The sequence below is a fragment of the Lynx canadensis genome, chromosome B4 (assembly GCF_007474595.2).
Source record: "Lynx canadensis isolate LIC74 chromosome B4, mLynCan4.pri.v2, whole genome shotgun sequence".
NCBI lineage: Eukaryota > Metazoa > Chordata > Mammalia > Carnivora > Felidae > Lynx > Lynx canadensis.
In genome coordinates, this window is record NC_044309.1 from 41,738,120 (window position 1) to 41,878,929 (window position 140,810).

General features: G+C 47.2%; 5 protein-coding genes across 12 annotated transcripts in view; 2 read left to right on the plus strand and 3 right to left on the minus strand.

Moving 5' to 3' along the window:
* The first annotated feature begins 24,971 nt into the window (after positions 1–24,971).
* On the plus strand, positions 24,972–34,876 carry C1S (complement C1s). Of its 4 annotated transcripts, none has more exons than XM_030321979.2 (12): positions 24,972–25,250; positions 26,211–26,322; positions 26,573–26,780; positions 26,912–27,089; positions 28,164–28,289; positions 28,958–29,157; positions 29,370–29,523; positions 29,963–30,078; positions 30,492–30,570; positions 31,062–31,190; positions 32,224–32,298; positions 33,628–34,876. In XM_030321979.2, the coding sequence occupies exons 2-12, from the start codon at positions 26,300–26,302 to the stop codon at positions 34,425–34,427; spliced, it is 2,088 nt and encodes a 695-aa protein (XP_030177839.1). In that variant the 5' UTR covers positions 24,972–25,250; positions 26,211–26,299; the 3' UTR covers positions 34,428–34,876. The 4 variants fall into 4 exon arrangements, with proteins under 4 accessions (XP_030177839.1, XP_032449793.1, XP_030177841.1 ...); XM_032593902.1 differs by having other exon boundaries at positions 25,089–25,250; positions 26,156–26,322; XM_030321981.1 differs by lacking the exon at positions 26,211–26,322 and having other exon boundaries at positions 25,090–25,250.
* Positions 34,877–56,109: 21,233 nt separating this feature from the next.
* C1R (complement C1r) lies at positions 56,110–66,011 on the minus strand. Of its 2 annotated transcripts, none has more exons than XM_030322143.2 (11): positions 65,821–66,011; positions 64,859–65,087; positions 63,105–63,297; positions 62,634–62,780; positions 62,336–62,532; positions 61,900–62,047; positions 61,671–61,792; positions 59,628–59,706; positions 59,116–59,271; positions 57,506–57,580; positions 56,110–57,000 (listed from the first exon to the last, which is right to left on the minus strand). In XM_030322143.2, coding segments are annotated over exons 1-11 (2,127 nt in total). In that variant the 5' UTR covers positions 65,823–66,011; the 3' UTR covers positions 56,110–56,221. The 2 variants fall into 2 exon arrangements, with proteins under 2 accessions (XP_030178003.1, XP_030178002.1); XM_030322142.1 differs by lacking the exon at positions 65,821–66,011 and adding an exon at positions 65,184–65,342.
* A 4,918-nt stretch (positions 66,012–70,929) lies between these two features.
* C1RL (complement C1r subcomponent like) lies at positions 70,930–84,605 on the minus strand. Its single transcript, XM_030321818.2, has 6 exons — positions 84,470–84,605; positions 83,798–84,026; positions 77,579–77,768; positions 75,772–75,885; positions 75,560–75,634; positions 70,930–72,384 (listed from the first exon to the last, which is right to left on the minus strand). Exons 1-6 carry the CDS (start codon positions 84,550–84,552, stop codon positions 71,588–71,590), a joined length of 1,488 nt encoding a protein of 495 aa, XP_030177678.1. The 5' UTR covers positions 84,553–84,605; the 3' UTR covers positions 70,930–71,587.
* A 23,399-nt stretch (positions 84,606–108,004) lies between these two features.
* RBP5 (retinol binding protein 5) lies at positions 108,005–115,904 on the minus strand. 4 transcript variants are annotated; one of them, XM_030323121.1, is made up of 4 exons: positions 114,251–114,482; positions 113,786–113,964; positions 111,618–111,719; positions 108,005–108,143 (listed from the first exon to the last, which is right to left on the minus strand). In XM_030323121.1, the coding sequence occupies exons 1-4, from the start codon at positions 114,321–114,323 to the stop codon at positions 108,066–108,068; spliced, it is 432 nt and encodes a 143-aa protein (XP_030178981.1). In that variant the 5' UTR covers positions 114,324–114,482; the 3' UTR covers positions 108,005–108,065. The 4 variants fall into 4 exon arrangements, with proteins under 4 accessions (XP_030178981.1, XP_030178982.1, XP_030178983.1 ...); XM_030323122.1 differs by lacking the exon at positions 108,005–108,143 and adding an exon at positions 110,690–111,169; XM_030323123.1 differs by lacking the exons at positions 108,005–108,143; positions 114,251–114,482 and adding exons at positions 111,183–111,506; positions 115,527–115,904.
* A 218-nt stretch (positions 115,905–116,122) lies between these two features.
* Positions 116,123–140,810, plus strand: part of CLSTN3 (calsyntenin 3) — a 27,538-nt gene continuing 2,850 nt past the window's right edge. Inside the window, exons 1-16 of the mRNA XM_030322389.2 lie at positions 116,123–116,482; positions 118,861–118,983; positions 119,419–119,614; positions 121,022–121,230; positions 121,500–121,649; positions 121,894–122,079; positions 122,532–122,813; positions 123,583–123,695; positions 126,690–126,852; positions 127,495–127,551; positions 128,284–128,441; positions 128,575–128,723; positions 133,364–133,590; positions 133,856–134,026; positions 135,356–135,501; positions 135,742–135,877. Of these exons, the coding sequence (XP_030178249.1) occupies positions 116,419–116,482; positions 118,861–118,983; positions 119,419–119,614; positions 121,022–121,230; positions 121,500–121,649; positions 121,894–122,079; positions 122,532–122,813; positions 123,583–123,695; positions 126,690–126,852; positions 127,495–127,551; positions 128,284–128,441; positions 128,575–128,723; positions 133,364–133,590; positions 133,856–134,026; positions 135,356–135,501; positions 135,742–135,877 (2,530 nt within the window). The 5' untranslated portion in view covers positions 116,123–116,418. The remainder of the gene's footprint in view (positions 116,483–118,860; positions 118,984–119,418; positions 119,615–121,021; positions 121,231–121,499; positions 121,650–121,893; positions 122,080–122,531; positions 122,814–123,582; positions 123,696–126,689; positions 126,853–127,494; positions 127,552–128,283; positions 128,442–128,574; positions 128,724–133,363; positions 133,591–133,855; positions 134,027–135,355; positions 135,502–135,741; positions 135,878–140,810) is intronic.

Consider the following 140,810-nt stretch of genomic DNA (forward strand, 5'->3'; position numbering starts at 1 on the left):
TTTTTTTCCTCTTTATATATAAGAGAATAAAGTTCAATTATGTTTTAAGGAGTTGTTTGTTTTTCATTGGTTTAAATAATCTAAAGGAAAATAAATAGCTTTGGAACTGAAAAACAAAAAAGAAGTCACGCAGGATCATTTCCACTGTCCTCTCTATATTGTTGGAGTAAGTCATAAGCACTTAGCCACATTTAGGAGGAGGAAACAAAGGAATGTCAAAGAATTTGGGGGCATGTTTAAAAACCACTACAACTGCTATCATAGGACTTTCACACATTTTTCTTGTCTTCCTCCCCTACTAGAAAGTAAGGTCCTTGAGGGCACTGGGGATTCTTGTTAGTGTTTGGATTCTCCAACACAGAGCAGACATTCAATGACTGTTTGCTAGATGAATGAATGGATTAGCATAGCAATATTGGAGGTTTCAATAAGCTCTCATTAGGGAAAAGATGTTCTGTTTGTGAGAAGTAAAATATTTGTTTGTTGGAACTAGAGGGTATTATGCTAAGCGAAATTAGTGAGAGAAAAGACAAACATCATATGACTTCACTCATATGAGGACTTTAAGACACAGAACAGATGAACATAAGGGAAGGGAAGCAAAAATAATATAAAAACAGGGAGGGGGACAAAACAGAAGAGACTCTTAAATATGGAGAACAAACAGAGGGTTACTGAAGGGGTTGTGGGAGAGGGGATGGGCTAAATGGGTAAGAGGCATTAAGGAATCTACTCCTGAAATCGTTGTTGCACTATATGCTAACTAATTTGGATGTAAATTAAAAAAAAATTAAAATTAAAAAAATGTTTTTGAAGAAGGAAATATTTGGAGGAACTACCATCTGTAATTGAGTTCTTTAATTAAAAAAACATTTTTAAGAGAGAGAGAGCGCGCATGAATGGGGGAGAGGGGACGAGGTGGAGAGAGAGAGAATCTTAAGCAGGCTCCACATTCAGCACAGATCCCAACTCAGGGCTTGAACCCATGGCCCTGGGATCATGACCTGAGCTGAAATCAAAATTTGGACACTCAACTGACTGAGCCACCTAGTGCCCCAACTTTTCGTTTGTTTAAAAAATTTGTTTTTAACATTTATTCATCTTTGAGAGACAGAGAGAGATAGGGCAATGGCGGAGGAGGGGCAGAGAGAGAGGGAGACACGGAATCTGAAGCAGGCTGTGTCGGTTTGAGCCCGACACAGTGCTCAAACCCATGAACCATGAGATCATGACCATGAGTCCAACGCTTAATCGATCGAGCCACCCAGGCACCCTGTGCCCAACTTCTGTAGTTGAATTCTGAAGACATAGGGAAGCCATTAATGTTTTTAAAAAGTGTAGTTGGGGTTGTCATTAAGGAAGATAAATATAATAGTTTGTGTAGGACAGATTTAGAGATGGTGAGAAAGAGGAAGGGGGGAAGTTTTAAGGCATCTATCCACAAGAGATGTCATGAGGCTCTGACTTGGAACAGAGGAGTGGATATGAAAGACAGTGAAAAGGTAGAAACAAGTCTCAGCAAATACTGGGGGCAGAGGAGCGGAAGAATGAAAGATAATTAAACCTTTGAATTTGGATGGCAGGGAAAATGGTAGGGTCATTAACAAACAAAGGGAAGGCAGAGTAGGACCACAGTTGAAACGTTAGATGTTTGTCTTATCTGAAATCTCCACTCTTTTATGAAGACTTTCGGATTCCTCCTTAGCCAGATGTAATATCTTTCTCCTTGTCACTTTGTTATATTCTGTCATGTTGCTTACTTTCCTCTCTCTTGTATGAGGATTCTGACCCTATCACTTTTGTGTCCCATGTAGAACTGATGAGAGAAAAACTCTTTAAAGTCCTGAGAGGTAAGGGAAGCCATTTTAGATTTCTTTCTAAGTCAACATGACTGTACATAAACTTTGTTTCAAACAGAGGCCTGATTGATGGCCCATCAAATATGCGTTGTACATCTGTACATCTGCTTTATAAGTGAGTAGCTTATAGGAAAACATCTTGTCTTTAATGAAAGGGCGGGCCTACGCCGGCCGACTCCCTCCCATCTTGTTCAGTGTCCTTCACCTTGACCACGCCTCCTCCCCTTGAGTAACTCCCCCCCCCCCCCTTACTTGCCTAACAGGACTCGGACCCTTCCCCAGCCAATTGGCTGAGGCCACAGCCATTACCTCACCAACTGCCCCTAGACCCCTATAAAACCTTTGTGCTTTTGAAACTCGCTCTCTCTCCCCCGGTATCTCACCGCTGCGTTGGTGCAGGTAGGGGATTGAGTTTGAGCTAGCTCGAATAAAGGCTCTTTTGCTTTTGCATCGGACTCGGCTCCCTGGTGGTCTTTGGGGATCACGAATTCTGGGCATAACATTTGGGGGCTCGGCCCGGGATCCCCAAGACCCCCGAGGGACCCCCGACCCGGAGAGCCTGACTGGCCACGGTTAGTGTCTGTTCGTTCCGTCTTTTCTGTGTGAGCTCATTTCCGAAATTCTGGTAGTGCCCGACGCGGTCTAAGTGGACGCACTGGAGGACCACGGGCCGGGAGTTTCGGAAGAAGTTCCGATCCTCCCTTTTGGAGGGACGTGGAATCCCCTCATCGGTTTTGGAGGGACGTGGAGTCCCCTCAAAGGTCGAAGCTAGCTTTCAGTTTTGCTTCCATGGAGTTGGGAGACTTTCTAGGGGCCCTCTGTCTGTTTTTGTGTTTCTCTGTTTTGTTCTGTGGACTTACTGGACGGACCTTATGGGACAGAGTCAGACTACTCCTCTAAGCATTATGATTGATCACTTTAAGGATGTGAGGGGAAGAGCTAACAACCTCAGTGTGGAAGTCCGAAAGGGTCGGTGGCAGGTTTTTTATTCTAGCGAGTGGCCAGCTTTCAATGTCGGATGGCCACCAGAGGGGACTTCGACCTCCCTACCATCCACCGAGTCAGGAGTATCATCTCTCGGCCTAAGACAGGCCATCTTGATCAGCTCCCTTACATTATCACTTGGCAGGACCTTGTAGAAGACCCACCCTCTTGGCTTAAGCTCTTCCTAGCCCCGCTCCCTCCGGAGCCAAAACCCGTTCTTGCTTTGCAGGGGACAAAGAAGAAGAAAAGTCTTACCCAGCCTTCAGCACCCCTCTACCCTGTCCTACGGGGGGGACTGAAGAATTAATTTTTCCTCCCCCGTATAACCCCCCTAGGATGCCGGAAGAATACCATCCTCCCCCTCCGGGGGAGGCAGACGCTGTTCCAAGAGCGGGAGGCCTGCCCTTTACCAGACAAAGGGCTCAGAGGGAGCATTCCGCCTCCGCCGCCGCCGACTCCACTATTCCGCCCCTGCGAGCCACCGGACCCCCAGACGCGGAGGGGAATCAGCGCCATCACTATTGGCCTTTCGCCACTAGTGACCTCTACAATTGGAAAGCTCAGAATCCTAAGTTTTCCGAGAAACCGGCAGGGCTTATTGATTTATTAGACTCTGTTCTTTTTACCCATCAGCCCACGTGGGACGATTGCCAGCAGCTTTTGCAGGTCCTGTTCACGACTGAAGAAAGAGAAAGAATCCTCAATGAGGCCCGAAAACTAGTTCCGGGCGCAGACGGGAATCCCACCACCAACCAGGCTCAGATAGATGCCTCCTTCCCCTTAACTCGGCCCCAGTGGGATTTCAACACGGCAGAAGGTAAGGAGAGGCTCCGGGTCTACCGCCAGACTCTAATGGGGGGTCTCCGAATGGCTGCTAGAAAGCCAACCAATTTGGCCAAGGTAAGAAATGTACAACAGGGAAAAGATGAATCTCTGGCTGCCTTTTTTAGAGCGGATCATGGAAGCATTCCGTACCTATACCCCCATGGATCCAGAGGCTCCGGAAAGCAAGGCAGCTGTTATCCTGGCCTTTGTAAACCAATCGGCCACAGACATTAGGAGAAAATTACAGAAAATAGATAGACTAGGAGAAAAAAGTCTGCAGGACTTACTGGTGGTAGCCGAAAAGGTATATAATAACCGGGAACCTCCTGAGGACAAGCAGGCTCGCGCCATGGCGGCTGCCAGCAGTAAGCAGACTCGAGACCTGGCCAGAATACTACTAGCTACCACTGCTGACTCCCCCGAGGAACGAGACCGCCGTCTTTGGCAGCTGGCAGACGACGCAGGAAAAGGTAAAGGAACCACCAAGGGGGGGAATCAGAGGCTGCAGAAAGATCAGTGCGCACACTGCAAGGTGATAGGGCATTGGGCCTGAGATTGTCCGAAAAGGGCCGGCGGGAAGGGAAGCAAGACTGATCGAGTAAAAGTCCTAGAGCTAGATGAACTAAGTGATTAGGGGAGTCGGGGTTCGGACCCTCTCCCCAAACCCAGGGTAACTCTTAAAGTGGAGGGGGCCCCTGTTGACTTCCTTGTCGACACCGGAGCACAACATTCGGTCCTCCGCACGCCACAAGGAAAACTAGCCAGCAAGAAGTCCTGGGTACAAGGGGCAACTGGTATGAGCCAGTATTCATGGACTACCCAAAGAATGGTTGATTTGGGGACGGGCCAGGTATCCCACTCCTTTATGGTAATACCAGAATGCCCCTACCCGCTGTTAGGACGGGACTTACTGACCAAGATTGGAGCTCAGATAACTTTCAGACAAGGGGGGCGTCAGGTCACCGATGGCAAGGGCCACCCCATCCAGGTCCTGACCATGAAACTGGAGGATGAATACCGCCTCCACCAGGAGGCGCTCCTGAGAGAGAATAATACAGACAGATGGCTACAAGAATTCCCCTCGTTTTGGGCAGATACCGGTGGTGGTGGAGGGGATAGGACTAGCTGCTCACAGGACCCCGGTCCTGGTAGAGCTCAAGCCAGGAGAGAGTCCGGTAAGGATCAAACAATGCCCCATGTCTCAGGAGGCCCGGAAGGGGATCCAGCCACACATCCGGAGACTACGAAGCCTAGGGGTACTAGTTCCTTGCCAGTCTGACTGGAACACCCCCCTAGTGGCGGTCAAAAAGCCTCACACAAACGACTACCGACCGGTACAAGACCTCCGGGAAGTAAATAAGAGGGTCGCGGACATACACCCAACTGTTCCCAACCCATATACTCTCTTGAGCTCCTTGGCACCCTCCGGGGTCTGGTATACTGTACTAGACTTAAAGGACGCCTTCTTCCGTCTGCCGCTGGCACCCCAGAGCCAACCCTTGTTCGCCTTCGAGTGGCATGATCCAGAGGAGGGCTACAGTGGGCAACTCACCTGGACATGGCTACCTCAGGGATTCAAAAATTCGCCCACCATCCTCGACGAGGCACTACACGAGGACCTGGGTGAGTACAGAAGGGAGCACCCTGGCCTCACCCTCCTACAGTACGTAGATGACTTCCTGATTGCTGCCGAAACGGCCAAAGACTGTGAGCGAGGGACCCAGGACCTGCTGGCTACCCTGGGGGCCTTAGGGTACCGGGCATCCGCGAAGAAGGCTCAGATATGCAGGGAGAGGGCAAGTTACCTGGGATATATCCTGGAGGGTGGACAGCGGCGGTTATCAGATGCCAGAAAAGAAACTGTCCTAAAGATCCCTACTCCCACCTCCCGAAGAGAAGTAAGGGAATTCTTAGGATCAGCCGGCTACTGCCGCCTCTGGGTTCCAGGTTTTGCTGAGATCGCCAGGCCCCTATATGAAGCTACCAAAGAGGGGAAAACATTTAAATGGGCTGAAAAAGAAGAAACTGCCTTTAATCAGTTAAAAAAGGCCCTCCTAAGTGCCCCAGCCCTGGGCCTACCAGACATTACGAAGCCCTTCCACCTCTTTGTAGACGAACATAAGGGAATAGCAAAAGGGGTTCTAACTCAAGCCTTAGGCCCCTGGAACTGCCTGGTGGCTTACCTGTCCAAGAAACTAGACCCAGTGGCTGCCGGCTGGCCTCCATGCCAAAGAATTATTGCGGCGACAGCACTCCTAGTCAAGGACGCAAACAAACTGATCCTAGGACAGGAGATCTGGATCACGACCCCACACGCCATTGAAGGAGTCCTGAAACAACCTCCTGATAGATGGATGAGCAACACACATATGACTCATTACCAGAGCCTCCTACTCAACCCTCCACGAGTGCGGTTCCACCCCAGTGCAGCCCTCAATCCTGCAACCCTGCTGCCCAACCCTGACCTAGGTGCTCCACTACATGACTGTGCGGGAATCCTGGAACAAGTACATGGATTCCAGACGGACCTGACCGAACGGCCCCTCCCCGATGCTGAGGCTACTTGGTTCACTGATGGCAGCAGCTTTGTGCGAGACGGACACAGGTATGCGGGTGCAGCGGTGGTCACCGAAACAGACACCGTATGGGCGGAGGCTCTACCCTCCGGAACGTCAGCCCAGCGAGCAGAGCTCATAGCCCTCACCAAGGCGCTGATGCTGGGAGCTAGAAAACAGCTTAACAACTACCGGACTTGGGAGACCCAGTTTTACCAGACCAGCCCAAATACTCCCAGGAGGAGTTGCAGCGGATCAAGAAACTCCCCATGGCCCAGGAGATAAAGGGATGGTGGTATACACCTAACAAGGAGCTCGTGCTGCCAGACCGGCTCAAAGTCTCAATATTAGAGCAAGTTGTATCTGCCTGCAAGACCTGCCAACTCACCAACGCGAGAGCCACATCAGATAAAAAAGGAACCAGGCTCAGAGGCACCGGACTGGGAGCCCAATGGGAAGTCGACTTCATTGAAGTCAAACCAGGAAAGTATGGTTATAAATATCTTTTAGTATTTACAGACACCTTCTCTGGCTGGGTGGAGGCATACCCAACCAAGCATGAAACGGCTCAGACGGTGGCTAAGAAGCTACTAGAAGACATCTTACCCAGGTATGGTTTTCCTGCCATGATAAGATCAGACAATGGACCAGCTTTTATCTCGCAGGTAACGCAGGCAGTAGCCAAGGCGGTGGGGGCAAACTGGAAATTACATTGTGCTTATAGGCCCCACAGCTCAGGACAGGTAGAAAGAATAAATAGAACCCTAAAAGAGACCCTTACCAAATTAACCATGGAGACTGGCGGGGACTGGGTGACTCTCCTACCGTATGCCCTTTACCGGGTTAGGAACACTCCTTACACCTTGGGTTTTACTCCGTACGAGATCATGTTTGGCAGGCCACCCCCTATTATTCCCAACCTTCGAGCTGAACTTCTTGCTGAGTTTAAAAATCAAGAACTTTTTCTTTCCTTGAGAGGGCTCCAGAGGGCGCACGAGGACATTTGGCCGCGCCTCCGTGCCGTCTATGAGGCTGGCCCGACCCCGACCCCGACACCTCATCAGTACAGGCCGGGAGACTGGGTCTACGTCAAGAGGCACCACCGAGAGACCCTCGAGCCGCGCTGGAAGGGACCCTACATCGTGGTGCTGACAACCCCCACCGCTCTCAAAGTAGATGGCATCGCGACCTGGGTCCATCACACCCATGTTCGGCCAGTGGACCCCTCCACGATCCGGAAGGACTTCGTCACGCGATGGGCCGTCAGTCGGGACCAACACAACCCGCTCAAGCTCAAGCTACAGCGCATTCGACCCACCTAATATTGGTAACTCTGTTAACTCTGCTTGTCATTGCTCATGCTGCCGGGAGTCCCCACGCCCCCCAAAACATCACCTGGCAGATCATAGACACCAGCTCGGGGACAATACTTAATCAGACCTCCCAGAGCCACCCCAGGGACACTTGGTTCCCAGAATTTTGCATAAACCTCCAAACTCTGTTCCCCTTGTCACCATAAATGCAGCTGGTCCCATGATTGGGTCCGCAAGCTACATGGCAAGGGGGGAATGAAAGGGCGGGCCTACGCCGGCCGACTCCCTCCCATCTTGTTCAGTGTCCTTCACCTTGACCACGCCTCCTCCCCTTGAGTAACCCCCCCCCCCCTTACCTGCCTAACAGGACTCGGACCCTTCCCCAGCCAATCGGCTGAGGCCACAGCCATTACCTCACCAACTGCCCCTAGATCCCAATAAAACCTTTTGTGCTTTTGAAACTCGCTCTCTCTCCCCGGTATCTCACCGCTGCGTTGGTGCAGGTAGGGGATTGAGTTTGAGCTAGCTCGAATAAAGGCTCTTTTGCTTTTGCATTGGACTTGGCTCCCTGGTGGTCTTTGGGGATCACCAATTCTGGGCATAACACTTAAGATATTGATCAATACTCCAACTCCCTTTATTTCATGAAGTTAAAACTAGTGATTTCTGCCTACATATTAATATAATCTTTTGAAAGAATTCACCTCTGACATACTGATGGACAGATTAAAAAAATTTTTTTTAATGTTTATTTATTTTTGAGATAGAGAGAGCCTCAAGCAGGGGAGGAGCAGAGAGAGGGAGACAGAATCTGAAGCAGCCTCCGGGCTTTGAGCTGTCAGCACAGAGCCCAACATGGGGCTCGAACTCACGGATAGTGAGATCATGACCTGAGCTGATGTCAGATGCTTAACCGACTGAGCCACCCAGGCATCCCACTGATTGTCATATTTTTATGTAAAAAAGTATTTAACTCTGTAAAAACTGTTCATTCACTGGAGTACTTTCTTCCCTGTGAATATCGTGTTTCCTGGGCAGCTGTCCTGATCTGTGCTAGAATAAAACTCTCTCTCTCTTTTTAAAATCATATTAGAATTCTTTCTGGTCAAATTGCATGGACATTTCTTGGCTTAGTTGGCAGGACATCAGAGAAATCCACCTGAGGCCACCTGAGGTCTTCTGGAACCTGGCACTTGGTACCAGCATGGGCCCTTTGTATACCTCTGGCTTTTCAGCAACCTTTGAGTGGATCAGTGAGTTCTGTTATGCAGATCTCATTTTAAGTTGACAGTGCTGACTTTTATTCAAGCTGGTTTTAGACTGATTTTATTTGTACTGGTAACATTTTCTAGGTAGGAAACCTCTGGACAAGGGAGTAAAACTTGGGTTGGCTAATTCATATTTGGCTTTGATCTGGCAATAAAACCTTAAATACTGGATAATACTAACGAGTCAGAAAATGAGAGATTGAATTATTTAGCTCTGAAGATAGGGGATACTTGCTCCTTCTAGCCAAAAGGCGTTCTCAGGTGACCGAGAGCCTAATGGAAGTATCTGAGGTTATTCCTCAAGATGAGCAGCAGTCCCATTGGGAATTTCATTTTCTTCACATAGTAAATAAAGTCTGGCTTGTCTGGGGATGCACAAGTAAGGATTGATCATCTGGTGCTTGGAGCCCCCACGGCAGTTTTAGGCTACCAATGGGGAAACAGCGGATACCTCAGTGTGTTTCACAGCCTCCTGGAAGTGCACTCATAAATAGTACACTTTGGTCCACTATATTCTTCTCTCCCAAGAGAATTGTCCAGATTTCATACTAAAACAAAAGCCTAAAGAAGATGTGAAATCATGCTCTAAAGCTGAACAGCTCCCAGGGGCGCCTGGGTGGCTCAGTTGGTTGAACGTCCGACTCTTGGTTTCAGCTCAGGTTATAATCTAATGGTTCCTGAGTTCGAGCCCAGGATCAGGTGCCGTGCTGACAGTATGGAGCCTGCTTGGAATTCTCTCTCTCCCTGCCCCTCCCCTACTCACTCTCTCTATCAAAATAAATAAACTTAAAAAAAAAAATAAAGCTGAACAGCTCCTGAATGCACAATAGCCACCTACATGTTCCTGAAAAGGGGACTCATAATTCCTTGTACTAGCCCTTGTAACACATCTACTGAAAAGTTTGGAGATTTGTTCAAGACCTGAAATCTAGAAATAATACTGTGGTGCCTTGACATCCAGCGGTCCCAAATCCACATACTTTGCTCTCCTTGATTCCAACCAATAAGCATTACTTTTCATAGTGATAGATTTGTGTAGCTCCTTCTTCAGTATTCCTGTAGATGTATTAAAGTCCATATTAACTCAAGGTCCTGCCCTAGGACACCCCAATTATGACCCCATTTTCTTCATTTTGGTACATGAAAACAAAGGGAATGCTCTAAGTGTATTAACTCAGAAGCATAGTGATCAACATTGACCTATAGGATATTATAGCCAACAACTTGGTTTGGTGACTAAAGGACTTCCACCTTGTATGAGAGCAATTTAGGCAACCACACTCACATGCAAGGCCACTGAGGAAATAATAATGGGCTCCCCTTAACTATATTCCACATTCAGTTGTATCTCTTCTATACTCTCATCTTAACATTATTCTGTAAGTCAGCTTCTTAAAAAGTAGTATTACTCTCCATACCTAATAGTATTCTAGCTTGACAAAGTAACTTTAACCCTGCAACTTTACTTCCAGATCTACACAAAGACCTTGATCATGGGTTTCCAACCAGGGCTTAGCAGAATGGCTCCTGAAAAGAAGGGTGCTGAGAAGAAGGTCCGTTCTGCCACCAACGAGGTAGTGACCAGAGAATACACATCAACGTTCACAAGCACATCCATGGAGTGGGTTTCAAGAAGTGTGCCTCTCAGGCATACAAAATGATCTGGAAATTTGCCATGAAGGAGAATGGGAACTCCAGATGTGTGCATTGACACCAGGCTCAGCCAAGGAATGTTCCAAACTTTCCGCATGCAGTTGTCCAGAAAACGTAATGAGGATGAAGAATCACCAAACAAGCTCTATATGTTGGTGACTTATGTACCTGTCACCACTTTCAAAAATCTGCAGACAGTTAATGTGGATGAGAACTAATTGCTGCTTGTCAAATAAAGGTATAAAACTACCAAAAAAAAAAAAAAAAGGCCAAAAGATCTTGGTCATGACTGTATTTCATTAATTGATTATCTTCTTGTTCCTAGAGAAGACTTACATGAGACCCCATTGATAATGCTGACTTAATTTGGTTTATGGAATTTACAGATGATCATAAAGACGATCAAGGACATTACTAAGTTAGATATACAATTACTTCTTCAACAGATATAATTGAAAGTTCTTATTTACCCCAAATAAAATCTTCACGATCTGAATTAATTGCACTAACTTGAGCTTGTCAATTGACTAAAAATCAAATAACAAATATCTATACTGACAGTCACTATGCCTTTGGAGTAGCATATGACTTTGGAATGTTATGGAAACAACAAGGATTTTTAACGTCCTCAGGACAACCTATAAAAAGTGGAAAGCAGGTTGCAAAGTGGTTAGGTGTGATACAACTACCACAACAACTTGCCATTATTTAGATACCTGGGCATTCTAGATTTGATACCATAGAAGAAAAGGAAATCATTTGGCTGATGTAACTGCTAAGTGAGTATCTCTAGATACAAATTTTGTCCAGCATCAAGAATGCTCATTGTTCCTTGATATTAATTTATTAAAAGATCTGCTTTTATGGACTCAAAGGGAGAAAATTCAACCCCATCACTCAGGTATGGGTTGGGCCTAACAAAAAACTTAGTGTTCCTATCGGAGTACAAATACTTTTACTTTCACATATTTGTTAATTGACTCATTGGAGATCTGGAAAAATGACTTCATGGAGTAAATAATGTTTATGGAACCTATCAAATGTATGCCCGCTGTACCATTTGCCCAATACACAATTCTGGGAAGTCATTACATGGATCACAAAGACATCTCTCGCTTCCCAAAGGACCATTTGAGGTATGGCAGTTGGATTTTGTCCAGATGCCACCATCTCAAGGATATAAATATGTTTTGGCTATGATTTTCACATTGGTTTTCATCTTTTCCTTACAGAAGAGAGCTATGGCATTAACGGTAGGCAAATTATTTAGAAAGGATAATTCCTGTTTGGGGAATTCCCTCCGAACTACATCATGATCAAGGTTCCTATTTTACTGGACAAATAATTAAAACCATTTGTAATGTTTGGCCGATAACATTTCCATTGTGCTTATCATCTGCAATCCCCAGGATTGGTGGAAAGAAAAAATGGTACCATTAAGATTCATTTGGCAAAATTTTCTGAACGATTTAAATTTCCATAGCCAAAACCTCTCCTACTAGTATAGTAAAACCTTGGATTGCAAGTAACTTGTTCTGCAAGTGTTCTGCAAGACGAGCAAACATTTCTAAAAAATTTTAACTTGATAAATGAATGATGTCTTACAATATGAGTAGTACATGATGCTGAATGTCACATGATCACAACTGCGCCATTAGTTCTCTTTCTCTCTAATTTGCTGAGGAGTTGTGGGTGATCGTCTCCCATGCTCGGATGCTTGGTCTCAGGCCGTAGTGTTTGGCAGAAATCAGTGATTTTTCAGAACGTTGGAAGGTGCTCACAGCTGGCACTAGTGTATTTTTTGCTATTGCAAAGCCCCTATGACAGTCTTTCGCTTTTCCATACAAGAGTAAGCTTAGGAATGCTTTGCTTTTTCCAGGTCAGGCTGCCTGCAGATACAGACCCTTTCCTCTGCTGCCTTATTGCCAGTTATACTAAGTACAGTATATGCCAAGAGTTTATTAATACTGTCCTGTAGTCAGCATCCGGGTGAGTGTATACAATAGCTGCCATGCGGGAAAAGATTCCATTGAGCCAATAGATAGCAGGGATTCTGTTAGCGATAGTGAAAGTTGTCCAACACAATAACCCTCTTCTCTCTTGTCTCCTTCACTCCAGCCTTTGAAGGTTTTCAAAGATAAGTGCAGGTTAGTTTATTTTCTTTATATTTTGTATTTTCTTTACTATTTTGTATTATATTACAGTGTTGTAATCATTTTATATGAATATTTTTGGATTGTGGAACCAATCGTCTGAGTTTCCATTATTTCTTACGGGGAAATTCACTTTGATACAGAAGTGCTTTGGATTACAAACATGCTTCTGGGACGAGTTATACTCACAAACCAAGGTTTTACTGTACTTCCAGGTCATAGATGTACTACCTTTCAAAAACATCGATTATCCCCTTTTGAAGTCATAACAATTGCATGGCTTATGAGGTTAGATGAAGGAATGTATGACCCAACCTTATTAATATTATTGCCATTACTATCAAGGCCTCATTATAGCCCTTAAACAAAGTGAAAATTTTGTTCACAGTTTCTTTTACAGTGAACTCCTAGGAGACGAAGATTTCAAAGACCAACCCGGGGATCTTGTTCATTAGAAAAGACATCAAATAAAAGAGTCATTACAACCTTACTGGAAGGGACCTTATCAAGTATTACTGAATAACCCTTGTGCTGTTATGTCAAAAGGTCTAAATGAAGGTATCCACATTTCTCCTTTAAAAAGGTCCCTTCACCAGAGTGAACTTCAACTCTCGTCTCTGACACTTGGCTCTAACTAAGCAACGGATGCCAGACTAGGATAAGAAATAGATGACACCAGCTTGTCCCAAGATTTGAGACCAGGCCTGTATTCTACTCTTCTTTCTTTTTCAGTTTGTAATGTTGGAATATAGTAAACCTACCTGTTTGCTTTCACCTCCTCCTTTATTATATCCTGATGAAATATCCTGCGGATTTAACTAATGTAACTTCACATACTACCCTAGTACTTTACTGTGATGATAACTTGGATAACATATTCATGACCTCTTGGACACACTGTAACGTTCCTTTAGCTTCTGACGCTTGGTTTTTAGGATATATATATTATAAAGGACTTTTATTAGGAAAAGTCTTTCAAAAAGGACTTCCTAACTCAAGTTGAACCTGCATTATGTATGACACTCAACAGATTGACCACTGTGTCTCTATAAACTTAGATGATAATTTATTAAGAAAGGTTCCTGGGCACAGTGGGAGCTTGGGTACAAGTGACAGCTTGTCCGACATGCCAAAATATCCCACGTATTCACAGACCATGTTTTTGTAGATGGAATGGCCTAAGCCAAAAAAACCAAAACCCAAAAAACCCAATGGGTATCTCCCAGAGATGCTACTTTAGCAGAGTGACTTGGTGGATTCATCCACCTTCTAAATCTGACTTTGTCTTAGGACCCAGAAGATTATGAGAAGCCTCATGGCATACTCAGACCAAATTACATTGAGAAGTTCCTACTACTCAATTGGCACTAGTCTGGCGAGCCCAACACTTTTGGGTTCAAAATCTTTATCCTAATTGTACTAAAGCTGTTGGTTTACAATGGCAGCAACACATTTGGTGGTTAAGTCAGCGCTGGCCCCAGTGAAGAAAGAAAACTTTGGGTGGCATAAGGATCAGGTCTGGGTATCCTCCCTCAGTCAGGCTGAGCTTGCCTTTCATAAAGACATGTCTGGGTGTCTGGGTGGCTTAGTCAGTTAAGCATCCGACTCTTGATTTCAGCTCAGGTCACAATCTCACAAAACTTGAGATCAAGTCCCACAACTTGCTTGGGAATCCCTCTCTCTTTCTCTCTCTCACTCTGGTCCCCCACCCCCACTCCTATGCATGCACTCTCTCTTTCTCTCAAAATAAGTAAATAAAAACTTAAAAAAAAAGTTCTGGGGTGACCGGGTGGCTCAGTTGGTTAAGCATTCGACTTTGGCTCAGGTCATGATCTTGTGGTTAGGGGAGTTTGAGCCCAGTATGGGGCTCTGTGCTGACAGCTTGGAACCAGGAGCCTGCTTTGGATTCTGTCTCCCTCTCTCTCTGCCCCTCGCCCGCTTGTGCTCTGTCTCTCTCTCTCTCTCAAAAAATAAATAAACATTAAAAACAATTAAAAAACAAAACAAAAAAACCAACCAATGAAACAAACAAACAAAAAAGACATGTCAAAGGGAAAAAACACTCTTGGACAAAAAGGAAAATTAGAAGAATGTTTATTTCAGGAAGAAGGTAAAGGATGGAAATCTGCATCTGCTTGGGCTGATAATCTAGAATTTAATAAAATGGCTAGGGGCACCTGGGAGGCTCTGACTCTTGATTTTGGCTGGGGTCAGGATCTCCTGGTTCATGAAGTCAAGCCCTGTGTAGGGCTCTGCACTGACAGCTTGGAGCCTGTCTTTCTCCCTGTCTCTCTGCCCTTCTCTGCTCGTGCGCACTCTCTCTTTCAAAATAAATGAACATTTTTTAAAAAATGGCTAAATCAAGCAGCATATTATGATGAAAAATGCTTGTATCCGACAATGGAGAAAAGCATGTACTTTAACCCGAGGGCTCCTAGACATGCTAATCCACATGAATCTGAAGTATCTATGGCCAATGGCCTTTATTAACTGCAGAAACCCAAAATATACATTTATGGAGATTTTATAATTTCCATAAATATACATTTACCCATAAATGTATATTTATGGAAATTATAAAGCTCTCTTAATCTGTAGAAAATCCTTAAAGCCTCCTGTAACTTATATTAAATATTTAATTTCTGCCTTAGTACTTATGGCAACTTAGTACTTATGGCAAATTTATGGTCAACCAGACTTAGGATGTTGTTCAATGAGTAGGAACAAAAACTGTTGTAAATACAACCAGAGTTCTTCCCGTTGGAGGAAGATGGGCCTTATTCGCCATTGATTCTTACTGGATTCCAATATCTACTAACATCTGTGAATTCAGGCAAAATATGTGGTTATTTCCTAACCAACAATGGAATCCTGAATTCATTCCAACGTGGCCTACAATGGCTATGCCTATACAAACGAACATATGGTATACGGGAAAAGGAAGATTTTGTTGGGAAGGTTTATAAAACACCTCTGCAATACTCCTTGATTTATTTTGTAACCAGAGTACTTTTCTTCACAACACTACTGCTATATGGTACAATACTGGCTTTGCAACTCAAATAGAGTTGCCTGATGCTAACAAAAATTATCCTAATATTGTTATTGATGACCAAATGGGGAGAGAGAATTACACCCACCACAAGACGTATTATCTATGGAAACTAATGGGCCAGAGAAGTCCTCACAGATAACAGAAAATGTAATTACCATTTTAAACTAATCAGCTCAAACATATCACAAAGCACAAATAACTGTAGATAAAGAAGATACTCAAATTAATTCAAGATTATCAGAATACCTGTGCTGGATTTTTTTGGATTCTTCTCTTGTCTTTCTGATTCTATACTTACTCCCCATTGGGTGCGTTAAATGTTATTAATTGGATTTTTATTACTATTTCTATATTTATGCTATGAAGGTTACAAAAAGGCAAAGGGGAAAAACTCTCCACAAAGCACATGAACAATGTTTGCACGACAGGTTGATCTCATTGAAAAAAAAAAAATCAGTTGTAATATTTCCTATTTAAAGGCCATACTAGGGGCGCCTGGGTGGCGCAGTCGGTTAAGCATCCGACTTCAGCCAGGTCACGATCTCGCGGTCCGTGAGTTCGAGCCCTGCATCGGGCTCTGGGCTGATGGCTCAGAGCCTGGAGCCTGCTTCCGATTCTGTGTCTCCCTCTCTCTCTGCCCCTCCCCCGTTCATGCTCTGTCTCTCTCTGTCCCAAAAATAAATAAATGTTGAAAAAAAAAAAAAAAAAAAAAAAAAAAAAAAAAAAGGCCATACTGTTGACCTCACCGCCCCCCCCCCCCCCCATAGACTCCTAGGCCACCTAAATCAGGCCTAGAAGGGAGGGACATGATGGCCCCATGGTGGATAAGGAATCACCCTGACATCAAGGGACAAAGTGATGATCATCAATGCTTTCTGTCAAAAAATTACTGATCAAATGGGGGAACTGATGAGAGAAAAACTCTCTTAAGTCTTGACCTGAGGGAGGCCATTTTAGATTTCCATCTAAGTCAACATGACTACATAAACGTTGTTTAAACCAAAAACTTGATTTAAGGCCCACCAAGCATGTGTAGGACATCTGCTTTATAAATGAGCAGCCTGGGGGCGCCTGGGTGGTTCAGCTGGTTAAGTGTCCAACTTTGGCTCAGGTCACGATCTTATGTTTGTGGGTTCAAGGCCTGTATTGGGCTCTATGCTGACAGCTCAGAGCCTGGAGCCTGCTTCAGATTCTGTGTCTCCCTCTCTCTCTCTGCCCCTCCCCTGCTCGCATCTGGTCGGACTTTCTCTCCAAAAAATAAATAAATAAATAAATAAATAAATAAATTAAAAAAAAAAAAACAACAGCAGCTTGAAGGAAAGCCTCCTGTCCTTAAGATGTTGATCAATGCTCCTACTTCTCAGTCTATGATGTTAAAACTCGTAAATCCTGCCTACATGTTAATTTATAATTTTTTTGAGAGACTATACCTCTGACATATTGATTTATGGCTCTTTACGTAAAAAAGTATATAACCCTGTAAAAACTGTTCATTCCCTGGATCACTTTCTTCCCAGTGAATATTGTGTTTCCCAGGCAGCTGTCCTAATCTGGGCTCAAATAAAACTCTATGCTCTTCTCATATTAGAGTTCTTTCTGGTCAATTTATGTCGACAGAACTAACATAGTGCTTTGTACTTCATAAGCCATAGGTACATGTACTTTTAATGATGTAGTTTAGGTGGGAACAGAGGAGACCTCCAAATTGGCTTTACTTTGTTACTCTTTTAGTCCATTTGGACTGCTCTACCAAAATACCACAGACTGAGTGACTTATAAATAACAAAAATTTACTTCTCACGGTTCTGGACACTGGAAGTAAACCACAGGCTTAAAATGGCATCACTTAGGCTAAGATCTCAAGCCAATAAACCAAGGCTTAATACCTAAACTAACTGCAGTTTTTACCTACCCCCCCTCCCCATAATGTAACCTTTAGCCAGTCAACATGGGAATTTCCTGATAAACACTAGGAAATTCACTGATGGACCCCTTCTGCTCTCCTTAGGAGGTGACCTTGCCTAAAACAATGGATTCTTTGCTAATCATTTCCTTTTTTCCACTCCCTCTCTACCTTTATTTATTTAAAATTTTTTTTTAACATTTATTAATTTTTGAGAGACAGAGCGTGAGCATGGGAGTGCAGAGAGAGGGAGACACAGAATCTGAAGCGGGCTCCAGGCTCCGAGCTGTTGGCTTAGAGCCTGACACAGAGCTTGAACTTGCAAACAATGAGATCATGACCTGATCTGAAGTCTGGGCTTAACCAACCGAGCTACCCAGGTACTCCTCCCTCTGTATCTTTAAAAACCTTTCTTTTTCTGTAGCCCTTTGGAGTTCCCCTCAACTTGCTAGATGGGATGTTGCCTGATTCATGACTTGTTTAATAAAACCAGTCAGGTCTTTAAGGGGTGTCTGCATGGCTCAGTTGGTTATGCATCTGACTTTGGCTTGGGTCATGGTCTCAAGGTCCGTGAGTTTGAGTCCAGCATCAGGCTCTGTCTGTGCTGACAGCTCAGAGCCTAGAGGCTGCTTGCGATTCTGTTTCTCCCTTTCTTGCTGCCCTTCCCTGCCCCCTCTCTCCCCACAAAAATAAAATAAACATTAGAAAGAAGTAAAAAAAAAACCAATTAGGTCTTTAAAATTACTTAAGTAAATTTTTGTTATTTAACACTCTTAATTTGGACTTAATAATACAGACTGGATGGCTTATAAACAACAGAAATTTACTTCTCACAGATCTGGACGCTGGAAGTCCAAGGTCAGGGTGACAGCATGGTTGGGTGAAGGCCATCTTCAGAGTCGCAGAAATTTCGTTGTTCTCACATAGGGCTAGGGAGCTCTCTGGGGTCTCTCTGTCCCTCTCTCTGCCTTTTTCTGGGGTTTCTTTCAAAAGAGCACTAATCCCATTCTTGAGGGCTCTACCCCCAAAGACCTCATCTTCTAACACTAGCACATAGGGCGTTAGGATTCTAACTTGTGAATTGGGGGGGACACAATCATGCAGACTGTAGAAATTACTGCTTCTTTTCCACATTTACTTTCTTGTAGCCCCCTCTCCCACTTACACTTTACTCTGATATAGCTACACTTTTTTAAAATGATTTTTTCCATGTCAAAAAAGTGCATCAATAAAATGATCTTGATTTGGTTTTATTGAACAACGAATTGGTATTTTGGCAAGCATTGTTTATATTCGAATTTTTGCAATAATCTGGACACCCTATATGTAGTAGTAGTGGGATCTTCTTCCATTACTCCTGATGTTTCCTTATAGGAATACCTCCCGTAAGGAAGCTGAGTTCTGTGGGTGCTACAGAGCACTGGGAGAGTAGCTTTCATATGTGAGTGCCCGGCTAAGGTAATGAGTGCTCAAATGGCAAATGCCTGTCTACATTCAGGGCCAAGGAAGAAATTGGAAAGACTGATCTTGAATTCAAGCGGCTTGTTCACAGGCTTGAGAGCGGCAGATTCTCAAAAAATTACTGAGTGGGTTTCAAGGTGATATCTTTTTTTTTTTAAATGTGTTTTTAATTTATTTTTTGAGGGAGACAGAGAGAAAGAGAGACAGAGCATGAGTGGGGAGGAACAGAGACAGAGGGAGACACAGAATTCGAAGCAGGCTCCAGGTTCCGAGCTGTCAGCACAGAGCCCGATGCGGGGCTCGAACCCACAGACTGTGAGATCATGACCTGAGCCAAAGCCAGACGCTCAACCGACTAAGCCACTCAGGCACCCACTCAAGGTGACATCTTTATGGTAGGTAGGCTTTTCTGGCATTGCCTGTGCCCTAATCTGTGAAGTCACCATAATCTATTATTGACATTAAAAAGTGGAAGGAAAACTGGTAGTAGGGTATCTGGCAGAGGTATTGGTCCTTCCCAAAGTGCACAGGCTTTTGAACCTTCACAATGAACCTCAGTTTCAGCAATCTACTGAGGGTCTTTTTTGCAGCTGAAACAAACATGGGGACGAAGAGAAAGCCTTCCTTAGTGGGAAGGCTTTTCAGCTCTGGAGATTCCATAAAAGCGGCAAAAGCCACGGAGGCATATGTTGGAAACCATCTGTCCTGTACATCGTGGAGGCTGGATTGTAGGCAAAGCTCACCTATCAGTGCAGCCCTGGGTGCCAGAGGCTTGGGACCAAGGCAGGAAATGGAAAAGAAATGTGTCATATACAAGGACCCCCATATGGTAAATGTAGAATGCCCAGATTAGCCTTTTCCTAGATGATGTCTTTCAGTGGTGTTTAAGTTCACAAGATACGGATTCCAAACAGTTGGCATAAACCAAGGGGCATTAAGGTGAGATCAAAAACTAAGATTTTCTCTTTCCCTCAGATGCTACTGAATTTCTTCTTCAGTCTTTGGCAACATGAAGTACTGGGTTTTGGAAATATAATTTTAATTTTTCCTGGGATGTCTTCTTTGGGGTCTGGGGATGGCTTTTTTAGAAATTTTGTGGTGGTGGGGCTAGTGTTACGATATTCTTGTGTCTCATGAACTCTTTGGACTTTCCAAAACTGGGCTCAGGAAAGGTGTGCCTCAGAGCTATCTGCACAGTCTCTGGGATTTTGCAGGAACTAAATCATTGTGGCTCAGGCTGCAGCCACTCAAGGAGCCACACCACCGCTCAGGTATGGAAACCGCATAGCTGAGACTCAACCGAACACAAATTGGGACTGATGGTTTCATGAGTTTAACTTAAAAACTTTGGGCTTCAGTGCCTTTGGGATTTCTTTTGCAATGAGATTTGGACTTTGATTTTGGAGTTTGATAATGAGAAGTTTTAAGATAGTTGTTCATATTGGCAACACCTCTTTATTGTTGGCATTTTATTGTTGGAATTCCTTCCTTCCTGGTCCTTTTTTTTACTTCATTACGTTCTGTATTTTCTTCTTTCTTATTCTTGGACTTACTTACTTTCGCTTTATTTTATGTCTCTTTCCTGGCTTTCTCTTTTTTGCTAGTTCTTGTTTATTGATGTCAGCGGGAGTATGTCGTTCGTGAGGGCTTCTGGCGTATTTTTGCGTTCGTGTTCTGTATCGTTCTATTCTCGTTTTTCTTTTCTCTTTTTTCGTTCTTCGCTTTTTCTTCTTCTTTTTCTTCTATTTTCTTTCTTTCTTTCTTTCTTTCTTTCTTTCTTTCTTTCTTTCTTTCTTTCTTTCCTTTCCTCTCTGATGACACCCGACACTATACTAGTGAGGAGCCTTGGTTTGGAGAGCAGATGCTGGGATGGACAAGAAGCGCCCATCTCAGGAGATTTTCCTGGACATCAGGTGTTCCTCCATGCAGATTTCGAGAAAACACCATCCTTGATGAAATCCCCAGAGGGCCGCGCTGTGACTGCCAAGCAGCAGGGGTAGGGGGCGCCCTAGGCACAGCAGGGCTTCGATGTCAGGCTTCATGTGGATGGTTAGAAAGCAGCAGCTGTCCCTGCGCATAGGCACACCATCTGGGCCTACCAGGAACTTCTCGAAGTTCCAGGTGACGTCGGTGGGGACACTGGAGACCAGATGATGAACTTGGGGTGGGTCGTGCGCGCAGTGGCGTCGTCACTAGGGGCAGGCAGAGCCTACTGCAGGAAGGTGAAGAAGGGGTGCGCCTGCGCGCTGTTCCCCTGGCACTTAGCGTGAAGTTGGGCTCGAACCAGCTACGGCGTGGGAAGTACTCAGGGAATTTCGGATCTCTTTGTTTTTGGCATTCTCCTGATGCACGATCTGCTTGCAAGAGAAGCGGAGCACCACAGGCCTGGGGCCCGAGGTGCGGCGGCAGCTCGTTCATCTGGGCGTAGTCCCGGACGGTTGTGCCTCAGAGCAACGCCACGTTCTCCTGTCAGCACTTGTCCCGCAGGGAACCCAGGCCCTGGGCTCCCCGCAGGCCAGCAGGCACGCAGAGGTCTACACCCAGAGCGGGGCCTCGAGTAGAGAGGCGTCCGGCGCGGGCTGTCAGGACAAGAATTTCTATTGTTGGAATTTCTTAATACCGTCATTTAATCCCATTGCAGAGCTCTGATAGCTGTCTTGGCTGACAAGGCTGGGTGTAATCTGGGATGAGAATGGAATAGGTGAATTTCCAACCTTGGGTGCGGAATATACTTAACGTTAATGGATTGTTCAGAATCATTTGGGGGGGCTTCTGGGGCCAGTGGTGCTGGAGGACACAAAAGGGGAGCAATGGTTGGCGTTGGCCCAATGGAGCCCTCATTAGATTGCTGAGCCTTTCTCCCAGGTAGTCTGCCTAGCTCATTGTATGCTTGTCAAATCTAACAGGTTAAAGAAGAAAAGCCTTGGGAGTGTTGGGGGGAAATATTTGTACTACCTCTGATCGATCTTTCCCGATGGAGAGAGCTCCATGATATGACTCTTGTGGCCACTCCATTCCATCACTCACAGCTCTGGGGAGATAGAGTGATTTATCTACCTGGTAAAGGCGGAAAGAATACGTGGGCATGTCCTTACCTTGGCCCTTCTTCCTCTTGGGAGTGGGCTGTCCAAGGGGAGCATGTATTCTCTATTTGAGAAGGCCTTCCCTGGACTAGCATTGTCTGTGTGTAGAAGGGTAATTCTTTTTTTTTTTTTTATAGTTTATTTATTTTGGGGGGAGGGAGGGGCAGAGAGAGAGAGAGAATCCCAGGTGGGTTCCACCCTGTCAGCGCACAGCCCAGCGTGGAACTTGAATCCACCAACCGTGAGATCACGACGTGAGCCAAAACCAAGAGTCGGATGCTTAACTGACTGAGCCACCCAGGCTCCCCTAGAAGGGTAATTCTAATTTTTTTTTTTCAACGTTTTTATTTATTTTTGGGACAGAGAGAGACAGAGCATGAACGGGGGAGGGGCAGAGAGAGAGAGAGGGAGACACAGAATCGGAAACAGGCTCCAGGCTCTGAGCCATCAGCACAGAGCCCGACGCGGGGCTCGAACTCACGGACCGCGAGATCGTGACCTGGCTGAAGTCGGACGCTTAACCGACTGCGCCACCCAGGCGCCCCTAGAAGGGTAATTCTAACTCTGGCAGTCAGTTAGCCACTATTTGGCTTTTACGCTAGGCTACTTGCTCGATGTTGGCATTTATTGCAATTAAAGATATTATTTTGGCCTCCGTTTGCTGCTTTTGTTTTATTTCTCCATCTCTCTAGAACTTGGAATGGAAAGAGGGATGGTATTATTCAGCCCCTCAGAGACCCTAACATTGTGAATATGATAGTTAGGATTCTGAGTAGCACTAGTGCTCATATCCTAAAATATACTTCTAAATGTTTGTGGCGCTTGGGTAGCTCAGTCGATGAAGCATTTGAGTCTTGATTTCGGCCCAGGTCATGATCTCATGGTTAGCGAGATTAAGCCCCATGTTGGGCTCTGTACTGACTGTGTGGAGCCTCCCTCGAATTCTCTGTCTCCCTCTCTCTCTCTGCCCCTCCCCCCCCTCTTTCTCAAAAATAAATAAACTTAAAAAAACTCCACTTGAATCAATCAATCAATCAAGATAAAATGTCCTTTTCATGTTTATACCCATGTGTGTTAGTTACATTTAATACTAACACGGAAGGTTCTAAATTTGTGGTTTGTGTATTAGCATTGTCACCTCAGCTGGGGTTCAGATGGCCCTGAGGATGGCGATAAGCACCATCATTTTTATGACTCCCCAGGATACTGAGAAGATTATGTAACATGTCCCCTGTCACTGTAAGAGCCCTTGGCTTGACCTCTTGCTGACCCAGGGAAGGTAGCAGGGCCCAGAGATGTCCTCACATGTGTCTTGAGATTTCGAGGGGAAAATAAAATAATCTAGTTGGATGGCAAAATTGAAAAGGAGAAGTCAAAACACGGAAGAGTAGGAGAGAGTCAGTAACTTTTCTGGTGAGTGTTGAATTCAGAAGGAAAAGGGGAAGGAATCCTGGACAATTTGGTAAGATGCTCTCTTTTTCTCGCCGTGTGCTGATGCATGCTGTGAAGCAGGCTTCGGGCTCTGAGCTGTCTGCACAGATCATGACTGTGAGATCATGACCTGAGCTGAAGTTGGACGCTTAACCGACTGAGCCACCCAGGCGCCCCTCTTTCACTGTTTCATTAGAGTCTTCTGACAGCCATGTAAGGTAGGCAGAATTGATGTTATCTCTCTCTGTTTTATACTTGAAGAAGCTGAGAAGTTAGGTAATGAACCGGTCCTGGACCCGTCCTTTGATTCCAGGCCCAGTGCAATCGATTTCAAGGCACGTGGTTTCCCCCAACATTTGAATGCTCCTGAAATCAAGATTCATCTTATAATCAATGATATATCACAGTTCAACTGGCAAGTGTTTACTCCTAGTGGTGTGTAAAAGAAGGGAGCATCTTCCTTCGATAAGGTATAGATTCACTGGAATGCAGTCACCAAATAGGGGTAGGAAGTAAAAAGGGACACAAAGAGGAGGTGAGAGATCAGGGAAGACTTTGTGGAGGAATCGTACAGCCCGCCGTCCCTTGGTCCCTTAGCTGCAACTTTGAATTCCAAAAGCCTTTTTGTGTTTGTGTGTGTGTGTGTGTGTGTGTGTGTGTATGTGTGTTGTTGTTTGTTTGTTTGCTTGTTTTCAAGTTTGACACCAAAACCTCTTTGGTGGCAACACCTGACTTGAACCGATGTAAGGTAATTTATAACTATAAGGAATGTATAAATATCATATTTAATTATAACCAAACTATATAATTTTAGTTATTCCGTTTACTGTGAAGATCAATATGTTTAGCTGCAGAAATATTAATGTTTGATAATGGAGCATTATCGAGGAGCCCCTCGAGGGGAGGGGGGGGAGAAGGTGTTACCTAACACTGGGGCCATGTCCTGCACTGCCTTTCTAAAATCTGTAAAATTCTGAATTTTGAAACCCGTTGGGACCCAAGGGTTATGGATGAGACTGGACTGTATCTGAACTGGGGCTTGATTGGTGGATAGGATTTTGATGCTTGGAGGGGATTTTAGGAAGAGGAAGAGCGTCATCCCACACCAGCTCGGGTCTAGGTCTAAGTCATTATCTAACCATTAAATTTGCTTTAAGGGCAGCGATGAGAGGCATTTTTGGTAAGTACTCTCCCTTAAGTCGTGATTCATACACAGTTGGAGGGTTGGACCTTCTGGGTTTGGCTTTTCCCCCACCATATTAATCCCCTCCTTTTCCTACAAGTCACCTGACTTCTGTGAAAACTCTGTTAACACACCCTTTGGCTGAAAAAGAACGTTGGGCAATCGGTGGAATTTCCCTCTCCTCCTTTCTCCCCCTGGAGCCCCAGATGCAGGGACCTCAGTCCTGACCGGAGTATGCAGTTCTTGTTTCAAAAGCAGAGGGAGCTCCAAGATCAAGGCTGAGTTACCCTTTCCCTATGTCCTGGTCTCCCAGCCCCCCGTTTGTTTAGATCAGGGAATTTCAGACATGCACACTGGGGTAGAGTATCATATGAACAGAACCAGGACAGGGAGGCCGGCAGAGGTTCCTGCAGAGGGAGCGTCCAGGCCCTGAGCTGCTCTCCCTGGGAGTCGGCAGGGTTGCCCAGCATGCCCGCTGGCACGAGAGAGGGGACTGACCCACTTGCTCCCATCAGCTGCTGAAGGTAAAAACCTTAAAAACGGAAGAGCAGAGCTTTGATGGAAGAAAAAAGAAAGGCAGAAAACTTCACATAGGAAGTTTGCGGGCAAAGATGGGGGGGGTGCTGGAAGGAGCAGAATAAAAGAAGGCAGAAGAGAGGCAACCTGTTTCTCTTAGGTTGGCCCCCCCTCCCCCCACCGCCACCCCACTACTTACCACTGTTTTTAGGGTTAGAAACATTTTTGGCAAGCCTGTTAACTTTCAAAGAGATCTCCTCTTTTTAGTAAAGGGGGAAAAAAAAACCCAAACAAACAACAAACCCAAACCCTGGAAAATTAACATAGGAAATTGAGGGAATACCTTTCCTTTCCTTTTGTGTTTCTGGTCATTCAGCCGCCCTTCTTCTCATTTCCCACCCAACCCTGCGTCAGACCACTTCTCCCAAGGTCACTGCTTTCCCCTAGTAAAAGAAGCTCTTTCCTCCATCAGTGGTCGTAGGGAGCACCAAGAGAAATATGTGTGACAGTAAACATAGTAAAGAGAGCTGGCGTGAAGTGATAAGGGGGATCTTTGCCAAAAGAGGAGGGAGAAGTGTCTTAGATGGATAGTCATGATGGGGAAAGATGCCTGAAAGCCTGAGTGGAAACGGGGATATTGTTTTGTGAGGGCAGGAGAGAGGCTGATAGAGAGGGGGCAGGGGTGGGGAGTAGAGGTGAAGGAGGGCAACAGGGAAGGAAGAAAATTGGGAGAAAGTGCTTATTCTTTTGGAGAAAAACTGGGAGAAGATTCTGAGAAGCAATGGGAGAAGGATAAGCTCTAGTTTTAGTCTAGAAAATGAATTGAAGTAGAACCAGGGAGGCGGGGAGAGGACAGGCCTCATGCGGTGATCAGTGTGCGGCTTTGTTTAGCTTGTGTGTTATTGTCACGAAGGTGACACTGAACCCCAGGTGACCCCACCACCAAAGAAGGTGCCTGTGTTTGTTAGACAAATACAGCCGGGCCTGCCACCCCTTTGCTCCAAAGTCCAGAGGTGCAGAGAGCCAGGACCAAGAGGCGTACCGCCGTTCACCAGGGATGAACAAATTGCCAGAGATGCGGTAAGTCATCACGAGTCTACAGAGATGTACGTACATGGGCTCTATTCCCTTTATCTTCTCAAGAAGGCAGCTCGGCTCTGAAGCCCAGGTTTTGGTTCAGCCTAGGCCTTTTTGCTTTATTCCAACGAGATTCTCCATGTGCTCTTGCCCTCTTCCTTTCCCCTCCCGTCTGCCCATGACAAATGCTAGAGCACTTCACTAGTCTGCCAGTACCTGGGTCACCCACGTCTCCGTATGTCTTTTCTTTCAGGTGCGTCTTCCTGTTTTCCCTTTTGGCATCCGTTTATGCTGAGCCTACTATGTATGGGGAGATCCTGTCCCCTAACTATCCTCAGGCATACCCCAATGAGGTAGAGAAATCTTGGGATATAGAAGTTCCTGAAGGGTATGGGATCCACCTCTACTTCACCCATCTGGACATAGAGCTGTCGGAGAACTGCGCATATGACTCAGTGCAGGTATATTATAATAAGCGCATAAAGGATAGGGCTGGGGGTGGTGGTGGAATGTTCTATTCCCTCTGTCCCCTTTTCTGACCTCCATGCCAAAATATTACCCTTTCTCAGCTTCCTTTTGATTCTTCTCTTAGATAATGTCAGGAGACTTTGAAGAAGGGAAACTCTGTGGGCAGAGGACCAGCAAGAGTCCCAACTCTCCCATCGTGGAAGAGTTCCAAATCCCGTACAATAAACTCCAGGTGATCTTTAAGTCAGACTTCTCCAATGAAGAACGTTTCACCGGGTTTGCTGCCTACTATGTCGCTGTAGGTAAGGCTCACCCCTCTTTATGTGCCTCATGGGTCCAGCTAAAAGATTAGAAGCAGAACAAACAGCAATTCAGCGAATAAGGATCCTGTTTGTAACTCTTTTTTTTTTTTAACGTTTATTTATTTTTGAGACAGAGAGAGACAGAGCATGAATGGGGGAGGGTCAGAGAGAGAGGGAGACACAGAATCGGAAGCATGGTCCAGGCTCTGAGCCATCAGCCCAGAGCCCGACGCGGGGCTCGAACTCACGGACTGCAAGATCGTGACCTGAGCTGAAGTCGGATGCTTAACCGACTGAGCCACCCAGGCGCCCCCCTGTTTGTAACTCTTAAGAGGTGTTGACTTGATTTGGGTCTGTCTTTCCAGGAATTGCCTTTGTGAAATTCAAACACGTGGTATCTTAGGGGTGATGATGATAATGGTAAAAATAGGTAATAAATAGTGATTTATTGAGAACCAGTATAAACTGGGATTTTAAAACCCAGGAATTTTAAAATCCAGGAATTTTACCTATATTAACTTAAGCTTCACCTCAACTCTTCAAGGTGGGTATTATGATCTCCACTTAAAGATAAGGAAAGAGAAGACTAGGAAAGTTAAGTAACTTGCCAAGAATCACACGAAGAATGCGTGGTATTCAAACCCATCCAATGGCAAACAAACCTTCAAATTCTGGGTGCTTCTGTACCTAACTCCAGGTTAAAGTGAAGTTAGAACATCTCATAAGGCTGAACTGTTGTTTAGATTTAACGCAAGTGCCCAAATCCTATAAAGTGATAAATGTACTAATTGCTCCTCCCTGAAGTAGACATTTCATCATGTTGAGCCTATAGAGTGTTGTCTCTGGAGCCGAAATGCTCTGTGAGAAAGGCCAATGGTCTCTGGCATTGAGAGCTCCCTTATAGCTGTGCAATGGCAGGGCACAACTCTTGAATCATATTTCAGGAGAGTAACACAGAATAATACCATCCTGAAAGGTGATTCACTCATTTATTTAAGTAACAGGGTTGGGTTTAAACTCATTCTTCCTTCTAAGTCTCTGTCCTTGACCTCAATCTTTCTCTGCTTTTTCTAGATGTAAACGAGTGCACAGACTTTGCCAATGCCCCTTGTAGCCACTTCTGCAACAACTTCATGGGTGGTTATTACTGCTCCTGCCCCCCAGAGTACTTCCTCCATGATGATATGAAGAATTGTGGAGGTGAGCTTGGCATCAAGAGGGGTGCGTGTTCCCTGGGGTTTGGAATGGTTTGAGGCTTCAGTTAGATCTTTGTTGGCCTTTCTAATTTTTTTTTTAACGTTTATTTATTTTTGGGACAGAGAGAGACAGAGCATGAACGGGGGAGGGGCAGAGAGAGAGGGAGACACAGAATCGGAAGCAGGCTCCAGGCTCTGAGCCATCAGCCCAGAGCCCGACGCGGGGCTCGAACTCACGGACCGCGAGATCGTGACCTGAGCTGAAGTCGGACCCTTAACCGGCTGAGCCACCCAGGCGCCCCAGCCTTTCTAATTTTGACTAGCCTCAGCCTTGCTTTGGCACCTATCTTTAGTTACCCATAAGCTGGGGAGGAGCCCCAAGAGTGGAGGAAGACAAGCCTACAGGGTCAAGTTAGTGAATTGGAGAGGAGAAATAGATGCCTGTAAAGAGTCTACCTGGGGCTGTTCATAACCATGAAAGGCTTTATCATATGCAATGTGATGGAAACTGAGTAGGCATTGGGTATCTCTACTGATTTGCATGGGGTATGTAATTGTGGCATGGGGGCTCCAGTTAGGGATGGTTAGTTCATGAGAAGAGTCACAGAATGGAGCAGGAACTCCTTTGCTTGACCCTATATTTGATTGCCCTTTTCTCTTTTTCTCCCATAGTCAATTGCAGTGGGGATGTATTCACGGCACTGATTGGGGAGATCACAAGTCCCAATTATCCCAATCCATACCCAGAGAATTCAAGGTGTGAATATCAGGTCCTCTTGGAGGAGGGATACCAAGTGGTCGTGACTGTGCGGAGAGAAGATTTTGATGTGGAACCAGCTGATTCAGGGGGCCATTGCCCTGACAGTTTAGTTGTGAGTGTTGAGTGATTAGTTTTCCTCCCAACTCACACAGATCAATTTCTCCCCAAAGACAAATTGTCTTTCCTTCTGCCCCTTCTTTTCTTCTTCTCCTTCTTATTTTATGTTACTTTTATTACTTTCTTTACTTTTGTCCCCTCCATTTTACCTACCTGTATCTTTTAGTTCTTTCTCTCTTCTGATTTCACCATTTTGTTTCTTTTCAGTTTGTGGCAAGAGACAAGCAATTTGGTCCTTACTGTGGTAATGGATTCCCTGGGCCACTAAATATTGAAACCAGGAGCAATGCTCTTAATATCATCTTCCAAACTGACCAAACAGAGCAAAAAAGGGGCTGGAAACTTCGTTACCATGGAGATCGTGAGTAACCTATAAGTTGGTCTTTGGTGCTACCAAAGTCCCCGGACAACGTAAAATCCAAACAGGTAGATTGTTGTATGGAGAGTTCACCTGAGATACGTCACTTCTTCAGCAAGATCTAAACCTGTCAGTGGTCATTAGAAATGCCTGGACCTCTAGGAATCCTTCAACTGGGCTTGCGGGTGCAGATGACGTGGAGTGGTTAGTATGTACAACTTGGGGTGGTTTGTTAGTATGTACTAACACAGCTGGGAGGATGAAACTGCCTCAATGACTCTTTCTGGAGTAGGTAAGGCCATATTGTTTTAGACATCTGCATTGGAATGTTAAGCATCAGAACTAAGGATGACTGAATGATTTTAGAAAGTGTGAAGGTGATGTAAATAGAATAGAGATTCTCCAACTATTTGGTAATTTGATTCCCCCTGTTCTTTCCAAGCAATCCCTTGTCCCAAAGACGTCACTGACAATTCTGTTTGGGAGCCTGAGAAAGCAAAATATGTGTTCAAAGATGTGGTGAGGATAACCTGCCTGGAAGGGTTTGAAGTCGTACAGGTAAAGTACAAATTTAGGGGCTTCTCCCTAATCTCTAAGTCAGGATGAGCATACTGGAATTATCTAATGGTTTACTGAATGTCCTTGTTTGAGCAAGGTATAACCCCTTTTCCATAAACAGAATACTGCAGGATCTTTAGTCCCTCCTTGTAAGTCATGGAGCTCCTTGGCCAGATTGACATTCTCCTTCTGCTTTCAGTCTTCTTGAGGAAGGGATTCTGATATGCTGGGACAAAGTTGTCTTTTAGCCTCCACTCCTGGGTGCTTTGGGTCATTCTGCTAAGATAAGATGTCCCCAAACTTCTTATGGTCAGGACTCCTCATTGATCCAAGGCCAGAGATAGATTCCATTCTTGATTTTGGCTTCTCATATCTCTCCTTATAAATTAATGGTGATGTGTATTATTCTCCAGGGAAGTGTTGGCTCGAGATCTTTCTATTCTACTTGTCAAAGTGATGGAAAGTGGAGTAATTCCAAACTGAAATGTCAACGTATGTATCTCTTTAAAATGGGACTTTTTTTTTTTTTTTTTTCCTTTCCAAGGGAATTGAAAGATGGGTTCATCAAGATTCAAATTCATGTTTTCCTCTTAGGCTTGTGAGAGAGTGGGTTGGATTTTTTGAAGAGAAGCCAGCCAATTAATTGCCAGCCCAGTTCTGGTCCTAGACTGGCCAGATTAGCAGGCTTCTTTCAAAGAAAGAGGCTGTGGGGTTGGTAGACTTAGTAGCACCAAAGAGGTCCATTCCTGGCTTCTGCAGGGGCCTCCACCAACCACTGAGAAGCTACTACTCCTATAGCTTTCAAGGGGCTATCTGATTTGGCAGGACTCAGTGACCTGGGGAGATTCAGCCCAGGTGTCCTTATGGATGTGCGGGTAGGGAAGGAGTGAGGAGCATGGCCTGGAGGATGGAACTGGCTCCAATGACTCCTTCTGGAAGGAAGTGGCTTTCCTGACCATCACTCTCCTGCCTTCCTCTGATAGCTGTGGACTGTGGAATTCCTGAACCCATTCAGCATGGTACAGTGGAAGATCCAGAAGATACTTTATTTGGTTCTGTCATTCGCTATACTTGTGAGGAGCCATATTACTACATGGAAAATGAAGAAAGTGGTAGGTTTCTTTGACTAGGGAAAGGAGGAGAAAGAGTGAGAGTTGGAGAGTGAATAGCACACTCTTTCTGGCTTGGAGAGAATTTGGAGAGAAATGAAGGAGATGGGATGGACTTTATTTATTCTCTTGGCTTGGTCTAGAGATGCAGTTTTCCTATGGGATATAGGATCATCCGTAGAGAATCAAAGAGGTCACCTAGCTCGGTTTCACAACTGTGGCCGGAATTCCCCCTATGATATCCATATTCATGTGGTTATCCAGCTTTTGGCCAATTATTTAATGTAGAATCTACGGGAGTAATGCTTCCAGTGTCAAGTCACCATACCAAATGATTGCTTTAAAAAAAAAAATATATATATATATATATACACACACACACATATTATATATATACACACACATGTATATGTATATATATATATACATATAAATATGTATATGTATACATACATATATGTAAGTATATATATATTTAATGTTTATGTATTTATTTATTCTGAGGGAGGGAGAGCGCAAGCAGGGGAGGGGCAGAGAGAGAGAAAGGGAGAGAGAGAATTTGAAGCAGGCTCTGCATTGTCAGTGCAGAGCCTGATGAGGGGCTCACACTCATGAACTGTGAGATCATGACCTGAGCCAAAATCAAGAGTCAGATGCTCAACCGACTGAGCCACCCAGGCGCCCCCAAATGCCTGGCTTTCTTGATGGAGGGGACTTAGCAGTACTAGATGAAAGATGGGTTAAGACATAATATGTACCACTTTGTTGCTTTTAATTGAATTTATTTTCCCACTGGAAGCATTTTTCCAATCTCTACTGTAACCCTCTTTCTGCTTAGGGGACTCTTCCTTTCCCTCCTTTGGCCGAATAGAGGACAGAAGGATTGTTTCGAGGGTGTTCTCAACATTCTGTTCTAGTTGATTTGATTCGATTCCCTCCTCAAACGCCAGAGTTATGGAGGCTCTGAATGAAAGGGGGGGATGGAAGAGAGAAGATGTGGTGGTGAGTGTGTCCTGTGTCCCTTGTGCTATTCCAGGGGAGTATCGCTGCGCTGGCAACGGGAGCTGGGTGAATGAGTTGCTGGGCACCGAGCTGCCAAAATGTGTTCCAGGTAATCAGGGCTCAGGGTTGGGGAGAGACCACAGACATAGGTGGAGGTGAGGGGGCCCACTCTCTGAAAGTAGCTGCATTCTTTTTGGGAAAGGACTTAACACTCTGGGTCTAGCCCAGGGAGGTGGAGATAACACTGGGCTGTGGGCCCGCCAGGGCCTTGGGGAATTCCTCCACCGCCCTGACTCAGGCCAACTGACAGGAAATAGAAAATCAGCAGTGACAGTTGGTGGCAGAGGGAGGGCCAGTTAAGTTCGGTAAAGTAGATGCAATAAGGGGATAAAGAATTGCTAAAAACAGGGCCCGAAAATTGAGAGTGAGGATTCCGCATGCAGAAACAAGACCAGCTGAATAGCTCAGTTATTATGTAAAAGTCTATATGGCAACAAGATATAGAGGAATAAAAGAAAGGAAGAGTTGCAGATAGATCAGAGTTGAATAGAAGAAGGCTTTCAGGCAAAGCCAGAATAATACTGATGATCCTGTAGTAACAACAGTGTTATTGAGAGCTAGGGACTGGGCTAATTAATCGCATTTATTATCTCATTCCAGTCCTTGCAACAACCCTTTGAGGTGTTACTAGTTCCGTTTCAGAGATGAGTGAACTGAATACAAGGTCACAGAGTTAGTAACAGGCAGCAGTAGACTTTGAACCCAGGTCTGTCTGAGTCCAAAGCCTGATATTATGCTCAACTCAGAGTCCACTCAGGCTGACTACTGAGGGATTTAGGTAAACTGACTTGGTCTGGAATAAAATTCAGTGGTAGTTGCATTCGGTAATGGCAAAATGTTCAGGCCTGGAATCAATGGGGAATTGAAATGAGTGATGAAAGAAGAGAACCCTCTCTTTGCCCTACCTCCATGGATTACTAGGAGGGCCTCGGCTGCAGTTAGGACTTCGGTACAGAAGGCGATAAGCATTTGGTCTGGGTGTCAGAAGGAGGTAGAACGCCTGCCTCCTCCATCATCTGTATGAGGAAAGAATTTCTCAGCACTGCCTCCAGTTGGGCCGCTGTCCCCATGTGCTGAACCTAGGATGAAGTGTACCTCTAGAGGGCTGTTTTCATAGTGTGAGGCACTAGCTCATTTGGACTCCTCAGTTCACACACCAGACTCTCTCCCATGAGCCTGCCTGGCTTTGGAAAAGTGAGATGTTTGGTGATTACATTCAGGATGAGTCAGATACTCAGATGGTTGACCAAATGGAGGGTTGGCCCTATTGTGCTAGAGAATTGTGAATCCCGGCAGGTTTTTGAGTAGTTGGAGGATCTGTAAGAGGCCAATAATTTATTTCTTATTCCCTCTCCACCTTGTTCTTGTTCTTTCCTAGTCTGTGGTGTCCCCAGTAAGCCCTTTGTAGGAAGACAGAGGATATTTGGAGGATCTGTTGCAGATATTCAAAATTTCCCCTGGCAAGTCTTCTTTTCAGACCCACGGGCTGGTGGGGCTCTCATCGATGAGTACTGGGTGCTGACAGCCGCCCACGTCGTGGAGAGAAACCATAACCCAGGAATGTACGTTGGGTCCACCTCAGTACTCCGCTCAGATCTGACAAAAACCAAGATGCTTACTGCTGAGCGTGTGATTATTCATCCGGGTTGGAAATTGTTGGATGACCCAGAGTCACGGAAGAATTTTGACAATGACATTGCACTTGTGCAGCTGAAAGAGCCCGTGAAAATGGGACCCACTGTCTCCCCTATCTGCCTGCCAGGTACCTCCTCAGAATACAATCCCTCAGTGGGAGACCTGGGACTGATCTCAGGCTGGGGCCGAACAGAGAAAAAAGATCATGTGCGCCAGCTCAGAGGGGCAAAGTTACCCATTGCTCCCTTAGAAAGGTGCCGGGAGGTGAAAGGGGAAAATGTTAAACTGGATATAAATGCCTTCGTTTTCACTAATAACATGATCTGTGCTGGAGGACAGAAGGGTGTTGATAGCTGTGAAGGGGACAGTGGCGGAGCTTTTGCTGTACAGATCCCCAGTGTAGAGACCCCCAAATTCTATGTAGCTGGTCTGGTGTCCTGGGGCCCTCAGTGTGGAACCTATGGAATCTACACACGAGTAAAGAACTACATTGACTGGATAAAGAAGACAATGCAGGAAAATAGTCCCCCCAGTATGGACTAATCCATACATACACCACCAGCTTCTTCAAGGGCTATGACCAATCCATTTGCTTTCTGTTTCTCTCAATATTCCCACGATTTCACTATGACTGAAAAAAGACCTGGGAGTGTGATTTAAATAGAACTTGATTGTTGGGGTACTTGGCTGGCAGGAGTGTTTGAACATTACATTGTGCTGGTCATTCGGTGTGGTCTGAATCTGTGGGGGTCCTCTCCCTTGAATACCAACTATGGATAACAACACGAGAAGAATGCTCCTATCTTGCGCTATTCCCTAGTGAGTCCCCTCTCCCCCCTCCTGATGATTGCCTGGCGTTACGGTTCTGATTGTGAAATTTATTGTTGGGCATACCCTTGATTTTTTGTTTCCCCTTTACTGTTTGAAGTTCCACTTACCTTATCATACTCAGTGTCTACTATCTACTTGTAATAAATCATGTTTAAAACTCAGTTTTGGCTGACTTGACTTATTCCACATCAGGACCTCAGCCCCAGAAAAGGGCGAGGAAAGGGCTGTTGTGTCATGGAAATTCAGTCATCTAGTAGCTAATATTTAATTGTCATGAAAAGGCAATTCAGATTTTCTCCTCTCTTCCAATTGAGATTTATTGAATATTGTGGGTCAGCACGAATGTCATCAGTACAAGGTACCATAAGATGCGTTTGAAATTTAAAAAAAAAATTTTTTTTTAACGTTTTATTTATTTTTGAGACAGAGAGAGACAGAGCATGAACGGGGGAGGGGCAGAGAGAGAGGGAGACACAGAATCGGAAGCAGGCTCCAGGCTCTGAGCCATCAGCCCAGAGCCTGACGCGGGGCTCGAACTCACGGACCGCGAGATCGTGACCTGAGCTGAAGTCGGACGCTCAACTGACTGAGCCACCCAGGCCCCCCTGAAATTTATGAAACAAACCTGAACCTCATGCAGAAGTCCACAAACGACAGTTAGAATTGGCTGTTTAAGATCTTCAAGTACAACATTTTGAGGTATGAATTATTTGTGTCTCTGAAAATTAATTTTCCTTTAATACTCATTTGTATAATACAATATTTTTTGGCATAATACAATATTATGAGTTAATAAAGAAGAAAAGAAGAAATTGAACACGCTCTTATCTGCTTTCCTCGTGGCTTTGATCAGTTGTCAGTCAGGCAACAATGCCTTCTCTGGATTAAACTCTGTGCCATGACATTATAGCTGAAAATTCTGGTGAGGATGGATGGACCCAAAGACTCTCCCTTCTATTCTTTGACAAGGGAGTGAAAATTAAAAACAAAAACAAAAACAACACAACCTTCCTCCTCCCCACAAGATGGATTAGGAATGAAAAACGACCACACAATTGAGACTAGTATTTTTTTCTTAACGTTTATTTGTTTTTGAGAGATACAGAGACAGAGTGCGAGCGGGGGAGGGGCAGAGAGAGAGGGAGACAAAGAATCCGAAGCGGGCTCAGGGCCCTGAGCCGTCAGCACGGAGCCCGACACGGGGCTCGAACCCACAAACCGTGAGATCATGACCTGAGCCCAAATCGGACACCTAACCGACTGAGCCACCCAGGCACCCCTGAGACTAGTATTTTTAAAACTGTGGACAGGAGGCCTGTCTTAGGGTGCCAGTTGCCCTAACTGGGTGTCTTATGAAGGCCGCAGGCTGAGAGTAAAAGTAGGAGTTCAGGAAGACTCCGGTCTGTTTGATGGGACGTGAGGCTTTTAGGAGACCAGTTTTTTGGTTTTGTTTTTACACAAAAAGTGTGTGTATGTGTTTTACACAAAAGGTGTGTATTTGGGGCCCATCAAGAAAGGACTTTAGTTTTTCATAGACCAAAAGGGCTAAATTCAACAGTTGACCTTAGACTGGAGGTTAACACATGTTGAAGTAACCAGAATTGTAACTGAAGGTCTGAAGAATCAAAGGAGAAATAATTGAAATAATAGGGGAAAACAGGTAGCCTGGAATCCGACAAATAACAGACAAAGAAAGGCCATCCAGGCCAGAATCAACATTCTATTTGGGTTTTTCCCTTGCTAATGAGCTGGGGTATTCCCTCATTGCCTCATCTGGGCAGAATTCCCTCATTGTTGCTGCCTTACGCAGTAGGATGGTTATGGTTTTTGCATGGTAAACTTTACTACAAGATCATTACTTCGGGTGTATGGCAGAGAGGGGTTCTAAATGCATCATCCTCAGAGACTTTAGAGCCAGGAAGGACTCGTCACCAAGGCCTAGAGAATCATGCACTGTGATTTAAAGGGTATCAGTCAGACTGCCTCACACATCACTTGGGAATGATGTATGTCTGCTTCACCTGAAACTCAGGAAAAGACAACTTAAAGAAAAAAATTTTTTTAATTTTGTTGGGAGACAGAGACAGTGAGTGGGGGAGGGGCAGAGAGAGAGGGAGACACAGAATCCGAAGCAGGTTCCGGGCTCTGAGCTGTCAGCACAGAGACTGATGTGGGGCTGGAGCCCACGAACTGTGAGATCATGACCTGAGCCAAAGCCAGATGCTTCACTGAGCCACACAGGAGCCCCAGGAAAAGACAACTTTAAAAATTTTTTTTTTTTTTAACGTTTTATTTATTTTTGAGACAGAGAGAGACAGAGCATGAACGGGGGAGGGTCAGAGAGAGGGAGACACAGAATCCAAAACAGGCTCCAGGCTCTGAGCTGTCAGCACAGAGCCCGACGCGGGGCTCGAACCCACGGACCGCGAGATCATGACCTGAGCCGAAGTCGGACGCTCAACCGACTGAGCCACCCAGGCGCCCCAGGAAAAGACAACTTTAAAAAAAAAAAATTTTTTTTAACGTTTTATTTATTTTTGAGACAGAGAGAGACAGAGCATGAACGGGGGAGGGGCAGAGAGAGGGGGAGACACAGAATGGAAGCAGGCTCCAGGCTCTGAGCCATCAGCCCAGAGCCCGACGCGGGGCTCGAACTCACAGACCGCGAGATCATGACCTGAGCTGAAGTCGGACGCTCAACCGACTGAGCCACCCAGGCGCCCCAAGACAAGACAACTTTTTAAAAGCAGGTCAGGGGCGCCTGGGTGGCTCAGTCGGTTGAGCGTCCGACTTCGGCTCAGGTCATGATCTCACAGTTCGCGGGTTGGAGCCCCGCATCAGGCTCTGTGCTGACAGCTCAGAGCCCGGAGCCTGCTTCGGATTCTGTGTCTCCCTCTCTCTCTCTGCCCCTCCCCCACTCACACTCTGTCTCTCTCTCTCCTTCAAAAATAAATAAACATTAAAAAAAATTAAAAAAAAAATAAAAGCAGGTCAATGGTCACACTTTGGTCAGAAGAAAATGGACTGGTGGATCAGTTTCTCATGCCAGGGAGAATAGAAGGTGCCCAGAGTCCAAGAAGACTTGATGGAAGGAACCTAGTTGAAACCGGGCTAGACCAGAAGGTGCTCGTGGAATTTCGAGACCTTCAAAATTTGCTTTTAGTATGATTCCTAGAATCAGCAATTTCTTCTGTGGAGATGTGACTTTATGCTTCCCGCATACCTGGTTTTTTTTGAACTAAAAATATGAGAAAACTATTTTTTCAACTTTATTGAGGTATAATTGACAAAATTGTAAAATACTTAAGGTATGCAATGTGATGATTTCATATACATGTATGCTGTGAAAGGTTCCCCCCCCCCCACCGTCACATTAATTAATTCATCTCCTCACATATTTACCCTTATAAATATTTTTTGGGTGGTGAGAACACTTTAAGTTCTACTCTTTTAGCACATTTCAATTATACACTATAGTGTTACCAGCTATAGTCACCACGTTATACATTAGCTCCTCAGACTTTATTCATCTTATAACTGAAAGCTTTTACCTTTTTCCAAACTCTCCCTCTTTCCCCTACACCTCACCCCTGGCGACCACTTTTCTATTCTGTTTCTATGAGTTTGACTTAATTAATTAATTAATTAATTTTTTTAAGATTCCACATATAAGCCATACCATGCAGTATTTGCCTTTCTCTGTCTGGCTTATTTCACTTAGCATAATGCCCTCCAGATTTGTCCACGTTGTCACAAATGACAGGATTTCCTTTTTCTAAAAAGCTGAATAATATTCCATTGTATGTAATAGACACCATATTTTCTTGATCCATTCATCTCTTGACACTTAGGTTGTTCCGTATCTTGGTTATTGTGATTAATGCTGCAAAGAACATTGAAGTACAGACATCTCTTTGAGATAATAGTTTGGTTTCTCTTGAATATATATCCCAAGGAGGGATTGCTGGATCATATGTATTTTTATTTTTTATTTGCTAAAAAATATGTTTATTTTTAAGTAATTTCTACACCCATGTTGAGCTCGAACTTACAACTCCGAGATCAAGAAATGCACTGTCTATTGACTGAGTCAGGCAGGTACCCCCATATTTTTATTTTTAATTCCCTGAGAAATCTCCATACTGTTTTCCATAGTGACTGTAGCAGTTTACATTCTCAACAACAGTGTACAAGTGTTCCCTTTTCTCCACATCTTTGCCAGCATGTTATCTTTTTTTTTTTAAATAGCTATCCTAATAGATGTGAGGTGATATTTAATTGTGCTTTTGATTTGCATCTCCCTGATGATTAGTGACACTGAGCACTTTTTAATGCACCTGTTGGTCATTGGTATGTCTTCTGAAAAATGTCTATTCAGGTCCTTTTCCCATTTTAAAATTGAGTTATTTCCCTTTTTGCCACTGAGTTGTAGCTGTTCTTGTGTTTTTGGGATATTAACCCCTTATTGGATATGTGGTTTGCAAATACTTTCTTCCATTCTGTAGTTTTCTTTTTCATTTTATTGATGGATTCTTTTCCTGAGCAGAAGATTTTTAGTTTGATGTAGTCCTCCTTGCTTATTTTTGCTTTTATTGCCTTTGCTTTTGGTGTCAAATAAAAAAAGTCATTGCCAAGACCAATGTCAAAGAGCTAACCTTCTATGTTTTCTTCTAGGTGGTTTATGGTTTTAGGTCTCATGTTTAAGTCCTTAGGATTAAAGACTTTTTTTCCAGTTAATTTTGGTGTATGGTGTAAGATAATGGTCTAGTTTTATTGTTTTGCATATGGCAATCCAGTTTTCCCAACACCATCTGTTGAAGAGACTATCCTTTTCCATTGTATGTTTTTGTCTCCATTTTATTTATTTCATTTATTAAAAATTTTTTTAATGTTTATTTTTGAAGGAGAGAGACAGATACAGTGTGAGCAGGGGAGGGGCAGAGAGAGAGGGAGACACAGAACCCAAGGCAGGCTCCAGGCTCTGAGCTGTGAGCACAGAGCCCAATGTGGGGCTCAAACTCATGAACCGTGAGATCATGACCTGAGCCAAAGTCAGATGCCCAACCAACTGAGCCACGCAAGCGCCCCAATTTTTGGCTCCTTTTTACAAGATTAGTTGGCCATCCGTGTGGGTTTATTTTTAGGTTCTCTACTTTTTGCCATTGATCTGTGTGTCCGTGTTTATGCCAATACCATACTGTTTTAATTATTATAGCTTTGTAATATAGTTTGAAACCAGGAACTGCCTCCTTGGGTGCCTCCAACTTTGCCCTTCTTTCTCAAGATTGCTTTGGATACGCAGGGTCTTTTGTGGCTTCATACAAATTTTAGGATTTTTTTTCTGTTCTGTGAAAAATGCCATTGGAATTTTGATAGGGATTGCACTCAGTCTATAGATGGCTTTAGGTAGTAGGAACATTTTAACAATATTAATTCTTCTAGTCCATTTATTTGTATCTTCTTCATTTTCTTTCATCAGTGTTTTATAGTTTTCAGTGTATAGGTCTTTCACTTTCTTGGTTAAATTTATTCCTAAATATTTTATTCTTTTTGAGGCTACTGTAAATAAGACTGTTTTCTTAATTTCTGATAATTTGTTGTTAGTTATAGAAACACGAGTAATTTTTGTGTATTTATTTTATATCCTGCAACTTTACTGAACTTATCTATTAGCTCTAACAGTTTTATTTTGGTCGGATTTTAAGGGTTTTTCTATATGTTTTCATGTCATCTGCAAATAGAGGCAATTTTACTTCTTTTCCAATATGAATTCATTTTATATCTTTTTCTTGACTAATCACTCTGGTTAGGACTTCTGGTACTATGTTGAATAAAAGTGGTGAGAGTGGGCATCTTTGTCTTGTTCCTTATTTTAGAGGAAAAGCATTCAGGGGAGCCTGGGTGACTCAGTTGGTTAAGTATCCAACTTTGGCTCAGGTCATGATCTCATGGTTTGTGAGTTTGAGCCCTGCATTGGGCTCTCTGCTGTCAGCAGGGAGCCTGCTTCAGATCCTCTGTCTCCCTTTCTCTCTGCCCCTCTCCCATGGGCATGTGCTCACACGCTCTCTCTCTCTGTCTCTCAAAAAAAAAAACCCTCTACAATCAACAAAACTAGAAGACAACTGACAGAATGGGAGAAGATATTTGCACATGACATATCAGATTAAGGGTTAGTATCCAAAATCTATAAAGAACTTATCAAACTCAATACCCAAAAAGCAAATAACCCATGAACAAATAGGCAGAAGACATGAATAGATAGTTTTCCAAAGAAAACATCCAGATGGCTAACAGACACATGAAAAGATGCTGAAATCACTCATCATCAGGAAAATACAAATCAAAACCTCAATGAGATACCTCCTCACACCTGTCAGAATGACTAAAATTAACAACTCAGGAAACAACAGATGTTGGCGAGGATGTGGAAAACAGGACCCCTTTTACACTGCTAGTGGAAATGCAAACTGGTACAGACACTCTGAAAAACCGCATGGAGGTTCCTTAAAAAATTAAAAATAGAACTACCCTACAACCCAGCAATTGCACTACTAGGTATTTATCCAATGGATACAGGAGTGCTGTTTTGAAGGGGTACATGCACCCTAATGTTTATAGCAGCACTATCCACAATAGCCAAGTTATGGAAAGAGCCCAAATGTCCATCGACTGATGAATAGATAAAGAAAATGTGGTATACATACATACAATGAAAAATATGTATATACAATGAAAAATACTCAGTGATCAAAAAGAATTAAATCTTGCCCTTTGCAACAACATGAATGGAACTAGAGTGTATTATGCTAAGCAAAAAAAGTCAGGCAGAGAAAGATAAATATCATATGATTTCCACTCATATGTGGAATTTAAGAAACAAAACAGATGAACATAGGGGAAGGGGAAGAAAAATAAGATAAAAGGAGAGGAAGGCAAACTATAAGAGACTCTTAAATAAAGAGAACAAACTGAGGGTTGCTGGAGAGGTGATGGATGGGGGGGGGATGGGCTAAATGGGTGTTGGGCATTAAGGAGGGCACATGTTGGGAGCACTGGGTGTCATATGTAAGTGATGAATTGCTAAATTCTACCCCTGAAATCATTGTTACACTATACATTAACTAACTTGGATTTAAATAAAATAAAAAATATATATAATACTCAAAGAAACAAATAAACATTAAAAAATAAAAAAACAGGAAAAATTTTCAGATTTTCACTGTTTAGTATGATGTTAGCTATGGACTTGTTGCATATGGCCTTATTCGTTTTGAGGTACATTCCCTCTATATCCAGTTTGAGAGGTATTTATCATGCAATGATGTTGAATTTTGTCAATGCTTTTTCTGAACCTATTGAGATGCTTATATGATTTTTATCCTTCGTTTTGTTAAAGTGGAGTGTTACACTGATTTGTGGATGCTGACCCATCCTTGCATCCTTGGAATGAAGCCCACTTGATCATGCTGTATAATCCTTTTAATGTTGATTATTTGTTTGAGGATTTTTGTATTTCTCTTCATCAGGGATTTTGGTCTGAACTTTTCTTGCAGTGTCTTGTCTGGCTTTGGTATCAGGGTGATGCTGGCTTCATAAAATGAGTTTGAAAGTGTTCCCTCAAAAAGGAAAAGTTTGAGAAGTATTGGTGTTAATTTTCTTTAAATATTTGGTAGAATTCATTGGTGAAGCCTTCTGGTCCTGGGACTTTTGTTTGTTGGAAGGTTTTTGATTGCCAATTCAATCTCTTTACTAGTAATCGGTCTGCTCACATTTTGTATTCATGATTCAGTCTCGGTAGATTGTATGTTTGTAGGAATTTATGCATTTCTTTTTAGGTTGTCCAATTTATTGCTATATGTTGTTCACAGTAGTCTGTTATGATCCTTTGTATCTGTGTGGTATCAGTTGTAATGTTTCCTCTTTCATTTATAATTTTATTTATTTGAGTTCTCTCTCTTTTTCTTGGTAAATCTAACTAAAGGTTTGTTTGTTTTGTTTATCCTTTCAGAAAATCAGCTCCTAGTTTCATTTTCTTTTTAAAATCTTTTTTAAATGTTTATTTATTTTTGAGACAGAGAGAGACAGAGCATGAACAGGGGAGGGTCAGAGAGAGGGAGACACAGAATCCAAAACAGGCTCCAGGCTCTGAGCTGTCAGCACAGATCCTGACGTGGGACTCAAACTCATGGACCGTGAGATCATGACCTGAGCTGAAGTTGGACGCCCAACCGATTGAGCCACCCAGGCGCCCCTTAGTTTCATTTTCTATTATCTTTTTAGTCTCCATTTATTTCTGGTCTAATCTTTGTTATTTTCTTCCTTCAACTAACTTCAGGCTTAGTTTGTTCTTTTTCTAGTTCGTTGAGGTATAAAGTTAGGTTGTTTATTTGAGACGTTTCTTGTTTCTTAATGTAGGCATTTATCACTGTGAACTCCCTCTTAGAACTGCTTCTGTCGCATGCCACAAGTTTTGGCACGGTGTATTTCCATTTTGTTTTATTTTTTAAGTGTCTTTATTAATTTTGAGAAAGAGAGAGCGTGAGGGAGGCGCAGAGAGAGAGGGAGATAGAGAATCCCAAGCAGGCTTCCTGCTGTCAGCACAGAGCCCCACACGGGGGCTTGGTTTCATGTACTCTGAGATCATGACTTGAGCCAAAGTTGAGTCAGAGGCTTAACTGAGCCACTCAGGCGCCAGTGTATTTCCGTTTTCATTAGTCTCAAGATGTTTTTTGATTTCTGGTTTGATTTATTCTTTGACTCATTGGTTATATTCAAGAACCAATGAATTTTCCAGTTTTCTTCTTGTCATTGATTTGTAGTTTCATACCATTGTGGTCAGGAAAGATGCTTAATATGATTTTAATCTTCCTAAATTTATTAAGACTTGTTTTGTGACCTAACGTGTGACCTATCCTGGAGAATGTTCCATGTATGCTTGGGATGAATGTGTATTCTGCTGCTGTTCTATGGGTTGTTCCGTAAATGTTTTTTGGATCCATATGATCTAATATTTCCTTATTGATTTTCTGAAGGGATGATCTGTTGTTGAAAGTGGGTAGAGAAACTTTATTTATTTTGCTCAAATCCATGAACTCTGTCGTTTTTTACATGATGTTTAAAAAATCATTTTTGTTTGAAGTATAGATTCACAGGAAGTTGCAAAGATAACCCAGTGAGATCCTGTGTGCCCCCCCATTGATTTCCTCTAATGGTTACATCCTATGTAACTATAGCACAATGCCAAAACCAGGAAACTTCTGTTGGTACAATGTGCGTGGATGGTCTTGTGTGAGGTTATAAAATTATAAAGTGGTCACTTGTGGAGATTCATAATCACCACTGCAATCAAGATACAGAACTATTCCATCACCACAAAGAATTCCTTTATGCTACCCCTTTATAGTCACACTCTTTTCTTTTTTCTTTTCTTTTTCAATGAAAAAAAAAAAAAGACAATTTTGAAAGATCCAGATTTTCTCAGTTGTGCCCGGGGGCCAAGGGAATTGAATTTCAGGCGTGCCCACCCTTCAGCCAGAGAAAGAGGGTGACTAGATAAATGATGGGGGACAGTGGAACTGTGGCAACAGGAACCACAGTGGGAGAACCCAAAAGGGGAGAGCATAAATTTACAGTGAGAGTCCCCTAATGGGTCTTGTTTCCTGGGGTGTAGTTTCTGTTTTTAAAATCTCTTGTTTTACTACAAGGGAATACAAAGGACACAGAATACCAACAACTGTCAGTAAGGCACTGGTTTTAATTTTAATCACTTCATTCTGTCTGACCTTTAAATAGGCTGTTTGCAATCTCTATCTCCCTTTATGTTTAGCGTGGAAGCAAATTATTTCTTTAGTCTTCACTGCTTGGGACTGACTGGTGAAATATTTTTGGCATAATATGCTCAGGTTTTTCTGGGTATCCATCTATTCATGGGTAAAATAAAAATGTTTCTTGATCTCCCTGGATAAAAAGCAAGAAGAATCTTTTAAAAAAATTTTTTTAAAGTCTTTATTTGTTTTTGAGAGAGAGAGTGCGAGTGGGCAAGGAACAGAGAGAGAGAGAGATACACAGAATCCGAAGCAGGCTCCAGGCTCCGAGCTGTCAGCACAGAGCCTGACGTGGGACTTGAACTCACGAACTGCGAGATCATGACCTGAGTGGAAGTTGGACACTTAACCGACTAAGCCACCCAGGTGCCCCCAAACCAAGAAGAATCTAAGGTTTCCAACAGGAAACAAAAAAAGAATTTTTAGAATAAAAATTTATAGAAGCCAGGGTAAAAAGCAAAAATTCCTTGAGTAGATGTTTGAGAGAAAACACAAAATAAAAGAGAAAGAGAATCTTGGGATCACAAGAGACCAATGTCCCAAAGAAATCCCAAAGGAGAGACTCTGGTCTTCTCATGGAACCAAGCAGAGGTTGGGGGGTGGGGAAGAGCTGAACCTTAGAGGCTGGCCAGAGATGCCCTAAGAGAGATTTCGGAAAACAATAATCATTTAGCTTGGGTCTAGGTGAACTCTGCTTCTAATTTGGGGGTGTGTGATTGACGTTCTTTACTTGTGACACAAATTAATGAAAAAAAATTGGGGGGGGGGCGCTGGGGTGGCTCAGTTGGTTAAGCATCCGACTTCGGCTCAGGTCATGATCTCACGGTCCGTGAGTTCGAGCCAAGTGCCGGGCTCTGGGCTGACAGCTGGGAGTCTGGAGCCTGCTTTGGATTCTGTGTCTTCCTCTCTCTCTGCCCTCCCCTGCTTGTGCTCTGTCTCTCTTTCTCTCTTTCTCTCAAAAATAAATAAACATTAAAAAAATTTTTTTTGGGGGGGGTGCCTGGGTGGCTCAGTCGGTTAAGCATCCGACTCTTGGTTTCGGCTCAGGTCATGAACTCACAGTTTGGGAGTTCGAGCCCCACATCAGGGTCTGTGCTGACAATGCAGAGGCTGCTTGGGATTCTCTTTCTCTCCCTGTCTCTCTGCCCCTCCCCTACTCACTCTCTCTGTCTCTCTCTCTCAAAAATAAATAAATACACTGTAAAAAATTAAAAAAAAATTCCTTAGCAATTTATGGCATTTTGTTAGTTTGTCATGGGTGGCTGTGAGCCCTTTCCAACCTCCTTTCCTGGTCCTTGGCTGCTTGTTCCCCTTTGGTCATCCTGTGCTGTCGTCACTACCATCCTTTGGTGCAAATAGATATAAGTCACCTCATCAGGTTGACCTGTATCTAAATGTTGAAGGACGTTTGCTCTTTGTTAATGACATTTCAGTCATCAGTCAGAAATGGGAGGGATTACTTGAAGTTGGGGAGCTTAAAATTTTCCTGGGACCCTAGAAATCATACCACATCCTTTTCTGTACCTTTACTGATAGTAATTTTTGTTGCACTACATCTGTTTCTGTACCTTTACTGATAGTAATTTTTGTTGCACTACATCAGACTGAGTGAAAGTTGTGTTGAGAAAGTAAAGGGGTAAAAAGCACGATTCTAAGGTCACGGTCACAAAGAAAGACCTCGCCTTCTGGTTGTGGAAGTTAAAGCAGCAAAGCGCCAGGAGGACATCTTCCTAGTACAGCTTACAATATGGCCGACACTGTGTTAGGTCTGTTACCTGTATTTTCTCATTTAACTGTTCGATATTTGTATGAGATACTATTGTATAAAATTGGCATGAGATACTATTAGACAAAGAAACTGAGGCTGAGAGAGGTTAAGAAACTTGTCAAGTTACCATGGGTAGAAAGAGGCCAGCCCCCTTGACACAAGAGTGAACTCCCTGAACTACTGTACCTCTTCCAGCTTACTCAGTTGGTGACTGCATTTTTCTTCCCCAGCCTCCGTTCCAGGGCTGGCATTGTGTGACTGCCTTCCTTGAGCCCCCTTATCACGTACAGACCATGCTCTTCTCCAGGCCTCTTAGTTTTGAAGCTCATGTCCGTATCATCAGACCGTATCATCTACACCTACACATTGTTGTGGTCATTCCTGGAACCTGGGTCATTCCCCTCATTTCTCAGTCACTGTGGTAACTGACTCACTGTCATTCTAACACTATTCCTGTCATAGTTTTTATCAATTTCGGTGTATAGATAGGTGATGCCTCTAAAGCTTTAGCCTTGTAGTTCCACAAATCTTCTTCTCTAACACCTTTATCTTCCACTTCATCTCAGCCACACATTCCCATGGTCATGCCTAGATAGACCTTTTCATTCCCAATAACTGCCACCTCTCCTATCATCCTGACTTCACACATCCCATTCTTTTGCCACCACCTCCTATTTTTCCAGGTCAATTCCTATATCCCACAATACCAGAACACTAATACATCAGTCCTACTGCCTACTTACTGCCCATTACCCGCTCCATACTTAGTCTCCTCTTTACCCAGCTTAAATTCAATATAATAACTCTTTCACATGCAACTTGGACTCCCGTGCCCTTCTGTGGTTTCAATATATTCACGTGGCAAAAAGGAACCCCTCTATGCCTTGTATTGGTGCAGCTGATAGTGGCTGGCCGAAGACATACAACCGAACTCATACAATGGTCTCACAACAGTGAGAACAGCTATCTCATTTTAATCTGGGACCATGAATCTCAAGTGGACCCTTAATGCTCCCGGGCAATCAAAATTCCCTAATCCGTTCTCTCTCCCACTCTCCTTGGTGACTTTTCATTCCTTCTTTTCTCTCCTCAACCCCCCCATTCACACTCTCAGCGGATGACCCTGTTTTCTACTTCACCAAGACAAGCGAAGAATTGGAAGAACTACACATTTCTGTCACCACACCTACTGAAATACCAGCTTCTTATACTCTGCTTGCCTGTCTGTTAGCATAGATAACATAGCCATGCTTCCAACCGGATTCTATCTCTCGCCTACCTCCATTGATCACCATCATTTTCCCTCTATCATGTAACTCCCATCAACATACAGACAAGCTGTTCTTTCTCTAATCAAAAAAAAGCCACCCTTCTCTTACTGCAGTTCTTCCAATAGCTTGCCCTGTTTCTTTGTTCCCTTTTGCAGCAAATTTCTTAAAACAACTGATTATACTCTTTGTCTCCAGTTCCTCCTCTTCCACTCGCTTTCCAACTCCAACTCCAGTTTGACTTTCCGCCCCGCCCCTCCACCCCCCCCACCATTCCACCAAACTGTGCTTTGCTGGCTCTCCAGTGACCTTGGCATTGCTCGATCCCAGGATCAATCCCCAGTCTTCATCTTGACCCAGAAATGATGTTGGCTAAGTCAATCAATTGATCAGTCCTTTGCCTGGATGTACTTTCTTTCCATGGGTTCAAAATTCTGCACTCTACAGTTTTCCTCCTACTTCAGCAGTCACTATCTTAGTTCAATCAGGCTGCTATGACGAAATATTATAGACTGGGTGGCTTAAACGATGAGTGTTTATATCTCACGGTCCTGGAAGCTGGAAAGTCCAAGATCAAGGTGCTGGCAGATTCCCTTTTGGTGAGGTCCTTCCTCCTGGCTTGCAGTCAGCCGCCACACTGTGGGCTCACATGGCTTTTTCTTGGTGCCTATGTGCAGAGAGAGATTTTCCTCTTCTTTTCCTACCCTCATGACCTTATCTAAACCTAATTACCTCCGAGGAGCCCCACCTCCAAATACCAACATATTGGGAGTTAGGGCTTCAACATGTGAATTTTGAGATTCACATTTATTCTGTAACAGTCACAACTTCGGAGCCTTCTTTGCTGATTTTTCCTGTTCTCCCAGACTTTTTACAATGACATGCCTCAAGGCATAAGCACTGGTTCTTTCCTCTTCTCTATCGTCACTCCCTTGGTGGTTTCATTCAGCCCTGTGGCTTTCAGTACCCATCTGTATACCTCCCAGTAACTCCAAACTTGACATTTTTAGTTTAGAGCTCTTCCCTCAACTCCAAATGTATGCATCCAACAGCATATTCAGCATATTTTGTTGGGTGTCTAACAGACATTTATTTAACTTTCTGAATACAGAAGATGAAGTGATAGCAATTGTTTTAACCTCCCAGTCTGCTAATTCTTACAGCTGTCAGTTTTTGCCTGGTTTTGATGATTTTTCTTCCCATTACAGGTCATATTTTCCTGCTTCTTTGTATGCCTCATATGCTTTGATTGGTTGCCAGACTTTGTAAATTTTATCTTGTTGGGTGCTGGATATTTTTGTAATTCTATAAATATTCTGGAGCTTTGCTCTGGGACTCAGTTAAGTTACTTGGAAACAGTTTGATCCTTTGGGGTCTTGCTTTTAACATTTGTTAGACAGGACTGCAGCAGCATTTAACCGAAGGCTAATTGTTCCCTACCACTGAGACAAGACCCTTTCACATGCCCTGCACAATGCCCCGTGAATTCATTTTGGCTGGCAGGATCCAGCACTGTTCCCAGCCCTGCTGATCGCCTGGTACTGTTTCGTCCGATCGCGTCATACAGCTTTATTCTCCATCCTTGAGTAATTTCCTCACTTATGGGTGAATACTGGTAGGGAGCTTTCGCGGATCTCTGGCGTTCTTTGTGGCTTTCCCCTTTCTGATCCTCACTTCTGTGAACTTGAGTGGCCTTGGTCTCCCTTCACTTTTGGCTCAACTCAGGGAGTCAACTAAGCACGACCTGGTTTTCACCTTCCAGTACCTCAGCTTGGAAACTCTCTCCAAGAGCTAAGCTGGGGCAGTGGTAGGGCTCAGTCTCTCAGGGACCATTGTCTTTTGTCCCCTGAAATTTAATGTCTGGAGATCTATCGTGTCATATATTTGATGTTTTTTGCCATTGTTGCTGTTGTTTGTTTCAGGAAGGAGGGTAAATTTAATCCGTTACTCCGTTTTGACCCTAATCCAATAGGCATCTGATGTCGACATGTGCAAGACGGATCTCCTCATGTTTTTCACCAGACCTGCTCTTGTAATCCTCTGTATCTATGTGACTTCTTTCTTTTCCTCATCCAGCTTTCTCCAGTATTTACTCCATCAGGAAATCTTCTGGCTCCTCCCGCAAATTTTATCCGTAATGTGATGACTTTATTTATTTTTTATTTTTTTAATGTTTATTTATTTTTGAGAGAGAGACAGAGAGAGATGGAGAGAGGGACAGAGCATGAGCGGGGGAGGGGCAGAGAGAGGGAAACAGAATGTGAAGCGGGCTCCAGGCTCCGAGCTGTCAGCGCAGGGCCCGACGCGGGGCTCGAACTCAGGAACCGTGAGATCCTGACCTGAGCCAAAGTCAGACACTCAACTGACTGAGCCACCCAGGTTCCCCAATAATATGATGACTTTAAATCACCTCCGCTGCTAGCACTTGGTCTGAGCGACCTTCACTTCTTGCCTGGATTATCATAATTGCTTCCTAACCGGTTCCCTTTTATGCTCTTTCCCACCTGGAATCTGATCTCAATTCAGCGGTCAGAGCAAGCTTTTGAAAATATGAATTCGTATTACTCTGCATTGACTGCCTCGGCAATTCTCTAATGGTTCAAGCATGTTCTTGTCTCAGGACCTTTGCACTGGCTCTTTCCTCTTCCTGGAATACTTTTTCCCTAGATCTCTGAATATCTAACTTCCTTCAATCTTTGCCAAATGTCCACCTTCCCAATGAGGTTACCCCCGCCATTTTTTTTAAAGAGGCTCCACGCTCAGCATGGTGCCCAGCGTGAGGCTTGAACTCACAACCCTGAGATCAAGACCTGAGATGAGATCGAAAGTTGGATGCTTAAGTGACTGAGCCACCCAGGCACCCTGAAGGTTACCCCTTTAAAAGTTTTTTTTGTTTTTTTTGTTTTTGGTTTTTTTTTTTTTAATTTTTTTTTTCAACGTTATTTATTTGTGGGACAGAGAGAGACAGAGCATGAACGTGAGGGGCAGAGAGAGAGGGAGACACAGAACCGGAAACAGGCTCCACAGCCCAGAGCCCGACGCGGGGCTCGAACAACGGACCGCGAGATCGTGACCTGGCTGAAGTCGGACGCTCAACCGACTGCGCCACCCAGGCGCCCCTAAAAGTTTTTTTTTTAATTAAAAAATATTTTAATAGAGCATCATCTCTTTACTTTTTGACTAAAGCATCTACATGGCTTAAAATTGGAAAGATCAGAGTACACAGTGAAAACTTTTCTTTTTACTCCTGTCCTCTCCGAGAGATCACCATTGTTTCTTGCATATCTTTCCGGCAATATTTTATAGGTATAAAAGTGATATATACCCTCTCCTCTTTTTTTTTTTTTTCCAACGTTTATTTATTTTTGGGACAGAGAGAGACAGAGCATGAACGGGGCAGGGGCAGAGAGAGAGGGAGACACAGAATCGGAAGCAGGCTCCAGGCTCTGAGCCATCAGCCCAGAGCCCGACGGGAGCTCGAACTCACGGACCGCGAGATCGTGACCTGGCTGAAGTCGGACGCTTAACCGACTGCGCCACCCAGGCGCCCCCCCTCTCCTCTTTTTGTACAAATAGTATTTTATACACCCTGTCCTGCTTTTTACTCTTTCATTTATCTTGGAGATCGAATGCTACATTGTATTTCATTATTCGGATATTCCATGATATGCTTGGAACTTTGCTGCTAGACCTTTCAGAATCCAGGATTCTAATACTTTGCTGTCATAAACAGCACTGCAATGACTAACCTTGTCCATATGTCATGTATCTCACATGTGAGAATATCTGTGGGAAAAATTCCTAGAAGTAGAATCGCTGGGTCAAAGGCATGTGCACTTGTGGTTTTGATAACATGTTGCCAAGTTGTTCTTTACAGGGTGTGGACCACATTCCAATAAGCAATGCATGAGTGGCTGTTATCTCCACATCTTCACCAACATAGTATATTATCTCTAAAAAGCTTAAAGCTAAAAATATGGTGGGTTGGGGCACCTGGGTGGCTCAGTCGGTTTCGTGTTCAACTCTTGGTTTAGGCTCAGTTGGTGATCTCACGGTTTGGGGGCTCGAGCCCCGAGTTGGGCTCTGTGTTGACAGTGCCGAGCCTGCTTGGAATTCTCTCTCCCTCTCTATCGGCCCCTCCCCTGCTCGGTCTTGCTCTCTGTCCCTCTGTCCCTCTCTCAAAATAAACAAATAAATAAGTAAACATTTAAAAAATGGTGTCTTAACGCTTTTCCTTTTTATGAGTTAGCTTAAGCCCCACAGCTTAATCTTAATTTGTATTTCCTTTTCTGACGTCTGTTCATAGAACATTGCTTTTATCCGTATTTATGCATTTATTTTTTTAACTCTGCACACCTGAAGGACAAGCCGCACCTGACTTTGGGTGAGGGGAGTGGGAACCAGGAAGGTCAGAGCAGTCCCTGGACTCTGCTGGGACGACCTTTGATGATTACAGTAAGGACAAAGGACTCAGAATCTTACATTTGCCAGGAACCTTAGAAATGATACAGTTCAATGTTTTCATTTTTGTTTCAGGTTTTGTTCTCACTACCTCCGCCTTTTCCATCCCACCCACTCCACTGCCATCTCCATTGGGATCCTGCAGGCACTTGGCTTCTGAAAAATACACGGTGACTGCAATTAACGTGTGCTCCTCAAACACTGCATACCCCCCCCCCACCCCGTGTATGCTTTTGTGTAGACCGTGTGAAAACATGTTTTCCTGTCATTTCTGCCTCTACAAGTCTGCAATCCTGACATCTAAGGTGCTCTTTTTTTTTTTTTTAAATTTTTTTTTTTCAACGTTTATTTATTTTTGGGACAGAGAGAGACAGAGCATGAATGGGGGAGGGGCAGAGAGAGAGGGAGACACAGAATCGGAAACAGGCTCCAGGCTCTGAGCCGTCAGCACAGAGCCCGACGCGGGGCTCGAACTCCCGGACCGCGAGATCGTGACCTGGCTGAAGTCGGACGCTTAACCGACTGCGCCACCCAGGCGCCCCTAAGGTGCTCTTTTTTAAAAATATTTTTTAAATGTTTATTTATTTTTGAGAGAGAGAGAGAGAGAGCGTGTGGGAGCGAGGGAGTGCAGGGGAGGGGCAGAGAGAGGGAGACGGAATCTGAGGCAGGTGCCAGGCTCTGAGCTGTCAGCATAGAGCTCAACATGGGGCTCGAACTCATGAACTGTGAGATCAGGACCTGAGCTGAAGTCAGATGCTTAACCCACCGAGGCACCCACGCACTCCTCTAAAGGGCTCCTAAAACCTGAAGGTGTTTAAATAATTTGGCACCAAAAGTTATTTAGTGGCAAAACCTGACCTGATGGGTAGCTATTTAGAGTCTTTGCCTATCTCATACACTGACAATATTCAAATGTTTTTCAGAAGAATGATTCCCTTTTCTTATTGCAGATTGTTGCCCTAGACCCTGCTGGGGGCATGACGTAACAGTCTGCTACATTTCTGAAATCTGTAAAATCTGGAATATTGAAAGGCAGTTGGCCCTGAGGGTGTCAGATAAGGGATTGTGGACCTTCATTTGGACTTAAAAATTCTTGGGGCGCCTGGGTGGCTCAGTCGGTTAAGTGGCCGACTTCAGGTCATGGTCTCGTGGTCCGTGAGTTCAAGCCCCACGTCGGGCTCTGTGCTGACAGCTCAGAGCCTGGAGTCTGTTTCAGATTCTGTGTCTCCCTCTCTCTGACCCTCCCCCATTCATGTTCTGTCTTTCTCTGTCTCAAAAATAAATAAACGTTAAAAAAAAAAAATTCTCACTACTCGGGAAAGTTTTAACTCTGCACTGCTTTTTAAAATTCAGGCCTGTGTGTGTCAGTTCATGTAAAGCTGTTCAAACAAGTCCAGAAGAGTCAGTTGTGCAATAACATCCTGATAACATTCTATTATGAATACTTACAATGCTTATTCTCAGTTTCAGGTTCTTCCCTGACCTTTAAGCGTGTCTTGGGATGCCTGGGTGGCTCAGTCGGTTGAGCGTCTGACTTTGGCTCAGGTCATGATCTCACTGTGAGTTCGAGTCCCACATTGGGATCTGTGCTGACAGCTCAGACCCTGGAGCCTGCTTCCGATTCTGTGTCTCCCTTTCTCTTTGCCCCTCTACCGCCTGTGTTCTCTCTCTCTCAAAAATAAATAAACATTAAAAAATGTGTCTTAAGTAATACAAGTTATCTAAAAATATTGTTTTTTTAAAAAATTTCTTTTTTATGTTTTTATTTTATTTTTGAGAGAGAGAGAGTGGGAGTGGGGGAGGGGCAGAGGGAGAGGGTGACACAATCAGAAGCAACCTCCAGCCTCTGAGCTGTTGGCACAGAGCCTGACGTGGGGCTCGAACTCACGGACTGTGAGATCATGACCTGAGCTGAAGTCGGGTGCTTGACTGAGCCATCCAGGCACCCCTAAAAATATTGTTAATCTTTCAACTTGGAAACAAAAATGTCATATCACTTCTTTAAAAATTTTTTTTAAATGTTTATTTATTAAAAAAATTTTTTTTTTTTTTAATTTTTTTTTTTCAACGTTTATTTATTTTTGGGACAGAGAGAGACAGAGCATGAACGGGGGAGGGGCAGAGAGAGAGGGAGACACAGAATCGGAAACAGGCTCCAGGCTCCGAGCCATCAGCCCAGAGCCTGATGCGGGGCTCGAACTCACGGACCGCGAGATCGTGACCTGGCTGAAGTCGGACGCTTAACCGACTGCGCCACCCAGGCGCCCCTAAAAAAATTTTTAAATGTTTACTTATTTTAGAGAGAGAGAGACTGACAGACAGGACATGAGCAGGGGAGGGGCAGAGAGAGTTGGAGACACAGAATCTGAAGCAGGCTCAAGGTTCTGAACTGTCAGCAGAGCCCAAGGTGGGGCTTGAACTCACAAACTGTGGGGTCATGACCTGAGCTAAAGTGGGACTGACACTTAACTAACTGAGCCACCCACGTGGCCCTCATTACCACTCCTCCCTTAAGAGATACTTAGAGGGGCGTCTGACGGGCTTGGTCAGTAGAGCATGTGATTCTTGATCTCAGAGTTGTGAGTTCGAGCCCTACATTGTGTGCAGAGATTATGTAAAAAATAAAATCTTTAAAAAAAAAACCAACGGGCACCTGGGTAGCTCACTTGGTTAAGCATCTGACTTTAGCTCAGGTCATGATCTCACGGTTTGTGGGTTCAAACCCCTGTCGGGCTCTGTGCTGACAGCTTGGAGCTTGGAATCGTCTTCAGATTCTGCCTCCCTTTCTCTCTGCTCCTCCCCTGCTCATGCTCTCTCTCTCTCTCTCAAAATAAATAAACATTAAAAATAAATAAATAAAAAAACAAAAAAAGAAACACATAGAAGTTGTAAAGGGAGCTTTTATTTGCTTATTTTTTAAATCTATTTTTTAAAGAATGTTTCTTATTTGTTAATTTTTATTTTTTTATTTGAGAGAGAGAGAGGAAAGAAACACTTGAGGGAGGGAGAGGGGCAGAAGGAGAGAGGGTGAGAATCCCAAGCAGGTTCCATGCTCCACTTCCACCAGGCGCCCGACTCAATGTGGAGCTCGAAGGAGGACTCAATCCCACAGTCCTGGAATTGTGACCTGAGCTGTAATCAGGAATCTGACACTAACCGATGGAGCCACCTGGGCCCCCTGGAAAGGGAGCTTTAAAAAAAAACTGTTATATTTGCAACTACATGTGTGGGGAAATCAGGATTTTCTTCTTATATAATCAAAACAAAATTAGAAATAAATTGTTATCTAGAACCCTAATTGTAAATGTGTGCATAAACATTTTTGATTCTGATTGTCTTCTTAAGTAAGTATTAAAAAAATTTTTTCTTGGGGCGCCTGGGTGGCTCGGTCGGTTAAGCGTCCGACTTCGGCTCAGGTCACCATCTCGCGGTCCGTGAGTTCGAGCCCAGCATCGGGCTCTGTGCTGACAGCTCAGAGCCTGGAGCCTGTTTCAGATTCTGTGTCTCCCTCTCTCTCTGCTCCTCCCCTGTTCATGCTCTGTCTCTCTCTGTCTCAAAAATAAATAAACGTTAAAAAAAAAATTAAAAAAAAAAAAGAAAAAAATTTTTTTTTCTTACTGTTTATTTTTGGGAGACAGAGAGACAGAGTGCGAGCAGGGGAGGGGCAGAGAGAGAGGGAGACACAGAATGTGAAGCAGGCTCCAGGCTCCGAGCTGTCAGCACAGAGCCTGACGCGGGGCTCGAACCCTGGAAGTGCGGGATCATGACCTGTGCTAAAGTCCGATGCTTAACCGACTGAGCCACCGAGGTGCCCCTTAAGTATTTTCAATATGATCCTATTAAATATTTTTATATTGGTTAAATACTACTTTTAACTCATTCTGCACACTGGCACTTCTCATAAAATTTTCTCTGGAAAGAGTTTCAATTGCCCAAAGGTATAATGACGGAAGAGGACAATGATAACTAGAGATTGTGGAATACATCTTCTGCAATCCTTGGAGGAAATAAGGGTGACCTTTGGGTTGTTTCAGGGATGGGATTATAGAAAAGAGCATTTATTTCACACAATGTCTTTCTGCATCAGTGATTTTAATATGGATTCTTAGTGGTTATCAATAACTGGTCAGATCATTTTTTTTTTAATGTACTGCTGTCTGGATTTTGACCTAGTGAATTGTGGGCTCAGCCCTCTCCCTCCTCCTCCCCCATCTCCTTCTTGATCCAGTCCACGTAGTTGAGTAATTTGGTGTAGAAGCCATAGCCCCTGCCACACCCGATGCCCCAGGATACGATGCCCGTGGCCACCCAGCGATCATTGTCCTCATCCTTCACTGCAAAGACCCCTCCGCTATCGCCCTGACAGGCATCCTGCTTTAGAGACGGGTCCCCGGCACAGAACATGTTTTGAGAAAACACATCGTTCCTATTTTTTTTCCGGAGCCAGCTCTCACACGCCTCTCGCCTACCTACGGGCAGACGGATAAACTTGAGGTCATAGGAAAGCCTCTCCTCCATTATCCCAAAGCCACTGACGTAGCCCATGAGGCCCCTGTCATAGAAGGTCTCGTTGTCAGGGAGGCAGATGGGGAGGAGGTTGGGCCCCAGGGTGACACTATTTTCCAGCTCCAAGAGGGCGATGTCCGCCTCAAAATTGTTAGACTCGTCCTGGCGGTAGTCTGGGTGAATGCTGACCCTGCGGACAGGGTGGTTTGCTAGTTTTGTGATCTCTTCCACGTTTACGTGGCCCAGGAACACATCCCTGGTGGCGTTATTTTCCCCGTTGTAGTCCTTGGGGTAGAGGGTGTGGGCAGCTGTGAGGATCCAGCGGTCGCCCAGCAGGGCCCCCCCGCCTGGCCCATAGATGTTGGTGTATGCCTGCCAGGGGAAGTTGCCCAGCTTGGCTCTTTGCCCTCCGATGATGCGCTGCTTCTGTTCCACGGGATTGACGGGTTTCCCACACACTGGAGAGGAGAGACAGAGAAGGCAAGTTCAAGTCAGTCCGGCCCATCCTCTTTCCTTCTGTGATCAGGCAGTTCCCCCCTGAGGCCTTTTTTTCTGGCTGGGGGCGGGGGGGGGGGGGGGGGGGGGAGGGGCGGGGAGCGGGGCCGTTTCCTCTTTGTTCTCCCATTCCCACCCTCCCCCTGAGTCTTTGGCCTTTGTCAGCCTCTCCTCCTGGCTCTGGTTTATTTCTTCCTGGGGGTTTTCTTGCTCTTTTTTACTCCCCGATTCCCCATCTGCTCAGGGAAAAAGCGGGAATGTCAGGACCGAGTCCAGTTGTCTGGGTCCCTCTGTCCGTTTCTCCTGGGCCTTCTCCTTACCTTCCCCCTTTACTACTCCTGTCTATTTTTGACCTCAAGCTGGAGTGTCTCTCCATTCACTTTGTCTCCATGCTCTGTGCAGGCTCTTCCTGAGGCCCCGCAGGGTTGCCGAAGGCACTGGGGATGGCCCCAGAGGGCTTCCACTCACCTGGCAAACACCGAGGAATCTTTTGTCCTTCCTTTTCATTCTTCCAAATGCCCTCGGCGGTGCAGGTATAGGCCCCTGTGGAAAGAGGGGGCGATGAGCAGGCTGGGCGATGGTGGGCAGGAGAAGCGGCTCGCAGAGGCCAGTAAGCACAGAGCGCGCTAGATGGGGAGAGGGGAGATCCGGAACCAACACGGACAAAGGGAAGGTTGAAATACATAAGGATGGAATATCACAAGTGTTGTGAGGCTCCCTACGTATATTTTTTTGGTGTTGACATTCGGTGAAAAAAATCAGAACATTAACTCTACGTTTGATGTGCTCCCTGTTTGTGAAGGTAGACATAAAAACCGGAAGGAACATTTGAACATCTTGTCAGTGACTGCACCTTGGAAGTGGGTTTGTAGATAATAATGGTGGCTACATTTTCTGATGGCTGACGGAGTACCGTACCTGTTGCTAAGCACTTTCTTGACATTATCTCCTTGAAGCACCACAGTGACACTTTCGGGGATGCATTATTATCCTCATTTTTTTGGAGGAGGAAAATGAGCTGAAATAGTTTGCACAAGGTCACATAATTTCTAAGTTACAGAACCAAGATGCAAACTAAGGATTGTCTGACTTCAAAGCCCAGCTCTTTAATAATACTATATAATTTCAATGTAAGATTGTTTCTTTTTTTGGATGTTTCTAACCTACAAAGCATGTCATTTATTTAATTTTATTTTAAAAAAGTTTATTTATTTTGAGAGAGAGAGACAGAACGAGTGAGGGAGGAGCAGAGAGAGAGAGGGGGAGAGAGAATCCCTAGCAGGCTCCATGCTGATAGTGCGGAGCCCAATGCGGGACTGGAACTCACAAACTGTGGATCATGACCTGAGCCAAAATCAAGAGTTTGACGCTTAACTGACTGAGCCACCCAGGCACTCCTAGGATGTGATTTATTTTATTTTATTTTATTTTATTTTATTTTATTTATTTTAATGGTTATTCAGTTTTGAGAGAGAGACAGAGACAGAGACAGAGTGTGAGCAGGGGAGGGACAGGGAGAGAGGGAGACCCCGAACCCAAGAAGGCTCCAAGCTCCGAGCTGTCATCCCAGAGCCTGACATGGGGCTTGAACTCACAAACTGGAAGATCATGACCTGAGCAGAAGTCGGATGTTTGACTGAGCCACCCGGGCACTCCTGATTTATTTTAAAGAAAAGTTTGGAAGATAAGTTTGAGAGTCATTTAGTAAATCTAAATGCAAAAAAGTTGCAACATAGTAGCCTGAGGGGGTGTTGGAGGTGGTGGGGATGGTGGTGGTGGAAATGATGGTGACGGAGGTCGGGACGGTGACACTGCTTGCGCGGGTGGGAATGATGATGCTTGTGGTGAGAAGGAGCGGACCGTTTATGAGATTTGAGATTTTCTTTGTATCGGCTCCGGTGCCTCCTTATGCAACCCTACTAGACGCCTCTTGGCATCGTACTTTAGGCCCCTGAAGCCGGCGTCCTGGGAAGATACCGTAATATGCATCCATTCTCGAGGGGTTATGTTGGAAGAAATCTCGGAAGATGTCCCGAGAAGATGGAAGGGAGGAGGCTGCCATTTGCATGGGTCCCTACCTCGCTCGGTTTCACTGATGCCTCCTCTGGTCTGCATCTTGTAATAGGGCTCCCGGCAGTAGTACTGGATACGGGCCTGGTAGGTGTTCACCCCCTTTGCGGTGGTGTAATTGAAGTCCCCGTTAGTCAGGCTTTGGGGCTGCCCACAGTCCTTGACTTGGAGAGAACACAGGGCCGTATGAGAGCTGAGAACGTACTGGAACTTCAGCGGAGGGACCACGAGTTGTCTGCCCACAGAACAAGCTGAGAACCTCAGGGCACTACGGTCGGTGGGGGGAACTTATGACGGATGGGAACTGGATGGAGTGAAATTCAGTTCTGGGGAGAGCCCCCCAGTACAGCTGAGCGGAGGGCCGACTGGTTCCTGCTGTGGGCCATAGGCTTCAGAGGACAAGTGGGGGGGACAGTCCTTTGGGGAGAGGCTTAGCCCAGGCCCCCTCTTCCCTTCACATCCCAGGTCCCCACGGCCGGGGGGTGGGAGTAGGGGCAGATACTCCTGAGTTGTGACTTACTCTTGCATCTGGGCATGGCACGGTGCCACGTGCCGTCGTCCTGACAGACAGCCGTGAAGGAGAGCAGCACCTGGTTTCCCTGTGTGAGAAGACGGACAGAGGTAGCTGTGTCATTAGTACAAGAAGGCACTGCGGTTCCCTTCCCGCCTTTCCCACCCCAGAGCAGCAGCCAGTGCCAGAACATCTCAAACTCGCAGGCCTCAGAACCTCTGTGGGTGCGGCTCCTTTGTCCTTCTCAGACCGGGGCTACCGAGGGGAGCCCCGAGTCACACGGCAGCAAGTCAGAGCAAGGACTCATTGTCGGGCCCAATAATCCTCTCTCTAGACTCTTGCCTTTTTCCACGGAGGCCCATTTGGACTCCACACGTTTAGATTAAAAAAACAGCAAGACTGGCTGGGTGTTTTCTGTGTTGGAACAAAACACCGTGCCCTGAAGTAGAACCATGTTTCTCCTCCTTTGGAGTACCCACCAGTCTCGGCCTGCATCACTTCCTTTCTCCTAGACCGCAGTTTTCTTTTTTTTTTTTTTTTAAATTTTTTTTTTAATGTTTATTATTGAGAGACAGAGAGACACAGAGCGTGAGCAGGGCAGGGGTAGAAAGAGGGGGAGACACAGAATCTGAAGTAGGCTCCAGGCTCTGAGCTGTCAGCATAGAGCCCGACGCGGGGCTTGAACTCGCAAACTGCGAGATCATGACCTGAGCCAGAGTCGGTTGCTTAACCCACTGAGCCACCCAGGTGCCCCTAGACCGCAGTTTTCTGAAGGGCAAGGGCCCAGCCACTTTCCAGGGTGCTTGAGATACTGATGTGTGCCAAATGCTATAGTAGTTGAGTAGATAGCAAGCACAAAGCAAGAAAATGGCACCCTCTGAGATGAAAATTAACCGGACCCTATGAATGAGTTTTATTAAGGCCAACAACCATCCCAGAGAGTTAGCCCTGGAAAAGATCGCAAGAGAGTGCGTACGAGAACAAGGATGTTTCAGTGAAATGCAAATAACGGGAGACAAGCTGTGTGGCTTGCTTTAAATTCTATGATGTGAGTCACACATGCCAAGGTAAGGGTGGTGGCAGCAGAAGACAGGGAGGGTTGTAACGTGAGCAAAGAGTACGGGAGTCTCCAGTCTTCTGGGCCTGGGACAGCCAGTCCTCATGACGTAGCTGGAGACATCCAGGGGTAAAGAGCAACTCGTCTGGCTAGCTCAGCTTGATGCAACATTCATAGGTAGGCTGCATGAAGGCTGTTGTGAATATGCGCGTTTCTTTTTACTGACCTCCTGCATCTAGAACACCGCCTGACCCTCGGTAACACTTAAAATGTTTGCTGCATGAATTAACTACTATTTGAGGGCATACCAAAGATCTTCTCTCTGATTCTGATGAGGTCTTCCAAGTGGATCTATTGAACAAAGATGGGATGTCCAGTCCCGTGCCCCTGCCCAGGGGTGACTCTAACTTTCATGTCTTTCAAAACTGCATTTTACTTTACCGGATTCTGTGAGATTAACCAATAAAACCATGTTCTTTACTGCACCCGCAAAGCTGAGAACAGGGTGGTGGGTCCAGTCTGAGAACCTCATCATACATAAAAAAGCCCTGGGGCAAGGGGCGGGAGATTTGGTTCCAGTCCCTCCTGTACAAAATCTGTGATGCTGAGCGAGTCACTCCTTGTACTCCACCCTACCTTTTCAGGTCCTAATCCTACCGTTACTGCCCAAGGTTAGTAGTTCATAAACTTGGCTGCACACTAGCTTCGAGTGATCCTGATGCCCTAGGTGCCAGGCCGAGGAATCAATCTCCAGGTCAATGGAATCAATCTCTTACAGGGGACCCAGACATCAGTATTCATAAAATTCCAAGTGTTCCCAGTGTATAGTCAGGTTTTGAGAGCTGGTAGACCAGGTGACCCTTCCAGCTCAAGCATCTGTGAGTCCAATTGGGACTGAGCCTAAATCTGATGGTGGGGGGGGGGGGCTGAGCTACCCGTGTGAATTGCCCCCGGAAGGCTGGGCCAGCTGTTTTCCCTCAGCCTTGGGCTCTTACCTCCACAAGCTGGTAGCCCTGTTTGCAGGTGACAATGAAATAGTCACGGAACTGGTATTGAGGCTGCAGGTCCTGGATGATGGTGAACTTGTCTAGGGTCTTGGGCTGGGGGCACTTGATGACTGTTGGGGAGACCAGAGGACATATTCATGTCAGAGCCACTGTCTCTTCTACCCATCTGATTCTGCCCCAGTGCTGCCTAATGGGAGAGGCCCCCGGGAAATCTTACTTTCAGTCGTATAATGCAGCTTCCAGCCTCGGCTGTCCCCCGAGTCATCCGTGAAGAACAGCAGATCCACGGCATTGCTGCTGCTGTCAAAGTCAGCGGGTCTTTGCTTCCCACAGAACTCGCCGATATTCCTCCCACTGGCGTAGATCTGGTGGGGAAGAGGTGAGGGCCATGTCTCTAATTCAGACATTTCCCCACTGAGCCAGGAGGGCGGCGGTGGTGGGAAGTCTGCTTTTTGTGTATGCTTTCAGCTGGAGGGGGAAAGGGATCCCTAGGATCCACACCCAGTTGTGTGGGAACTCGTCTAGCCCATGTGTGACGTTGGTCATTCCTGTCCCGATTGGCCAGAGGATCTAGCGGGAAGCAGGGGTGAGGGGTGCCGGGTGAAGAGGGGAGAGAGAGGAAGGGGGTCTCTCAGGGAGTCGGATGGCTGTACCTGTAGCTGGTCATAGGGGCAGTGCACTTGCTGGTGGTCATCGATCTCGAAAGGTTCCAGGAACTTGAGGTGGAGGGTGAGGCCGCGCTCTACCCGGATGCTATAGTTGCAGCGCAGGTCAGGGGGGTAGGGCTTGGGGTACTCCAGGCTGGAGACGTAGCCCGATGGCTCCGTGTACAGCTCACTGCTGCACTCGGCTGTGGGAGCAGAGCCGGGTGGGGGGTCACCGGAGACTCTCGGGCTGGCCAGCAAGCCCTTGCTCCATCCCTGCCTCCCTTCCACAGTGCCCCAACCTCACCCTGGCAGGAATGCCCATTCTTCTGAAGCTCATAGCCTGGACGGCAGGAACAGAAGTAGCCACCAGGATAGTTATGACACAGGTGCTGGCACTGGGGCTGGAGATTCTCCTCAACCGAGTTGCGCTGGGCGGCACATTCATCGAGGTCTGGAAGAGATTCCAGAAGGAGAGGTTAAATTCCTGCTGGGGATTTCTGTAATGGCTCTGCTCTCAGAGAGATCACTCACCGGAGGCCGAAAGACAAAGTCAGCTCTTGGCCACCTGAACTTCCAGGCCTGTCTAATGATGTCTTCTGGAAATCCCCCAATGGTGACAGAACCCAGGTTGGCAGGCCCCCTTTGGACAAAGCTCTCTTGAGGGGAAAAGGAAGGAAGGACAGGCTTCCTACTCCTTTGGATTCAAGATTCCCCTTTTCTGGTCCCTAGTCCATATGACTAAGGCCAGAAAAAAAGGCACCCAGGGACCACTCACCCACAGCTTGGTAGTAGGCCAGGAAGCCCTTGTAGAACATAATGGTGCCATTCTCCTCATTGGAGAAGTCCGTGTGGAAGGTCAGCAGCATCTTGTTCCCTTCAGACATAAATTCCTTTGCTTCTGGGGGGTTGCCCAGTGGAGAACCCAGTTGCCCACAGAACCTCCCCAGAGTTTTCTTGTCAGCAGAGATCTGGTGGAGGAAGGAGAAGGGGCGGGAAGAGGAGCTGTTGAGGAGACACGTCCCATGAGGAAGGTCAGTGAAGGTCCTCCTCTTGTCCCAAAGAGCGAGTGTCCCAAAGAGTTCCACTCTGCTGGTGGAACAGCCTCTGCCTGGTTTCTGCCTGCCGGGCTCTGGCTGTTGTGAACTTCTCCCCACCCTGGCGGGACTTCCATGGTGCATCTGAGTCTCCCAGTGGGTAGCTCCTTGCATGTCACCCTGTGCCTGGTACATCACCTCTTCCTTGTTCTACGTCCCCCAGCACGTTTCAGACCTTTCTTCATTTCCACCACTTCCCGTGCTCGTCTTCCACTGGAATCCTGGTTGTCTCTACCCAAGTCTTTAGCATTCCTTCATTCCGAGAGCCCGACAGGTCTGCTTTATTTTCTGTCTAGTTACTTCGCCTCACCTTATGCAAACCGTTCACATCCAGTCATGCTTCCTGATAGAATCAGCTGAGAGTGAGCCTCTCCAGCCTTCATATCGGCAAGCATCACCTAGAATCCCTTATCTTTCCTTTCGTAAAAAAATTTTTTTTAAGTTTATTTATTTATTTTGAGAGAGAGAGAGAGAAATTGAGAGAGAGTGTACACAAGTGGGGGAGGGGCAGAGAGTGGGAGAGAGAATTCCAAGCAGGCTCCACGCTGTCAACGCAGAGCCCGACTCGGGGCTTGATCTCAAGAACCCATGAGATCATGACCTGAGCTGAAACTGAGTCAGATGCTTAACCGACTGAGCCACCCAGGCGCCACCCCCCCACTTTATCTCTTTCTTCACAGGTTCCTTAACCCCTCAAAAGTGGAAGACATCCTGCCCCCACCCCATCCCTCTCTATCCCTACCCCGGAGACCCTTCCCCCCAACCCTGCAAACTTCTCAAGTCCTCTGGGTTAGGAAGATGTATCATTTTCCGATCATTCTCTCATAGCCTCCAGAGGGTATACCCTCCTGGGAATGGTATTTATCGGATGTGTGTAGTCTCTACTTGGATCCTGAACCTTGAATCTCATTTTTATTGGATATAGAAAGTTGAGACTTGGAAGGCCTTCTTGGTTGTTTCAAAGGTGAGGAGACTGAGCCCACTGACTTTGCTGAGGGCTACATTTGAGCTACTACTGCATACATTTCTCTCCCCCATGTTCCTGTTTAGGCAGGCAGCCATGGTGATATTCTACATGGAAACAGGGAAACTGAGGCACAGCTGTTTTCCAAAGACTCCCAGAAAGTCAGCAGATGGGGAAGGTTTTTCTGACTCTTATGGACAGTACATTTCCTGGAAGTGGGACCTGTACGTTCCTTCCTCCATGTTTCTCCCTTCAGTGCTCACTGAGGGCCTCTAAATCCAGTGGACCCCCCCCCCCCACACACACATCCAGGATGTCACCTGACTCTCAGAGCTCCACTTGGCCATCAGCTCTTGAAGGGCTAGGGCTCTGTCCATGTGTGAAGAATGCTATCCAGGGTGGTTAGAACACAAGTCCTCAGTTTCCAGAGACACCCAGCTCTCCCTCTGCCCTCCCAACCCGATCCCATACCTTGACGTAGTCATAGAAACAGCCTTCAGAAGGCTCCAGGTCAAACTGCCAGAAGACGAGCTTCACCCTGAATCCTGTGGGCACCGTGATCACAGTGGTTTTCTCAAAGTTGTTGGGGTAAGGCTTGGGGTACAGAGGAGAAGTCACCTCCCCAAAGAGCTTCTGAGAAATGGGGATGGAGCCTTCCACCCTACAGAACAGGATCATCACCAGGAGGTATAAGAGCCACCTGCCGAAAAGAAAGTGGGTGTCTGTAGGGCTGGAGGGGTGCAGCACCCTTGCCATTTTGGCAGTGACTGGGGTGGGGGCTGGGATGGTCTCATACCGCTCGGCATTTTCCACTCTGGCCATTCTAGACCTCACAGAGATGTTCTCAGTGGGGGTGGGTGAAGAGGGGAGGCTGGTCTCTGCAGCCGCTGCATTGGGTATTCCTCCCCCGGGGCAATGTGCAGTCCAAAGGTTCATCATACTCCCTGTCCTCTCTCCCCATCCTCCTCCCCTGCCCTCTCGCAACACTCCCCTCCCCTTCCCGGAATAGGGCTGGCTTGGGACCAGTTAACTGAGGGTGAGGGTTTCCAGTCATGGCTCTCTGATATGGCTCCCAAGGGCCAGCAAAGGCCTCTGGGAGAAACGGCCTATAGAATATGGAGTCACACACAGAGCGCACCCCTCCTGGGCAGAGTGGGTCTCCCCATCTTGCTGCTCCCCTGCTATGAGCTGGGAGGAAGAAGAGAGCGTGGCCATCACCTCACGTGTGTAAGGTCTCCTTTTGTCCTCATGAGGAGGGATGGAAGGTATGTGTTTGCGTGTGCCCGCGTGTGCATACCGGCGTAAGGTAAGCTATACGGGGAGGGGAAGGGTGTTCCTGTCTCCCTGAATAAATTTGGGAGCAGAGTTGCCCAGGATTCTCCCTTCTGGCTTCTCCCTCCCTCCCTCCCTGGGTCCCCATCAGCCTTACTCACATTTCTCCAGGCCTGTTTTTGGATCCTAGACTCTCCTGACAGCGTCTTCATCCACTCTGCGTTGAGGGAGACAGCGGTCATGCAGAGGAGGGAAGGGGGAGGGAATGAACGTGGAGGGGAAGGGGGGTGGGAACCATTCCCGGAGCAATGTTGTAGGGAATGAACTATTTGCATAAACAAAATGAAAAAAAAGTCTGTTTCCAGTTGAGTAGAGTTTTGGTTTTGAAATCCCTGATGGTGGCGCCACCTGCTGGCCGATCTGGGGAAGGGCTGGGGAGACGGGCCTGAGTTTCTCCAGTGGAGACAGCCTTTGGTTTGGAAAACCCAGACCTCGCGGTTTCTAAATCTGATCTGAATTTTCATTTTCTTCAGGGACCGCCGTTGTCTTTACAAGGTTCCTACACCAAAGGCAGTGGAAATCGCTGTTGAGGGAGACTCTCTTTTCTGCATCGCCTGTTCCATCAATCTGGTTCGTCCTGCCCTTAGTCACCCAACGGCCCTGGTCCAGGAATGGCTAGGATTTTCATGTCCAGGAACAACGAGGTAGAAGAGGGCATTGCAGGAGTGGAAAGAAGAGAATGGAGTTTGTTTGCATTGGGGCCCCGGCCTACTCACCCTTGAATGACAAACACTGAACAGGGCTTGTTGTGTCAGGGTGACCCTAAAGCAGCACTAGGGACCCTTTTAAGATGCTTCCTCCCCACTTCAATGAGCTCAGGCCTGCCAGTGAAGTTGGCTTTTAGAGACGCAAGGGAAGTTGAGCGGGGGTAGAGACATCTCTTCTCCTGGGCATCTGGTCAAGTGTTGGAACCCCTGAGAGTCATGGCTGCCTAGGGCTAGCCAAACAACAGTGTGGTTGTGGACCAACAGTGACTTGGCCTTTTCTGAGAGAAAGCCAGGCCCTGGGGTGGGGGTGGGGGACTCTTATCTTTCCTGTGCTCCAGGGCATAGTCTCCTAATTTAGAAGTATGCTCTCTGTAGAAGCCTTTCTTTCTCAACTCGCCATGGCTCAAATACCATATGTGGCAAAACCAAAATACCAATATGGCACCATATTTTATAGGGCAGCTCAGGCAGAGCAGTCGCCTGAGTTTTTAGACCTTCGGAATGTATCCTGCTTGTTTCTCCAATGAGATTAATCCCTCCATCCCTCCACCTACCCACTCCACCTACCCACTCATTCCTCCACGTAGGGACTTACCTATTTTCATGTGCCAGGCACTTTCCCAGGCAACGGATAGCGAGGACTCACAAAGATGGGGCAGTTTCCCATTAGGCAGTGGCCAAGTTGTCACTGAATGTACTTAGAGAGCCGGCACAGGGAAGATGCAAGGTCAACCAAGGTGCGGAGGGTTCCTCCAGCAGGCCTGTACGTCAGAGCTGAGGAATGGATCTGATGGCGGGGCTGATCCATGACTTAATCCCTGACATGACCCATGACCTTGTCAGGTTAGGAAAGGCAAAAAAATAGAGGAGAGGGATAAGGACCAGATCAGGAGACAAGAAAGACGGGGAACCTTGCTTAGCGAATTGAGCGTCAGCAGGCTGACAGCGCTGTGCGTATGTCTCGTGTGGTGTTCACAGCGGAGGCAGAATAGCAGAGGTTACGGGTTAAGGAGCGGTGGTCCAAGAAGTTAAGTCTTTTTTTTTTTTTTTAATGTATATGAAATTTATTGACAAATTGGTTTCCATACAACACCCAGTGCTCATCCCAAAAGGTGCCCTCCTCAATACCCATCACCCACCCTCCCCTCCCTCCCACCCCCCATCAACCCTCAGTTTGTTCTCAGTTTTTAACAGTCTCTTATGCTTTGGCTCTCTCCCACTCTACCCTCTTTTTTTTTTTTTTTCCTTCCCCTCCCCCATGGGTTCCTGTTGAGTTTCTCAGGATCCACATAAGAGTGAAACCATATGGTATCTGTCTTTCTCTGTATGGCTTATTTCACTTAGCATTACACTCTCCAGTTCCATCCACGTTGCTACAAAAGGCCATATTTCATTTTTTCTATGCCACGTAGTATTCCATTGTGTATATAAACCACAATTTCTTTATCCATTCATCAGTTGATGGACATTTAGGCTCTTTCCATAATTTGGCTATTGTTGAGAGTGCTGCTATAAACATTGGGGTACAAGTGCCCCTATGCATCAGTACTCCTGCATCCCTTGGGTAAATTCCTAGCAGTGCTATTGCTGGGTCATAGGGTAGGTCTATTTTTAATTTTCTGAGGAACCTCCACACTGTTTTCCAGAACGGCTGCACCAATTTGCATTCCCACCAACAGTGCAAGAGGGTTCCCGTTTCTCCACATCCTCTCCAGCATCTATAGTCTCCTGATTTGTTCATTTTGGCCACTCTGACTGGCGTGAGGTGATACCTGAGTGTGGTTTTGATTTGTATTTCCCTGATAAGGAGCGACGCTGAACATCTTTTCATGTGCCTGTTGGCCATCCGGATGTCTTCTTTAGAGAAGTGTCTATTCATGTTTTCTGCCCATTTCTTCACTGGGTTATTTGTTTTTCGGGTGTGGAGTTTGGTGAGCTCTTTATAGATTTTAGATACTAGCCCTTTGTCCGATATGTCATTTGCAAATATCTTTTCCCATTCCGTTGGTTGCCTTTTAGTTTTGTTGGTTGTTTCCTTTGCTGTGCAGAAGCTTTTTATCTTCATAAGGTCCCAGTAATTCACTTTTGCTTTTAATTCCCTTGCCTTTGGGGATGTGTCGAGTAAGAGATTGCTACGGCTAAGGTCAGAGAGGTCTTTTCCTGCTTTCTCCTCTAAGGTTTTGATGGTTTCCTGTCTCACATTTAGGTCCTTTATCCATTTTGAGTTTATTTTTGTAAATGGTGTGAGAAAGTGGTCTAGTTTCAACCTCCAAGAAGTTAAGTCTTAGCTGAAGCTCTCCCATCCGTCCCAGGGATCCTGAGTTCTGTCCTGATGTAGACGACATGACTGGAAAGTGACAAACCTGGGGCGCATCAGCTCAGTCCCAGCCCTGCCTCCCCACTGCCCGACCACTGAAAGGAACCCTTGACTAACTTACACCAAGGATAGAAAGAAACAGCCAAATGAAGATTGCTTCTGCCCTGGCCTAAAAACCGGTATCGAAGATGGTCTATTTTATTGTTCATTCCTCTCAGGATTTGATTCTGGGGGGAAAAAGTTTCTCTCCTAAAGTTATGGTAAGTTTCCTTCTGTGGATATATCTAGATCTAGACAGATGGCTCTATATAGATATAGGTATATAATTTTTGGCTTGGCTGGGAGAAACATCATTTTTTACAAAAATCTTTTAAAAATTATTTTAATTTTTGAGAGAGAGAGAGCATGAGCAGGGGAGGGACAGGGGTGGGGGGACAGAGGATCTGAAGCGGGCTCCTCACTGACAGTTGGCAAGCCCAACACAGGGCTCGAACCCACGAACCGTGAGATCATGACCTGAGCCGAAATCAGACGCTTCACCGACTGAGCCCCCCAGGGGCCCCAATTTTGCTTATCTTTTCAAAAAAACCAGCTGTTAGTTTCACTGATCTTTTTTTTTTTTTATTGTTGTTGTTTTGGTCTGTATTTCATTTATTTCTGCTTTAATCTTTGTTATTTTCTTCCTTCTGCTAACTCTCTATTCTTCTTTTTCTATTTCCTGAAAAAGAAATGTATTCCCATTCATAATAGCCTTAGTGTTTATTTATTTTTGAGAGAGAGACAGAGTGCAAGCAGGGAAGGGGCAGAGAGAGAGGGAGACACAGAACCTGAAGCAGGTTCCAGGCTCTGAGCTGTCAGCACAGAACCTGACGCGGGGCTTGACCTCACGAACTGTGAGATCATGACCTGAGCCAAAGTTGGATGCTCAACCGACTGAGCCACCCAGGTACCCGTCATTTTTTCAATAATAAAAATAAATAAAATAAAACTAATATATGCTCATTAAATACAGTTTAGCAAAGTTTAGCAAACACAAAAGACTAGGGGAAAACAAAACAGCCAAAATTAACTTCTGATTAATATTTTTGGGTATTTTTTTTTAACTTTTAGGCTATTTTTAATCGTCTTTTATACTATAGGTTTGAAAATGGTTTTAAAAAATCGACGTAACCACCTGTATGTACAACTTTGCATCCTGCTGTTTTTCAAGATCAATTCAACCTTTAACCACATAGCTAACTTGACCTTCCATGTTAGCACATTGCCTCTCTTCTGTGTTCTGGCATTAATTTCCTATTTCCACGTGAACAACTGTACTTTACTTGGGTCTTGCGCTGTAAATCACCTCGAGTCCTTACTACAAGTTAAAGAGTTGGTCTTCTCAGGTGGAGCCTGGACCGGGGTGTCCCGTGGTGCTGGAGGCTGTCTGTAGAAACATCCAGCCCCGGGCTGGGCTCAGCTTGGTGTCCACAGGAGGTGCGGTCGGCAGGAAAGTGTGAGCAGGTGCATCACGATGCATTTGTTAAAGACCTGCTTCTGTGAAGTGCTCTCTCTCTCCTGTCTCCAGAGACATTAAAAAAAAAAATCACTCTTGGGGTGCCTGGGTGGCTCAGTTGGCTGAGCATCCCACCGAAGCAGGAACTCCCAGGGGGCGTCCGTAAGGATGTGGGGACTGGGTAGGGGAGGTACAGGAGGTCTTGAGGACAATCGGGAGGTATCATGGTGTACCAGAAAGCAGACGGCCTTCGCTGTCTGGTATCCGCTGGGGGGTTGGGGCAAGCCACTCTCTCTCTCTGGGCTTCAGTTGCCTCATCTGTGAAATGTGGCCCGTAACACATCCATGGCAAACCTGGTGTGAGGAGTCCATGAAATAACATGGGAAGCACCTGGTGTGCGGCAGATGTCAAACAGAACGAACTATTCACTTCGGTAACTGCAGCTAGGAGATAGGGTGAGGGGTGAAGCCGAAACTCTGAACGCGGGAAGGTCCACGAAAGGGGCTTTGGAATGTTTCAGAAATGAAAGCATTTAGGACCACATCCTTCATACTCCACGTGAACAGGGGGATGAGAAGGTGACAGACTCCCAGGAGAGTACAGAAGAAGCCATGTCAGCAGGAGATGAAGTTTATTATTACTATTTACTTTATTTATTGAAAAAAATTTTTAATGTTTTTATATATTTTTGAGAGAGAGAGAGAGAGAGCGAGCGAGAGAGCAGGGGAGGGGCAGAGAGAGAGGGAGACACAGAATCTGAAGCAGGCTCCAGGCTCCGAGCTGTCAGCACAGAGCCTGACGCGGGGCTCGAACTCCAGGACTGTGAGATCATGACCTGAGCGGAAGTCGGACGCTTAACCAACTGAGTCCCCCCAGGCTTTATTTTATTTTTTGAGAGGGAGAGAGAGGGCGCAAGTGAGCGAGGGACAGACAGAAAGAGAGAGAATCCCAGGAGGGGGGGGGGGAGAGAGAGAGAGAGAGAGAGAGAGAGAGATGAGGCTGGAGCTCACCCCCCATATGGGACTGGAGCTCATGAAGTCCCAGGAGATGATGACCTGAGCTGAAATCCAATACTTAATGACTGAGCCACCCAAGCGCCCAGAAGATGAAGTTTAAAGGCAACCGGCTGAGATGTACAGGGATTCCTTGGGCGGAGCACAAACTCGCAAACTGGAAGAAAGGGAGAGGATGAGGAGGAGGGGACCTTGGGAAGGAGGAGGAGTTCTGTCGCATGAGGGATAGGGCAGCAGGAGCTTGCATAGAGATTCTCTGCCCCCATCCCCGTCCCCGAGCCCAGTCTGAGCTCCCAGCCCTCTCCTTTCGGGGTGGGGGCCTCCAGAGTTGAGGGTCACTGCTCAAGCGCCCCCAGGGTCAGTCCTTCCCCCCCCATCACTCCTTTGATCCAGTCCAGGTAGTTGAGCACTTTGGTGTAGAAGCCATAGCCCTTGCCGCACCCGACGCCCCAGGATACGATGCCCGTGGCCACCCAGTGATGGGCGCGCTCATCCCATACCACATAGACGCCACCACTGTCCCCCTGGCAGACGCTCTGGTGCCTCATCTCATCCCCAGCGCAGAACATGTTGTCCGAAAACACCTCAGACCTCTGCTTCTCTTGGAGCCAGGCCTGGCAGGCCGCCCTCGGGGCGATGGAAAGCCTGGAGTACTTCAGCTCAGTGGTTAACCAGCCCCTCTCCACGCCGAACCCACTGACATAGCCCAACACGCCGCTGCGGTAGAGGGTCTCACTGTCGGGCAGACAGACCGGGAGGAGGCTGGGGCCGAGGGGGACACTGTGTTGGAGCTCCAGGAGGGCAATGTCCCCGTTGAAGTCGTGGGACTCGTTCTGGCGGTAGTCGGGGTGCACGACGACACGGCGCACAGGGTGATTTCCCAGCCGCAGCATCTCGTCTAGGCTTGTGTGGCCCAGGAAGACATCCACCCTCCGGTTCTTCCAGGGAAAGACGCTGTCCTTGGGATAGATGGTGTGGGCGGCGGTGAGGATCCACCTGTCGCCCAGCAGGGCCCCCCCTCCACGGCCGTAGATACTGGTGAAAGCTTGCCAGGGGAAGTTGCCCAACTTGGCTTTGGAGGAACTGAGGGCCTCCTGGTTCTGGGCGATGGGGGTGAGTGGCCGGCCACAGACTGGAAGAGAAGAGGGGTACGGGTGACATCAGCAGCTGCATCAGGATACATTTGTTGAACGGGGCGCCTGGGTGGCTCAGTCGGTTAAGCCATCAGACTTCAGCTCAGGTCAGGATCTCACTGCTCGTGAGTTCGAGCCCCACGTTGGGCTCTGTGCTGACAGCTCAGAGCTTGGAACCTGCTTCGGATTCCGTGACTCCCTCTCTCTGCCCCTCCCCTGCTCATGCTCTGTCTCTCTCTGTCTCTCAAAAAATAAATAAACGTTAAAAAAAAAAAGGTACACTTCTGAAAGACCTGCTTCTGTGAAGTGCTCTCTCTCCTGTCTCCACAGATACTTAAAAAAAAAAAAAAATCACTCTTGGGGTGATGAGCATCCCAGTCTTGATTTTGGCTCAGGTCATGATCCCAGAGTCATGGGATTGAGCCCTGTGTCGGGCTCCATGCTCAGTGTGGAACCTGTGTAGGATTCTCTCTCTCCCTCTGCCCCTCTCCCCTGGTCTCTCTCTCTCAAAAAAATATCACTTATTTGTTTTACCTTAATAATGGGATTAAAGGGGCGCCTGGGTGGCTCAGTCGGTTAAGCATCTGACTTTGGCTCAGGTCACGATCTCGCGGTCCGTGAGTTCGAGCCCCGCGTCGGGCTCTGGGCTGATGGCTCGGAGCCTGGAGCCTGTTTCAGATTCTGTGTCTCCCTCTCTCTCTCTGACCCTCCCCCGTTCATGCTCTGTCTCTCTCTGTCTCAAAAATAAATAAATGCTAAAAAAATAAAAATAAAAAAAATAATGGGATTAAAAATTTTAATTCCAGTGTAATTAATTTCACGTGTACAATATAGTGATCCAACAACTCTACACATTACTCAGTGCTCATCAGGGTGAACTGTACTCTTGATCCCCTTCACCGCTTTCACCCATTCCTCAGCTATTTTTTAAAAAAAATTTTAAAAATATAATTTATTGTCAAATTGGTTTCCATACAACACCCAGTGCTTTTCCCAACAAGTCCCTCAGCTATTTTAAAGCCACTTCGCTAGACTCTTGGTGGGGCCAGCCTGAGCACAATCATGCAGCAAGCCGAGGTTGTCCTCAGCGTCTGTTGTCTTTGTTTTCTGTGCCCTTCCTTCATTTTTTTATTTTATTTTTTTCAGTTTTTTTTGTAATTTTTATTTATTTATTTTCTTTTTTTTTTTAATTTTTTTTTTCAACGTTTATTTATTTTTGGGACAGAGAGAGACAGAGCATGAACGGGGGAGGGGCAGAGAGAGAGGGAGACGCAGAATCGGAAACAGGCTCCAGGCTCTGAGCCATCAGCCCAGAGCCTGACGCGGGGCTCGAACTCCCGGACCGCGAGATCGTGACCTGGCTGAAGTCGGACGCTTAACCAACTGCGCCACCCAGGCGCCCCTTATTTATTTTCAACATAATACTTAATTATATATATTTTTAATTTACATCCAAATTAGTTAGCATATTCTTCTTTCATTTTTAAAAAAATTTTTATGTTTATTTAGTTTTTGAGAGAGTGCAAGCGGGGGAAGGGGAAAGAGAGAGGGACGCACGGAGTCCGACGCAGGCTCCAGGCTCTGAGCTGTCACAGCATAGAGCCTGATGTGGGACTCCAACTCACGAACTGTGAGATCATGACCTGAACCAAAATCGGATCCTTAACCGACTGAACCAGCCAGGCGTCCCGACATTCCTTCATTTTTAACATCTCCCACTATTACTGGCCCTCCCACCCACCCCCCAAAACAGTGCTCAGGCTGGCCCGAGAGCCTTCTGAGGGTGAGGAGTGAGACCTGAGAAGTTTGTTCCGACTGGGTTAGAAAGGCAATGCTTTGGACTCAAAAAAGTGGGTTTCAAAAACGGTGAACTTGAACCCTTGTATTTGCTGGTGGGCGTGTAAAATGAGGCAGCCACAGCAGAACACGGTCTGGCAAGTCCTCAAAAAGTTAAACATACAAGTATGATGGGACCTAGCAATTCCACTCACAGGGATAGACCCAAGGGAACAGAAAGCATATGTTCACACAGAAACGTGCCCACGAAGGCTCATAGCAGCACGATCCATAAAGGGCAAAATGTGGAAACAGCCCAAATGTCTTTCACGTGATGCATGGGTGAGCAAAAGGCAGGGCATCCCCACGACAACGGACTCCCATTCAGCCACCAAAAGGAATGGAATCCCGATACCTGTTCCCACATGGCTGAGCCTTGAAAACGTGACGCTAAGTAAAAGAAGCCAGACGCAAAAGGCCACATACTGTAGGATTCCCATTATAGAAAACGTTCAGAACAGGCAAATCCATGGAGACAGAGAGTAGATTAGTGGTTGCCACGGGACGGGGAAGGGTAGATGGAGGTACGGGGTTTCCTTTTGGGGTGATGGAAATGTTCTGGAACTAGTGGGAATGGTGGCACGAGCTTGCAAGCGTATTAAAAATGATTGCATTGGACATTTTTAAACGGTGAAGGTGGTGAATCTTATGTTACATAAGTTGTATCTTAATAAAGAGTCTTTAAAAAAAAATGGTGGACTTTCTGGCACTGTGACATCTAGGTAGGGAGATATTTTGGGGACAGAGAGCCTGTCTATGTATGCTTCAAGCAGACCATCCCAAGAGATGGGTTTCCCTTATTTCCACTCTGCAGACCCCTCTTCTCCTGCACTGTCCCATTTGATGAACTTCCTTCCTGCTTTTCCTTTCTCAGTTATCTCTTTTGTTGTTGTCGTTAATTTTGTTTAATGTTTTCTTTGTTTTTGAGAGAGAGAGAGAGAATCAGAGCGTGAGCCGGGGAGGGGCAGAGAGAGAGGGAGACACAGAATCCGAAGCAGGCTCCAGGCTCTGCGCTGTCAGCACAGAGCCTGACACGGGGCTCGAACCCGCGAGCCGTGAGATCAGGACCTGAGCCGAAGTCAAATGCCCAACCGACTGAGCCACACAGCTGCCCCTCCTTTCTCAGTTATCTCTTGATCCTGAAGAAGAAGAGACAAGATCCTTGCCTCTCCTTCTCTGGGCCCCCCTGGTTCCCCTTCCCCCCTGTACTTCTGCCTTTATCTCTCCCTTTCTACCCCAAGGCTTAAACCCCCGTGTCCTGCTCCCACAGGCCCCATGTGCAGCTGAGACTTCTTTGCGAAGTGGCCACCGGAGGGGCGCTGGCAGGTCACTACTCACCAGGTTCACAGCGAGGAAGCTCCTCCCTATCCTGTGTCTCCCTCCAGAGGCCCTGGGTTGTGCAGGGGAGTGCCCCTGAGGAGTGAAAAGACAGGAGGCAAAGAAACAGGCTCAGCCTTGGGAGGTGGGGGTGGCGGGCGCCCAGAAGGCCTCAGGCCTCTTGGTGGGAGTGAGGCAAGTAGGAGCCAGTTCCCCAGCAGGTGGGGGCTTACCTGCCAGCACTGCCTGATAGTAGGGCTCCTGGCAGTGGTTCTGGATCTTGGAGGAGTTGTCTTCAGCTATGCTGATGGCCTCAGAGCCCCCCCTGGTCCGACTGTGGTTCACCCCTGTAGGAAAACAGTGGTCATAAGGACCTAGAGCTGGCAACCCCGGGACCGATTCTGGCCCACGGCCATATTTTAGTCTGACTTGCACAATCTTTTGTTTAGAACAACCGAAATGGGGCGCCTGGGTGGCTCCGTCGGTTGAGCGTCCGACTTCGGCTCAGGTCATGATCTTGTGGTTCGTGAGTTCGAGCCCCGCGTCGGACTCTGTGCTGACAGCTCAGAGCCTGGAGCCTGCTTCGGATGCTGTGTCTCCCCCTGTCTGCCCCTCCCGCTCCCCTGATCGTGGTCTATGTGTCTCTCTCAAAAAGAAATGAACATAAAAAATGATAAATTTTGAAAATAACCATGATAAATAGGGCATAGGGAAACAGGTAGTTTCAGACATGGCTAGTCAGTATATATGAGCAAGACTTCTTTGGAGGGAAATTTAGCAATACCAAGATTTAAATTGCAAGCGTTTTTTTTTTCACCTAACATGTACACTTCTAAGAATTCACCTTCATACACGTGCTCAAGGTGTATAAACAAGGAAGGATACCCTTAGCAGCAATGTTTGTGGCAGCAAAGTATCGGTGGAGGGCTGGTTAAATCCATTGCATGCATCTATCAAAGGAATATTGTGTGGTCATTCAAAAGAATTAGGCAATGCTAGCCACATGTACATGGGATGGTCTTTAAGACATATTATTGTGTGAAAAATACTACATTTAAGACGTTTCATCAGGGGCGCCTGGGTGGCTCAGTCGGTTAAGCGGCCGACTTCAGCTCAGGTCACGATCTCGCGGTCCGTGAGTTTGAGCCCCGCGTCGGGCTCTGGGCTGATGGCTTGGAGCCTGGAGCCTGCTTCCGATTCTGTGTCTCCCTCTCTTTCCGCCCTTCCCCCGTTCATGCTCTGTCTCTCTCTGTCTCAAAAATAAATAAACGTTAAAAAAATTTTAAAAAAAAAGACGTTTCATCATCAGGCAATCCTTTCTTTCCCTGTAAGAATATGTATAATTGAATGGCATAGATGTCTTTGGAAAGATACCAGGAAGTGGACAACAGGGTTGTTTCTGGACAGGGTAGCCAGGGACTAAGGGCCAGAGATCAGAAGAAGACTTACTTCTTATATTATTACTGTATTACATTATTTTTATTCACCATATTATGTTATTTAAAAAAATTACCATGTGCTAGCAGTATCTTTCCAAAAAAATCCGAGTTACCATTTGAAAATCTAGAATTTCACTTAAAAATCTGGAATTTTGGGGGTGGCTGGGTGACTCAGTCGGTTAAGCATCCGACTTTGGCTCAGGTCACGACCTCACAATTTGTGAGTTGGAGCCCCGGGTCAGGCTCTGGGCTGACGGCTCGGAGCCTGGAGCCTGCTTCCGATTCTGTGTCTCCTCCTCTCCCTCCCCTGCTCGTGCTCTGTCTCTCTCTGTCTCTCCATAATAAATAAACATTTTTTAAAAATCTGGAATTTTTGGCTTCGTTTGAAGGATGAGATGATCTGTATGCATTTGGCCTAGAAGTCTGCATGGAAAGGAGTGCTGGAACCGAGCAGCGGCTGCTCTTTGAATTGGGGCACAGGTGGGGCCGGGAGGGATCACTGGTCCCTGCCTCAGTAGTCACTCAAACTTCCACATGTCACTTCAGGATACTAGGGGCCATGGCTGTGGACAGAGGCTGCACCCCCGGGACAGACACTCACCCACAGCTTGGTAGAGGGCCAGGAAGCCCCTGTGGAGGCCAGTAGTCCTGTCCTGAGAGGAGGCGGGTGCTCGGAAAGTCAGCCGCAATCGATTCCCTGGGGACACAAACTCCCTCTGACCAGGGGGGCTGCCCAGCGGGGAGCCCTGCTGCCCACAGAACCGGTTCGGATCCATCCCATTGGCTGTGATCTGGAAGGGGAGGGTGGGCAGGCAGGTGTGGGGTGAATCTGCACCACAGGGTCACGTCCTGGGTGTAGATTCTAGAAGGTCTGCCCACCTCTGGGGCCCAGAAGCTGTCCCTCGGGGAGGTTTCCTCAAGTAGCTTTCTGTTGCATTACTGACGCCCAGGTTTCTTTCATCCATGACCAGATACCTCGCGCATTTCTTTCGCCTACCATAATTACCTCAAAGCCCACCATAGTCACCTCCTTTCAAGAAGCTCCTTGGGAACCCCAGGGTTTCTCCAAACAGTCCACTGGATTCTCGATTCTAAGAAGGCAGGAATTACATCTATTTTGCTCACCACTGACTCTCTGACGCTCCAAATGGTACATAGAGCGCCAGAGCCTTGAATCAACAAATATACAGACGTAAGTCCTTCCCATCCAGCCTCCTCCACTCCCATCACCTTCCAGTTCGAGTAACTTCCTAGGACCAACATCTGTGAGGCAAAGACCCTTTGCAAAGACTGAGCCCCTTGGGTTCCTCGCTTTCCTGTTCTTCTTCTTTTGGAATGTTCCTCCGCCTATACTCCATAAACTTAACTGTGGCCACTGACACGGTGTGAAATCTATGGACATGGTGTGTGTACGTTGGCTATTGTTGCTTAATATGTTCGTTGAGCAGGCTGTCTCTGTTTCTGTCCCTTCTGGCTGCCTCCCCCCGGCTCAAATCCCTTCCTGTGGGTTCCCCAATCCAAGGAAGGGCACCTTGGAAGGAGTCCCCCCGGCCCATGCTTCATGCCTAATCTCTGTTCTGGGTGCACCGCTCACTGGTCAGCTCATTTGATTTCTGAACCTTCATGTTGACACACATACTCTGGGTTCTTGCTAGCTCTCTGCTTCCTCATTCTCTCTGAATCTCGAATTCCCTTAAGACCCCATCCAGCCCGTCTCTTCATGGTCACAGCAGCTGGGTGGAAGTTGGCACAAAGAAAAATTTTGTCCCAATGCTTTTGCTTTCTTAGAACATCAACAAAACCAATCTCCCTATTTCAGAGACCTACCTCTTGGGGAAGAAGCATTTTACCCTAGAAAACGGTCCTTTACTGATATACTTGGTTGTTAAACGCTCCAGTTTTCTTCTTCCCCTACCTTACAAGCTGTCAGCTAACTAAAGTCACTTAAGAGTCTAACTAGCAACGTAGAATGAACACCCGGCTGTGAGTCATCAGACTTGTGTTAAATTCCAGACTTTGCCCCGACTCCCCGTGTGACATGGCGGGGTGGGGGGGTGGTTTCTTAACTACCCCAGCTCTCAGTTTCCTCCTATAAAGCGAGACCTCCTATAAAATGGCCTGTAAGGCCTCTTCTAGCCAGGACAACATCACGCCCTATGATAGCTGTCCAGCATCTGCACGCGGAGCCACCTGCTCATTCAAAATTCATTTTGTTGTGTGTTCTACAGAGGCTTGGGTTCCACTCATTCTTTCGTTTAGTCCTTTATTTAAGTTTATTTATTTACTTTGAGAGAGAACATGAGCTGGGGAGGGACAGAGAGAGGAAGAGAGAGAGAATCCCAAGCAGGCTCCACGCTGACAGCATGGAGCCCGATGCGGGACTCGATCTCATGAACCGTGAGATCATGACCTGAGCTGAAATCAAGAGTTGGACGCTCAACCAACTGAACCACCCAGGAGCCCCTCATTTATTCCTTTAATAAAGAGTTATTGGCTATGTTCTATGTGCTAGGCAATATAACACCGTGCTAGGTGTTGGGGGGGTATAGATACAAACACACGGTTCTGCTACCGAGGAGCCCACAGGCTCGCTGAGTACACCGACAAGTAAAAACGGAACTGAACTACAGGGTGTTGAATTCTGCATTTGAGGTGCCTGTGTGCTTTGCTCCGGATGCAGAGAGGAGGGAAGAGTCCTATTCCTGAGCTTAAAGTCCCTCATTGACAAGGGAAGAGTCAGGCCAAGATCACAACTGTCCGTGACTGAGAAGAGCGGGGCTCACGGTAGGTGCTCAACGGACAAAGGCTGAATTGAAGGAAGTATAGTCCCGACTGCCAGTTAAATCTGAAGCACTACACACACGCATTTGTCTCCTCTCCCACCTCAAATCCCACCAACGTGACAGCAAAGGGATAAAATGGTATTACGCGAGCAAGGACAAAAAAGAGAGAGGAAGACATGACAGCGGATGAGAGCTGTCCACACTTTGGAAGATGGAAGAATGGAGATGGACCACGGCAATGAGTCTGCAAGGATAGAAGCCAACACAGAGCGGGCAGATTCTCATCACACAACCCAGGGAGGTTCCAGGAACTGGGGTAACCAGGAGCCCCTGAGGATGAGGACGAAGGAAGGGCTGATGGAAAGCCTACGCGGGGAGACCTCAGAACTCTGGATCCCTTTGCCCACCCTGTGCATCCGGGCAACTCCTCTGGCTCATCCTGGCAGACGACCTGAGCGTGAGCCAGACAGCCTGGACTTGGGGTCCGCCAGCACACTTGACGGAGGAGGTGAAAACCACGACTGAGAGCAGAGGGATTAGGTGGAAGTCCACGTGTCAAACAAGGAGATTCCCTTCTCTGCTTGTTTGCCAGAATGTCAGCAACCCTGAGCAGGAGGCCAGAGGATTCTGATCTGAGGTCGGCTGTCCCCAAGGAAAATACTTCTGCGAGCGAATATCTGGGAGGCGCCCAATAGCACAAATAGGTCACCGTGTTGATAACTCTATTTCCGAACCTGTCACTGCACAAATTTTAGCTACCCACACAGAGGATCCAGTGCCAGCCAAGTATTTCACCCTTAAATATGAATGGAGAGCCAAGGATTATCAGACATTATAGGATGGTTTCTAACACAAAAAACAGAGACCAAAACAAATGAACAATAAAAGGGAACTTGGGTGAAGCAGAGATAATACAAGGAACAGAAGAAACCTTTAAAAATAATCCCCGTAGAGGGAAAGGAGTAGATATGGCCTCAGTGAGACAAGAACAGTATTCTATAAAAAGGCACGTTTTGAAGAATGACCTTTCAGACGTGAAAAAATATGTTAGCAGAAAAAAATTAATTAAAATGTTATTTAAAACGAAGAAATCTCCCAGAAAGTGGAACAAAAAGAAAAAGAGATGGAAAACAGAACAGAATGGATTAACAAAACGAGAGAATCTACAACTCAATCACAGGAGTTCCAGAAAGAGAAAATACAGAAAGCAGACATCTGGAACTTATTTAACAAATAATACACGACTGGTGGGTGGGGAGATAGGTGATGGGGGTTAAGGAGGGCACTTGTTGTGATGAGCACAGGGTGTTGTATGTTGAGTGTTGAATCACTATATTGTACACCTGAAACTAATATTACAATGCATGTTGACTGGAATTTAAGTAAAACTTTAAAAAATGATTAAGTGAGGGAGAAGAAAAGTACAGCATAAGGAATGTAATCAATAATCAATAATATTATAATAACATTGTATGGTGACAGATGGTGACTACACTTATTGGGGTAAGCACCGAGCAATGTACAGAATTGCGTATTCAATATTTTGTACAATTGAAACTAAGATAACATTGTATGACAACTATACTTCAGTAAAAAAAAAAAAAAAAAAAAAATACAAGAACATTCCCAGAATTGAAGGATTAGATTTAAAAAGTCTCTACGTTAGAGGGCGCCTGGGTAGCTCAGACAAGTATCCGACTTCAGCTCAGGTCATGATCTCATGGTTTGTGAGTTCGAGCTCCGCATTAGGCTCTGCGCTGACAGCTCAGAGCCTGGAGCCTGCTTTGGATTCTGTGTCTCCCTTTTCTCTGCCCTTCCCCCGTTCACACTCTGTCTCTGTCTCTCTCTCAAAAATAAATAAACATTTAAAAAGGAAAAAAAAGTCCTACATTAGGGGTGTCTGGGTGGCTCAGTCGGTTAAGTGACTGACTCTTGATTTTGGCTCAGGTCATGAACTCACGGTTGTGAGATCGAGTCCTGCATTGGGCTCCGTGTTGGGTTCCATGCTGGGCATGAAGCCTGCTTAAGGTTCTCTCTGTCCCTCTGCCCTTTCCCGCCACCCCTGAAACTAACTAACTAACTAAATAAAGTGAACAAACACAAATAAAAATAATAAAAAGTCTCTAGGTTAAAAAAAACCCTGTACAATGAGTAGAAAAAGACTCATATCAACAATTGTCCATCAATGGTGAGGGCAGAGCTGGGACATTCAGGGTATGTACGCTCCTTTACAAGTTATTTTCTCTTGCTCTTTCTGGAGCAGAATGTTCTCCCCCCAAATGGGGTACTATACCAAGAAGAGAATGATACGAGATTCAGTTCCAACACAGGACACATAAAGGAAATGCCCAGAAGGAAGGGTAGTGAACTCCCAGAATGCCTGAGGCTCTAGACAGCAGGGGACTCAGACTGAGGAGATAAATCACCAAGACATCTTCAGGGGGATGTCACCAGTACAAAGGAGGACTAGAGATTGAGATGTGTGGTTGATTGTGTCGATTATATAGAGAGGATATTGGGGCGCCTGGGTGGCGCAGTCGGTTAAGCGTCCGACTTCAGCCAGGTCACGATCTCGCGGTCCGTGAGTTCGAGCCCCGCGTCGGGCTCTGGGCTGATGGCTCAGAGCCTGGAGCCTGCTTCCGATTCTGTGTCTCCCTCTCTCTCTGCCCCTCTCCCGTTCATGCTCTGTCTCTCTCTGTCCCAAAAATAAATAAACGTTGAAAAAAAAAATTAAAAAAAATATAGAGAGGATATTTACTGTCCTGGCTAAGAGTCTGGGGAGATTAGTTACAGACAGAACTAAACAAACTAAAAATCAAATCGAAAACAAACAGAAAACCCCTAAAATTCCATGTGGTTACCGACTCCTGGGAGACCCAAAAGTTGGAGAAACAAGGACATAGAATTATGGTACACCATATGCTCAGAAGTGAATATTTTAATTGTTTTAATGTTTTCTTTATTTTTGAGAGAGAGAGAGAGAGTTAGAGCGGGAGCAGGGGAGGGGCAGAGAGAGAGAGGGAGACACAGAATCTGAAGCAGGCTCCAGGCTCTGAGATGTCAGCACAGAGCCCTACGTGGGGCTCAAACTCATGAACTATGAGATCATGACCTGAGCTGAAGTCGGATGCTTAACCGACTGAACCACCCAGGCACCCCTGAAGTGAATGTTTTAAAGTCAAGAGAATGCAAATAATGAGTACAGAGTTAGCTAGAAATGCTAATGGTGGTTGACAGGGATGACGGGGGTGGGGACATGTGGAAGGTCTAACAGAGGGATGACGGGGGTGGGGACATGTGGAAGGTCTAAGAGAGGTAAATAGAGTCCTCATCTTCTATAGTTAGATATTAAGTGATCAGATGCAAAAAAGTAACATAATAAGCATGCTATTTATACATATGGGCGTAAATGCCAGACGGAGCAGCTACATGAACTGTAGGTGCTTCCCCGGGAGGGGCAGTGGGGCTGGGAAGAAGGCTGGAGACGCTGTTTTCCTGATAAGCCTTGGACTATACTCATTTTTAAAAAGAACTATGTGCACGGTATTATTTCGATAGGAATAAAATTTAACCCAAGAGACAAGATAAGGGGCCGTTTCTAGAGTGTTCTTATTCTGCAACTTGAACCGTCACCCGGTCTTTTGTGATTATTTACGCCCAGCCTCCTGATCTGACAGAGCCTGCACTCCACCAATACTCGATGGATCTTTAACGACTGCTATGTGAGTCCCCACTCTTTTACTCCAGGGTTTGGCGGTACTTGTGTGTCCCTCTGTACAACTTCCAAAGGCAGGGAAGTCTTTTTTGCTCTTTTGCTCTGTGGGGCCCACACGGTAACGCGGGCAGGGACAGGGCCGCTGGTTGAAGGCTGTGCCCTGGGGCAGATCCTGGCCTCCCAGGTAAGCTGCCTGAGCCCCTGACTTGGACTCGTCAGCCATCTTTTGCCATTCAGGGCACAGCCACACCCCCCTGCCTCTGGGCTCCAGGCCAGGAGCCTTCCTCCCCAGAGTCCCTCCAGGACCCCCACCACAGCTCACTGTGACAGAGTCCTGCCCGCAGTCCTGGGACGGCTCCAGGTCAAAGTCCTGGAAGACAAGTCTCACGGCAAAGCCCTCTGGAGCCTCGATGTCACTGCTGCTCTCTTGGCCTTTGACATATGGCTCTGGATACCCGGGGGATGTCAGCTGCTGGGGTAGCTGCTGGGCCAAGAGCACGGAGCCCTGTGTGGGGCAAGCCTGGAGGACTCCCCAGAGGAGTAGCCACCACCTGTGTGTGGGTGAGAGCAACATGTGGCCACAGAGCTGTGGCCTCAGTCCTTGGGGCCCCGGCACCTGCTGGCCACTCCCTCATCGTCCCTCCTCACCCTGAGCCTCCTAGCCAGCCTGAGCTTGGACTGTGAGTTTTCCACCATTGCTCATCTCCCTGGCGAGTCTCAATCAAAGTAGGGGGCTGCTCCCTGCTTCAGCAAATTTCAACACCCCCCCCCGGGATCTGAGGGAGCAATGGTGGTAGGAGGGAGGGACATTTCAATATGTTAGTTTCCTGGCTCGGACAGGAAGGCTGGGGAAGGCTGCTAGAGGCTACAGGCAAATTCCAGCTCCCTGGGCATTAATTGTCTGTGTGTGTGTGTGTGTCCTTGGGTCTGCCTCCCCCTCCCCCGCTCCAGGGCCACTTCCCTTTCTTCCAGGCCTCTTCAAGGGCACACTCACATCTTGCCTCGGCAGCTTGTGGAGTGGGGGCTTCTCCAGAGGTAATTTCCCCACTCTGAGACCAGGCATCTGGAACTGGACATCTGGGAGGCTTGGCCCACGCCGGGGAACAGGAGGTGGGGCTGGGGAAGGCCTTGTGGGGGAGGAGGGAGAAGTTACTGGAAATGAGTTAAGTAATTCGCCGCAGTTCTTTTTTTCAATTCTCTGAGTTGCGCGCCACCTGCTGTCTGATACAGGAATAGTTTGCCCACCAAGATTTAGAGGAAAGACCTCTCCAAAACCACATTTGCCCTCAGAAGACATCGGGGGCTGGGGAAGGCACTGACTCTTGACTCTTGTGTACTACTTAAAACTAATTTTTGCCTCATGCATGTATCACACGGTAGGGTGGCTCCCTGTGAGTTAAGGCTGTCACCTTTAATGGCCATATGTCTCCCTCCCTGATTTTTCCACTCATTTATGTTACCAGACTGCGTCTTGTAGAAATGAAAGTTTGTGACCCATGAACTGGAGCTACTCCTTCCTCCTCTCTCCTCATCCAGGATGGGTGGGGGCACTTGCTGAGGTTGTCTTTTGAATTCTGCCCACAACCCCCGGGAGCTGCTTGTCCAGTGGGGTCATGCTGGGGCAGGTCTGGGGTCAGGCCCAGACTCACGTTTCTTTCGACAGACGCCAGAGGCCATGGCTGGGGGCAGAGCCCGCCCTCCCTGCGCCTCCAGGAGGGACACTCACCCATGGCTTGGTGGGGGGCGGGAAGCCCTTGTGGAGGCCAATGTTCCTGTCCTCAAAGGAGGCAGGTATGTGGACGGCCAGTATGTGGAGGACACAACTCCCTCTGACCAGAGAGGGCCGCCCAGTGGAGAGCCCTGCCGCCCTCAAAACCAGCTCAGAGCAGCCCCGCTGTGATCCCAAAGTGGAGGGGTTGGGGGGTGGCAGGCAGATGTGGGGTGAATCTGCAGCACCGGCACAGGGTCCCGTGCTGGGCGTGGACTCCAGCCCCGTGGAGGGCACACCTCTGTGTGTGTGTGCCCCATCTAGGCACGCCCGCACACCTCTGGGGCTCAGAGTTATAACTAACATGATGGTTTTGTCAAATAGTTGGACTTACCCTTTCCCCCTCCATTCTGCTAGCCGCAAAGGCTGCCATATGCCGAGAATGGTTCCTCACTCACTCCAGTGCTCTTGGTCCACTCTGCTTTCCAGACGCTCTCCAGAAACCCTTAGGGACACTCTCAAGCCGTGCACTGGGCCAGCTACTAGCTCCATTAAGGCAGGGACTGTGGCTACTTGGCTCACCGTCCCTGATGGCTAACACGCTGCCTACCCGTGCGTTTGAAACTTGACTCCGTGGGTAGAAGGTCCCTTAGCCGGCTTCTTCTCTTCCCCTTCCACATTAACCCTCAAATTCCCCTTCTTCCAGCCCCACTATCACCTTGCCAAGTGCTTTTCTGCTACCAGTCTTGGGGACCTGACTTTTCCTGCTTCCCCTTCTTTTGCAGGATACTTCCCTTACCCCACACAGGCAACAAAACACACAGGGCTGTAACACAGCCATCTAATAAGAGAGTGAGAAAAATCTAAAGATACAAAACATACTAAAAATGGTATACCTCTGTGATATTTTGTAATCCTGTGATAGCAACAAGCAGCTCCTTCCAGGCTCTCCCTGGGTCATCCCACATGACCAGGCTCCTTCTCGAGCGCCATCCCTCTTGGCTACCCTCTCTCCTGGAGCATCCCTCTGCCACCTTCAGTCCAAGGGGGAGCTTGGGAGGCAATCCCTCTCACCCCCATTTCAGAAGGAACGTCTACTCTGGGCCCATGCACACCACTCAGGTCCCTGGTCATGTGTTCTCCTTCTCGTTACTTCTTCCTTCATTTGTCCCTCACCCCCACTGCTTTCCTCCCTTCCTCCAGGCCTTTGATCCTCCTCCCCCATCCAAGCTTTAGCTCTGACAGCTTCCTCTCCTCTGAGCCTCACATCACCCCATCTTTCTGGGGAGCCTCTGACTTGAGAAGGCAACTAACTTCCTATTGAACTTGGGAAGCTGTATTGCTCCCAAGTAATAGGGGTGCAGTGGAGATGGTGCCCCCAAATATCATGGTCAGAGAGCATTTGTCTTCCTTATATCACCCCCAGGGAAGGGGTGCTGTGGGCCACAAATTCCAAATCCCCTCAAGTTAATTGAACTTGGGGTTAAGCTACTTCCCCCTGTTTCTTTTTCCAGCTCTTCCCACAAGGCTGATTCCTATCTTTACTGGGCAAGGATTCTTCTTGTTATTTCAAGTGATCACGGACCCTTGGGGCACCTGGGTGGCTCAGTTGGTTAAGCATCCTGCTCTTGATTTCAGCTCAGGTCATGATCTCACAGTTTGTGGGATTGAGCCCCGTGTCGGGCTCCATGCTAACAGTGCAGAGCCTGCTTGGGATTCTCTATCTCCCCTCTCTCTTTGCCCTTCCCTTGCTTGTGTTCTCTTTCAAAATAAATAAATAAACTTAAAAAAAACATCATCACAGATCTTTATTTTTTTTTTAACGTTTATTTATTTTTGAGACTGAGAGAGACAGAGCATGAACGGGGGAGGGGCACAGAGAGAGGGAGACACAGAATCGGAAGCAGGCTCCAGGCTCTGAGCCATCAGCCCAGAGCCCAACGCGGGGCTCGAACTCACAGACCGCGAGATCGTGACCTGAGCTGAAGTCGGCCGCTTAACCGACTGAGCCACCCAGGCGCCCCCATCACAGATCTTTAAAAAAAGTTTTTTTAAAGTTTATTTATTTTGAGAGAGACAGAGAGAACATGAGAGGAGAGGGTCAGAGAGAGAGAGAGAGGTAGAGAGAGAGAATCCCAAGCAGGTGTCACACCATCAGTACAGAGCCCAACTTGGAGCTTGAACGCAAAAACTGCGACGTCATGACCTGAGCCGAAATCATGAGTCAGATGCTCAACCAGCTGAGCCACCCAGGTGCTTGTCAAATTATCACAGACTCTAAAACTCTTTGAAAAAGAAATTGAAACAGAGAAATGGGATTTTACCTTTATGCTTGAAAGGACAAGAGAGTCCCAAAGGTCTAACAAACAAACAAACAAACAAACATCAATCTCACAAGTATTTATGCCTTTGAAAACCGAAGAGGTTAATTTAAATATTGTTTTCAGAGTAATAAGTTATCAACGGCCAACCAGAGTTGCAGACTTTTAAGATTTATAGATTACATTGTATTGGTCATATAGCAATCATCGCTGATGGCTGAATGTCTTAAAAGATTCTTTTGCACAAATTACACTTCCAAAGATGATATAAATATAACATAGAACAAGATTGCATGTTTTCACACCAGTGGGACTGAATGTTCTTGATTTACCACCTTATCAGAATCAACTCTATGAGGCAGAATCGTGTCTGATTTTCTGCAACTCTAGGATAAGAGGGAATATAGTCTCCTCATCTTGCCGAGATTTATTTTGTTAGTATTTGTGGGGCTTGCTTTTTAAAACCAGGCACCAGAATTTCATTTTAGGGTATTTAGTGGGTAAAAAAGGCAGGCCTGAGAAGCTTAAAATGTACAAAAGAGAAAGTTGACAAATGGAATATGAAATACTTTCTGGTTTTCATCTACAATTGGAAGACAGGTCCATCTTACTCCAGGTCAAGTGAGAAGGTTTGGCCCAAGTGAGGGCTGTGGCCTGGAGAAGCAGGAGGAACAGAAGATCACTGGAAATATAGTAATTCCCAGAATGACTGTTAAAAAAAATCTCTAGAGTAGACACAACTTACTACCTGGCTCAGGAATGGCTAAAATATTGGAGATAGTTTTTGCCCAAATTGAGGCTTGATATCTCTGAGATTGAGAAGACCTCTTATCCACCAACACCCAGACTTGACTTGAAGGAGAAGCTGAAGGAAAGTTCTGTGGGGATGATGCCAGGTGTTCACTTTTAAAAGCTTCTCTATTTCAAAGACTATTTCTATTTCTTTACGCTCCTGGTTCTCTGTTAATCACTCCCCAGACTGTGGTTGTCTCTCTCTGTGCCCTTTCTTTCCATACCGGGTGCTCTGGGGAGAAGAGCAATGGCCATGTGGAGGCCCCCTCACAGTGGAGAAAGGAAGACTCTGGTGGAAGTGAGTAGAATTCACCTCCGTGGACTCCTCCTCAGATCCTGGCCTGAACTCTTCCTTCCACCTGGCCTTGAAGAGGAAATTTTGAGATACAGCCGCTGTCTGAGGTCCTGCCTGCTCACTGGATGTCAGAGTACGTAAGGCAGCTGACTGTGGCCTTCTTCGCCCATGGGCAGGAAGCATGATGGGCCTTGGACGTCCAGATTGGGTCACTTGGTGCCAATTGCAGCGTGAGGAGGCAAATGGAGCCGCAGAAGAGGAAGCCTTCTACTGCCCTCTGCAGGTAGAAAGCTGGGACCTGCAGCAACTGCCCATGAATAAGAGGGACTATGGCACGAGCCCCAAGAGACCTCCTCTGGGAAGAAGGGGACCATGGCATGAGCCCCCAGGGATCTGCCCTGGAAGGAAGGGGTACCCAACCAGCCGCTGGATCATAAGACTTACGGGCTGGGTACTGTGTTCTTTGTCTCTGACGTTCTTTTGGTCATGCTTCACTATACCAGTCCTTCCTCATACACCCATCTAACCACCTATCAGCCCTAACAATACTGGCCACTTTAGCACTTGTTTTCACCCGCCCTGATTCATTTTATTGCCTCTAAGAAATTCTTAAAGGCAAGAGTGTTCCTACCTCCCCACGATGGTCATCAGCTCCCTGAGTGAGTCTGATAAGCCTAATAAGATTGTTAGTGCTTTACCCACCAGGGTATTAACTCTCTCTCTCTCTCTTTGTAGCTTTGGTGGACCAACTTTATCCAATATTCCAGAACACTCTTTAGGGTCACCCATTGGGAGAGCATATGTCCCCGTTTGGTTGGAACAGTCCCAGTTTACGCTGGCTGTCCTGGTGTAATTATTATTTTTTTTTAATTTTTTTCAACGTTTATTTATTTTTGGGACAGAGAGAGACAGAGCATGAACGGGAGAGGGGCAGAGAGAGAGGGAGACACAGAATCGGAAACAGGCTCCAGGCTCTGAGCCATCAGCCCAGAGCCTGACGCGGGGTTCGAACTCCCGGACCGCGAGATCGTGACCTGGCTGAAGTCGGACGCTTAACCGACTGCGCCACCCAGGCGCCCCATGTCCTGGTGTAATTATTAATAGCACCCTCCTTCTCTTTCAAAGGAGTCCTGGTTTGGACGATAAGCTATATCGTCATCCTTGTGCAAAGTGCTTTGCAGCTACTTCAGTATGCTGCATGAGACCTTCCTTCCTCTCTCCAGCCCTTGTCATTGTCATTGTGGTCACTTGTCACTGTGGTCACTACCCCAGGCTGAGCTCTGGGTACCTGAAGCACTTTCTGGCAGCTCCACGCCCACTGCATCGGTCAGCATGCTTTCATGAGCAACACGATACTCTCCTGGAATAACATGTGGGAAATGTGCTCAGTAACATATCTCTGCTCTCTCCTTCTCCACCAAAACCAGAGCCTTCCTTTTTTTTTTTTTAAATACTTAAAAAAATGTCATCTTAATGTACTCAGGCCTGAAAGGTGTTTGTGGATGGGTTTGTCCCAAAGTTCTGAGGTCTGTCTACTAGCCCCTAAGAACTCATCATGAGAAAGAGGCTGGGAATATCCCCCAAAGGACTCTTCTATTTCCACCCTGCCAAGGTGGCTGGAAGGAAGGGCGGGGGGGTGGGGGGAGTCCTCAAGACAGAAAAAAAAAAAAAGATCATGGAAGAGATTTTCAATGTGTTTGGAGTGAGGTCCAATGTGGTGAAGTAGTGTTGTGCTTCATTCTGCCTGTCGGGGGCAGTATAGGCTGCCCTGTCCAAAACAGTCATCGGAGAGTGGGGGTTTGAGGCTGAAGCCTTTTGCCCACAGATTACTCAGTGAAATAATTCATTTGGAATTTGGGGATTGTTGTAGAAGGAATTCTTCATATGGATGGGAGAATATCAGGCCTGAAAAGAACTTACCATTCAGGGGTGCCTGGGTGGCTCAGTCGGTTAAGCATCCGACTCGGTTTTGGCTCAGGTCATGATCTCATGATTTGTGAGTTCAAACCCCTCGTTGGGTTCTGAGCTGACAGCATGGAGACTGCTTGGGATTCTCTCTCTCTCTCTCTCCCTTTCTGTCCCTCCCCTGCTTCTGCTTAAAATAAACATTAAAAAAAAAAAAGAACTTACCATTCAGACCCTGAGACATGCACATGTAAACATGTTCATTTATTCAACCAATGTTTCTTGAATGTCTGCTATGTGCCAGGTGTAAGTATGTGGAATGTATGGAAACTCTTACATTCCATTTGGTCCTACATTGTACACACACACACACACACACACACACACACACACCATTTCATAGAAGACTCCATTGTTTCTTCCATTTTGCAAGCAGTAATGTGAATCCTCACAAATGTAGTAAGTTATAGACCCAAACAGGGTATGTTCTGGATCTTTGGCTTTCCCAAGTTGGAAAGTTTCAGGAGAACTATGGTTCATGGTTCTGAAAGGGATGACAGAAGGGAGATGGCCAAGTCATACACAATTTCCCAGACACAGTCCTGGGATCAGTCTACCTGTCTTCCATACCCAACACCTACCACACCTGGGAACAATCTCCCATATCCATATTTTGAGGAGTAGGCCCCTCTGGCCAGGATTTCTCCCCATTCCTGGGAGCACTGACACCTGCCCTCTTATATAATAACCCTCAGGATCACATGGAACATCTGAGAAGCCAGAGACACATCCATAGGAATGAACAGCAGTCTTAGTCTATGACCCATCTGGTGGGAAGAAATCAGATAAGGCTGCAGCCAGAGCTGGGAGTCCACCCTCGTTTCCCTTCAGAGCATCATTCCCTATTCTCTTTGATAGTCTGTGATGGGTAGGATTGTACTGTGCCCCTAAGCTTGTACTCCATTCTAAGAGGGGCACATACCAGAGTCCCTAGGTTAGCCCATCAGAGAAGACTTTCTTGGGATGATCTGGAGGAGAGGAAGAGAAGAGCCTTAGAAGAAAACTCCGGGGCACATCAGATGACCAACTGTTCAGACCTGCCTGGGACTGAGGGCTTTCCTGGGATGGGGGCCTTTCAGTTTTAACACTAGGCAAGTTCTGAGGGAACCAGGATAATTTCCACTAACGGACAGGGGTTCAAGTGCTGGGTGGAGGCTGGGTGGGAAAGAGGCAGGGAGCTAAGAGTGTGAAGAGGCAGTGGCCACACTGCAGCTGATGCCTTGAGCGGTCTTGAGCCCAGACGTGGTCCCTGTTTTGAAAAATCTGACACTTTGACTATAAAGGCTTGCCTTGGTCCCATATAGGTGGTGTGGCTGCAGTGAGCATTGGGGTCAGGGGACAAAGCCTCCAGGGACGTGGGACTGGAGAAGGGGCCTGATGGTTCTCTGTGCAGCTGGTTGATGCAGGCCCACGTGGAGCTGGGATTGGGTAGCTATGCCCCCATCCTGCTTTCAGGACCATCTCTCCTGCACTGGGGCCCCCTCTCTGGCTGGAAGAGAGAGATAGAAGTGATGTTGCTCTGCAGGTTGTAGCCTGGCAGGAGGAGCAGAAGTGGCTACCAAGCAATTATGGCATTAACACAGGTACAGGGGCTCTTCAGGGCTGGTGCCATGTGGGATGCTCCCTTGTTCACATCTGGGAGTAGGGACACAGAAAGAATGCCAGGAGTTGACGACTTGGGCTCAGGAGCCTTGGGGAGGGGAACATGTCTGAGGGAAAGCTAGCACTATTTTCTTAATTTTGTCATCATGAGACACTTTTGCTTCCCTTACTCTCTCTAGGGGCACAGGTGTTGGGACTGGCTGTGGGGCTATAGCCCTGAGCCTTTGAACCACCTCCCTGAGCTTCTGGTTTGACAATGTGTTGTTCTCTCATTTTGTGGTGTCTGGCTCATAACCAGGTTGTCAGCTACTTGAGTGACTCAGAGATTTCTACCTTCGTATCCCTAAACAATGAATGCATGGGTCAGACTCCAGGCAGCCTAGCTAAGACAGAAAGAATTCAACTTAAATTTGAACTACTCCTCTGTCAAGAAAGCCTGCAGTTTGAGTTAAGCCAAATTAACTGCCTACTTGAAAAAAAAATCAATACTCTTTGGAAGAACATCACAGAATCCACAGTCTTTATAATGTATTATCGCCACGTCCAGGATACAATCCAAAATTACTCCAAATATGAAGAACCAGGAAAACACAAACCACACTCAAGAGAAAAGACAACAGAGAGCATTTCCCAGGATGACCCAGATGTTGGAATCAGTACACAGGCTTTTGACACCCAAAGATGCAAAGAGGAATATGCTCATGGTACAGAAAAAAAAAAAAAATAGGAAACATAAGCAAAGAAACAGAAAATTTAAAGAAGAATCAAATGTAAATTTTAGAATTGAAAGATGCAATACTCTATGAAATTAAAGAAAAATCATTGGAGGGGCTTAACAGAAGAATGGAGATGGCAGAAGAAAGAGTCAATGACCTTGCAGATAGATACATAGAAATGATCCAATCTGAAGACCAGAAGAAAAAATTTTTAAAAATGAGCAGAAACTCAGGGACCGGTGGGACAAAAAAACCCCTCTACTGTATGTGTTCTTGAGTACCAGAAGGAGAGGAAAGAATGAGGCAGAAAAAAGTATTCAAAGAAATATGCTGGAAATTTCCCAACTCTTGTGAAAAAAAAAAAAAAAACAAAACAAACATTTTTAGATCCAAGAAGCTTGGTAAACTCAAAGCAGAATGGAAAATTAAAAACACAAAAGGCACATCTAGGCAGGTCATAGTCAAACTGCTAAAAACCAAAGGTAAAGAGAAAATCTTGAACACACCCAGAGCAAACAAAACAAAACAAAACAAAACAAAACACCAAAAAAACCACACTGCACACAGAGAACAACATTTTCAATGCCCCTGTTTTCCCATCAAAAACAACGCAGACTGGAAGTGAGTGGAGCAACATCTTTAAAATTCTGGAAGAAAAAAAAATCGTCAACTCAGAATTGCCTTTCCGATGAAAATCTTCCAGAATGAAGATGAAATAAAACCATTCTCAGATAAAAGAAATCTTGGAGACTTTGTCATCAGCAGACCTACAGGATGAGAAATGCAAGAGACAGAGAGAGAGAGAGACAGAGAGAGCGCAAGCGAGAGCACCTGGGGCAGAAGGGAAAGGAATCAAGGTGGAAGAGGAAGCTGCGAGTTGCGATAAAGAGAAATGGTAAGTTTGTAGCTAAATATAGAATCTATGTTTTATTCTTAATTTTTTTTCCACGTTTATTTATTTTTGGGACAGAGAGAGACAGAGCATGAACGGGGGAGGGGCAGAGAGAGAGGGAGACACAGAATTGGAAACAGGCTCCAGGCTCTGAGCCATCAGCCCAGAGCCCGACGCGGGGCTCGAACTCACGGACCGTGAGATCGTGACCTGGCTGAAGTCGGACGCTTAACCGACTGCCCCACCCAGGCGCCCCTCTATGTTTTATTCTTAAGTTAAAAATGTATATACCTGTTGAAAGCAAAAATTATAACATTGTATCATGGGTTTTACAACAAATGTAGATGTAACATACATGAAAACCATAGCATAATGGAGAGAGTTGGACTACAGTTCTTCATGCAGTATTAATTCTAAGGAGATGAAAAAGCTAAGGATGTGGAGAAGAAATTCTCTCTGGGGCAGTGGCTCTCTACTCTACCTGTGGTCTGGCAAGCCCTGGGGGTCCCTGAGATCCTTTCAGGGTGGTTGTGAGGTCAAAATTATTTTCATAATAATTCTAAGATATTGTTTGCTTTTTTCTCATGAGAGTACCATGGAGTTAGCAGAGGCCACGTGAGGTGTGACATCATCTCCTGACAACTAAAGGAAGATGTATTTGTGTATCCTTGTGTTTTACAAGGATATACTCAGTTACTGCTATAACTGAGATGCAAAATAAACTAGATACAGTGACAGAGAGGATGGAGGAAGCAGAGGAGAGAATAAGCGAAATAGAAGAAAAAATGATGGAAAATAATGAAGCTGAAAAAAAGAGGGAAAGGAAACTACTAGATCACAAGAGGAGAATTAGAGAACTAAGTGATTCCATGAAATGAAACAACATCCATATCATAGGAATTCCAGAAGAAGAGTGATAGAAAGGGGCGGAAGGCTTATTTGAACAAATTATAGCTGAGAAATTCCTTAATCTGGGGAAGGAAACAGGCATCCAAGTCCAAGAGACACAGAGAACTCCGTTTAAAATCAACAATAACAGGTCAACACCATGACATATCATAGTGAAACTGGAAAAATACAAAGATAAAGAGAGAGTTCTGAAAGCAGCTACAGACAAATGGTCCTCAACCTACAAGGCTAGACACATAAGGTTAGTAGCAGACCTGTTTACTGAAACTTGGCAAGCCAGAGGGGATGGCAGGAAATACTCAATATGCAGAATAGGAAAAATATGCAGCCAAGAATCCCTTATCCAGCAAGGCTGTCGTTCAGAATAGAAAGAGAGATAGACTTTCTCAAACAAAAACTAAAGGAGTTCGTGACCACTAAACCAGTCCTGCAGGAGATCCCAGTGGGGACTCTGAGTGGAAAGCAGCACTTTGTAGTGGAAAGACTACAAAGGACCAGAGATATCATCATAAACACGAAACCTACAGATAACACAATGACACTAAATCCATACCTTTCAGTAATCACTCTGAATGTAAGTGGACTAAATATCCCAATCAAAAGACATAGGGTATCAGAATGGATAAAAAAAACCAAGACCACCTATATTCTGCCACAAGAGACTCATTTTAGACCAGAGGACACCTGCAGATTAAAAGTGAGGGGATGGAGAACCATCTATCATGCTAATGGATATCAAAAGAAAGCCAGAGCAGCCATACTTTTATCGGAAAACTAGATTAAAAAAAAAAGACTAGGGGCACCTGGGTGGCTCAGTCGGTTAAGCATCCGACTGTGGCTCAGGTCATGAGCTCGTGGTTCATGGGTTTGAGCTCCATATCGGGCTCTGTGCTGACAGCTTGGAGCCTGGAGCCTGTTTCAGATTCTGTGTCGTCTTCTCTCACTCTGCCCCTCCCCTGTTCATGCTCTCTCTCTCTCTCAAAAAATAAATAAATAAACTAAAAAAATTAAAACTACAACCAGAGATGAAGAAGGGCATTATAAAATAATTAAGGGGTCTTTCCATCAAAAAGAGCTAACAATAGTAAATATTTATGCCCCCAACGTGAAACACTCAAATATATAAATCAATTAATCACAAACATAAGCAAACTTATTGATAATAAACTGTAATTGTAGGAGACTTTAATACTCCACTTACAACAATGGACAGATTATCTAGGCAGAGAATAAGTAAGGAAATAACAGCTCTGAATGACACATTGGAGTAGATGTACTTAACAGATATATTCAGAACGTTTCATCCTAAAGCAGCAGAATACAATTCTTCTCAAGGGCACATGGAACATTGTCCAAAATAGATCACATTTTGGGTCACAAAACAGCCTTCAACAGGTACAAAAAGATTGAGATCATGCCATGCATATTCTCAGATCACAATGCTATGAACCTTGAAATCAACCACAAGAAAAAATGGAGGTTAAAGAACATCCTACTAAAGAATGAATGTGTTAACCAGGAAATTAAAGAAGAAATTTAAAAATACATGGAACCAAATGAAAATGAAAACACGACAGTCAAAAGAAAAGGAGCAGCAAAATAAAGCCTAAAGCCAGTAGAAGAAGGGAAATAATAAAGATTAGAGCAGAAATAAATAATGCAGAATCCAAACAAACAAACAAACAAACAGTAGAACAGATCAATGAAACTAAGAGCTGGTTTTTTGAAAGAATAAACAAAATTGATAACCCCCTAGCCAGACTTCGCAAAAAGAAGAGAGAGGACCCAAAAAGATAAAATCACAAATGAAAGAGGAGAGATCATAACCAATAACACAGAAATACCAACAATTATTAGAGAATACTGTGAAAAATTATATGCCAACAAACTGGACAATCTGGAAGAAATGGAAAAATTCCTAGACACTCACACACTACCAAAATTCAAATGTGAAGAAATAGAAAATTTGAACAGATCCATAATTAGCAAAGAAGTTGAATCAGTTATTAAAAATATCTCAACAGGGGCGCCTGGGTGGCTCAGTCGGTTAAGCCTCCGACTTCAACTCAGGTCACGATCTCACGGTCTGTGAGTTTGAGCCCCGCGTCGGGCTCTGGGCTGATGGCTCAGAGCCTGGAGCCTGCTTCTGATTCTGTGTCTTCCTCTCTCTCTGCCCCTCCCCCGTTCATGCTCTGTCTCTCTCTGTCTCAAAAATAAAAATAAACGTTAAAAAAAATTAAAAAAAAATATCTCAACAAATAAGAGTCCTGGGCCAGACAACTTCCCAGGGGAATTCTACCAGACATTTAAAGCGTAGTGAATACTTATCCTTCTCAAATGGTTCCAAAAATAGAAATGGAAGGAAAGCTTCCAAACTCATCCTAGGAAGCCAGCATTACCTTGGTTCCAAAACCAGACAGAGACCCCACTAAAAAGGAGAATTACAGGCCAATATCCCTGATGAATCTGGATGCAAAAAGTCTCAACAAGATACTAGCAAAATGAATTCAACAATACATTAAAAGAATTATTCACCATGATCAAGTGACATTCATTCCTGGACTGTAGGGTTGGTTCAATATTCACAAATCAATCAGTGTGATACATCACATTAATAGAAGAAAGGATAAGAACCATATGATCTTGTCAATTGATGCAGAAAAAGCATTTGACAAAATACAGCATCCTTTCTTAATAAAAACCCCCAAGAAGGTTGGGATAGAAGGAACATCCCTTAACATCATAAAAGCCATATATGAAAGGCCCACAGCTAATATCATCCTCAATAGGGAAAAACTGAGAGCTTTCCCCCTAAGATCAGGAACATGACAGGAATGTCCACTCTCACCACTGCTGTTCAACATAGTGTTGGAAGTCCTAGCCTCAGCAATCAGACAACAAAATGAAATAAAAGGCACCCAAATTGGCAAAGAAGAAGTCAAACTTTCACTCTTCACAGATGATATGATACTCCACATGGAAAACCCAAAAAACTGCTAGAACCGATACATGAATTCAGCAAAGTCGCAGGATGTAAAATCAATGTACAGAAATTGTTTGCATTTCTATATACCAATAATGAAGCAACGGAAAGAGATATCAAGGAATTGATCCCATTTACAATTGCACCCAAACCCATAAAATACCTAGGAATAAACCTACCAAAGAAGTAAAAGACCACCTGTATGCGAAAACTATAGAAAGCTTATGAAAGAAATTGAAGAAGACACAAAGAAATGGAAAAACATTCCACGCTCATGGATTGGGAAAGAACAAATGTTGTTAAAATGTCGATACTACCCAAAGTAATCTACACATTTAAGACAATCCCGATCAATATAACTCCAGCATTTTTCACAGAGCTAGAACAAACAATCCTAAAATTTGTATGGAACTGCAAAAGATCCCAAATAGTTAAAGTAATGTTGAAAAAGAAAACCAAAGCTGGAGGCATCACAATCTCGGACTTTAACCTGTACTGCAAAGCTGTAATCAAGACATTACGGTATTGGCACAAAAACAGACACATAGACCAATGGAACAGAATAGAGAACCCAGAAATGGATCCACAAATATATGGCCAACTAATCTTTGACAAAGCAGGAAAAAGTATCCAATGGAAAAAAAGACAGTCTCTTTAGCAAATGGTGCTGGGAGAATGGGACAGCAACATGCAGAAGAATGAACCTGGACCATACACAAAATTAAACTCAAAATGGATAAAAGACCTAAATGTAAGACAGGAAACCATCAAAATCCTACAGGAGAAAACAGGCAGCAACCTCTTGACCTAGGCCACAGCAACTTCATACTTGACATGGCTCCAAAGGCAAGGGAAATAAAAGCAAAAATGAACTATTGGGATAAAAAGCATGTGCACAGTAAAGGAAACTTTGAACAAAGCTAAAAGGCAACTGATAGAATGGGAGAAGATGTTTGCAAATGACATATTGGATAAAGGGTTAGTATCCAAAATCTATAAAGAACTTACCAAACTCAGCACCCCCCCAAAAAAGCCCCCAAATAATCCAGCAAAGAAATGGGCAGAAGACATGAATATGTATTTTTCCAAAGAAAACATCCAGATGGCTAACAGACACATGAAAAAGTGTTCAACATCACACATCATCAGGGAAATACAAATCAAAACCACAATGAGATACCACCTCACACCAGTCAGAATGGCTAAAATTAACAACTCAGGAAACAACAGACATTGGAGAGGATGCGGAGAAAGAGGAACGCTTTTGGACTGTTGGTGGGAAGGCAAATGGTGCAGCCACTCTGGAAAACAGTATGGAGATTCCTCCAAAAGTTAAAAATAGAACTACCCTAAGACCCAGCAAGTGCACTACTAGGAATTTATCCAAAGGAGACAAAAATGCCGATTCGAAAGGACACATGTACCCCCATGTTTATAGAAGCTCTATCAATAATAGCCAAGTTATGGAAAGAGCCCAAAATGTCCATCAACTGATGAATGGATTAAGAGGATGTGGTGTATATACACAATGGAATATTATTTGGCGATGACAAAAAATGAAATCTTGCTGTTTGCAACAACGTGGATGGAACTGGAGAGTATTATGCTAAGCGAAATAAGTCAGTCAGAGAAAGACAGATATCATATGATTTCACATTTCATGCATATGTGGAATTTGAGAAACTCAACAGATGAACATAGGGGAAAGGAAGGAAAAATAAGATAAAAAGAGACAGGACGCCTGGGTGGCTCAGTCGGTTAAACGTCCGACTTCAGCTCAGGTCATGATCTCGCAGCTTCTGAGTTTGAGCCCCACATTGGGCACTGTGCTGACAGCTCAGAGCCTGGAACTTGCTTAGAGTTCCGTGTCTCCCTTTCTCTCTGCCCCTCCTCCGCTTGTGCTGTCTCTCTCAAAAATAAATAAACATTAAAAGAAAACAGAGAGGGAGGCAAACCACAAGACTCTTAAATACAGAGAAAAAACAGAGTTGATTGGGGTGGGGGTGGGGGGTGGGTTAAATGGATGACAAGCATTAAGGAGGGCACTTGTTGGGATGAGCACTGGGTGTCATATGTAAGAGATGAGCCACTGGGTTCTATTTCTGAAGCCAAGACTACACTGTATGTTAACTAACTTGAAAATAAATTAATAAAAAAAGTTCTGTTTTAAATTCTTTAAAATTAAAAAAAAATGTTTATTTTAGAGAGAGACAGAGGCAAGCAGGGAGCGGGCAGAGAGAGAGGGAGACACAGAATCCTAAGCAGGTTCTGTGAGCTGTCAGTACAGAGCTGACTCTGTGAGATCATGACCTGAGCCGAAATCAGATGCTTAACCGACTGAGCCACCCAGGTGCCCCTGTTTTAATTTCTAATACAGTGACTATGAATAGCTATAACCTACATAAACAAAAGTTCTTTGGGGTTCTCAATTTTTAAGGGGATAAAGTTTAAGAGGAACTTCTCTAAACGAACCCCTAAAAATACTCTACAATAAATACAATACAACGAATACAATATATTATCACACACTATAATAGTTTGTTAAAAAGAAAGACACAGAGGTATAGCTGAAAGGTCAATCTATCAATTACATTGAAATTGGATTCTGAACTGGCTTACTTTGCAGGACTTGTTTCTAACAAGGTGACCTATTAGAAATCATTTTGGTTGGTCTGGGACCAAGTGGTTTCCTGGGATGCAGGACTTTCAAAACTAAAACTGGTTCAGCCCCATGCAAATTGGGACAATTGGTTATTTCTAGCCCTTCAATCAGCTACTTTGTCCCCCTTTCCCTTGGCCAAACGTGAGTCTCTGAAGAGCAAAACCACATCTGTGCTATGTGTAGGCCCCTGACAGGTAAGAGGATAGAGGAAGGAAGGGAAGCAAGCTACAAAAGTATAAGCACGCCATGTTCACAAAAGTAGGAAACACTCACAAGAACAATCTAACATAACTGTGGCCATCTTAGAGTAGAGGGATGTGGATAGTTTAAGAAATGTTTCTCTGTGTAGTGAAATTTCTGTTACATTATTGAACCACTTTAATAATTACAGAATAAATGTATTTAGAGTTATAGCTGTGACCAGATGGCTCTTTCTAGGCCAGGCAAAATTAGAAGGGTGAGGCCATGGATCCTGAAGATGATGCTAGACCCTGGCTCTGGGGGCATCTTTAATCCGTGTGATTAAGGAAGAAGGACTTTCTGTCCTTGGATACAAACTCAGGCCAGGCACAGATCCTTTCAACCTTGGGGGGCTTCTGTCTAAGCACAGGTTGATATCCTGTAGTCTCAACACCTTCCTGCATCTCTGTCTCACTTATATCTTCTGAACCTGCTTCTGGGTCCATTGAATTTTGTTTCTCCTTAACTGAGGAAGGGCAAAGCGCAGAAGCAGAGAGGGGTGCAATCCGCAAAGTTGTGAACGGATTCTAGAGAAAGCAGAGGGAATACATGGTGTGAGTGCAGCAGTGCGGGAGTCCATTTTCAGTTTGGAGTTTTAGTTTTAAGTTTTGAAATTCCTGTTCGTGATGCCACCTGCTGTCCAGCATTGGGAAGGGCCTGTGAGGAATAGTGCTGGGTTTTCCAGACCAGGGAGGTTTTCCTGCAGCCTTCATTAGACCCTAGAATTTAGAGAGGCGTTTGCTCTCTCTTGGAATCCAAACAGCCATGGGAGACCCTGGGCTGAGAGAGTGGGGGAAGTTTCCTGTCTTTAGACACCTTGCCCTGGGCTAGGACACGTTGGGCCTTTTATGCCCCACATCAGGTAAGGAGAGAGATACGGGAAAGAGGTGGAGAGCAGAGGGAGTGGAAGAGGCCTGAGTCAGTTGCGCTGGGATCCTGGGCTTCTATCCTTAATGGACACTAGAGATGTGGACAGAGATTTAGGGGATGAGAGTGACTCTATCAAGAGTTGGGTCTGTCCTGCAAGCTCCACTATCCCCAAGTCATCTCAGGTATGCAAGTTAGGACATTGATATCCATAGGTTAGGGATATTTGGGCAGAGGCTAAATCAATGCCAAAGGAGTGCCAGCCACCTCTGTTGGCCCTCCAGTCTACCTTCCCTACTCTGCCAGCTATCTGTCTATGGCATCTTGCTCCTCCCCAGCTTAAAACCTTTTAACGACTGCACCCTCTGATGCACAAGATGGAGCCCAAGCTACTTGGCCATCACGGCAGATTCTTCATTGGTAATTGGGCTCTGCTTGCCTTATTCCACGCAGTTTCCTCCTCTCATATGCATTCCAGTCTCACTGGTGATCTTGCTATTTCTTAAACAACACCTTGCATTTGCACATGTGACTCTGGCCAATTCTGTGTTTTTCAGTCATCAGAGACCAAAAGGTAGCATAACACAGTGGCTAAAGGAGTGGGCTCCTAAACCAGGCTCGCCAGGTTCAAATCCAGGCACTGCCTCTTAGAAGCTTTGTGACCACAGGCAGCTCATGCACTTTCTCCTTGCCCATAAAGATCCTCACCTATAGAAGAAAGATGAGGACAGTGGTACCCACTTCCATAGGGGTGTTGTGAGGATTAAGTGAGCTAATCATTTAATTTCTTTGGAGAGTGCCCAGCCTTTGGTAAACCCTCAATAAATATCACTACTTGTTTAGAAAGGCAGAATAGCAAGATGGTTAGGTCAGTGGTTTTCAACCAAAAGCAATTTTGCTCCCCAGGGGATATTTGAAAATATCTAGAAATTTTTGGTTTTCACAGCTGCAGGGATGCTACTGGCATCTAGTGGAGAGATGCCAAGGATGCGGCTAAACATTCAATAATGTTTAGACATCACCTCCCATAACAAAAAACTATCTGGCCTGAAATGTCAACAGTGCTGAGGCTGAGAAACTCTGGCTTAGGTGGCCAGGTTATTCTGGAACCAATTTGTTTGGGTTCAAATCCTGGCTCTGCCTTTGATATGTGACCTTTGGCAAATTACTAAGGAACTCTGTGTTCTTCAGTTTTTGTGATGGTGAGCTTTATATGTCAACTTGACCAGGCCAAGGGATGTCCAGATAGCTAGTTAAACATTATTTCTTGGTGTGTACATGAGGTGTTTCCAGAAGATATTAACATTTCAATTGGTAGACTGACTAAAGCAGATGGGCCTCCCCACTGTGGTAGGCGTCATCCAATCCACTGAGGACATGAACACAACAAAAAGCAGAGGAAGGGAGGATTAGTTGGGACACTGGTCTTCTGCCCTTGGACTGGGATTTACACCATCAGCTCCCCTAGTTCTCAGGCTTTCAGACTGGGACTACAATTACACCATCATCATCCCTGGATTTCTAGCTTGCAGCTGGCAGATTGTGAGGCTTCTCAGCCTCTATAATCGCTTGAGCCAATACCTTATAATTAATCTCTGGAGAATCCTGACAATACGGTTTCCTTACCTGTAAAGTAAGGATAACAATATGTCATAGGATTCTTGGGAGGAGTAAATGAGTTGAGAGGTGAATGTCTGGCATGCAGTAATCATGCCATGGATGCCATCCATTATATTATGACTTCTCCCCTCATGTGTCCCCTCCTCTGGGAAGCCCTCTTTGACTCAGGGTTAGATTACTTTCCTGTGCTTATCAGCACATTAGCACTTATCTTCGTATATGACAACCACCTGTTCGCTTGGCTATCTTTCTTCTAAGACTGTGAGCTTCTTGAGGGAGGGCTTGTTCTATAGGTTTCAATATCCACAGAACTGAGCACGATGCCTGGTACACGTATCCATAGGATGAATTCATTGGATGAGGTAAAGAGGAAGAGTATGGACGAGGTATTGGAGTTTTCAAGGAAGGTGCCCAGGGAGGAAGAGAGCATGTGAGTAGAGAAAGCAGACGTATGAATACAAGATGCCCTTGAGAGGGCTTGGCTGGTCCTAACCTGGGTGACCTGGCTTCTACCCGCTCTGATCTTCACTAAGTAATGGGGCTTCTGGCAGTGGTGGTAGATCTGGGCCTGGTGAGTGTCCTGGATCTGTTGGGTGAAAGCAGAAGTTATTATATGGCAGGCTCAGGGGCTGCCCATAGCCTATGATTGCTGGGGAGAGTATAGCAGAGCAGAGAGCCATTAAAACACCTTCCCTGGTGTCCCCCTCTTTCTAGCCATCAGATTTGGCTACACCTGGTGGCCTCTGCACAGAGCCTTCTGCTATCTATGTTTCTCCATTTCACCCTCTTTTTCAACAAATAAATCTTTGGCTCTGGTATTGCTGTGCTGGCCTCAGAAGGCTGGGGAGGACCCCAAAGATTTCTTACTCTGTGAGGGATAGCTTACCACGCAGGCGTGGCTCTCCATTGCATTGTATGTCTGGACACCAACTTCCCCTCATTACTGCTGGTATTCAGGACCCTGATGCTCTGCCATCATAGAATTTGTCAATTAGCTTCCTGCCAGTAAAGATCTGATGCTATCTGAGATAATCTCCCTGCCCCTGGATATGCACTCTCTCTATTGACATGAGGTTTATTGAGTTGTATTCTGCTGCATTTGTCCTATTAAAGCCACAAGGTAAACTTATACATCTGTGAAAGTGGGGGGGGTATTATTTGAAGATTTGGACATTCTTTTTAACAATTACCTAGGGAAAAGGTGGGTTCTCAGAAAGTACTCCGGCAGGTGGGCCTAAGAGAGGAAGGAAAGGGGGCACCTGCCTATCTCTGAACTTCACTTTCTTTAGACTTCTAGGGGGACACTGATATGTGGGTCCCTGGTGCTGGGCACGCAGCTGATGTCTGGGCTTAGGGCTAGGATGGAAGGGCCTATAACGCCCTTAGGTGTACAGCCATATCTTTTTGTGGCTGGACAGGTTTATACTGCCCTAAGTCACTCATCTACATCCTTTTGCCAGCTTGGCAAATACTAAGGATATGGTACTAGGAGGAGGGTCATTTGTGTTGAAATTCAAAGCTGAGAATATGTGTTGGTTACCTGTTGTATAATAAGTCACTCTTACATTTGGCTGTTTAAAACAGCAAATATGTATTACTTCCCACAGTTTCTGAAAGTGAGAAGCAGCTTAGATGAGTGATTTTGGCTAAGTCTCTCACAAGGCTTCAATCAAGGTGTTGGCCATGGCTGCGTTCATCTGAAGGCTTGACTGGGGCTGGAGGGTCTGCTTCCAAGATGGCTCCCTTACAGGACTATGGGCAGGAGGCCTCAGTTCCTTCCATGTGACCCTCTTCACAGGACCCTTCCCTGATACAGTGTAGGAGGAGAATGCACGAGGAAGGGAATGCCAAGAAGCAGGGATCATTGGGGGCCACCTTGGAGGTTGGTTGGGTATCACAGAAATAGACATATTATTTTAGTACAATAAATCAGAAGATCAGTTAGTAAGATGTTATTTTGCTAGGCATGGTTGTATTTCAGATGCATTACCCTAAAGCCAGAGTGCCTTTGGGGGCTTCTGACCCTCTCCTTCACCTTAGATCTGAAGGGCTCCTTCACTCATCCCCATCAAGTAGCAGGACCATACAGATCAAAGTAGGACCTGCAGGAGAACAAACACAGAGGAGGTGAGGCTTTGGAAGGATAGCAAAGAGTTAAAAAAGGACCAAGAAGCTGTTGAAAAGGATAAAGGAAGAGAAGCAAGGAGAAGCCCTAAATAGAATGCTTTTTCCAACGTAAGGGAGGGTAACCATAGCACGAGTCTTAAGAATCTAGGACAATGGTCCCACACCAGCAGATTGTCTAACAGGACAAGTTCAGAGGCTGTAGATTCCAGTTCCGAAATCTCCCATACCCGATGGCTTTGTGTGGACTTTCAAGCCTGAAATAAAGTCCTCTAGTAAAGAACTCTTTAAACATACTGCGTATGTGCTTTGCTTGTGAATAGGAAGGCAGTTCTGCTATATCCTGCACCATCCCTGCCATTCACAATGAGTTTATGGGTGAGGCTGCATTTGGACCTCAGATAATTGACTCATATATTACTCTCTGTTCTATTTGGCTTTTGCTTTCTCCAAGACTTTAATAAACCCTTGTTCAAATGATGCACCCTAGTCCCGTCTGTGCTACTCAGTCAAAAATGAGTGGAGGGGAAACAAAACAGGACGGTGAGTGGCAGTAGAGATTAGGGGAGCCACCTTACGGAAAAAGAGAATGCTCTGTGATCTAGCCGTTCCTTCCCATGTTGGGGTTCTCTCTCCAGTGGGGACACTGCAGGCTACACTTCAGTTACATTAAGGATGACAATTTCTTGACTGCTGGGTCAAGGGCAGGGAGCAAAGCTTTTCTAAAAACAGTGGCGGAAAAGAAAGGAATCCAAGGGGAGGGTGTGGGTGTGGAAGGCGAGACAGATCAGTCATAGAACACTGAGGCTGAACAGGACCAGTCCTGCGGCACAGAGAAGTGACATAATTTCCCCGAGATCATGCAGCGAGGCAGCAATAATGACTTCTCAGGCAGTGCTTTTAGCTCTGCCTTGCGGTCTGATTAGGTCAATGAGTACCCACAGCTATTGTGTGTGTGAAGGAAAGAGAAGGGTGGATGCTGGCTTTCAGCAGACTTACAGAACACTGGATGAAAAGGCCACGTGGACAATACGCACACCTCTCCCCACACACTGTACGTGGAAGAGACGAGTGTGAGACAGACTCAGGAGCGACACGCACATTTCCATGGGAGGAAAACTGTAGTTGATACTTAAGTAGACCCTCCTCCTCCTCCCGGCTCATCTGTGGGGTCAGCAGGGCTGGTGAAGCCCAAACTGGGGCCTGAATGGGGGGTTGCTGAGGACAGGGGATATTCTGCAGGGGATCAGGGGCGGCGGGGTGGGGGAAGGCTTCTCAGGCATGAGGGAAGCATGGGGAAAAAAAAACTTACGAGGAAGAAAACAGGGTGCTGGCTGGTTTTGGCATCCATGTAGAAGACGAGTGAGGACCAGGAGGGCCAAGGGTTAGTGGCCGCACCTGTAGCTGGTAACTGACGGAGCTCGTGCTGGGGGTCCAGTCCCTTAAATGGTGTGGCTTCAGTGTGTGCTGTGGGGGAGAGACCCCTGAGGAACTCGGGGGTGCTGCTGGAGCCTGATGGCTCTGTGTGAGCTATCGCTTCAGTGGCAGTGGCGCCGGGGCTGGGCGGCAGCCCGCCATCGGCTCCCTCTCCCCTGCAGAGAAGCCTTCTCTTGATGGGAAGGCAAGAGTGGCTATTGCTCCTGCAAGTCTAGCAGGCAGGAGCAAACGTAGCTGTCCAATTTCCAGCACAGGGGCTCTGCAGGGCAGCACTGTCTGGGACAGCACACTTGTCCTCATGGGGATGAGGGGACCACAGGATACAGGGAGAGGTTCTCTTTCTGGAGGCCTGGGGGAGGCAACACCCCTCCATCTCCCCACCGGCCCCGGGCAGACATTTTATCCGCCTGAGTAGCCAAGGTGAAGGCTATACTGTCTCTGAATCTCTGATCTCAGTCTCTTAACACTTGGGTATAAATATAAGGCACTGTGTGACTTCACAGGCATTGGCAGGGATGCCTTATCCTTAACAGCAGAGTGCAAGGCTTTGCTTCCGGTTAAGAGAATTGCGATCATCAAGTCAAGAGGTAAGAGAGAATAGAAATAATAATAGCTAATATTCACCAGTTCTTATTCTGTTCCAGGTATTATGCTGAGTGACTTCACACGGAATTGTCACAAAATTCCCTGGACGAAGGAAATACTCGGTATTGCTTTGTATGACCAGCAAATGGGTCTTATTTACTGAAGGTTAGTGGATGGATATGCTCACACAGCTGGTAAGATGTGGCAATTTGACACCAGACCCTACTCACTTGACCACTATGGAATAATCCTTCCCAATTTTGGCGCGATTTTAGGTTGATCTAGAGCCTCTGAGGCAAGTGATTTATCCATGAACCCAATGGCTTCGCGACGCTGGTGACCCTCTGCTTGGGCACTGGCCACGGGGGACAGAAAAGAGGCTCCTAGGGATGCCCCCTCTCTCGAGGAGCCAGAACAAAAGTGAGGGCAGAAGGAAGTGAGACGTGGGACTGGGTGGGTGGAGGAAGGCAGGAGCCCCTGCTAGACAGTGGGCCAGGAAGTCCTTGAGAGAACAGTGGTGCCCTTGTCTTGCTGGAAGGTCAGCTCCATCTCATGCCTTTGGAATCTAAATGGCCTCTGGTGAGAGTGGGTATACAGTGTGGAGCTGTCCCAGAGCCATCCTGTTGGCTGAGATCTAGGGGAGGAGGAGGCCCTGATGGATGCAGATCCTGGCTCCTGGTCAGGCAGGGCCACTGCTTGCATGCTTGGCCTCAGAGACTTTGGCTACCTTCTTTCTTTCTTTCTTTCTTTCTTTCTTTCTTTCTTTCTTTCTTTCTTTCTTTCTTTCTTTCTTTCTTTCTTTCCGACCCTGATGGCATGGGTGGTGCTGTGATTGAGGGGGTTAGAGCCAGGGGGAAGTGGGGGGAGACATGTCAGAGAGCTGGATGGAGGTACCGGAGGTGGTCCCCAGGCTGGGTAGGAGCAGCGAGTTCCAGAAGAGGAGGAAGAGCCTGTGGAAGAGCAGGGAGAGGCAGGAGGGGAGGGACAGGTCATGGTCAGGGTCAGCCATATCAGCAACTGCTGGCCTCTTACTGGCCTTTGGGTACTGAAGTCTAGACCAGATGTAGTTTTTGCCTCTTAGGGGATAACATTTGGGTTGGGGAAAGGAGTCAATATGGCCAAGCCTCTGCTGTCTCTTGGGCTCCCAGGATTTGCAGTGCCTTTTAAGGGTTCCCTTCTGCTAGTAAGGGGTCCAACCCTGTTATAGGATGGAGCTCCTGGCTGCGATGGCCTTTGTGCTTTAAGAGTTGAGGAATTTCCTGCTTTTTTCCTGAGCTTTCTTTTCAACATGCGGGTCTGGGCATGTGGAGTGGGGGGTCACATGGGAGATAGTGGCTGAAGGGAGGGGGCAGTGGGGAGGAGTGTCTGGCTAGACTTTGCTGCTCCTGCCTACTCTCTGGTCCCCTACCAGAACGTGGAGCTTCGGGCAACACGTGGCTCTCTGCTTCAGAAGACACACACCTGCTCTTGGCATATACGCTGTTGCTTACTTTCTTCTGAGATGAGGATCTGTATTGATATAAGGGATCAAGACTAAAGGACCATCTGAATTTCAGGCCAGAAGGTTGTTTGTGACCATATGGTGCTATCTGGGCCTGAGGAAGAGGGAATGGGGTAGGGGCCCTGCATGGGGCTGGCTCAGAGGGATGCAGTTATTCCCTCTCACATGGAAATAAACATTTTGGATCCCTGATCACCTCCCTGGGGGCGAAGATTCTGGTCAAAAAAGTCAAAGTTGGTCCCCTGGATTCACAGCTTTGTGTGCTCCAAGACAGGCAGGTGGTGGGACTTTCCTTGAGGGCTATTTCCCTCTGGCCTGGTTTTTCTTCTTTCACAGGTTGGTGTCCCTCCTAACCATTTCTTCCATCTGAAGACAGAGGGAGCAGCCTGATCTGAATGAAGGGTTGGGGTTTTGTCAGGGTGAGTATGTGGGTTCAAAATTGATGGGGGCGGGGGTGTGGTGTGCATGTGCGTGCGTGTGTGTGGTGGGGAATGGAATATTCGAGAATGTGGCAGAAGAGGGAAGATTAAACTTGGTGCTTCTTCAGCTCCCACTGCACTGAGTGGCGCCCCCTGCTTCCCACAGGGGAAACAGCAGCCCCAGCTTCCCAGTCTCAGGTACCTGCTTTCACCCACCCCCTTTCCCACCCACCCCCTTGGTGAGGTTTCTGAAGCTGCTCAGTCATCCTCTGACTGCTTGTGCTCTTTTGCGGATCTCCAGGCTTCTTGTTGGACTCTGGCTCCTGAAGGGGTGAGGTCAAGTGAAGGATTTGAACTTGCAGTGTGGATGGCTGGATATTCATGTCACACGGGTTTTGAGGGGTTCAGCTTGGACCTGTCAGTTGCCATGGAGGACTCCAAGCTACTGGGTCAGGCCCTCTGGCAAGACTGCAGTGAGGGGTGCTGGACCAGCATGCAGAGCACGGGGGACTGTCCTGTGGGGAGAGGCTTGGACATGCACTGTAAACTCAGAGTGACTAGGACGTTGCATTGCCCTGGTGACTTAGGCAATGGGTGTCTACACATGGAACATCTGCCTTTGCCTTCGCTGTTCCTTGGAAAGGGACAAGGTAGGATCCAGCAGTCCTCAGAGCTTCTGCTGGTTGGCTTTGCCCAGAGGAGGGCTTTCTACATCCTACTCTACTGGGGACATTTGCAGAGAGGCTGGCAGGGAATAAGCTATTCAGTTCCACTCAGTTCTTTCCCAAACTCATTCCAGAGTGTATAGTAGGATCAGTGTTTCAAAACTAATGACTGTCTTGAATGTGTAGGGGCTTAGCCATTGCAGGAAGAAGGGGCAGTGGTGATCATCTAATGAGCCAGGGACTTTCCAACAAGCCCTGCCTCCCACACAGTCAGGCTCTGTCCCCACCCCATACAGCCCTCTGGCCCCATGGGACTTTTATTCTGAAAGGACCAAGGCCCCTGGCGGTTTGGGTGTGTGTGGGGGGTATCCAGAGGCTGGAGCTGGCCCTGACCCTGAACAGGCCCTGCCCTCTGGGCTGTTTTCCCAGTAGTGATTTCAGGACCCTAAAGGAGGGGACTTACTGTCCTCACTTCTCCCCCTTATCCTCTGTCCCGGCCTTGCTGGCCTTCAAGCAAAGGGTCCCGATAGCCAGGCGTGTTGGTCTTCTCCCTACTGTTGCCTTCACGCCCCTGTGTCCTCATCTTTCTAGCCCTTAGCCTTATATCTTCCATCGGTTTCTAGCCTTCTTGCTGCCTGTCCTTCCCAAAGCAGACATGGAGGCCAGGTCACTATTCTGAAGCTTTGTAGCCTCCCCCAGCACTGAACAAGGGCCTTACTCTGTCCCATCCCTCTTTCCCAAAGTGTAGGATGGAAATATAAGATAGCTAGGATTCATTCAGACATTGGTATGTGTGGTCTGTTGAACTCTGTGTGGGTGAGGCTGTGCCTTGGGATGGGTTCTGTTGAGCATATGAGGCTTTCTTGAGAATAAGGACAAGGAAACAGACAACAACAACAACTCTACCAGTAGCTCCTGTTTACATTCTTGAACCCAACTCAGTTTTCCAGAAGTTTCACCAGGAAGAGTTCTTACTAGTCCTCAAATGCTCAAAGCTTAGTTCTTTCTTAGATGGAAAAGAAGAAACCAAATGAAATGAAGAGAGTTGAGATCCACTGTTCTCAAGGGGTCTTTCCCCTTTGCCTGTTTCTTTCATCCAGGAGGCCAGACCTTGAACCAGATGTGAGGCAGTGGAGTGTGACAAAAGACTTTGGCCTGGGGGCTACAAGTTATAGATTAACGTGGGGAGGAGGGAGGAGGGACCTGGAGGGAGAGTAAGTGGCCCAAAAAAAGGGACTGCTGACCTGGAACAATCTGGCTTGAAGGGGTACAAGGCCTCCTCCCCGGAGGAGCCTGGGGACCAGTGCAGTCTGGAGGGCCCCTCAGCTCCTCTCTGGCTATTTGACCCTCCTGAAGACCTGCTCGCACACTGCATCCCTTGCAGTCAGTTCCTGGGGACACAGTAGGAATAATGAGGAGAGAGAAAGAAGGTTCTTGCCAGCCAGAGTTCCTTTCTTGAGGTCCTGGAGCCCCATTTAATCCTTCAGGATACAGCAGTCGGAGTGCTTGATGTATGGGGAATTGTATCATTGTCCCAAACCTTCAACTTTTCACCCCAGAGGAAGGAAGGAAGCTGGGTCACAGAATGTGAAACGGCTAAGTCTCCATCTCTCCAGTCATGATTTATGGACATTCATCTGATTTGTAGCCAGGGGCCCAACTGGCCCCTCTATTTCCTCCTCTCTCTCCTCTTCCCAGTGCTTTTGTTTTCCTTTCTTGCTTGCCTTCCTTGGAGGGGGGCAGAGAGTGGAGTAGGAGACTGCTTTGATTTGGGCAAGGGGATGTGTCTTAGCCCAAATAGGGGGATGAAACCCCTCTCCCAGCCCTCACCGAGCTTACCAGATACAGTTTCTCTCCCTCCAGCCAGTGTCTCCAGCCTCGGTTGGGGACCTCCCCTTTCTGCACACATACTAGCTGCTCCTCCTCCCAGGTTACTATGGTCTATAGGGAAAGCAAGAATAAGGGAAGATTTAGAGGCAGAACACCCCAAATGCATCCAACTCACTCTGGGCTCTCCCGCTTCACACTGCAGCAGATACTGTCTTGCTCCAGCCTCTTCATTCTGAGTGAGAGGGTGGTTTTGATTCAACATGACCCCCCCACCCCCACTGCCAACTCCTACAGGCTACTGAGGCCATAGTTTGTCTATGGTGACTACTAGGGTAGGGCAGGGATGGAGCAGGATAAACCAGGGGTAAAATTGGGTGGTGGGTGATGAAGAACAAAGACTTGGTCCTTGGGATACTTCCAGCTGGCCTGGAAGGTCATTTGGGAAAGAAGAGAGATTGGTTGGGAGTCCCACCAGGGAATCTCTCCTCTTTCTCAGTTTCAAGGACAGCTGAAGTGTCCCTGAGAGTAAAGAATCACCCCCCCCTCCCCCATCGGAGTGGGGCGGGCCTGGTATTCCAATCAGCATTTCTTAAACCCTCCTATAGAATAGGCCTTGCTAACCAAGGTGCTGAGAATCTTGATCAGATTGAGCAGGAAACAGGTGTCTACGATGCCAGGCAAGCGCTGGGGAAGAGCTGAGTCTTCAAGGAAGCGAGGGGTTAGTTAGATTGGAGATACTGGGACATTTCCAGCAAGGAAAGGAACAGATAGAGGTAAGAGAGAAGGTCAAGTAGTTGTAAGAGGCTCTAAACTAGGGTGTTTGTGGAAAAGACCCTTGTATTCCATGGACCTCATCTGGAACATAATGGATTGTCACTGAAAGGGTTTAATTCATGGTCACTTTTACATTTTAGATGAATCCTTGTGGCTATAGCATGCAGAGTAGATTAGAGGAGGATTAAGCCTGGGGGCCAATTTCGGGCACCAGGCGAGAAGAGAGGGCTTAAATAAAGGTAGTAATCGCAAGAAAGGCTAGGAAGGATCAGTGATGTTCAGTGAAGTAAAATGGGCCATGAACGTAAGTCACATATGTAACTGCAAGATTTCTAGAAGCCACATTAGAAAAGGAAGAAGAAACAGGTGAAATTAATTTTAATGACATATTTTGTTTAACCTAGAATATCCCAAACACTAAAATTTCAGCACGTGATTAAAATAAAAATTACTGAGATGTTTTACATTTTTTTTGTACTGTCTTAAAAAACTCACTATGTATTTATACTTATAACACACCTCGGTTTGGACTAGTTACATCTCAAGTGTTCAATAACTGTATATGGCTAGTAGCAATTATATCAGACAGTGTAGATGTTATAAGGATTTCTTGACCAACTAGATGTGGGGTGTGTGTGTGTGTGTGTGTGTGTATGTGTGTGAGTGTGTTGGGGCGAAGGGGTAAGGGAACAGAACATGTTGACTGTGATTCCCAGGTCTCTGGTCTGCCTGGTTATCACCATTAACAAAGGTAGTAAATATAAAAGCAGAAATAGGTTTGGGTAGGAAGATAATGAATTTGGATTTGAGCTTGGCGCGTGCAGATGGAAACATTGTCCGACAGATGAAAGCTTCACCCTGAAGTTCGGGAGACAGATCTGGCTGGAGAATACAAGTTAAGGACAGTTTACAGATGGTAGCAGAATGCATGGGTATAGATGATTTAGCTGATGGCTGTGTACAGACAAGAGAGACAAAGTCAAGAACAAAACACTGGGGGGGGGGAACCCCAGATAAAGGGGTTAATAGGGGAACTGGGGTCTGCAAAAAAGACCAAAAAGACGGCATGAAAAACAGAAAGAAATAGAAGAGAGTGGAGTCAGAGAGGCTAAGGGAAAAGAGACTCTGCATTGACCAACTGTGTCACAGGCTAGAGGGTGAGCAAATATTTCTTCTTTGGACTGAAGGTGACCTGCTCTTTTTGTCCTTTAGCTGGTGATAAGAGGGGGCAGGAGAGAGTGGTTTGGGGGAAGCACCCGGTGACTGTTACCTTGGGGATTCTGCAGCCTGCTGTGGTGGTCACTTTCTCTGGCTGGGAGAGGTCCCTTAGTTTTGCCTCAGACTGTTAAGAGGCACCTATCTGCTCTCCCACATGCCCTCCCCCAAACCCCTGGGAAAAGTACCTGGCATTTTCGTCCATCCACGATCCTTAGATCTTCTTCAAACTCAACTCCCACATCGAATTCCAGAATGTAGTTGCGGAAGGTGCTGAGGGTCTTGACTATCACGTGGTTGCCCTGATGGTCAATCTCCTTGTCTGGCTTGAGCAGCAGCGCTATCTTCCGCAAGGCCATGCCGATGTCTGTGGGGGGCTAGCTCTTAGCAGGGGTCCCACCAGCCAGCTAGGAACTTCCCTCCTGCAGCAGTACTTTGGGGCTGTGAGCTTCCCTTTAGCTGGGTGTAAGACTAGAGATTGACTCTCCTACCAGTGCTCCTGGCTAGAAACGGATCCCAGCTCACCTGCCCCCACCTGAGCCTTTCCACAGCTTCTAACCCCAGCACTCCTCCTTCTCCGTGGGACAGAGAGGAAGGAAGGGAAAGGGAAAAAGGGGAGTGAATGGGGCCTGGGGGAGGGGTGAGGCCATTACTTAGGGCTTGCAGGTAATGTTCCATGTTCTTCTGCGAGACAAAGCGGTAGTAGCCGGTGAGGTTGGGAGGCATTGTCTGGGCTCGCCAAGATGGAGATGGAAATTTCAGGAGGATACAGCAGACAGGATGAGGAGGGAGCAGATGTTGTCTGGCAGGTGAGGTTGAGAGACTCCAGGCCAGCCTCTATACACACACACAGTCGCGCGCGCGCGCGCGCGCGCGCACACACACACACACACACACACACACAGAACACTCTCGAACACAGAGGCTGCGTAAAGGTCTGTGCTTACCAGGGCTTTTATAGGGCTGGGCCCTGGTGCAATAAGAGCTCCTACCAGACTTTCCCCCCTCCCCCCATGATGAGTTTGGGACTGGTGCCTGCAGCCTGAGGGAGGGGTAAGAACTTGGCAGCTTTGTGCCTGACCTCGGCTTTTCCTGAGGAAGGAACCTGAGGTAGTATCTGGGGCTGTCTGTCATCCAAGACTTGACACTTTTCGAAGGTCAGTTTTGGCTTCCAGCCCATTTCTGGCAGGTTTGGGAACTGTTCCAGAGCTCTGAGGGGGGCAGTCTCCCCTGAGAGAGGTCCGGTCCTGCTGTGTGGTGGGGGCGGGGGGGAGCTTCCAGACTCATCCGGGGACGAGTTCTAACAATATCCTGAGATCCTGGGATTGAGTCAGGGATCCCGAAAGGTATGAGGGGGAAGAGGTGGGGAAAGAAGGGGTGACAGTCAGCTGGCCAGGAGCCACCGTGAAGAGAATTCTCCAGTGCTGCCTCCCACAACTCCCTCAGACAGCTTCACCGAGTTGGGGCCCCAACTCTGGATTCCAAACTCTTTGTCCAATAGTGCTCTTCCCAAGCACAGAGAGGGTTGTCAGCGCGAGGTATTGGGTTCAAAGTCCAGAGCAGAAAGTGAGGGAGGAGTTTGGTTAGCTATTTTGGAGAATTTTCTACTCTTTGGCTTGGGACCCAGGGGTTTCCCTCTCCCTCTGAAGTCACTGATGGAACCATCACCCCCCAGTTCCCAGCCTTTGGACAGCCCATGCTTACCAGATGTATTCCCGTGGCTGGGGCTGCCTAAATTATTGTGTACCTCGCCTCCACCCCCTACCCCCTTCTCTCTCTCCCTCTCTCTCTCTCTCTCTCTCTCTCTCTCTCTCTCAGACCTACCAACTTCCCTGGCTTCAGAATCAGCTGGATTGGTTCATCATGGTTTAAGGTGGGAAAAGCAGGGAGAGGGAGGCAGAGAGCCTAGGCAATGGAAAAAAATCCCACCTGCTAGTGACTTGTTTCCACAGGTGTGTGCGTGTTGGGGGGTACACAAACAGCACACTCCTCCTTCAGTCCCGGAACTCTTTCCACCTCCCTGCTGACCATCCCGTGATTTCCTCAGATACTGGGGCCAGAAACTGAAATGCTACAATCTCTCCGGTTTAGTCTGGGTTTTGCTTCACGGGCTCCCGGGAGGCACGCAGCAGGAACCTGCTGTTGGAAAGGGCTGTGAAAAGAGGTTAATGCAGAGCTGCTGGTGGTGGTGGTGGTGGGGTGACGTGAATAGTGCCCCTCCTCGCCTCGCTCAGGTCTTCGTTGACGTCTCCCCTTCCCTCCCCCGGGCATCTAGCTTCTCGATTCTCCCAAGGTCCCTCTTATTTCCCACCCCCTCTACGGCTTTCCAGCTTCCTCCCCAGCCCCCGCAGTTCCCTTGCGCCCGCAAATTGCAGTCTAGGGAAAAAGCCCTAACACATTCTCCCGCCCCTGCTCCCCAGTCCCATTGGCTCCCTCCCCCGCCCTGCAGCACCTGGGCCCCCCCCGCCACCCGATTGGCCAGCGACCCCATCAATCCTCGCCTGGCTGTGCTGACGTCATCCTGCAGTAGAGGGGATGGGTTGGGAATGAGAGAGAGAGTGAGGACGCCCGGCTCCAGAGCAAACGAGAAGCCTCTGCAAGTCCGCCACCTCAGCCACCCGGGTTGAGGTCTGCCCAGGTCTGCTGTATGGACCAGTGTGGGCGGCAGGCTCCTTTCTGTCTGTGCCCTGCTGCCCCCTAGCTTCCCCCCCCCACTGCTTGGAGAGCCCCTGCCTCCCTCCCCCAAGGTGGAATCAGCCGGCTAGAGGCTCTCGGGGGAGAGCGATCGCCTGGCCCTGCCCTGCCCTGCCCACACCACACCATGACCCTCCTGCTGTTGCCCCTCTTGCTGGCATCCCTGCTCCCCTCCAGCTCCTGTAACAAAGGTGAGTGAGGTGGGGGAGGGGGCCACTGAAAGAGGGGTATGGGGAGAGCCATGTGGGGGTAGGGGTGGGCAGGGGCTGTTGAAGCTCTCGGGCAAATGACAGGTGTGGGTTCTTGCCACCATCCCCCTTCCCACCCGTTTTCTCGGAGCTGCCCCCTTCTCGGCCTCACATCCCCTTCCCCACACCATCCTCTCTGGTCTGTTTCTACCCATGTGCTTCTCTTGCTCCCGTTTAGTCCTCATTTCTATCCTGGGCTCTCTGCATCCTCCTTCCCCCCCCCCCCCCCCCTTCAATTTCACCTCGGGGAGCTATCTCAGGTCTCAGAAGGCCTTGCCCCTGGAGGGTAATGTACATCTCTGGGGGGTTCTCCGTTGTCACTGGGGTGTGCCCGCACTAAGGGTGTGTGGTAGATCCATCTGGTTCATTTCCATCCCATCCTGGATGGAAACAGTTGCTTGCAGCAGCTCAGCAATTCGGAGCACGTATGTTTTGGCGTGTTCCTCTGCGTCCATACCCGGCATACAGCTGGGCTGAGGGTTACCAGAGCTGCCCTCTGGCAGACAGCAGATAAATTCAGCTGGGTGAGGCCATCAGAGGGACGAGGGGTGAGGGGTGAGGGGCTAAGGCTCAGGTAAGTGGAGGAAAGCAGGCAAGGGCAAAAGTGGGTGTGTAGGGGGTGCCAGATGAGCGGTGAGAGGAAAAAGCTGAGGATGACGGACATGAGGTGTGGGAGGGGGGTAAGAAGGAGATGGATGGAAGAGGGTAAAGGTGGAGGCAAAAAAAGAGAGAGGATTGAAAGGGACAGAAGAGGGGGAAGGGGAAGTCGAGGAAGGAAGGGCAGGGAGCCAGCAGCGAGTGAAGGAAAAGAACACAAGGAGAGTCTGTGGCCAAGAGGAGAGGAGCAGGGAGACTGGGGGTGAGCTGTGGAGAAGGCGCCCAGCCCTGGCCCTGCGGCACCACAACCCTTCCATCTTCAGGCTGTGGCTCCTCGCCTCAGTGTCTGACCTCAACCCAGCTTCTTAGCCTCCTGCCACTTCCTGTGCTGCCTTTTGAGCACCATCTTGTGGCTTCCTCCTCTGCCATTCGAGAAGGGGGTTCTGGTGGTCATCTGCTAGAAAGGGGCAGGCATTCCGATACCAGAAGCCTTTTTTTTTTTTTTGTGGTGTAGTTGGAGGAAAGACTGGAAGACAGGATTTTTTGCTCACCGTGACATCCTGGGGAAGTCTCCTTTTGGTGACTCAGTTTCCCTCTGATGATATGTCTTCTTCCACCCATGTTCCATTGATGGGCCATCATGAATGTGCTTTGGGAGTCTGGGGGCTGGCATGGTGGGATTACATAGAGCAAACGGTGGCAGCTGAGGTGGAGGTGATGTAGAAGGGAAGGGAGCACACTGTGCCTTCCCCAAGGCCCCTCACCGGGCTAGGGGGAGATCGGTCCCGGGGAGGAGACACAAGTGAGCTGAGTCTGGCAAGAGGTAGGGAAATCTAGAGGCCGAGTGAGTCCTGTATCCTTCCTGGCTTGGCTGGTGGTTGAAGGGAAGAAAGGGGTAAGCAAGAAGGAGGACTAACTCATGAGTCTGAATAAGAAGTGGGGGTCAGGGAGTGTGGGGTTTGGTGGCCTTGTGGGGGACGTAGCAATGTGCTGGCTGCGATTGTGCTCTCTTGGGTGTAGGGATGAGAGGCAGGCAGGAGATTTGTCGTGTTTCTAGGCCAGCTCAATAATCCCTTAGGATGTCGGCTGTGCTGGGTCCGGTCATTTGGCATTGATTCCTCACCTCCATCCCTGCCCCTTTCTGTCCCCCTCCTTCTGTCCTATATATTTTCTCTTCTCTTAGGTTGGATGGATTTAGGCTGGGGCTTGGCTTGGAGAAGGGCAGAGTGAGGGGATCAGGACTGAAATGGGGGTGGGGGTGGTGGTGGTGGTGGAGAAGATAAACACGCAGGATCTCAGGAAACGTCTAGATCTTTTTTCTCTAATCTCAACTCTGCCCTTTCCCAGGGCCTTCTGATGGCCCACCACTGCTCTCCGAATCTCCAGTCTCCACTCACTAGCACTTGAAATCCCTCAAGAAAATTCTTTACCCCCTGACCATGTTTCCCAGGGGAGATAGTGGTCCTCCTCCTCCTCCTCCTCCTCCCCCAGGGTAGGCTGTTGCCATGGAAACGATCTATCCTGCCATGGGCAGAAGGCTGTGACATCCCACAGACCCTCTGACTCCTGTAATGCTGATTTCTTGACCTCAGCCCTTTCTCCTGCACGTGCTTCTGCAGAGGGTGGAAAGGGGGCTAATAGTGGAGTGTAAGTGGGTCGGGGTTGTGCAGGAGTGGAGGGCCAGCTCACAGGTGCGTCCTCTCCTCTCCCTGGGCGGGGGTCAGCCAACAAGCACAAGCCATGGATCGAGGCAGAATACCAGGGCATCGTCATGGAGAATGACAACACGGTCCTGCTGAACCCACCACTCTTTGCCCTGGACAAGGATGCTCCCCTGCGCTATGCAGGTAATTGGGGTTGGGGGATGCCAAGGTGGGTGGGACGGAGAAAAGTGGTTGGGCCGGCAGAGGGCAAGGTGGGGAGAGGGGAGGTCCTGGGAGAGGAGAGCAGAGGAAGTGGGGAAGAGGCCTCGGCAAAGTGGTAGAAGTAGGCTTAAGGATGGTGGCTGAGTACAGGGAGCCAGAGAGAAGGACGCGGGCAGGCAGAGGTTAACTGCATCACGATTTGGTCAGATCTCAGATCCAGTAGCTCTGAGAGGCTGCAGCTTGGGGACGCTGGTGTTGGAGCTATATGTCTGATAATTAACACTGTCACACGTACAAGAGGAGGGACGGGGGTTTGGGAGGAGAGGCGAAGTGGAACGGAGGCGGGGAGGCTGGGCAGAAGGTGCTGGAAGTGGTGAAGGAGAAGGAGCCTCATCCCTCCTTCCCCCCCTGGGTCAGGTGAGATCTGTGGCTTCCGGCTCCATGGGTCTGGGGTGCCCTTTGAGGCCGTGATTCTGGACAAAGCAACCGGAGAAGGGCTGATCCGGGCCAAGGAGCCAGTGGACTGTGAGACCCAGAAGGAGCACACCTTCACCATCCAGGCCTACGACTGTGGCGAGGGCCCCGACGGGGCCAACACCAAGAAGTCCCACAAGTGAGGAGACCCTTGTCCCCTGCTTCCGGCTGCTGGGCCCTCCCTGCTCCTCCCAAGCCCCTCACCCTCCTCTGTCCATGCTGTCATTGAATACCTACCCCCTCCCCTCTCTGTTCATCGGGGTCTTTTCTTCCAGGAGCTTTCACTCTAGGTGACAGAAACATGTAGAAGAACTCATGGGATGTAATCCCAGTTCTGCCTCTTATGACCTTGGGCAACGTACTTAGCCTTTCTGGATCCGCTTTTACTGCTCTATAAGATGGGGCGAATGACGATCCTCCTTCCTTAGATTGCCGTGAAGAGTAAAGGCGATGGTTTATGTAAAAAGCAGGCACCACAGTGCCTGATGCACGGGAGAGGCTCTGTACATGGGTCATGAGGAGGAGGAGGAGGGGAACGAGGAGGAGGAGGATGAGCAGCACATCAGCACACATCCGGATTTCTTCCCCCTGCCCCACCAGTCTGCAGCGCGTCCCACACTCACATACTCACGATGTACACATGCACGACGCTAGGTGAGGGTGCGCAGGAAATGGCTCCGGCACGGCCAAGCCTGGGGCCCGAGACTCCTATGTCTGTTCCCAGCCGGCTTCTCATCAGAGAATGGGAGAAAGGTTGGCAGTCAGGGTTCCTGGGCCGCTAAGAGGCACCGGTGGCAAACCGCACCTTGTGACTCAGTTTCCCATTTGGAGACAGAACCCTGCCTCTGGGCCCCGGGTGCCTAGATCTTGGTGGGAGGCCGCGCTCCGCATGAAAGGCATAGCCCCAGGGCTGTCCGCCCCATGGGCCCCGAGTAGGGGGGGCCACACCTGTCAAACACGTTGCACACGTGTGCACAGAAGACGGCCCTCCGCTCACGCTCGTGTCGGATGACTTAATGGCTTTTATATAAATACCACTTCCCTTCCCCTGGTTGGTTTTAAAGATTTTATTTTTAAGTAATTTCTACACCTAATGCGGGGCTCGAACTCACAACCCCGACACCAAGAGTTGAATGCTCCACCGACCGAGCCAGCCAGGCACCCCACCCCCCAGTTGCTTTTAATTTGGCTTTTATTCTGTGTCTTCCTCGGTTATCCCGTTGGATCTGACTGTTGTGGAGGAACAACCAGCTGGACGCAAAATTCTGTCTTAGCCCTTGTCTTAGCACCGAACCTATAGGACTCTGTACAGGAGTTCTCCAAGTCAGCTGAGGGTGTCCTCTGAGGTTGTCCTTTACCCCTGACATCAGTCACCCCTTCCTGTGTGGTGCCTGGTGCCCTGGAGGGTGGGATGAGCATGCCCACAGCCCTAGGCTCGGGACACACTGGCTCCTGTGTGCTCTGACTCCCTGTCTGCATTCCCCTCTTTGAGTTTTGAGGCCGGCTGACTCTTGCTTGTCCCTCCTTCTGCTCGGGTACTGTGCAGGGCGACTGTGCACGTGCGGGTCAATGACGTAAATGAGTTTGCCCCCGTGTTTGTGGAGCGGCTGTACCGCGCTGCGGTAACTGAGGGGAAGCTGTACGACCGCATTCTGCGGGTGGAAGCCATCGATGGTGACTGCTCCCCCCAGTACAGTCAGATCTGCTACTATGAGATCCTCACCCCCAACACGCCCTTCCTCATCGACAATGACGGTGAGTGCATCCCCTGCAGCCCCGCCCCTGGGCGCCCACATCCCTCCAAACACCCCGGGGGCTGAACTCTCCACTTGTGTCCCTCAGATCCTCTTTCCACACCCGCCTTCCCAATGGAGAGCCTTTTTCCCCCAGACACCTCCTTCCCTGTCTTCTGCTGCTTGATTCACCTGTTGCCCAATTGGCTCACGAGTCCTCCCTCCCCTTTCCTCCTTAGCCTTTCCCTGGCGCACCTTACCCTCTTTGTCTTCCCCCCACACCTATCCCAGGAAACATCGAGAACACGGAGAAGCTGCAGTACAGTGGCGAGAGACTCTACAAGTTCACGGTGACAGCTTACGACTGTGGGAAGAAGCGGGCAGCGGATGATGCCGAGGTGGAGATCCAGGTGAAGCCCACCTGTAAACCCAGCTGGCAAGGTGAGGAGCTCCGCGCTGCGCTGTCACCCATCTTGTAAATCATCTCTCACCTGGGTCTCCCTTTTGTCCCTTCTGACAATCACAGGGCTAGGTTAAGAGCCAGGGGAGAGAGATTTGGGGGCAGGCTTGCAGCTGTCTACCTTGGCTGCCTACCCAAGGGTGTCAGCGGACGCGACAATGGCAGAATGGATAAGAGGGGCTGCCTTCCTCTCTCTCCGCTACCCTCTCCCTGTCCCCTGTGCAGGCTGGAACAAAAGGATTGAATATGCACCAGGCGCAGGGAGCCTGGCTTTGTTCCCTGGTATCCGCCTGGAGACCTGTGATGAACCTCTCTGGAACATTCAGGCCACCATAGAGCTACAGACGAGCCATGTGGCCAAGGGCTGTGACCGCGACAACTACTCAGAACGGGCACTGCGGAAACTCTGTGGTGAGTGTGCCCTCCTCTCCCCAGGCTTCTGCCTGACCCTCCTCTGCCTCTTTCCGAAGAATCTGCCTCACATCTTCCCTTGCCCACCCACAGGTGTATATGTATATATATATATATCCACAGAGGTTGTAGCATGTGGTTAACTCCTGTGGCCCCCAAAGCAAATCAATAGGTCATTGGCAATGATGCATAATCATAATCGTAGCACAAGACAGTCACCAGGTACATTGCGGAACAATGGTAGGGAGAGATGACGAGTTGGAGATTGAGTTCATTGGAGAGCCATTTCTAGAAGAGAGGTCCACCCTCTGGTGTCTTTGAGGGGCCGGGAGAGGGGGTGAGACTAGCTGAGGGAAACCTCTTTCCTTCATTCGCTCTTTCCCTGGCTGCTTCCCATTTCCCCATCTGCTGTGTCTCAGCTCTGACACTTGTGCTTTCTGGCGCTTCTGCAGGTGCCGCCACCGGGGAGGTAGACCTGTTGCCCATGCCCGGCCCCAATGCCAACTGGACGGCCGGACTCTCGGTGCACTACAGCCAGGACAGCAGCCTTATCTACTGGTTCAACGGCACCCAAGCCGTGCAGGTGCCCCTAGGTGGCACAGCTGGGCTGGGCTCTGGGCCCCAGAACAGCCTCAGTGACCATTTTACTCTGTCCTTCTGGATGAAGCATGGTGTGACCCCCAACAAGGGCAAAAAGGAAGAGGAAACCATCGTGTGTAACACTGTCCAGAATGGTGAGCCTTCCCCAGGCCACTGGTCTGAGAGTGAGGAAACTGGCTTTTTATCCTGTTTCTGTCACCATCCAGTTTGTGGCTGTGGACAGGCCACTGCCTCTTTCTTCATTTGTAAGAGGTGGTGCTGGCTTTGGTGCTCCCTGAAGCTGTGTGGTTTACTGCCTGCATGAGTTGAGACCTTGCTTACTCTCAGAGGGCAATGGGACTGCTCACTGCCCTTCTCACCTGCAGTTGCCCAATCCCCCTGCCTCCCACCATGTGGTAGGCTGCTCCCCAGTCTACTCCCGTTAAAACCTGTTCACTGCAGTGGAGAAGCCTGGATAGTGGTGTGCCCCATTCTTCCTCTCCTACCACTATCCCGTCCTCCTCTTTGAAGGGCTAGTTGGCTCCATTTCCAAGTCCCCAACTTCCTTCAACTGCATAGCACGTCCTTCCTAGGAGGGCTCAGTCTTGACCTGCCCTCTCATTTCTGCCACTTCTCCGAGCTCACTTCTCTTGACCTAAGAAGGGTTGTCACCCATGTATTAACCAAAGGAGTAGTAGAAATCTGGGTGGGAACAGGCTGCCCAGTGTTGCACCTTGGCCGATCAGAATGCTCGAGAAGCCCTAGTTATTGCTTGGCCTGGACTCTGTGCATGTGTCAGAGAGAAAGAGAAGAGACACTAGGGAATGCGGGAGGGAGAGCACCTAAGAGAGTAATGAGAGTAATGAGAACCTGTTCTTGCCTCAGGCCCTGTGTTTGACCCCTGTCTCTGTCCTCTCTCCTCAGAGGATGGCTTCTCTCACTACTCGCTGACCGTCCATGGCTGCAGAATTGCCTTCCTCTACTGGCCTCTGCTTGAGAGTGCCCGCCCAGTCAAGTTCCTCTGGAAGCTGGAGCAGGTGAGGCCAGTGCCAGGCTCCTGGGAGAGCTGGGTGGATGGAAGGAGGGTCCCGGGACCAGGGTTGGCATTTTCTGCATTGCCCTGGGCCCCTCTTCATGCTCCACCTTCAGTTCCTGACCATTCTACTCCCAGGTTCTCTGGTTCTTTTCCAAGGCTTGTCTCCTGCAGGAAGCACTCCAAGATTAAAAGGAATTTGGGAGCACATTACTACTAACACCATATCTAACCAACTATCTTTTCCTGCTTGTTTGATTTCATCTCTTTCTTACCTAGAACCTTAACAGTACATATCCCTGACTCTCAAGCAGTTAGCATGCTGTAGTAAGCGAGAAAGTAAGTAATTCTGGGGGACGCAGCCAGGGGAACTCACTAGCCAAGAAATCTCTATTAGTATGTCTAAATCCCAATTTCTTGGCCTATTAAATGGGAATAATATGAACTTTATTTAAAAAAATTTTTTTTAATGTTTTATTTATTTTTAAGACAGAGAGACAGAGCATGAGTGGGAAGGGGCAGAGAGAGAGGGAGACACAGAATCTGAAGCAGGCTCCAGGCTCTGAGCTGTCAGCACAGAGCCCAATGCGGGGCTCGAACTCACGAACTGTGAGATCATGGCCTGAGCTGAAGTTGGACACTTAACCAACTGAGCCACCCAGGTGCCCCAATAATATAAACTTTATATCCGAGGGTTGTTGCAGGAGCGAATGATGGACTAGACCTTGTAGGCAGGAAGGATGTCAATTTTCACTATTATTACGCATGATTATGAAGGATAAATAAAAACGGACAAAAAATATGTAAAATCCTCTCTTGAGTCGACAGTTACAACCTCTTCTTTACTCTCTCTGTAAGCTGACCGTGAGGACAAATGGGGACTAATTTGAGTTCCCATCTCCTTCTACTTTTCTTGCAGGCCCCAGTAGAGTGGCTGAGTAAGCAAATAGCTGCAAAAAGGCAGGAAGTGGAAGAGGGAGAAAGAGAAAGGAAGGGCCTAGAAAATCCACAGACTGGATAATTGAGGGCTGTCTACAAAAGCTTTTGCTTTCTCTGGTACTCTGTGAAGGAGACAGTCTGCCATTTGCTGCTTCTTGATCTTTCCCTCTTGTTGCTAATGTTAGTAACATCTGTTTTTCTCTATTTTCCTTTATTTATTCAACACATGTTAAATATCAAGTACGTGTCTGCCATTCTGCTTGGTTCTAGGGATACAGTGGAGTATAAGGGAAAGAAAATATTTGCCTTCTTTGAGCTTACATTTTAGTTGGAGAGGTAGATTTTTAGAAAGTAGGGAGACATATGTAAATGGTAAATTGTGATGAATTCTCTCAAAGAACAAGCAGGGACTGAAGTAGAGAGTGGGGGAGGACAAAGAGGGGGAATTCACTTTAGATCTAATGCTCAGGGAAGTCCTGATGGAGGTGAAATCTAAGTTTTGTTCTAAAGGATGGGAAATAGCTGAGAAGAAAGTGTTCTAGGCAGAGGGAAGGGCTGATGCAAAGGCCCTGAGGCAGGAAAGCGCTTTGCCTGTTCCAAGCATGGGAAGAAGGTCAGTGGGCTGGAATACAATGAACAAGGGGGAAAGACTGGGCATGAGGTTGGAGAGCTGGGCAGTGATCAGGTTGTGCAATGGACTTTGTCCAGCTGTAGTTTGTTTAGATTTTTTTAAGGTTAGGTTTTTTTTTAATGTTTTATTTATTTATTTTTGAGAGAGAGAGAGAATGTGAGCAGGGGAGGGGCAGAGAGAGAGAGGAGGACAGAGGATCTGAAGCAGGCTCTGTGCTGACAGCAGAGAGCTCAATGTGGGGCTCAAACTCAAGAACCATGACATCATGACCTAAGCTGAAGTTGGACACTTAACCAACTGAGCCACCCAGGTGCCCCAGTTTGTTTAGGTTTTGTCCTGTAAGAGGTAGGAAGCCTTTTGAAGGGTTGAAAGCAGGGAGGTGATCCAATCAGATCAGATTTATATCTACAACTCTAATCAGATGTGTATTTTAAGAAGATCCCTTTGGCAACTATGGGAGGAACTTATTGAAAAGACATAAAAAGGTAAAGACCCAGACAAGACTGTTGCCATGGTAAGGTTGAGGACTGGACTGATGCATGGCATTATAAAGAACTGCACAGAAATCCACAGCTTTTGGCTCTGTTTGGATCTGGGATCAACAACACTGCTGATGGGTCGGATGTGTAAGGTGATGGAAAGAGAAGGATCAAAGGCATCCTGTAGGTCATCCGTTTGAGCAACTGGATGGACAGTGGAGTGTTGATGCTGCCCCAGGGAAAAGTGAGGAAATTGGGAAGGGGTGTGGGCTTCTGTCTTACACATGTTAAATTTGAGATACTTCTGAGACATCCAAGTGGAGAGCCCAGGGTTCAAAGGAGAGCTCTGGGCTGGAGATGCAGATTCTGGAATTAACAGCATAAATATGGTATCTGAACTCATGGGAACAGATGAGGTAACTCCTAGGAAGAGTGTGTAGAGAGAAAAGGGAGAAAAAGGGCCTAGGTTGAACCGTGAGGCATTCCAGCACTTGGAAGCTAATAAGGCAGAGAACTGGCTACCCCTCATTCCTCTGACCATCCCCCACACCCATCTTGATTGACCCTAGGAGAAACAGCCAAGGAGAGCAGGTTTGTTTTACTGTTGGGATACAAACTACTGTGGACCTTCCAGTGCCATACGTACTTACAGTTTTGGGCAAAAAATTATTCAGAAAATAGCGTGTTACTTCTCTTAGGAATGTTTATAGTTTTAGAGATTTGCCTGAAGAACGGAATTTTAGGTACCTACTTGGTTGGTGCCTGATAGATTTTGGGCAGGGATGTTATTTCCTGAGCTGGGTAGGCAACAATTCACTAGTAAGCCCTGCTGATAGAGCTGAGAATATAAGGGACTGTACCCTGTCTCCCAGGAGAAGGGGCAGTGCCTTGTGTTAGTTCCCTGGAGATAAAGCACCTGAGGGTTCTTACCCTTACACTGCTTTGCCAGGTCTGTGATGATGAATGGCACCACTATGCTTTGAACCTGGAGTTCCCCACAGTCACGCTTTATGCTGATGGCATCTCATTTGACCCTGCCCTCATCCATGACAATGGTCTCATCCACCCGCCCCGAAGGGAACCTGCTCTCATGATTGGGGCCTGCTGGACTGGTAAGTCCCTCTGAGCTTCTCAGTGAAGACACTGAAGGTTGGAGCCTTTAGAAAGTTAGGATTAATGAAGGAGCAAGGGTAGCCTGACTTCATGCATCTCTCCTTGCAGTTGGGCATGGTGACTCAGAGAGATCTCTGTGGAGGAGACCACAGGACCCCCCCCCCCCCACAGTATCTCCCACCTGTTCAACTAGTCATTACCTCAGGCATCACCAGAATCTCTCTTTCTGTAACTTTGGCCAATGCCCACATTGTTCCATCAAAGAGATGATGTCCACAGTGCATTCCCTTGCTGGAGGCCAGTAATACCAGTAATACTTCAGAGAGTTCTCAATCTTCCTTAAGCTATTTCTTTCATTTTTTTCCCTTCTGGGAACTTGGGTGCATGCCTGCGTTTGTGTGTGTGTGTGTGTGTGTGTGTGTGTGTGTGTGTGTGTGTGTGTCTTACCAAAGCCCTTGTGTTTTCTCAGCCATGTATTTGGGGGCTGGTTTTTAACAGAAGCTGGAGAGATTGAGATGTGAAATTGGTGAACAGGTTGCAAGCCCTACATTGGCGGGGAGAGAACAGGGAAGACCCCTTCTTCCTTGCGGTCAGTCTGTCCCCACAACACTGAATTCATTGCTACTTTTTTTTTCCTCCAGAGGAGAAGAACAAAGAGAAGGAAAAGGGAGGAGACAACAGTACAGACACCACACAAGGTACTCTGTGCATAAGAACTGGAGACCAGAGAGCTCTCACCTTAACTTTCTGTGCTATGCTCCTGACTCCACCCCAACCCCAAATCCCAGCCAGCCTCATAGTTACTGCTGCACATGCCACCAGGGGGCAGAGCCTCCATGAACTACTGCAGGGCAGGGCTCCCTTGGAGAGGTAAGGCCAGATGGAGCTTGGTGGCCTCCTGAGTGTCCCTTCCTGCTCACAGAAGGAAGTGGGAGAGTTCTCTTGCTGGCTTTCCACGTAGCAGATCGTGGGAGGCAGGAGGTGGTCCCACACAGGGAGATCTGGGCATCTGTGAAGCTCCACACGTTCCCCTGGGTCCCCTTGCATGCCCTGTGACCATGTCCTCTCTCCCTCCCCTTCTTTTCCTCCATGGGCTCTTCTTTCCTCCCTTTGGTCCCACTTTCCTCCTTCCATTTCTCCCTCTCCTTGGGGGCTTTTCTCATTTCTGTTGCTTCTGTTTTTCACCCTTCTCTTCTCCTTGGATTTATTCCCTCTTCTGTCCTCTTTTCTGCATTCTCCAGTCCCCCCCCCCCCCCCCCCCCCGCCCCAGCCTCACTTCCTGGTCTCTTCTTTCCTTTTCATTTCCGCATTTCTCCTTCTTACACTTTTACTCCAGCCTTCTGCCCTTTCTTTCTGCCCCATTTCCTGCTCCAGCTGCCTGTCCCCTCACCTGCTCTTACCTCCCTTCCATCCCTGTGTTCCTGCCCTAGGAGACCCCTTGCCGATCCACCACTACTTCCATGGCTACCTGGCTGGTTTCAGCGTGCGCTCAGGCCGCCTGGAGAGCCGCGAGGTCATCGAGTGCCTCTATGCATGTCGGGAGGGGCTGGACTATAGGGATTTCGAGAGCCTGGGCAAAGGCATGAAGGTATCGCCCCTTCCTCTAGCCCTGTCCTTCCGGGCATGCCCCCTGCCCCCAACCTCTGCCCACCTCTCTCCCTCTGCTCCCTTCCTCTCCCACCTCCTGGTCCTGCTCTCAGCTGTCTGTGTCTGGGGCCCAGGTCCACGTGAACCCCTCGCAGTCCCTGCTCACCCTGGAGGGGGATGATGTGGAGACCTTCAACCATGCCCTGCAGCATGTGGCTTACATGAACACTCTGCGCTTTGCCACGCCTGGCGTCAGGCCCCTGCGCCTCACCACTGCTGTCAAGTGAGTGTTGGGTGGGGCGGGCAAATCACAGCGCAGAGGTAGACGGTGTCAGAACTCCTTGGTCTCAGAGGTCACCCAGGGCTAGGCGCACCTCCATCACCATATGGATGGGGAGATTGGGCCCCAAAGACAACTGACCTGCTCAGTTGACAGCCACGTTTGTAGAAGAGCCTGGACTAGACTCGGATTTAAACAACGGACTCATTACTCTTTCCACTAACCACCCTTCCAGGACCCCGGGGTTTTAATTTTCTCCGTGCCTCTTTGCTGATACGTAAAGTGGTACAGAGAAGGTACTGGATTGGGAGCTGGGAGATCTGATGTTGCTTCTGACACTGTCTTAATCGCCTGGATGACCTTGAGCAAATAGCTCTAGTTGTTTCACCTGTTTTCATCTCGATTCAGCAAGCCCTTGCAAGATCAAATAGGATCATTGAAGTCTAGGGATTGGTAACCTGTGGCCCTGGGGCCAAATCTGGCCTGTTGCTTGCTTTTGTAAGGAAAGTTTTATTAGAACACAGCCATTCCCATTCATTTGCATATTATTTCACAGTATGGTGGCAGGGCTAGCGGTTGGGACGGAGTCTGTATGGCCCCAAAAGCCAAAAATATTTATTGTCTGGTCCTTCACTGAAAGTTTTCTGACCTTTGAATGCTAAGTAAATAATTTTAATTCTTTAAAAGAAAAGTTGTACATTATTTTCAAGTTTAAGTATGTTGCTAAACATGCAGAATAACTGAGAGGCACCTGGGTGGCTCAGTCGGGTGAGTGTCTGACTTTGGCTCAGGCCATGATCTTGTGGTTCGTGAATTCAAGCTCCACATCAGGCTCACTGCTATCAGCACAGAGCCTGCTTCAGATCCTCTGTCCCTCTCTCTCTGCCCCTCTCCTGTTTGCACTCTCTCGAAAGCAAAGAAAACATTTTTAAAAATGCAGAATAACTGAGAGGTCATGAAAGCATAATAGTTATGGACACAGAGTCTGTTATGTACTGGCTTTTTGCACTGAGCAAACGCTATAAAACAGGGATAACAATAGAATCTAACTCCTGGGATTGTTTCGAGAGCTAAATGATACAGTCCAGATTGACCACCTAGCCCGGTGCCTATTCCGCCAATGCCGGCTATTTTCACCCCCTAGAATGTTTGCGGGGCAGTTTTTAGGAGATACTGCTATCTGGTGGGCGGATTACACAATGCAGGAGACTAGATTCCTGAGCAAGCATGCCTTTCTCCCCTACTGTGCCTCAGTTTCTCCATAAGCGATCTGAAGATAAATATCTCTGGCTTGTTCCTATCCTGGGAAGGGTGGCTTTAGAGAGGAGAGAGAGGAGAGGGCTCTGAGCCCTACACAGTGACTGGGCATGATTATCAGGCCTCACAATTACAGCTCTGGAAGGCAGAGGCAGCAGCTTTTGGGAATCGGGCTGCTAGCCCACGGGGGTGGTCACAGTGTGGAGCTGAAGGCCACAAGTAGCTGGGGTCATGTGGGCACAGACCAGAGCTGAGCGTGCAGCCCACCACGTTCTAGCCAGAATTCAAGTTGTTAAAAGGGCAGTCGTGCAGCTATGAAGGGTTTAACCCACTAGAAACCGAGTAGTTGCCTCCTCGCCTTCACTCCGCTCAGAAGCCACATCAAGGGAGGGCGCTGTCTTTTGGCTTATGGTGGAGCTTTGCAAGGGGAGGGGAGTCCCACAGTGGGAGGAGGTGACATCCTTTGTGGATGGACTCAGCTGAATTCCTCCTACCTCTTTCATGCCTGGGGAGAGGCTTATCCACCAGCTAGGAACCTGACTTTGATCCTTTAGTGGGGGAGGGGACCTTGTTTTCTTTGTGAGAGCTCTCAGTTTTTCCGTTTGTAGAGCTATCATGTGGTTAGTGCTACCCTAATACTTCCTTGAGGTCACTGGAGAAAATATAGGGGTGTGTGTGTGTGTGTGTGTGTGTGCGTGCCTGTGTGCACGTGCACGCACGTGCACCTGCTTATGCACATGAGTGAAAGAGAGAGAGACCTCCTCTTCTCTGATACACATCCTTGCCCTAGTCCATGTGGCTTCCCCAAGTTCCAGGGTTCAGTTCTTGAAGCTCTGTCCGTTGAAAGCCAGATTTATCTAACTATTTGGTCAATGCAGACTTTCCCTAAGGTATTTTGTCCCCCTACCTCTTTCTTGGAAAGCCCGCCTCCTTTGTGGCATTAGCCCCTGAACAAATGGTTACCACATCTTTTTTCTCTAGCTTTGTCTTTTTCCCATAGCCCTTAAATTTCTGCTTGCTATAACCTCTATCTAGAAAGTTCTGCCAGCACCTCACAGAAATGAGCTCAAGATGGAATAATGGCCTTCAATATCCAAACGTGCCCTTCCCCCTGAATTCTCCATTTCTGTAATGGTGTCTCTGCCCTTGCGGTTATCCAGGCTTGAAACCTCTGAGTCATCTTGGATTTCTCCCTGTCTATCCTCCACGCTCCGTCCGTTGCCAGGTCACCCTGATCCTGCCTGTGCTGGGTGCTGGGAATCTGTCTCCTCTTTTTCCATTTCTGTTGTTATTACTCCAGCCCCGTCTCTGATTACCTCTCGCCTAGCCTATTGCCATAATCTCCTAACGAGTTGACCTATCTCTAGTATTCTAACTTCACCAGAGGCTAGGTTAGTGGTCATAAATCAGAATTTTCATCTTCATTATTTCCTGATATAGAAGAATTTAATGACCTGCCTTTGGCCAGTGCTCAAAATTTGCACTCAAAGCCCTCAACCATCTGACCCCAGATTTCTGCCTCATGTTCCTTCGTTCCCCTTGGTACACTCCTCACCACCCATTCTATGGTCTACCTTCTGCCTAGCGAAGTCCTACCCTCCTTCAAAGGCTATCTCAGTTGCTACTTCCCTTGATTATTCCTATCCTCCCTGGCCAAATGCCCCATTCCCATCCTAGCCAGAAATAACCTTTGCCTCTCTAAACCCTTGTGATTTTTTGTTTGTTCCACTTACACAATGGTGACCATATTTGCCCTTATTTTAAGGTTGTGTGCCATATATAACTAAGCTCTAGACCAGATCATCAGTGCCTTTGGGTCAGGGCCGGCCCCCTGTTCCCCTTTGGGTCCCCTTTGGATTGCTCATTGCAGTGGGGATGTCTGTTGGAGTCTGGGCTCTCAAGGTCAGCTTAGGTGGTTTTCCAGGAGGCTTTGATCTGGGCCTCACAGAATGACCATGCAGATTCTTGGGCCCCACCCCTTGTGGCACAGGAACTCTGCAAGCTGTGGACATTGGCAGCTTCAGGGGCTTTGAGTTCATCGTATCTGCTGAGGTTACAACCCCTTCCCGTTTTGGCTCCTGCAGTCAAGCTGGGCATTTCAGTTAGCACAAGCATATGGACCACAGGCCCTGCTCCTGTGCTACTAACTTCCTTGTGAAGGCTGCTTGTTCAAGGGGTGCTTCTTTATAAATAAATCAGACTGGTGCAAACCCAGGCCCCAAATAGTGGCTGTGGTTCAGCGGAAAGAGTGGGATCTTGGCATAAGAACTGTGGGTTTAAGCCTTGACTCTGATGCCTATTTCTTTTTCTAAAAAAATTTTTTTTAATGTTTGTTTCTTTTTGAGAGAGAGAGAGAGACAGTGTATGAGTGGAGGAGGGGTAGAGAGAGAGGGGGAGACACAGAATCAGAAGCAGGCTCCGGGCTCTGAGCTGTCAGCACCAAGCCCGATGCGGGCTCGAGCTCATGAACCGCAAGATCATGACCTGAGCCGAAGTCGGATGCTTAACCCACTGAGCCACCCAGGCGCCCCTGTTGCCTATTTCTTGTGTGGCCAAGATGCTTGATCATCTTTGGTTTCTTACCCCTTTTCCACAGGTTGAAATAAGGTTGCATGAAAGAGTATGTGTAAACGCTTCAGAAACCAGCAGGTGTGATGAGAAAGTGAGGTGTCATTCTGATCGATTGGCAAAGGATGGGGCGGGAGGTGACCGTGGGAGCGCCTTCCTGAGCAGCTGTGCTGTGCATTGGTTGGCCTGGCTGAGTGCTTGAGGGAGTCTGTCCTGGTGCCAAGGTCCACGAGGCTTCATGGGACCATGGATGCAGGTCCGAGATTGTCACATTAGCTCACCGACCAAAGGAGGTTTCTCTGATCTTGAAGGGAAGAAACACCAAGGAGGAGGACATCCTTGGATAGGCTCCTCCACCACATCCTTCCCCTCCACTTTTGTTGTTGAGTATTTTTTGGGCATGTGTCTGCCATATGTTTTACTGAACACACTTCTTAATTCAAATCTCCTGAGTAAGGAACTGTGTATGTGTAAACATTTTGGCAAGTTCGGTTTGTGAAATGAAATTTGATAGGTGTTCCATAGTCTTAGGTCAGGGCGTTGGTGATGTGATCACTCCTGCAGGTCTGGGTTGCCTGATCTGTCTCTGACCCTTTCCCACAGTGGCATCTTCCCAGGAAAGGGTATCTCCTCTCCAGCTTTGCCCCGGTGGGGTAGTTGTGCTGCCACAGGGACACTATCCCTCTTTCCTCCCTTCCCCTCCCTGACGTGGGGTGCTCTGTTGTAGAGATGGATGCCCGGAGGGATGAAACAGAATAGGGATCATTAGACAGGAGGTGTTGGGGTCACAAGCTGCCTCTCTCCCCTCTGCTCTGCAGGTGCTTCAGCGAAGAATCCTGTGTCTCCATCCCCGAAGTGGAGGGGTACGTGGTGGTCCTTCAGCCTGATGCCCCCCAGATCCTGCTGAGTGGCACTGCTCATTTTGCTCGCCCGGCTGTGGACTTTGAGGGACCTGAGGGGATCCCCTTGTTCCCCGATCTTCAAATCACTTGCTCCATTTCCCACCAGGTGGAGGCCAAAAAGGATGAGAATTGGCAGGGCACAGGTAAGGATGACTCCAGGGAGTGATATCATCCCGAGAAGGGGCTCATGTCCACAACTGGAGTGACTTCATCCCACATTCGCTTGTCTGGAACCACTTACATGGGTAGAGCCGGGAGGAGGCCTGTGAGTGTGAGGAAAGTACTGGGTAATGACGTTCTTGAAGATGCTGCCTACTGCTCTCGGGGAATGAGCCTGGAAAGGGAGGAAGTATGGCCATGAGGTGGGCCCTGTGGCTCTGATCCCGATCCCGATTCTCTCCCGTCCAGTGACAGACACACGCATGTCAGATGAGATCGTGCACAACCTGGATGGCTGTGAGATTTCTCTGGTCGGGGATGATCTGGACCCCGAGCGGGAAAGCCTGCTCCTAGACATGGCGTCCTTGCAGCAGCGAGGGCTGGAACTCACCAACACGTCTGCCTACCTCACCATTGCCGGTCAGTGGGGACTGAGTGCCTGTCCTCTTTTTCTGTGTGCGCCCCTCCCCAGTATCAGGGATCTAGGAATTCGAGAGGGTCCTCCTCCCAGGTCCCCAGGGATAGAGGCAAGTGCCATCTTGTACCTTCCCAGACTGGAAGCTCCTCAGGCTTCCAGATTGCCCCTAGAGGAGGTGTGCTGGGGTTCAGGCTCCCAAGTGGTTCTTTCTCCCCGCTTCTCTCTATAGCCTGGCTCCCCTCTGCTGCTCCCTCCTCCTGTGGCTCAGCCTTCTCTGACGAGCCTTCGATCCTCTAGCTGTTTGGTCCTAGCCATCTTCTCTACACCTTCCATCTCTCTGATCTCATGTACATACCAGATCTTTATAAATTTTTTTTAACGTTTATTTTATTTTATTTTTTTTTTTCAACGTTTATTTATTTTTGGGACAGAGAGAGACAGAGCATGAATGGGGGAGGGGCAGAGAGAGAGGGAGACACAGAACCGGAAACAGGCTCCAGGCTCTGAGCCATCAGCCCAGAGCCCGACGCGGGGCTCGAACTCACGGACCGCGAGATCGTGACCTGGCTGAAGTCGGACGCTTAACCGACTGCGCCACCCAGGCGCCCCTAACGTTTATTTTTGAGACAGAGAGAGACAGAGCATGAACGGAGGAGGGTCGGAGAGAGAGAGGGAGACACAGAATCTGAAACAGGCTCCAGGCTCTGAGCTATCAGCATAGAGCCTGACGCGGGGCTTGAACTCACGGACCGCGAGATCATGACCTGAGCCGAAGTCGGACGCTTAACGGACTGAGCCACCCAGGCGCCCCCACACCAGATCTTTAACTCGCGTGCTCACGTCCTAGTGAATCGTGGCCGTGACTTGGTAGCTTTCAGAGGAAACCTGCTATTCTCTGAAGGAAACCTCCATAGGTGGGGATGGGAGAAGCTGGTCATAACCGGCTCCCTCCTGTTTCCATCCCCTTCCAGAACCTCACCGAGGACTTCTGTATTTTCCCCTCTCTCCGTTTCCCCCCTGCTGGCCTCCTCCCTTCTGTCTTGCAGGGGGTCCTTAATGCCTTTTCTCCATCTCTACCCAGAAGCTGCAGAGTTTTTAGAGAAAAGCAGAGCAGGAAATGGACCCCAGTGACTCTCTCCCAATCAGTCAGAGCTGGGCTGGGGGCGGAGGGGTACATCTCTTGGGAGAACTCAGGTCATTCCCCTGCTGAGGCGCGGGACCGACCCATTCTGTGGCTGCGTCTGCTCTCAGCTGGCGGGAGTCTGAGAGAGAGGGGCCTGCGAGGCCCTTTTGGCCGGCTCCACGCCCTGAGCTGCTTCCTCGTCCCCCAGGGGTGGAGAGCATCACTGTGTACGAAGAGATCCTGAGGCAGGCTCATTATCGGCTGCGACACGGAGCTGCCCTCTATGCTAGGAAATTCCGGCTGTCCTGCTCAGAAATGAATGGCCGTTACTCCAGCAATGAATTCATCGTGGAGGTATTCAGAGAGTCTCCTTCCCTCCCCTCCTCCCCCACTAGCGAGGAGCCCTGGAGGAGTGGACTGAGACCCATAGTTGGCAGGAATGGACATTGCAGCACGGAGGAGCCCAGAACCTGTCTGCTCAGAGGGGGAGGAGCTGTGGGGCATGGTTAGCAGATGGCCTCTAGTGAGGTGGGACAAGACTCTAGTGGATAGGAATAGGAGAGGCGGGTGCCCACTGAGCTCTCCCTCCCCCAGGTCAATGTCCTGCACAGCATGAACCGGGTCGCCCACCCCAGCCACATGCTCAGCTCCCAGCAGTTCCTGCACCGCGGCCACCAGCCCCCTCCTGAGATGGCCGGACACAGCCTGGCCAGCTCCCACCGAAACTCCAGTACGTAAGAGTGCTCAGGGCCAGGCAGGGCAGGGAGGGTGGTGGGGGGGTGGGCTGGGCACGGGCATCCTCTCTCCTCTACCACTGGGAGTGGGGCAGGCCGGTGGAGCTATGGTTTTGTTCCCTGTGCTGACTTAACTGATCACTCTCTTCCAATCCCTGTAACCCCTGGACCATTAACTTTCCCTCCCGAAGAATATGAGTCAATGTCATTCATCGCTGGGGTGCTCATGTCTGGAATCATAAAGTCGGTATGGGGTTTAGGCGCCTTTTTTGTTCCTGCTCCCTCCCCCAGGAATATCAAATTAGCCCTGGACCTAGTGAAGCCATCAAGTATTTATGAAGCACCTACTGTGTACTAGCACTGTCCTAAAGTGGTATTAGGGACATAAAAGAATTATGGGTTAGATACAGTCTCTATCCTCAAGGAGAAAGTTGGGGCTAATATGTGTGTAATTATGTGCTATCTATAATGTCATAAGTCTTTTTTTTTTTTTTTTTAATGCTTATTTTTTTTTTTTCAACGTTTATTTATTTTTGGGACAGAGAGAGACAGAGCATGAACGGGGGAGGGGCAGAGAGAGAGGGAGACACAGAATCGGAAACAGGCTCCAGGCTCTGAGCCATCAGCCCAGAGCCTGACGCGGGGCTCGAACTCACGGACCGCGAGATCGTGACCTGGCTGAAGTCGGACGCTTAACCGACTGCGCCACCCAGGCGCCCCTTTTAATGCTTATTTTTGAGAGACAGAGAGAGAGAGAGAGGGAGAAAGAGAATGAGAATGAGTGGGGGAGGGGCAGAGAGTGAGGGAGACTCCAGACTCTGAGCTGTGAGCACAGAGTCAGATGAGGGGCTCAAATTCACCAACTGTGAGATCATGCCCTGAGCCAAAGTCAGATGCTTAACTGACTGAGCCACCCAGGCACCCCTATAATGTCATAAGTCTTTCTAACGCCAAGTGTGCAACTTGGCAAAGTATTAAATCCAGATGGAGAGCTGCCCTCATGTTCCCTGGCCATGGCACTTTACCAGTGATGCGAGTTTTAATTTCCAATTTAAGAGTTGGTTTATTGTAGAAAAACTAGAAACTACAAGTATGAAGAAGAAAAATCAGCCATAATTCCACCCCAGAGAAGAAGCCATTGTTAGTGTTCCTTTTTTTTTTCCTATGCCTTATTTTTTTTCTTTTTACAAAGTTGGGATCAAACTATTTTACTTAACCTGGTATTTACACATAATATTATGAAATGAGTTTTCTTCCCCATACTAAACACTGTAAAATGATTCTGTTGATGCCAAAAATGATTTTTGGAATCCCTTTTAGAATTGCTTTCAAAGCCTATTTACGTGATGCATTTATGTTTATTACTTCTTAGATATGCTTTGCTTTTGACCCATTTCAGTTTTACCCAATTTCATCATCCACTTTTGTCAGAGTTGGCTCTGGATATCATTTTAAGTTCTTAAATATACAAACCCACAAAGGGCACAGGTTTGTCACTTTTGAAAAAAGCCGAAAGGTGTATCACAGGCTCTGAAGGCAATTCCCTAAAGAATTCTGAAAATGCTTCCTTGAAAAAGCTCATTTCAATACATACAATAATAAGAATATTGAACACATCAGTGTGTGCCATGAGCTTTTCTACATATTGACTCATTTAGTCATTACAAACAGCAAATGAAATGGGTACTAGCATTATCCCTTTTAAAGGGGAGGGAATGGAAGCCCAGAGAGGTTAAGCATTTTTTTTTTAATGTTTATTTATTCTTCAGAAAGAGAGACAGAGCACGAGCAGGGGCGGGGCAGAGAGAGAGGGAGACACAGAATCTGAAGCAGGCTCCAGGCTCCGAGCTGTCAGCACAGAGCCCAACGTGGGGTTTGAACTCACAAACCTGTGAGATCATGACCTGAGCCGAAGTCGGATGCCTAACCGACTGAGCCACCCAGGGGCCCCATAATTTTTTTTTTTTTACATTTATTCATTTTTGAGAGACAGAGGGAGACAGAGCACAAGGGGGGAAGGGGCAGAGAAAGAGGGAGACAGAATCTGAAGCAGGCTCCAGGCTCCGAGCTGTCAGCACAGAGCCCAACGCAGGGCTTCAACTTAGAAACCTGTGAGATCATGACCTGAGCCGAAGTCGGATACTTAACCGACTGAGCCACCCAGGCGCCCCCAGAGGTTAAGCATGTTATTCAAGATCACACAGCTAGGAAGTGGTAGGAGCCAGGATTCAAATCTAGGTGGCAGGATTCCAGAGCCTGTGCATTACTGTGCATTAACCATTGACCTCCATACCTTCTCCATTTATGCTTGATGCTTGCCCGCTCTTCCTTTTCTTCCTCTTTCTTTCTTTCTTTCTTTCTTTCTTTCTTTCTTCTCTTTCTTTATCTTGTTATAGTTGCATCTAATTTGGTGGGGGGACTCCTGAGGGCTTCCTAGGGCTTTTTTGACTGAGGCTAGCTCCCTGGTATCCCCAGGGATTCCATCTGGCTTCCTCCCCTTAAGTGGTGGCCACCACTACAGAGTCTCTTGTGTTCCCTTTTCCCTGGGGCTGGCTCCCTTTTTCCTTCCTCTCTCTGAAAAGAGAGGCCTTTTTAAGTATTTACTCACTATAGGAAAGCAGATGGGGGTAGGGGTATAGGGAGTAGGGAAGTAGGGGTGAAGAGGGGAGCATAATGCGTAATCAAGTTGCAAAGGTTCATAGGAACTTCATACAATTTTTAGAGACCTGTGAGCAAACTAACCCTGTTTGTTAAATAGACCCTTGGGGCCAGCTTTTTTTCCCCCCCTCATAATTTCCTAGCTCTTTTTCCAGTTCTTTCCTTTTTTTTTAATGTTTATTTATTTTTGAAAGAGTGCAAATGGGGGAGGGGTAGAGAGAGAGGGGGACAGAGAATCCGAAGAGGGCTCTGTGCTAACAGCAGCCAGCCTGATGTGGGACTTGAACTCAGGCACCGTGAGATCATGACCTGAGCCGAAATTGGACGCTCAGCTGACTGAGCCACCCAGGAGCTCCAGGCAGGCGTCGATGGTTTTTAAAGATCCCCAAGTGCTTCCAATGTGCAGCAAAGTTTGGGAACTGTTTCCCTACTTTGTTTCTTACAAGTACCTGAAGCTTTGCAGACAGACCTACAATGAAATAGAGTAGGCATAGAAAATGAACTCGGGAGTGGGGAGGGAAGGACGATTCTGAATGAAGAATAAGATGTAGGAGGGGAATAAAGTCAGGTCATAAAAGACATACTCTGAGAGTTGCTAGAATGGTAGAATGGGCCAGCATGTTGGCTCTGAGCTTCCTTGCAGTTTAAGCAAAAGGAAACCTGAGCAGTTAGGAGAGTCATGTGATGAGAGCCAACCAGTATTTCAAGAGAAGCCCTGGGACTGAGAGCGGAAAGAAGTTTCTCCCCAGGGTCTTCATAAAGGGGGCACCATGCAGGACTGTGGATGGGGCTTTAACCGTGTCCTCACACCCACCTGAAACCAGAAGTTGCACAAGGGCTGTTTGATAAAACACCCCTTCATGTCGGCGGTGCCAGTCATTCAAGGCCACAGTCACCTGCTCGGGTCTCATGCAGCAAGCGAGGCTGATTGCGCTTTTCTAAACTCTTGATTTTTGTTTGTGGCTAATTGAAAAATCCTGCCATCTCGCTGGCTTCCAGCCTCATTTTATTTTATTTTTTTTAATTTTTTTTTCAACGTTTATTTATTTTTGGGACAGAGAGAGACAGAGCATAAACGGGGGAGGGGCAGAGAGAGAGGGAAACACAGAATCGGAAACAGGCTCCAGGCTCTGAGCCATCAGCCCAGAGCCCGACGCGGGGCTCGAACTCACGGACCGCGAGATCGTGACCTGGCTGAAGTCGGATGCTTAACCGACTGCGCCACCCAGGCGCCCCCCAGCCTCATTTTAAACTAATTAACTCTACTTGTTTGCCTGCAGATAACAGTGTCTGCATTTTGTCTTTCCTGTGGTCATTTCTTATTCCTGGCAATCGACTTGCCATTTCCTTCACCAGGCTGGGGGCTCAGAAGAACAAATGCATTTGATCAAGGCACAAACCAGAAACTTTGGCCTGTCATCATCAGTGTGCTCCTAGAGTAGGTTCACCTGCTGCGGCCTCCACTCGGAGGTGTGGAGGGGCGGGTCTCTATTCCTTCTAGAGCCTGAGCTTAGCTACAGGGGCCACCTGCTGGCAGGGTCACTGTTCCTGGATCTTGCCCACTGACATGGGGACCTGGGAGGGACCATTTCCTGCAGATGGTCGGGAAAAGCACCTCTGTCCCCTTTCTCCCTCCTCCCCCATCCCCAGGCAGTTGAGAAGTGCTAATCCAGCCAGGCCCATCTCTGCCCTAGAGCCCGTGCCCAGGGAGCCTGCCTGCCCTGCCAAACAGGATTGGCTCTCCTTGGCGAGCGGCCACAGGCAAGCTATGGGTTGGGTCAGGATAGGGACCAACTTGGCAGGGAGCTTTCAGGGTGGCCTCAGGGAGGTGTGAGGCTAGTGTGCCCACTCAGGCAGGGCCTTCTGCACACACCTGGTTGGCCCCGGAGCTTGTGACAGCCTGCTGTGCCGCTGGCCGGGGAGGAGTGGTGTGTGTGGGACAGGGTGTGTGTGCGGCTCCCGTGCTCTTGGCTTCTTTGCGTTCCGCTCTGTCTCTCAACACGTCTCAAAGGCTGTGGGTAAATCGGGGACTGGGAGGTAGATGTATGGGCTGGAACACAGTGTGATTACACGGGTAATCACCCCTTAGCAACGGGACTCTCCAGATTCGGGGCCTCACGGGGCCTCTGTGGCTGGGAGAGCCGCTGCGGGCGCAAACAGTGAGCAGGGGTGTGCACCCATGTGGGGTGCAGCGACCCAGCTGCCTACGCGGGCCCTCAGCCTGGGGACACGTGTGCGGGGTCTCTGCCTCCACTTGCTGTCCCGGGGGCT

Coding starts and splice junctions, on each gene's coding strand:
- C1RL (XM_030321818.2), bottom strand. CDS start 84,552: ATGTCCAGTTCCAGATGCCTGGTCTCAGAGTGGGGAAATTACCTCTGG. Junction 77,769..83,797: donor GCGGGCAGGACTCTGTCACA/GTGAGCTGTGGT, acceptor CTCCCCTTCCAG/ATCACAGCCAATGGGATGGA. Junction 72,385..75,559: donor GCTTCCTCGCTGTGAACCTG/GTGAGTAGTGAC, acceptor CTTCTCTTCCAG/TCTGTGGCCGGCCACTCACC.
- C1S (XM_030321979.2), top strand. CDS start 26,300: ATGAACAAATTGCCAGAGATGCG. Junction 26,781..26,911: donor GCGCATATGACTCAGTGCAG/GTATATTATAAT, acceptor TTCTTCTCTTAG/ATAATGTCAGGAGACTTTGA. Junction 30,571..31,061: donor TTCCAAACTGAAATGTCAAC/GTATGTATCTCT, acceptor TTCCTCTGATAG/CTGTGGACTGTGGAATTCCT.
- RBP5 (XM_030323120.1), bottom strand. CDS start 114,323: ATGCCTCCCAACCTCACCGGCTACTACCGCTTTGTCTCGCAGAAGAAC. Junction 113,965..114,250: donor ACATTACCTGCAAGCCCTAA/GTAATGGCCTCA, acceptor AGCCCCCCACAG/ACATCGGCATGGCCTTGCGG. Junction 111,507..111,617: donor AGGGAGAGAAACTGTATCTG/GTAAGCTCGGTG, acceptor CCCCCCTCCAAG/GAAGGCAAGCAAGAAAGGAA.
- C1R (XM_030322142.1), bottom strand. CDS start 65,326: ATGATGAACCTTTGGACTGCACATTGCCCCGGGGGAGGAATACCCAAT. Junction 65,088..65,183: donor AGAGTGGAAAATGCCGAGCG/GTATGAGACCAT, acceptor TCTTTTCGGCAG/GTGGCTCTTATACCTCCTGG. Junction 57,581..59,115: donor CATCAGTGAAACCGAGCGAG/GTAGGGACCCAT, acceptor CTCTTTCCACAG/GGGCCTATACCTGCACCGCC.